The sequence below is a fragment of the Tursiops truncatus genome, chromosome 10 (genome assembly GCF_011762595.2).
Source record: "Tursiops truncatus isolate mTurTru1 chromosome 10, mTurTru1.mat.Y, whole genome shotgun sequence".
NCBI classification, from domain to species: Eukaryota; Metazoa; Chordata; class Mammalia; order Artiodactyla; family Delphinidae; genus Tursiops; species Tursiops truncatus.
The window spans coordinates 53,962,721-54,106,899 of record NC_047043.1 but is presented as its reverse complement, the minus strand read 5'-3'; the positions used below and the strand labels follow the sequence as shown (position 1 = coordinate 54,106,899).

The 144,179-nt window shown below is 42.7% G+C and overlaps 1 protein-coding gene across 3 annotated transcripts; it reads right to left on the bottom strand.

Moving 5' to 3' along the window:
* Positions 1-37,817: 37,817 nt before the first annotated feature.
* Positions 37,818-139,532, bottom strand: STAC (SH3 and cysteine rich domain). 3 transcript variants are annotated; one of them, XM_033864546.2, is made up of 11 exons: positions 139,189-139,530; positions 103,082-103,325; positions 78,445-78,545; positions 76,848-76,929; positions 75,657-75,772; positions 72,421-72,499; positions 64,587-64,651; positions 63,164-63,252; positions 47,309-47,360; positions 47,077-47,214; positions 37,818-39,204 (listed from the first exon to the last, which is right to left on the bottom strand). In XM_033864546.2, the coding sequence occupies exons 1-11, from the start codon at positions 139,297-139,299 to the stop codon at positions 39,106-39,108; spliced, it is 1,176 nt and encodes a 391-aa protein (XP_033720437.1). In that variant the 5' UTR covers positions 139,300-139,530; the 3' UTR covers positions 37,818-39,105. The 3 variants fall into 3 exon arrangements, with proteins under 3 accessions (XP_033720437.1, XP_004322659.1, XP_033720438.1); XM_004322611.4 differs by having other exon boundaries at positions 103,082-103,358; positions 139,189-139,525; XM_033864547.2 differs by lacking the exon at positions 47,077-47,214 and having other exon boundaries at positions 103,082-103,358; positions 139,189-139,532.
* Between the last annotated feature and the right edge of the window lie 4,647 nt (positions 139,533-144,179).

Below are 144,179 nucleotides of genomic sequence, written 5' to 3'. Positions count from 1 at the left end.
TCATCTCAGCTTTTCAAACCGATGGGTGATCCTTATTTTTTTTTTGGCTGCGTTGGGTCTTCGTTGCTGCGCACAGGCTTGCTCTAGTTACGGCGAGTGGGGGGCTACTCTTCGTTGTCGTGCGCGGGCTTCTTACTGTGGTGGCTTCTCCTGTTGCGGAGCATGGGCTCTAGGCACACGGGCTTCAGTAGTTGTGGCATGCGGGCTCAGCAGTTGTGGCACATGGGCTTATTTGCTCCACGGCATGTGGGATCTTCCCGAACCAGGGCTCGAACCCATGTCCCCTGCATTGGCAGGTGGATTTTTAACCACTGCGCCAGCAGGGAAGTCCAATGGGTAATGTATTTTTTAATTATGTTGCAAATGAATGAAGTGAAAACAGAAAACTTGTCCGAAGTCACCCAGGTAGGTACTGGCAGAGTTGGAGCTGGAATTCAGGCTTGTTCACTGGATGGGGTTGACATGGGGTCTTGCTCAGATACTCTCGTTCACTGCTGAAAGCATCAAGTCACGGAAAATCATTTAACAGTCACCAGGCAAGTCAGATAGGAGCAGGACACACTAACAGAAGCCAGTGTGTCTTATTTACTGGTGTTTAGACCTAATCTGGAAATAGCAAGAAAGCAATAGAAGCCCTTATCTCTGATAGAGGCAGGGCAGGGCAGGCCAACAAATTATGATGAAGATAGAAACAGCAAGGGGGCACTGGCCTCGTCTGGTTCTCTTCTTATTTATTCTTGACAAATGTGATTTATGAATCCCAGTTCTTTTGTCCCATTAGAGAATGGAGCTATCAGCTTCCGGCCCTGACGCCATAATTTTGTTCTAAGCCGTTCTGTCTATTCTTCTGCATTCCCTGGCCACACTTGTGCACCTGCTTGTCAGTTCCATAAATCATTATAGGTAAGCAAATCCTTCTCTTAATCTTTTGGAAAGATAATATGACCAATATTTTCTGAACATATTCTTGCCAGGCTTGCTCTGGGGAGATAAATGGGGCCCGTCTTGATGGTGCATCACTAAACAATAGCGTGATTTATGAGAGACGTGGGGTTTGCTCATTGTGGCTCTCCCAAAGACTTTTCAAATGTCTTGGAAGAATCACGGTAAGTTGAAAGAAGACATAGTAAAGATTTTTGACAAAGGCTTTATATGTAGGATTTCTGCAGCTGTTTCTATACACCAAGATGAAGTAGAATGTAGAAGTTTTTTTTTCCCTTTTTTTTTTTTTTTGCAGTAGGCGGGCCTCTCACTGTTGTGGCCTCTCCCATTGCGGAGCACAGGCTCCGGACGCGCAGGCTCAGCGGCCATGGCTCACGGGCCCAGCCGCTCTGCCGCATGTGGGATCTTCTCGGACCGGGGCACGAACCCGTGTCCCCTGCATCGGCAGGTGGACTCTCAACCACTGTGCCACCAGGGAAGCCCAGAATGTAAAAGTTTTAACACAGTCCCTTAAATTATCTAGATTTTTTTTTGAGAGATGAGTCTTAGTTGTATTTTTTTCTGTCGTTTTACACAGACTCCACCAAAAATGTCTCAACCAGAAAGGCACCTTCTAGCTCCCAAAGACACATATTATGCAGTCTGCTTCTAGAATGAAGGGAATTTAACTAAGATACAGGAATGTATTCAGCCTGTGAGAAAGCCCTTTACTATAGCATAACCATGGTCTCGCACAACTAAAGCAAGGAAATATCAACAGAACACATTCCAGCATAAACGTCAGAGATAGAAAGTGTGTCGTGGTTGAGATATGGCTGTGGACTTAAACACGGGTGGGTTTCAATCCCTCTTGTCCACGGAGTGAACTTGACCTCTACTGGGTGCCTGGCTTAAGATTACCTGTCTTGCTCCCTTGTAAAATAAGGATAATGTGTGTGTATCTCAGAGTGTCGTAAGGATGACAAGAGATGTTATCCTGGCTTTCCATGAAGCATTTTTTTCTCCTCGGTATAGAGACTTGGACGGAACAAACCTACTCCTCAGTTTATAGCACGTGATTATCTTGATTCCCTGCACAGTCTCTCTTTTATTAATTCATTTATTGTCTCTTTCATCTCTCATTTCCTATCCTGTGTCCTGCTCCCAAGAGACACCCACTCCAGGGGAAAATTGGAGGGATCACATCATGGTGTTTAAATCATCTGACCCACTGCCTTTTGCTCATCAGAGTAAAGACAGCTGAGTTTCAGTTCCCAGGGCTGTCTTTTTAATTTAGTTCCATCCACAGAATCTTAAGAATACCAAGATGATAAGCTTCAGTGTTGGCAGAATGAGTCTGGGACCTAATTTTTTTCAGGATAAATAAACACACACAGAGACACATGCTTTTCTTTCTTTTTCCTTTTCAGGAGACATCATGGGATTTTGTTTTTGTTTTTGGTAAGCATTCACTTATGCCATTTTTTAAAAACTGCCCCTTTTCTTTTTGCTGTTGGAATAAGGGGGGGGGTGTCTCTGATTTGGTCTTTACCACTAGTCAGGGGTGGGACTTGATGCCCTGGGTCCTGCTCTAAATCCATGCAGTTTCTGCCTGAATTCCCTTTGGAGGTGGAGGTGAATAATTCCTAGCCCAGTTCATTCTGGGTCTCTTGGCAGGGGAAATGGAATTTTTTTTTTTTTTTTAATATCCACTGTCTTTTTTTTTTTTTTTTTTTTTTTGGCCACACAGCGTGGCTTGTGGGATCTTAGTTCCCCAACCAGGGACTGAACCCATGGTTTTGGCAGTGAAAGTGCAGAGTCCTAACCACTGGACCACCACGGAATTCCCTCCACTGTCTTTTTCTTTCTTAAATAAATGGAGTTCGTGACAATCTCTAGTGCCCATTATCTACTGCTGTTAGAGCATGCAGGGATTTCCTTTTTGGGGACTAACAGATTATTGGTGCCCCTCTATTCTTCCAGGATTGTTTTCTTGGGGTTGCAGGATGCAATCAGATGACAAAGAAAGATCCCGAGGAAGGTGAGAGTTATGTGGGTGGCTGGTACAGCACCCCGATTGCCATGCCACCAGAATGGCGGCATGGCAATTTACAAAACAAAACAAGTTTTTATTTTGTAAATCTTGAGGCTATTAACAAATGTTTCGCAATTTAAAAAAATTTCATTACAGACTGTACCCTACAAAAGGAGTCTTTTCATGCCTTTAATTCTGTTTAATTTGATATTTATATTACTGCCATGGTTTTTTTTTCTTTATTAAATTTTTTTTTCTGGCCCATAGTTTCACTTTTAAAATCTCTGTACCATTTTAAGTTAGGAGTCTGTCTATGCAGGATGCAGCTGGGTTTACATTTTGACCAAATCTGAGAATTCTCCCCTTTTGATAGGGGAATTTACCTCAGGTCATTTGTTTTCTAATAGAAATATTTAGCATTTGACAACTTACTTTTCTGCTTGCTTGTCTACCTATTTCCTTTTTATTTTCTTAGTCACTTGCTAAGTGTATGTCAAGCTTTGTTTTGCTCTTATTGTTCAACTTTTCTGAAACATTAATCTCTTTCTCCAATTTTTAAATTCAATGACTCAAGGTCCTTATGTCATTCTTGGGATTAAGATTTGATTATATTTCCCCCCTCGCCATACCATTTCCTGATCTTTGATACTCTAATTTGGGATTATAAATCTGGACTATTATTACTGTTGAATACTTTTCCTTATGTTACATATCTGTAGCTTTGATTCTGGGTTTTTTTTTTTATGAGCATCAAAACAGAATTCAATTCTGATTCCTGTGTTTTTAATTCCTTGCCATGATTTCTCAATGACTTCTTCATTTTTTCCAGTGAGTTGTTATCCTGAGTCCACACTTTAGCCTGTTGCTTTTCTCGTTTACTGTACATTTAAAAAATAGAGTTGATACGTTCTTGTACTTTAGTGAGATCATAAATTAGATTCGTTATAAAAATTTCTTTTGTATCTTATAGCAGTTTCTTTCAATGTTTGCTGAATCATGTACGAAGTAGCGGGCAGGGGAGGTGAATAAAAGGTGGGTCCCAGGTGTTTGGTGTGAGCAACCAGGCAGAAGACATGCCATTTGGATATTCCATTTTGGACAGGTGAAGTCTGAGATATCTCCTAGATCATCCTCTGGTGGTATATTAGGTTTAAAACTCAGTGGAGGTAAAGGTAGTTGTCACCTATGTAAGGGTCTTATTTAAAACTATAGGACTCTCGAGTTTATCAAATGAGGATAAAAGGAGAGAAGAAAAGACCCAGTCCTGAGGAATGCCAACATTTAGATTTTGGATAGAGGAGGAAGAGTCATAAAGAAGCAAAGAAGGAACCGATTATGTAGGAGGAAAACTAAGACATGATATGTTACAGAATCCAAGAAAGGAAAGTGCTTAAGGCCACTTGTTGGTTTTGGTGTAGCATGAAATTAGCCACTTAGACAATCTAGACTTGCCAGTCAAAATAAACTTCGGCCAGCCAAATATAAAGTTGAACACGAAGTGGATGGAATAAAGTGAATAACCATCTAGTTAACATTTGGAATATCAGAAAAAAATAACCTGCCTACTCTCTAGCATCCTTCATTCCTCCTGTGAGGATGGGTAGCATAATGGTTTTAGAGACTTAAAGTGTGTCTGAATGTCTGGTTCTGGAACCATGCATTGCTCACCCATTCTAGCTAGCTTAAATAGAAAAAGAAGTTATTGAATACTCACGGAATCAGGCGTGGAGGCTCTGAAGTCAGGAAGAAAACCAAACTTATATTCTCTAGGACTCCTCACATGTACAGTCCCATGATGACTGGACACCCACCCCACACTTCTCATCAAGGACAGTGACCTGCCTGTTGGTGGGAATGTAAATTAGGGCAGCCACTATGGAAAATAGTATGGAGGTTCCTTAAAAAACTGAAAATAGAGTTGCCATATGATCCAGCAATCCCACTCCTGGGCATATACCCATACAAAACTATAATTCGAAAAGATACATGCACCCCTATGTTCACAGCAGAACTATTCACAATAGCCAAGACATGGAAGCAACCTAAATGTCCATCAACAGATGAATGGATGAAGAAGATGTGGTGCATATATACAATGGAATACTACTCAGCCATAAAAAGGAACAAAATAATGCCATTTGCAGCAACATGGATGCAACTAGAGATTATCATACTAAGTGAAGTAAGTCAGAAAGAGAAAGACAACTACCATATCACCTATATGTGAAATCTAAAATATGATGCAAATGAACATCTCTATGAAACAGAAAGTGACTCAAAGACAAAGAGAACGCACTTGTGGTTGCCAAGGGTGATGAGGGTGAGGAAGACTCCCTAAGAATTGGGAGTTTGGGATTAGCAGATGCAAACTACTATATATAGGATAAACAAGAAGGTCCTATGGCATAGCACAGGGAACTATATTCAATATCCTGTGATAAACCAGAATGGAAAAGAATGTATATATGTATAACTGAGTCACTTTGCTGTACAGCAGAAATTAACCCAACATTGTAAATCAACTATACTTCAATAAAATTAAAAAATAATAATAATTGAAATTAGCCTTAAAAAAAAAAAAAGGACAGTGACCTGAGACACTGCTGTGAAATCCTCTGATGTTACAGTTTCTATAAGATTGATATTTCTCTCCCAAGCTCCCTCTCCCTTTCCAATAAAATGGACTCTGTGCTGCATCCTTCCATGTCTTGTTTTCCTCATGGAAATCTGCAGGGCTGTCTGTTTTACTTCCTGTGTCCTAACTGCAAGGAAGGCCAGGAAAGCAAGTTCCCTGGTTTCCATCTTGCATTGGTGGGTCTCACAATGTGGAAAATCAACAAAGTATAGGAAGGGTGTTCAAAAGATGCTGGAAAGCTACAAATAAGATAAATACAGGAAATACAATGAATCCCAGTAAGATCACCTAAAGCCTCGGTTATGGGAAAACTGAGAAAATAGTCCTGATCTATTTTTGTAATCAGTCTATGTTGTTTATTCTCATAGCATTTTAAAAGTTAGTTATCTCGCTAAAAATTTTGACTTTTAAAGCACATGAAAATAATAAATGAGCATGATTCTTATTTTTTCTAACTTGCCTATACCTATCTTTTCTTCTTTTTATTTAATCCTTTCAAATGTCATTGTCTGAAACAGACTCTGAAGTGGTGATTTCAATGTAGGAGGTTTTCTGGGGGATTTTCTTGGGTACAACACCTGTAAAGATGGGAGAGTATTAGCACTGGGCAGAGGGAGAAATAATAGCACCACCTCCAAGATGTGAGAGCATTTCTTTTTTTTTTAAATTAATTTTTATTGGAGTATAGTTGCTTTACAATGTTGTGTTAGTTTCTGCTGTGCAGCAAAGTGAATCAGCTATACGTATACATATATCCCCTCTTTTTTGGATTTCCTGAACCAAAAATAAGAATCACGTGTAAAAGAGCTCTGTGATGAAGTAAGACTGGAAAATGCTGGGTTACACGAAGTAAAATAGGTTTTCCTTTCTTTCTTTTCTTTGTTAACAGAATTTATGCATTGTGAATCTTTGAGAGAAGTAGACAGAGTTTTCTAATTCATTTTACCATGAGGCTCCTTTCTTTTTTTTAAGCAACACACTTTTGGGAAATGCTGGATTACACTAATTCCACTAGCGCCAGGGGATTTGCAGTCGATGTACATGGAATTAGCTGTCCTCCACAGACCTGACCTTGATGTTCAGACAATCCTCCATTCTTCTTTACTATTTAAAAAATTAATATAACTCTTCTCTTATGAAAAAAGCAATGTATTGTTATTAGAAGATTTACATAAATGAAGGAGTGACCAAAAGCACCCACAACCTTACAATCTGCAGATCACTGATAAGACCTGGATGCATATTCTTTCAAAACTTAAAAAAATGCATATATATTTATAGTTACTAAATATGGGATTGTGCCTTAATTTATTTTGTGCCCTGATTTTTCAATGAACAATACACAATAAACAGATTTTCATTTCCAAACCATACACTTAGAGATCATTTTTAATGTAGTATAGGTATATTGTAATTTATTTAATCCATTCCTTATTTATTTATTTAGCTAGCTCGGTGGCTGCACCGAGTCTTAGTTGCGGCACATGGGATCTTCACTGCCACGTGTGAGATCTTCATTACGGCATGCAGGCTCTTTTTAGTTACAGCATGTGGGTTCTTAGTTGCGGCATGCGGGATCTAGTTTTCTGACCAGGGATCGAACCCGGGCCCCCTGCACTGGGAGCGTGCAGTCTCAACCACTGGATAACCAGGGAAGTCCCAATCCATTCCTTAATGATCGACATTTAAATCTGCCTACAGTGTTACTATGCAAACATTTCCCTTATTAAAAATAGTGCTGTAAGAACATTCCTGTGTCTAAATCTTTACATACTCCCTTAACAAGTCTCCCTTAATTTAAATCTCCCTTAACAAATCTCCCTTAATCTTAGAGAAGTTAATTTAACTGCCTCATGCTTCAGTTTTCTCATCTGTAAAATGGGACTTTTAATAACATCTATCTCTTGGGGATGTTATGAGGATAAAATATAGTGTCCTTTTTTATCTTTCTTTATAGCCATTGTTTTAAAGTCTATTTTGTCTGAGTATTGCAACCCCTGCTTTCTTTTCATTTCCGTTTCATGAAATCTTTTTCCATCCCCTCACTTTCAGTCTATGTGTGTCCTTTGCCCTAAAGCGGGTCTCTTGTAGGCAACATATTGTAGGCTCTTGTTTTTTTTTAATCCAATCTGCCACTCTATGTCTTTTGACTGGAGCATTTAGTCCATTGATTTTTAAGGTAATTACTGATTATATGTATTTACTGCCATTTAAAACCTTGTTTTCCCATTGATTTTGTATTTCTTCTGTCCCTTTTTTTTCTTTTTGTTTTTCCTTTTGTGGTTTGATGATTTTCTTTTGTATTATTTATGTCCTCTTCTTTTTGTTTTTTGTGAATCTATTGTATGTTTTTGATTTGTGCTTACCCTGTTTTTCAAGTATATTAACCCCTTTCTACATTTACTTCTCTTAGACTGGTAGTCATATAGGCTCTAGGGGAAAAAAATCTACATCTTCTTATCCTCCTCCCCCACATTTTATGATTCTGATGCCCTCTTTTACATCATGTTTCGTGTTCATCCTTTTCCTGTCATTGTGATTATCGTTCTTTCACAGAAATTTTTTTATTTTATTTTTTAAAATCTGTACTGGCTTATTTAAATGATTTACTTTCCAATTGTGATTTTCTCTTTCCTACGGATTCTTACTTTTCTATTTAGAGAAGACCTTTCAATATTTCTTTTAGGATAGGTTTAGCATTTCTGTATTCTTTTAGTTTTTGCTTGTCTGAGAAATTCTTTATCTCTCCTCCTATTCTAAATGATAATCTTGCTGGGTAGAGTATCCTAGGTTGCAGATTTTTCCCTTTCAGGACTTTAAAAATATCTTGCCACTCCCTTCTGGCCTGCAACATTTTTGTAGAGAAATCAGCTAATAGCATTATGGGGGTTCCCTTGTAATTAACTCTTTGTTTTTCTCTTGCTGCCTATATAATTCTCTCTTTAACTTTTCCATTTTTATTATAATATATCTTGGTGTAGGTCTGTTTGGGTTTATCTTGTTTGGGACCCTCTGTGCTTCCTGTATCTGGATATCTGTTTCCTTCTTTAGGTTTGGGAAATTTTCAGCCATAATTTCTTCAAATAGATTTTCAATCCCCTTTTCTCTTTCTTCCCCTTCTGGAATCCCTATTATGTGTAGGTTGGCATGCTCTATATTATCGCATAGGTCTCTTATGTTGCTTTCATTTTTTTTTTTTTTCATTTGGCTTTCTGTCTGCTGTTCTGATTGGGTAATTTCCATTATTCTATCTTCCAGTTCACTTATTTGTTCTTCTGCATTATTTACTCTGCTATTCATTGCTTTTAGCTCAGCTCTTGTCTCTGCAAATGAACTTCCTAATTTTTCTTGGTTCCTTTTTATAGTTTCTAGTTCCTTTTCATAGTAATCTGCATTTCTAACAATAGTCCTTAATTTCTTCAGTGTTCTCATTATCTCCTTTTTGAACTTGGAGTCAATTAGACTGAAGAGGTCTGTTTCATTGCTTGTTCTTTCAGGGGAATTCTCTTGATCTTTTAATTGGAAGTGGTTCCTCTGCTTCTTCATTTTTACTTATATTTCTTTTGCTCTATGAGTTGAGGAGAAACAATTATCTACTGTGGTCTTGGAGGAATATTTATATGTGGGAGTGTTCCTGCATAGCCTGCATGGGTTTCAGATTTTTGGTGTGAGGCCCGTTTTTACTATGGATGCCTGCCGCCTCTTTCCTCAGTGTGTGCTGGCCGTTATCCGCTTGCTAGGTGGTGTGACTGGTGTTGTGGTGACCAAAGCCTGCCCTGGATGTTGAGCGGGGCCTCCTCCTTGCTCTGTGGTTGTCACAGCCCTGTCAGGGGCTGGGTCTGCTCCCTAGTTGTTGGAGTGGAAGCCCCCAGATCCATTTCTGAGCTGTGGCGTGAGCTAGGTAGGATTGGCGTGCTCCCACTGGGAGAGGAGCCACTGAGTATTCCTCTGCTAGAGCTGTTCACTGGTGAGTGTGCTCTGTGGTGTCACCTGTCACCCGTTGTGTGGGCTCACAAAGTACACTGTCGTTGGCACTGCCCTCAGCCCTGCCTCAACCGTGGGGAGGCCGGAAATCGGCCCTGGTGTCCCTGAGGCATTGTTTTCACAAGGCCACCAGCACAGATCCACTAAAGTCAGGTCCCAGGACCGTGGTCCTCCTGCCCCTGGACCCACTGTGGGGGCTATGGAATCAGCTCAGACCCTGGCCCGGCCCGGTCCCCATGTGCACGTGCTCACAAAACCCCACAGCTGCTAAGGCCAGACCCGTCCCAGCTGTGGGAGCACTCGTTGTCCCTTTGGAAAGCCAAAGGCAGCAGAGGTATAAGTCTGCAGCTTGCGCAGCTGCGGGGAGAGATTTCGGCCCTGCTTCCTAAGTCGCGAGGCCCCAGGCTCAGCTGTGTTTTCAGCCCTACCTCTGCACGTGGGCAACCCACTGGCATCTGCTCCCAGGGCCTCCAAGGCACCAGCACCCAGGCGCCCGCCCCCACCAGTGGATGGGCGTCTCAGGCTAGGGCACACAGGGTGGTGGCATGGCTGTCTGTGCAGGTCTCTCTCTGCATGCCACAGACCAGTTGTTTTACTCTCCTCTGAAGCTCCCTTTCTGTCCTGGCTTATCTCCCTGCCAGTGAGGGGGCCTCCCAGGGTGCAGGGACGTTTCCTCTTTTTCAGCTCCCTCCCAGGGGTGCAGGTCCCATCCTGCTTCTTTTTTTTTTTTTTTCTTTCATCCTACTGGGTTACATTGGAGATCTTGATTGTCCTTTCAGATGCCTGAGGTCTTTTGCTGGTGTTCAGTAGGTGTTTTGTGAAAATTGTTTCACTTGTAGATTTTTTTTTTTTTTGGTTTCACCACGTCCTTGCAGGATCTTAGTCCCCGACCAGAAACTGAACCTGGGCCCTGGCAGTGAAAACGCTGAGTCCTAACCACTGGACTGCCAGGGAATTCCCTGTAGATGTATTTTTGATGTATTTGTGGGAGGAGTTGAGTTCCATGTCCTACTCCTCTGCCATCCTGATTCTCCAGGAGGATAAAATAAATCTTCTGTGTGCATGTTCAGATCACTGCCTAGCACTTAGCACCCAAGCGGTGTTGGCTATTATTATTTTATTGCCATACTTTATAATTTGTAACCTAACCAGCTGTACTCACCGTTGCCTTTATTCGCTGGCTCCTCAGATGCTGGTCAGGGTTCCCCACCCTCCCACCAGGTCATCCCTACATGACAAACATAGCCTGCCCTGTGCAAGTCCCAGTAAGCCCAGGTCTCTAGGAGCCTAAGGAGGTGATCTGGGGGTTGTAACCATCATGAGTGCCCCACAGCCTCATATAAGTCTGCAGGGACCGAGCCAACAAGAGAACACCCCAGTCCTCAACCCCCAAACCCCACAGGTTTCTGGATGTGATATACTGGGAAGGGTATGCATTGGTGGGTACTCTGCTGGCTTTAACCTCTCTCTCTTTGTAAAAGGAGAAAGATGGTGTGTTTGTGGAGACCTTTTCTTCATTGGTGCAGACTGATCTTTCTTGCCACAATTAAAACACAGTTGGGGGACTTCCCTGGTGGCGCAGTGGTTAAGAATCCACCTGCCAATGCAGGGGATACGGGTTCAAGCCCTGGTCTGGGAAGATCCCACATGCCATGGAGCAACTAAGCCTGTGCGCCACAACTAGTGAAGCCCGTGTGCCTAGAGCCCACGCTCTGCAACAAGAGAAGCCACCGCGATAAGAAGCCCACACACCACAACGAAGAGTAGCCCCTGCTCGCTGCAACTAGAGGAAGCCCGTGCACAGCAACAAGACCCAACACAGCCAAAAAATAAATAAATTTAAAAAAAAGAAAAAAAATTTTAAATGCTTAAAACAAAAACAAACAAAAAACCAAAACAATAATACACAGTTGGGGTGTGGGGTGAAGGGCTGTTTTACCCTTAAAGCCCAGAACACTCCTGTTTGTTGTGGAATCTCTTCCTGTGAGCTCCCAGAGTGGCGTCTGGGAGGTCACAGCACATCCGATTGTGATTAGACTTGCTATGCTGGAAAAAAATTGAAGGCTGAGCCACAGGCTGGCTCTAAGAAGCTGCCGTTGGGGGTGGAAAAGTCTCTTATTCACACTCTTGGGATGACTTGTCAGAAACCTGGTGTTCTGATCTCCCCTCCAAAGTCCCAGGTCTGCCTGACCACTGTCCCCCCATGCTGATCCTCCTCCCCATCTGCTTTACTCAGGCCCTTGAAATCTTCCTTTAGATTTAGCTTCATCGTACGAAGGAATCTGGATGGCCCCTCAAGTTTTTGATCAATACCATGTCTGAATGGAAAGTCTTGTCTCGAAACCACTTCAACACTAACCTGTTCTGTCTGACTCTTGAGCCTGCTGTACACCTGCCTCCACAAGGCTCATGGTAAATCCCTCTTGTCTGAACAGAGGACCTTTCCAGCTTCCTGTCCGTGTGTGTAGTCCTCTTGGCCTCACCCCTTTAAGCCAGGAAGTCTTTCCTGGATGTGGACATTTAGCCATAGAAACAACAACTTTAACCGTTGGCTCAAGTCCCCTTGGAGGTTCCCTCTCATTCTGCTTCTGTGTGTATGGTCGTTTCATGCTTTTCTCTCACTGCAGACTGGATCAGGTACCCACCTAGGAGACAATAACTGGTGGCCAGGGGAGCCAGCAGTTACAAACATGACAAACCCAGGAGGCTCATGTATACAGAGTGGTGGGTGGAGGAAGTGGGGGAGTTTGATGAAGAAGGGGCAGATTATCCCTTACTGATCATTATAGTAGGGATGCTTAGGCCGGCAGGAGAGCAGATACTAGGCATTCATCAGCTTTTGCTGTAGTAACAAAGAACCCAGGTCTCAACAGAATAGAACGTTTATTGCCTTCTGAAATGAAATGAAGCCTGCGAATTGGCTGCGATTCTGGAGGGCTTTCCTGGGCTCAAGGCATCTTCTCATTCTAGGACTCAGGCTAAAGCAGTAGCCTTTCTTTTCCATGCTGTTCTCATGGAAGAAGAATGCAAGAGGCCAAAGTAAAGGAAGCGAGCACATTCAAAATTTCTGCTCATAAGTGGCAAATATCATGTTTGTCCACATTCTAGTGATCCACTCCAGTCCTGTGTCTAGCATGTCAGTGGGGGAGCCTGGGAAACACTCCAAGTCAGGTGTCAAGGGCTGTTGATGAATGATCTTCATCACTTATTGTGTGGGAGGGAGCAGGTGGAGAGCGTGAATGGGACTTAGGGCAGGACCACACGTGCAGACTCCTCTTTCAAGGAACTGGACATTTAAAGAAGTGGAGATGGTGGGACTTCCCCAGGAGTCCAGTGGTTAAGACTTCGCCTTCCAATGCAGTGGGGTGCGGGTTCAATCCCTGGCTGGGGAGATAAGATCCCATGTGCCTCGCGGCCAAACAAATCAAAACATAAAACAGAAGCAATATTGTAACACATTCAATAAAGACTTTAAAAATGGTCCACATCAAATAAATAAAGAAAGAAATAAAGAAGTGGAGATGTGGTCAGTTGTGAGGGTGAATCGTAGATCAAGTTTTAAGATTTTTAATGGAGAAGACTTTTCTGCATAGAAGTTGGAGAAGATAGATGGCGGAAGAGTAAGACTCGGAGATCACCTTCCTCCCCACAGATACACCAGAAATACATCTACACGTGGAACAACTCCTACGGAGCACCTACTGAACGCTGGCAGAAGACCTCAGACCTCCCAAAAGGCAAGGAACCCCCCACGTACCTGGTTAGGGCAAAAAAAAAAAATAAACAGAGACAAAAGGATAGGGACGGGTCCTGCACCAGCGGGAGGGAGCTGTGAAGGAGGAAAAGTGTCCACACACTAGGAAGCCCCTTCGCGGGCGGAGACTGTGGGTGGCGGAGTGGGGGAGCTTCGGAGCAGCGGAGGAGAGCACAGCAACAGGGGTGCGGAGGGCAAAGCGGAGAGATTCCAGCGCAGAGGATCGGGGCCGACCGGCACTCACCAGCCGAGAGGCTTGTCTGCTCGCCTGACGGGGCGGGCGGGGCTGGGAGCTGAGGCTCCGGCTTTTGTCGGAGCGCCGGGAGAGGACTGAGGTTGGCAGCGTGAACACAGCCTGCAGGGCGTTAGTGCACCGCGGCTAGCCAGGAGGGAGTCCGGGGAAAAGTCTGGACCTGCCGAAGAGGCAAGAGACTTTTTCTTCCCTCTTTGTTTCCTGGTGCACGAGGAGAGGGGACTGAGAACGCTGCTTAAAGGAGCTCCAGAGACGGGTGCGAGCCGCGGCTAAAAGTGCGGAGCCCAGAGACAGACATGAGACACTAAGGCCGCTGCTGCCGCCACCAAGAAGCCTGTGTGCGAACACAGGTCACTATCCACACGCCCTTCCGGGGAGCCTGTGCAGCCCGCCACTGCGGGGGTCCCGGGATCCAGGGACAACTCCCCCGGGAGAACACGGCGTGCCTCTGCCGCCGCAGGCCCGCCCCGCACTCCGTGACCCTCCCTACTCCCGGCCTGAGTGAGCCAGAGCCTCCGAATCAGCGGCTCCTTTAACCCCTGTCCTGTCTGGGCAAAGAACAGACGCCCTCCAGCAACCTACACGCACAGGCGGGGCCAAATCCAAAGCTGAGCCCCTGGGAGCTGTGAGAACAAAGAAGAGAAAGGGAAATCTCTCCCAGCAGCCTCAGAAGCAGCGGATTAAAGCTCCACAATCAACTTGATATACCCTGCATCTGTGGAATACATGAATAGACAACGAATCATCCCAAATTAAGGAGCGGTGTGGATGAAAGGCTCTTGGTGCTGCAGCCAGGACTCAGTGCTGTGCCTCTGAGGTGGCAGAGCCAACTTCAGGACACTGGTCCACAAGAGGCCTCCCAGCTGCACATAATATCAAACGGCAAAAATCTCCCAGAGATCTCCATCTCAACGCCAGCACCCAGCTTCACTCAACAACCAGCAAGCTACAGTGCTGGACATCCTATGCCAAACAACTAGCAAGACAGGAACACAACACCACCCATTAGCAGAGAGGCTGCCCAAAATCATAATAAGTCTACAGACACCCCAAAACACACCACCAGACGTGGATCTGCCCACCAGAAAGACAAGATCCAGCCTCATCCACCAGAACACAGGCACTAGTACCCTCCACCAGGAAGCCTACACAACCCACTGAACCAACCTTAGCCACTGGGGACAGACACAAAAAACAACCGGAACTACGAACCTTTAGCCTGCAAAAAGGAGACCCCAAACACAGTAAGATAAGCAAAATGAAAAGACAGAAAAACACACAGCAGATGAAGGAGCAAGATAAAAACCCACCAGACCTAACAAATGAACAGGAAATAGGCAGTCTACCTGAGAAAGAATTCAGAATAATGATAGTAAAGATGATCCAAAATCTTGGAAATAGAATAGACAAATGCAAGAATCAGTTAACAAGGACCTAGAAGAACTAAAGATGAAACAAACAATGATGAACAACACAATAAATGAAATGAAAAATACTCTAGATGGGATCAATAGCAGAATAATTGAGGCAGAAGAATGGATAAGTGACCTGGAAGATAAAATAGTGGAAATAACTACTGCAGAGCAGAATAAAAAAAAAGAATGAAGAGAACTGAGGACAGTCTCAGACACCTCTGGGACAACATTAAACGCACCAACATTCGAATTATAGGGGTTCCAGAAGAAGAAGAGAAAAAGAAAGGGACTGAGAAAATATTTGAAGAGATTATAGTTGAAAACTTCCCTAATATGGGAAAGGAAATAGTTAATCAAGTCCAGGAAGCACAGAGAGTCCCATACAGGATAAATCCAAGGAGAAATACGCCAAGACACATATTAATCAAACGGTCAAAAATTAAATACAAAGAAAACATATTAAAAGCAGCAAGGGAAAAACAACAAATAACACACAAGGGAATCCCCATAAGGGTAACAGCTGATCTTTCACCAGAAACTCTGCAAGCCAGAAGGGAGTGGCGGGACATATTGAAAGTGTTGAAGGAGAAAAACCTACAACCAAGATTACTCTACCCAGCAAGGATCTCATTCAGATTTGATGGAGAAATTAAAACATTTACAGACAAGCAAAAGCTGAGAGAGTTCAGCACCACCAAACCAGCTCTACAACAACTGCTAAAGGAACTTCTCTAGGCAAGAAACACAAAAGAAGGAAAAGACCTACAATAACAAACCCAAAACAATTAAGAAAATGGGAATGGGAACACACATATCGATAATTACCTTAAATGTAAATGGACTAAATGCTCCCACCAAAAGACACAGATTGGCTGAATGGATGCAAAAACAAGACGCATATATTTGCCGTCTACAAGAGACCCACTTCAGACCTAGAGACACATACAGACTGAAAGTAAGGGGATGGAAAAAGGTATTTCATGCAAATGGAAACCAAAAGAAAGCTGGAGTAGCAATTCTCATATCAGACAAAATAGACTTTAAAACAAAGACTATTAGAAGAGACAAAGAAGGACACTACATAATGATCAAGGGATCGATCCAAGAAGAAGATATAACAATTGTAAATATTTATGCACCCAACATAGGAGCACCTCAATACATAAGGCAAATACTGACAGCCATAAAAGGGGAAATCGACAGTAACACATTCATAGTAGGGGACTTTAACATCCCACTTTCACCAATGGACAGATCATCCAAAATGAAAATAAATAAGGAAACACAAGCTTTAAATGATACATTAAACGAGATGGACTTAATTGATATTTATAGGACATTCCATCCAAAAACAACAGAATACACATTTTTCTCAAGTGCTCATGGAACATTCTCCAGGATAGATCATATCTTGGGTCACAAATCAAGCCTTGGTAAATTTAAGAAAATTGAAATTGTATCAAGTATCTTTTCCGACCACAATGCTATGAGACTAGACATCAATTACAGGAAAAGATCTGTAAAAAATACAAACACATGGAGGCTAAACAATACACTACTTAATAACGAAGTGATCACTGAAGAAATCAAAGAGGAAATCAAAAAATACCTAGAAACAAATGACAATGGAGACACGACGACTCAAAATCTATGGGATGCAGCAAAAGCAGTTCTAAGAGGGAATTTTATAGCAATACAATCCTACCTTAAGAAACAGGAAACATCTCGAATAAACAACCTAACCTTGCACCTAAAGCAATTAGAGAAAGAAGAACAAAAAAACCCCAAAGTTAGCAGAAGGAAAGAAATCATAAAAATCAGATCAGAAATAAATGAAAAAGAAATGAAGGAAACGATAGCAAAGAGCAATAAAACTAAAAGCTGGTTCTTTGAAAGGATAAACAAAATTGATAAACCATTAGCCAGACTCATCAAGAAAAAATGGGAGAAGACTCAAATCAATAGAATTAGAAATGAAAAAGGAGAAGTAACAACTGACGCTGCAGAAATACAAAAGATCATGAGAAATTACTACAAGCAACTCTATGCCAATAAAATGGACAACCTGGAAGAAATGGACAAATTCTTAGAAAGGCAAAACCTGCCAAGACTGAATCAGGAAGAAATAGAAAATATGAACAGACCAGTCACAATCACTGAAATTGAAACTGTGAATAAAAATCTTCCAACAAGCAAAAGCCCAGGACCAGATGGCTTCACAGGCGAATTCTAACAAACATTTAGAGAAGAGCTATCACCTATCCTTCTCAAACTCTTCCAAAATATAGCAGAGGGAGGAACACTCCCCAACTCATTCTACGAGGCCACCATCACCCTGATACCAAAACCAGACAAGGATGTCACAAAGAAAGAAAGCTACAGGCCAATATCACTGATGAACATAGATGCAAAAATCCTCAACAAACAGAATCCAACAGCACATTAAACGGATCATACACCATGATCAAGTGGGGTTTATTCCAGGAATGCAAGGATTCTTCAATATACGCAAATCAATCAACGTGATACACCACATTAACAAACTGAAGGAGAAAAACCATATGATCATCTCAATAGATGCAGAGAAAGCTTTTGACAAAATTCAACACCCATTTATGATAAAAACCCTGCAGAAAGTAGGCATAGAGGGAACTTTCCTCAACATAATAAAGGCCATATATGACAAACCCACAGCCAACATCGTCCTCAATGGTGAAAAACTGAAAGCATTTCCACTAAGATCAGGAACAAGACAAGGTTGCCCACTCTCACCACTCTTATTCAACATAGTTTTGGAAGTTTTAGCCACAGCAATCAGAGAAGAAAAGGAAATAAAAGGAATCCAAATCGGAAAAGAAGAAGTAAAGCTGTCACCTTTGCAGATGACATGATACTATACATAGAGAATCCTAAAGATGTTACCAGAAAACTACTAGAGCTAATCAATGAATTTGGTAAAGTAGCAGGATACAAAATTAATGCACAGAAATCTCTGGCATTCCTATACACTAAGGATGAAAAATCTGAAAGTGAAATCAAGAAAACACTCCCATTTCCCATTGCAACAAAAAGAATAAAATATCTAGGAATAAACCTACCTAAGGAGACAAAAGACCTGTATGCAGAAAATTATAAGACACTGATGAAAGAAATTAAAGATGATACAAATAGATGGAGAGATATACCATGTTCTTGGATTGGAAGAATCAACATTGTGAAAATGACTCTACTACCCAAAGGAATCTACAGATTCAATGCAATCCCTATCAAACTACCACTGGCATTTTCACAGAACTAGAACAAAAAATTTCACAATTTGTATGGAAACACAAAAGACCCCGAATAGCCAAAGCAATCTTGAGAACGAAAAACGGAGCTGGAGGAATCAGGCTTCCTGACTTCAGACTATACTACAAAGCTACAGTAATCAAGATAGTATGGTACTGGCACAAAAACAGAAAGATAGATCAATGGAACAGGATAGAAAGCCCAGAGATAAACCCACGCACATAAGGTCACCTTATCTTTGACAAAGGAGGCAGGACTGTACAGTGGAGAAAGGACAGCCTCTTCAATAAGTGGTGCTGGGAAAACTGGACAGCTACATGTAAAAGTATGAGATTAGATCACTTCCTAACACCATACACAAAAATAAGCTCAAAATGGATTAAAGACCTAAATGTAAGGCCAGAAAGTATCAAACTCTTAGAGGAAAACATAGGCAGGACACTCTATGACATAAATCACAGCAAGGTCCTTTTTGACCCACCTCCTAGAGAAATGGAAATAAAAACAAAAGTAAACAAATGGGACCTAATGAAACTTAAAAGCTTTTGCGCAGCAAAGGAAACCATAAAGAAGACCAAAAGACAACCCTCAGAATGGGAGAAAATATTTGCAAATGAAGCAACTGACAAAGGATTAATCTCCAAAATTTATATGCAGCTCATGCAGCTTAATAACAAAAAAACAAACAACCCAATCCAAAAATGGGCAGAAGACCTAAATAGACATTTCTCCAAAGAAGATATACAGAGTGCCAACAAACACATGAAAGAATGCTCAACATCACTAATCATTAGAGAAATGCAAATCAAAACTAAAATGAGATATCATCTCACACTGGTCAGAATGGCCATCATCAAAAAATCTAGAAACAATAAATGCTGGAGAGGGTGTGGAGAAAAGGGAACCCTCTTACACTGTTGGTGGGAATGTAAATTGATACAGCCACTGTGGAGAACAGTGTGGAGGTTCCTTAAAAAACTACAAATAGAACTACCATATGACCCAGCAATCCCACTACTGGGCATATACCCTGAGAAAACCATAATTCAAAAAGAGTCATGTACCAAAATGTTCATTGCAGCTCTATGGAAACAACCTAAGTGTCCATCATCGGATGAATGGATAAAGAAGATGTGGCACATATATACAATGGAATATTACTCAGCCATAAAAAGAAACGAAATTGAGCTATTTGTAATGAGACCTAGAGTCTGTCACACAGAGTGAAGTAAGTCAGAAAGAGAGAGACAAATACCGTATGCTAACACATATATATGGAATTTAAGGGAAAAAAATGTCATGAAAAACCTAGGGGTGAAACAGGAATAAAGACACAGACTTACTAGAAAAAAAAAAAAAAGAAGTTGGAGAAGACACAGAGAGAATATGATGAAATAATTTAATTCTTTTAGCCTACATTCTTTGAGAAGTTACTTGGTGTGGCCATTTTACATCTGTCATCTTATCAGTCTTCAACAGCTTCACGAGGCAGGTACTATTATTATTTTTGTTTTACCAACAAGGAGAGTGAGGCCGATATTATATAACTTGCTTAGTCACACAGTAAGTGGAGTTGTACTTCACCCTAGTAGATGGACTGTAGTCTTTATTTATTACTTATTTTCTATATAAGGATGGCAGAAACATGTTCTTCTCCGCCCCTTCTCCCGCCGCATCCAAGAAATCCAATACGCATGTAGGTGTACTTTGCATGTCCTGGGGTAGATGGCAAATGTCTGAGATCATTGAAAGGCACGAGGTGAGCTCATCCTGCTCACATGGACATCCTGCCTTCCTATCTGACCCCAGGTGTGCTAAAAGTGTTGGGAAGCTTCACAAAGAATGCACTGGGCTTTTGGTAAGGCTTTCTGTATCTCTGGTAGATGTGGCCAAAGCGGCCGGAACTCTTGGTGATTGCATCCAGATGTTGCCTTTAGCTGGAAAACAAACTCTACCTCAGCCTCCTTCTGGATCCAACAGAAGTTTTGGGTTTAGTGTACTTCTTGGTGGATTTGCTGACACATTTCTTTTTATTTAGGGCCAAATGTTCTGAAAGCAGAGCCTGCATTGTATTTGCCAAACACGCATAAGAGCACAAACAAAACTCATGTTTGCAAGCCCCAAATAAGTGCTTCTTATGCCTTAAGTGTTTCTGGAAACCATCCAGCACCACAGTGTGTAAGCTCTCTGAACAATTCTTCATAATTGTGTATGCAAAGGATGTATATTCACAATGGCGTGAATGTCTCTAATTGCCTTTGATTACATGGCACGCTCTGTCCTACCCTCCTGAAATGAGGGTTCTTTAAAAACCAATGGCTTCCTAAATTTGATATAGGTTCCTGTGGAGTGGAATTTTGTACAATGGAATTTTCTAATTGGAGCTGGGATGAAAAGAGAGGGAGGAGAAATGGAAGGGACACCAAATTCTAAACAAATAAAAGAAAAATCCAAATGTAAATTATTACATCCACTGCTTTTCTCCCAAACAACTCTGGAGGCAGAATAGAATTGGCTCCTTGGCCAAGTTCCTGCTGGGTGGTGGACTTGTGCAGCCTTAAACAGCCATCTGATGCTTCTTAGAGTCTTGTTGGATAAATGTAAAATTCAAAAGGGCCAACAATAGGCAAGACAGAAGATGTGGGAGAAGTGTGTTTCATATTTTCTATTCATGCCTTCATAGTCTCCAGTAGCCATCCCTCCCTGTCCATGCTGGGGATGGGGTTGAACAAGACTCATGAGGGACCCTACTCATCAGATGGTGGTTGCCCGTGTGGACTGTCTGGATGGGGGATGGAGAGATTCTCCAGGATTACTTCACACTAGATGACAAGGAGTAAATGGGTTGGCCGCTGGCAGTTGGTGATCCTTATCAGAAGACAATGGAAAGGACAACAACTTAGCACCAACTTGGTTTACTCAAAACTCTTCAGTACTCATGCTACAAAGCTGAGCTGATTCCTGCCTGCTCTGGGTCCATTCATGTCCCTCGGGGCTAGGCCTACTTTTTGTTTATATATTTGCTTAGTCATTCACACTGGGGGAAAACTAATCAGACATAACAAATAAGTGCAGAGGTATGCTGACAGGGAAATAGTTTATAGGCTACACATTTTATCAATTATACCCAGTTGTCACACAAACATTGTACATGTGCTTCAAGCAGAAAACTTAAAGCCAGCAGTGATACACATCATAACCAGTTTTCTCTGGAGTCTGAAGAATACTGTTGACCACACAATGTTAAAAAAAAAAAAAAACCTTCTTAGCCATAGCTTCATAGCCAAAATTTTTCTTAATGAATTGAACCTGAATTTACCATTTTACAAAAGGCAACAAGAATACCAATCACACAAATGGACTACATACTCACACACGAGAAGACAGAACTGTCACAAATGCAATGAGAGGAGGACGGTTATGGAGTCCGAAACAAACACTTCCCAACACAAATGCTCCTCAACATCAGACACACGTCAGAACCAACGGGCAAAATGCCCAGATAGCACCTCATGCTCAAAAGAAAAGTTTGCCATGTGCGCACCGGTGGACTTACTCGGTCTTGGAGCTCGTCAGCTCGTCCTGAGGCATCTTTCCGTGGCACCAAGGAAAAGCGTTTGTTGGCAGCCAGTGCCGAACAGGGGAGAAACAGGGAGGGTTCCCAAAACGAATGGTTTGGGCAGCTGCTAGGAATGTCCCCCCAAATCCCCTCCCGGGACCAGTGACGCAGGAGTAGCGAGCTCCTCGCAACCACACTGGCGCGGCGTCATGGCGGTGGCTCTGCTGGTGGGGAAGGAACCGCCCCCAACCCACTGTGAGCCAGATATCGCGAGAGCGCAGTCTCGTGCTGGGAGCCAAAAAGCTGTTAGCGAAAGTGGGTCCAGTTGCTTACTGCTCAAAAGCCAATAAAGAGGGCTTCCCTGGTGGCGCAGTGGTTGAGAGTCCCCCTGCTGATGCAGGGGACACGGGTTTGTGCCCCGGTCTGGGAAGATCCCACATGCCGTGGAGCGGCTGGGCCCGTGAGCCACGGCTGCTGAGCCTGCGCGTCTGGAGCCTGTGCTCCGCAACGGGAGAGGCCACAACAGTGAGAGGCCCGCATACCACAAAAAAAAAAAAAAAAAAAGCCAATAAAGAGGCAAGGTGGGCGGAAAGGGAAGTTTGCTTTATGTTAGAGGCTAGCAACCCAGCAGTGGAGAGGCATAGGGCAAGGACTTTTTTATAGGTGAAGGGAGAGGGCTACATGCAGAAACAGCAGAGTCAGCTCCTACAGTCATCTTGAAATTGATCATGCGGTGGTCTGATCAGCATCATCTTGATTGTTTTAACTACAGTTAGTTTTCAGTTCGAGGCTTAGTTTGTTCCCATTTATTTGAGGCCAGTTCTCAGAACTGTGGCAGCTTAAGTCATGGCTACAGTCTGGTCATCATCATGTATTGAATAGTTAACTTCTTCCACCTGGTGAGGGTTTCAGTATCTACAAAACAGCTCAAAGGATATGGGTTGTCTTCCTGCCCCTTCCCCCAGTGCTTGGTGTCTTGTAATGTTTCAGACAGAGAAAATTGCTCAATAAAAATGCAACTCTACTTTTCTTAGCTGTGCTCTAGACCATGGCTTTTTTGGTTAGTATTTGAGTTGTTTGTTTGTTTTTGGCCACGCCACAAGGCTTGTGGGATCTTAGTTCCCCCACCAGGGATCGAACCCAGGCCCCTGACAGTGAAAGCACTGAGTCCTAACCACTGGACCACCAGGGAATTCCCTGTTTGTGGTTTTTGTTTGGGTTCTGCAGGGGATAAATCCAATCCATCTGTTTGGAATTGGGGAATGAAGAAGTTCAGTGAGTAAGAGTGGGGAGCATAGATATATGTCTTTGCAATAAAATACCATTTATTGATCTATATGCACAATGAGCACTGCATTAGGGGCCTTTTGAAACATTTTCCCCTCCAACAGATATGCAAGGCACATATTATTATTGCATTTTAACCAATGGGGAGACTGTCAGTCAGAGAGCATCAGACACTCTCCAGGCTTTGGAATATAACTGGATATGTCTGAATCCAGAAGACGTGATTTTTCTGATAATAGTCAGACTCATTTTGGAATTGCCAGGGTCTGTCCTCCAGTCCCTTTTTCCCTTGGATTCCCTTTTCCTAATCCCCAGTGCTCAGTGACAAGTCCTAGTGTGATCCTCTAGTACACTGAAGATTGATCTGATAGCAATAATTTATACTACTGCATTACTGATGTTCTATTTTGGAATGCATTTCAGAAATGGAGTTTTGGAGACTAGTTTCATGAAGAAGAGCTTTTCCCAAAGGGCCTTACAGAAGTCTGAAGATGCTGGAATAAGGTTTGCTAGCATTGCTGCTTACAGAGTTTTGGTGGACAGAAATGAGGCCAAACAAGATAGTACCCTGCAAAGGGACCATGGTGCCCCTCCTAGATCCCCTATATTGAGCTGGTGTACCAGCTTCCCAGCTTCCCTGAATGTTGGCTGCTAATGTTTCACAGCTGGAAAATTGTCCTGGGCTGAGGGAAGATACCTGGCCTGAAGAGCTACAGAAGTGACTAACATGACAAAGTGAGAGAGTGGCATGGACATATATACACTACCAAACGTAAAATAGATAGCTAGTGGGAAGCAGCCGCATAGCACAGGGAGATCAGCTCGGTGGTTTGTGACCATCTAGCGGGGTGGGATAGGGAGGGTGGGAGGGAGGCAGACGCAAGAGGGAAGAGATATGGGCACATGTGTATATGTATAACTGATTCACTTTGTCATAAAGCAGAAACTAACACACCATTGTAAAGCAATTATACTCCAATAAAGATGTTGAAAAGAAAAACACACACAAAAAAACAAGTAGCCCCTCTGTAGATCAGGATAAGGCCAGACTAACTACACCTGAGCCTCTTCCTGTTCTCTTTGTTTCTCAAGTTCTTCACCTGTGAAATAGGAATAATAATAGTGCCTATCTCCTAGGATTTTAGTGAGGATTAAATGTGACAATACATGTGTATCACTCAGAGTTCGATCAGAGAAGCAGAACTGCTGTAAGTTACATAGAAAACAAAATTATTATAAGGATTGGACTTTGCAATTGTAGAAACTGGTGGAGGAATCTATGCCAGGCTGTTGTCTCTTCATCTAATGTTAAGCTTTAAGTAGCTTTATTTTTTTCCCCAAGTTTTATTGAGATTCAATTGACATGTAACGTTGTATTCATTTATAAAGTAGCTTTAGGTTAAGCAGGTCAGCAGTAAGCTAGGAAAAGTGGGTGTGATTGAGAACAAAGACAAACTGGAGCCCATGAGAGTGAACTGGGACCCATGTCTGTCTCTCCCCACCTGCAAAACTCAGTGCCATGGCTGACATGCAGGAGAAGCTGGTGCCCTTCACCAAGACATCATGGATGCCTGTGGAGAAGCTGCAGGAGGAAACAGAGCAAGAGTTGGAGGAATTGACCATGACCACACGAGCCAGCTGCCATAGTGCCTGGTGCCTCATCCTGACCTTTGAAGCGTAAAAAATATGGTGGCTGCTTCACTTCCACATTTCAAGTCTCACGCAGAGTTTCTCTTGTGACTACACTGACCTGGAACCACTCAGAGAAGGGCATTCTGGGAGATGTAGCTCTGGCTCAGCTATGTGGTCACAGTGCAAAGCCTACAAAGCCCGCACAGCGCGTTAAAGACTGGGCATGTAGTATGATGATAAATGTTAACTATCGGTGTGGCTGAATTATGAGGAGAAACAGGCAGAGGGTTTCTGGTCTGAGAAAACCAGGAAGAAGGGTGTTGGTCCCCAAGGATCCACTGGAGGTGCACGTTTGAGGTGGAGGGTGTTACTCTGCGAGGTGGAAATCTTTCTGCTTCTTGATGTCATAGTTGCCGACACTGTCCCCAGCTGGCAAGTTGGACCTCCATCATCTTGCGGCATATCAGAGCACTCTCCCCCTCCTGATGCACAAAGGCCTTCCTTCTTAGCCCTTCTTGAGCACCTTTTCTTCTGAGAAGAGGCTGACTGTAGCCAGAGGAACTCAGCTCGAAGGGGGAACTCTGTGTTTTGCACGACTGGTGCCTCAGCCTCTGGAGTTTTGGCTTACTTGCTTGTGTGACGTCAGTAACTCAGACTGTTTACCCAATCAGAGCACCCTCTGCCTCAATAACACCCACCCCTCCCCATGCTGTCCCATAAGACTCCTAACAATGTTAGGAGAATGGTGGGCTTTCTCCAAGAGACCCCAACCATGCTCTCTGTGGAGCCCTGTTGACACTCCGAGCGCTCCCATGAAGCACTGACTGGTCTTCACGTATGAACTGAAAGTAAACAAGAGTGAAGAATCTGTAAAAAGCCCTCTGATGTATCCCCTCCATGCCTCAGTTTATTTGTATGGAAGATAAGGTTGTCAACCACCTTCCTCAAAAGGATATTCTGAGGTTTCACACTGGAGACTTGACATTTATTAACCAGGGTCATATGAAAGCCCTGATTTAATCTCCAGAAAAATGCTTTGTGTTTCAGTCATAGGGACCATATAAGCATAAAGAATTTTGCCCATAGCTCTTGAAGAAGGCTGCAGTCAGTCAACAGGGGCGTGGGCCAATCCTTGGCATGTTCTGTTTATAGCTGTGTCCAGACAAGTGGAGAATCAGAGAAGATCGGTGTATACTAGGCCGTTTTATTAACTATTAACTGTTCACATACGGAACAAAGATAGTCCGAAAATATTTACCGTAGAATAGAATCCTTTGAGTCAACAGGTTACAACTGGGCAACAGCCTCTTAATAGGATAATACCACTCTTGGGGGACAACAGTAAATATTGTTGAGCCTTCTGTGTGCCGGCCACTACACTATACACTCATATAAATATCTTCTTTAATTCTCTCAATAATTCTTCCAGGTGGGTATTATTATCTTTGAGGCTCAGAAAGGTCTAGTAATTTGTCCAAGGCCACAAGCTAGGAAGGAACTAAATCAGGGTTCTAACCGAAGTTGTATTAAAAAAATCCATGCTCTTCTCATTGTATTATCAAACACCAATAGTTGCCTTCTGGGTCAACAGCTATATTATTAAGCACTCGCTATTTATGCTCTTTTTGTGATGAAATGGTAATATAGGTAAAGTAAAGATAAAACAATCTTTTAAGGACTATAGCTATCATATTTTAGAGTGCACAATTATTATGAGTTCTTATTGGCATAATATATTAATTAACCATATTAGTATAATATAATTAAATTAGTATACCTAGACTTATAAAAAAGCAAATAATGTCACTATCCTTGTGCGTTTGTGAAACAGATTATACTCCTTGAAAGAAAGATTGTGTGGGGATTCCCTGGCAGTCCAGTGGTTAGGACTCCGTGCTTTCACCGCCGAGGGTGAGGGTTCAATCCCGGGTTAGGGAACTAAGATCCTGTAAGCCTCGCAGCGCAGCCAAAAAGAAAAAAAAAAAAAAAAGATTGTTTAAGTGGAAAACTAGTAACAGCTGAATCCTTGTGAAGGGGAGGCCAAATACATCCAGTTCTGGGAAGGAAGCTCCAAGGAACTGAAGAATACAAATGTTAAAGAGAAACCAGAAGCATGATTTTAAAAAGCTTACTTGTGCGGTAAAATCATGGTACTTCAGGTCATTCCATTTCTGCTGTTTGGTCAGGAGTGTAATGTCTATTTCTCCAAGAGTAAATCATCACCAAGAATCCCTCATTGCTTCTTGTCTGCGGTATGTTGGAAAGGTGACTTTGCAAAAGTAGTCTATTTGCTGTAATTATCCAAATTTCAAATTAGAAACACAATAAAAATCCTTTTGTGTTCAGCATGGAAAGAAGACATTGGTAAGCAAATGAGCATGCATTTCACTCACATCAACAGTCAGCTGAGCTTACTCAATACATTTTACTTTTAACATCACTCATAACTTGAGATTTAAAAATAATAAAATGCAAACAATTCCCAGTCTTTTTCCCCATTCCCCCACCCAACCTGAGGTGTGTCTAAAAGCAATACAGATGGAAAGGGGTAGGTGCACAAAGGGCCTTGTGGAGCCATGTCAGCAAGTGCTTTGTAAGTTGTTTTTCTGGAGGTGGTGATGAATCTGCCTCACTTTGTGACAGGGACTGGAACTGCATTCCCTGCCAAGGACAGAACAAAATCCAGTCTCTAGTCCAGGTCCTGAATTTGATCTCTAACCTGGTGGGCTTTGCTGACTGATTTAACATTGCTACCATCAGACGTAATGGTCGTCTATTGCCATGACACGGATGTGCTAATAGATGGTGTGCTGGTCATGACAGATCGGGCTGGGGATTTTCCTGATGATGTCAATACTCACGGTACTCCGAACTTATCACAAAGATAGTGATTTCCTTCTCCGAGGCAATCCAGCCTGGCATTCTACCCTCAAGGAGTTTAGGGTATATTCACTGAAATAAATGTAAAAAAATTACCACCAGTCAAGCAAGAAGTGACAGATGCCAGCTAAGTGGTTCTGGTCAGGGTTATGCCGCTTCAGAGGTGCTGAGCTTGGTCTGGGGCCACTGGACTTGCTGGGCTTGCTTCTGTAGAGCCTGGGAAGCCACTAGAGGGTTTTGAGCATGGAGGCAACAGGATCAAAACAATGCTGTAGGAAGATGATTCTGGCTTTGGGGCTGACTCTGAAAAAAACCCACTAGTCTGGTAGGTGGCACAAACTGGAGCTGTGATGTGATTCTCATCCAACAGTGATTGCTGTAATTTTTCTTTCTTTTAAAACTCCCTGAACCAATATTGAAAATTTCCAAGAATATTTTTAGAATCTCTTCTCTTAAAACTGGTTCCTTGGGACTTCCCTGGTGGTCCAGTGGTAAAGAATCCACCTTCCAATGCAGGGGATGCGGGTTCCATCCCTGGTTGGGGAACTAAGATCCTACATGCTGCGGGGCAACTAAGCCCACGTGCCACAACTACTGAGCTCGCGTGCCTCAACGAGAGAGCCTGTGTGCGGCGAACTACAGAGCCCACACGCCTTGGAGCCCACATGCCACAACTAGAGAGAAGCCTGTGTGCCCCGGCTAAGACCAGACGCAGCCAAAAAAATAAAGAAACAAACAAACAAACAAACAAACAAACAAAAAACTAGCTTCTTTACAGTTTTCTCCAGGGAGCTAAAGAGAACATTTACTTAGGAAATGACTTTGGTGATTCATCCTAAATGTAGAGGGGGAAGCTGTGGTGGAGAGCCCTGGTTGGCATTTCCTTCCTCCAAGGGTCGGCACTAAAGAAGTGATTGGAGGTCCTTGCAAAGTGTCTCTCATTTCAGTCCCACGGCTGCTTGCTCTTGACTTCCTTGTCTTTGAGAAAGCACATTAACAAAAATAAATGAGAACATAGATGACCTGAATGCTTTAAGCATTTATTTAGTAGACACATATTGAGATTTACAGACTGCAGACATAGCTTTTCATTTTTGCCAGCATCCATTGAACATTAGTAAGATTATTCACATATTAGAACACCAAAAAAATCCAATTAATTCCTCAAAGCAGGAACCAGATGGACCATATTTTCTGAAAATGGTTTTAATCACATACACATACATACACACACACACACACACACACACACACACTAAAAAATTTGAGAGAAAAATCAAAACTGTAATTACAGAGCATTTTAAAATGAATGAAAATATGGTCAAAGCTGAACTCAGGAAAAGTTGTTGCCCTGGATTAGTTTTTACCTTAATAAAGAATGAAAATAAATGAACTAATAAGCACATTTTCAAAGAGCTGGTTTAAAAGGAGTAGTAGGGCTTCCCTGGTGGCACAGTGGTTGAGAGTCCGCCTGCCGATGCAGGGGAGATGGGTTCGTGCCCTGGTGCGGGAAGATCCCACATGCCGTAGAGCGGCTGGGCCCGTGAGCCATGGCCGCTGAGCCTGCGCGTCCCGAGCCTGTGCTCCGCAACAGGAGAGGCCACAACAGTGAGGGGCCCGTGTACCGCAAAAAAAAAAAAAAAGGAGTAGTAGACAAACAAAAATACTGCCATGCATAGAAAACATGGGGTCAGGTGAGTAACCTGAGAACCTGAGTAAATGAGGCCAGTGTAGGAAATCTAAAGATGACCGATCATTTTTCTTGGACATAGGTATTTTCCTTTTCCAGGGTGTATGTTCAGTACTTCAGTATATCCTGACTTCCATGAAGACATGGAAGATGTTTAATAGCTGTTTAATCTTGATGATGAGATGATAAAAAAAGATCTGTCACTTTCTCATTTTTAAAAAGGAACTATAAAATAAATTGCTATTAACTTGTTAAAATTTCAAGGTACCACTAACAGTTTCTATTACCCACAGGAAGACTGAGGACTATTTAAAACTCCTTATTGGAAGCTAAGGAAAAAATATATTCCAAGGGTCAAAAACACCAGGTGTTATACGAAGCACACAACAGAATGGCAACTGAGAAAAATCTGAGAGATCGTTACAGGATGTCATCAAACTGTCGTTACAGGATGTAATTTTTTGTCCGAGTTGTTTGTAAGGGTTTTTGTTCTGTGATAAATCTGTGGAATGCAACTGCTCATTCAGTTTCCTGGGGATGCTATTTTGGGTGATGCTGAACTTTCTTTTATTCTCAGATTTATACCACCAGCCTACGCCCTGCTGGTCAGTATTTGCTAAAGTTATCGGAACATGAAAAAGCCACTCTTCCTTGTGAGTTTTTCATCCCTTGGGGACACAGATCCCACTTTCTTCTACTCCCTGCTGACTTAGATTCCAGAGTAGACTATCTTTCAGCCTTCATTTTTTACTATGATTGCCCACTTTTGTCCTTTGCAATACCTCATAGGTATCTTAGTGATATTGTAGGAAGAAAGGGGCTATTAGGTGGACCCGATATTATACAAGAATTCTCTACTGAAGAACTTTCCAAACTATATTCCTTGGAATGTTCTACTTGATGCTAATAGGTATTCCATAGTTCTAGATCACTTTATTTAAACCTAAGTTCTATTTGAGCACACAACACTTTTTCATAGCTACCTGGGTCTGTCTGTAGGCTGGGGCTGACAGGTTTCCTTCCTGGCTCTTTTGTCCTTGGAGCAGCCAGTGATCTGGACCAGCTTTTGGACTTCCATGGTGCTTCTTTTCTTTTTTTGCCTTTAAGCAATACTCGGCAGCAGGCTATTTACATGTGTTGTGATCTTCCCATTGATTTTATTTTTCTTTCTTTAATAGCAAAGAGGACAAACTCTAATAAGTTTCTACCATCTCACTAGTTGCTTTCAATATGTAATACAGATGCTGGGCTCTTCATCCTGATGGGAGTGTGTGTGTCTGTGTGTGTGTGTGTGTGTGTGTGTGTGTGTGTGTGTGTGTGTGTGTGTTATAGAGCTGTGGGGGGGTGCAGTCTGTGAAATCAATCCTGCTGGTAGCCAGCTGGACATCTACATATGGGCTTTCTTTGCAGCCCCACTGCCCACGTTAGAGGTGCCTCAGATGTCTGCTAGTGATGGGAGGGTGAAAGAAGTTCTATTCTTCACCCCCTGGAGCCCTGAGGAAGGTTCAATCAGTTCTTCATTTCAAATTCACCACGATGGAATCCAATCCTACAGCACTGGTGGTGAAGTGCTGGGCACAGTGCCTGTGGTTTAGCTAGATGTGTGCCATCCCTTAGCTGGAGGCAGGGGGAGGTAAGGGGATGCAAGGCTTTTCCCTCACACTGTGAATATCTCCAGGCCCCCTTTTTCTTCTTCATATTAGCACTTTCCCCTCCTTTCCTGTCCCCTCACCTGGGTCTGTCTCCTGAGGTCTTCATCTCATCCCTATTCCAAAACTGTGGTCATTCTTCCAGCCATTTCTTGAGTTGTGGAAACCTTCAAGACTTTGGTAGGTTGAGATTGGTTCAGGATGGTGGAGTAGAAGGACATGTGCTTACTCCCTCTTGTGACAGCACCAGAATCACAACTAGCTGCTGAACAATCATTGACAGGAAGACACTGGAACTCACCAAAAAAGATACCCCACATCCAAAGACAAAGGAGAAGCTGCAATCAGATGGTAGGAAGGGCACAATCACAATAAAATCAAATCCCATAACCACTGGATGGGTGACTCACAGACTGGAGAACACTTATACCACAGAAGTCCACCCACTGGAGTGAAGGTTCTGAGCCCCACATCAGGCTTCCCAACCTGGGGGTCTGGCAACAGAAGGAGGAATTCTCAGAGAATCAGACTTTGAAGGCTAGCAGGATTTGACTGCAGGACTTTGACAGGACTGGGGGAAACAGAGACCCCATTCTTAGAGGGCACACACAAAGTAGTGTGCGCATCAGGACCCAGAGGAAGGAGCAGTGACCCCCATAGAAGACTGAACCAGACCTACCTGCTAGTGTTGGAGGGTCTCCTGCAGAGGTAGAGGGCGGCTGTGGCTCACCATAGGGACAAGGACACTGGCAGCAGATGTTCTGGGAAGTACTCCTTGGTGTGATCCCTCCTAGAGTCTGCCATTAGCCCCACCGAAGAGCATGTAGGTTCCAGTGCTGGGTTGCCTCAGGCCAAACAACCAACAGGGAGGGAACTCAGCCCCAACCATCAGCAGACAAGCAGATTAAAGCTTTACTGAGCTCTGTCCACCAGAGCACACCCAGCTCTATCCATCACCAGTCCCTTCCCATTAGGAAGCTTGCACAAGCCTCTTAGATACCCTCACCCAACAGAAGGCAGACAGCAGACGCAAGAAGAACTACAATCCTGCAGCCTGGGAACAAAAACCACATTCACAAGAAGACAGACAAAATGAAAAGGCAGAGGACTCTGTACCAGATGAAGGAACAAGACAAAACCCCAGAAAATCAACTAAATGAAGTGGCAACCTTCCAGAAAAAGAATTCAGAATAATGATAGTGAACATGATCCAGGACCTTGGAAAAGGAATGGAGGCAAAGATCGAGAAGATGGAAGAAATGTTTAACAAAGACCTAGAAGAATTAAAGAACAAACAAACAGAGATGAACAATACAATAACTGAAATGAAAACTACACTAGAAGGAATCAATAGCAGAATAACTGAGGCAGAAGAACAGATAAGTGACCTGGAAGACAGAATGGTGGAATTCACTGCTGCGAGACACAATAAAGAAAAAAGAATGAAAAGAAATGAAGACAGCCTAAGACACCTCTGGGACGACACTAAATGCAACAACATTCGCATTATAGGGGTCCCAGAAGGAGAAGAGAGAGAGAAAGGACCCGAGAAAATATTTGAAGAGATTATAGTCGAAAACTTCCCTAACATGGGAGAGGAAATAGCCACCCAAGTCCAGGAAGTGCAGAGAGTCCCAGGCAGGATGAACCCTAGGAGAAACACCCCAAGACACATAGTAATCAAACTGACAAAAATTAAAGACAAAGAAAAATTATTAAAACAAGGGAAAAATGACAAATAACATAAAAGGGAACTCCCATAAGGTTAAGAGCTGATTTCTCAGCAGAAACTCTACAAGCCAGAAGGGAGAGGCACAATATATTTAAAGTGATGAAAGGAAAGAAACTACGTCCAAGATTACTGTACCCGGTAAGGATCTCATTCAGATTCAACAGAGAAATCAAAAGCCTTACAGACAAGCAAAAGCTAAGAGAATTCAGCACCACCAAACCAGCTCTACAACAAATGCTAAAGGAACTTCTTTAAGTAGGAAACACAAGAGAAGAAAAGGACCTACAGAAACAAACCCAAAACAATTAAGAAAATGGTCATAGGAACATACATATTGATAACAACCTTAAATGTGAATGGATTAAATGCTCCAACCGAAAGACACAGGCTTGCTGAATGGATACAAAAACAAGACCCGTATATATGCTGTCTACAAGAAACCCACTTCAGACCTAGGGACACATACAGACTGAAAGTGAGGGGAGGGAAAAAGATATTCCATGCAAATGGAAATCAAAAGAAAGCTGGAGTAGCAATTCTCATATCAGATAAAATGAACTTTAAAATAAAGAATTTTACAAGAGACAAGGCAGGACACTACATAATGATCAAGGGATCAATCCAAGAAGAAGATATAACGATTATACAACATATATGCACCCAACATAGGAGCACCTCAATACATAAGGCAAATGCTAACAGCTATAAAAAAGGAAATCGACAGTAACACAATAATAGTGGGGGACTTTAACACCTCACTTACACCAATGGACAGATCATCCAAACAGAAAATAAATAAGGAAACACAAGCTTTAAATGACACAATAGACCAGATAGAGATTTAATTGGTATTTATAGGACATTCCTTCTGAAAACTGCAGATTACACTTTCTTCTCAAGTGCACACGGAACATTCTCCAGGATAGATCACATCTTGGGGCACAAATCAAGCCCCAGTAAATCAAAGAAAACTGAAATCACATCAATCATCTTTTCTGACCACAACACTATGAGATTAGAAATAAATTACAGGGAAAAAACCATAAAACCCACAAACACATGGAGGCTAAACAATACATTACTAAATAACCAAGAGATCACTGAAGAAATCAAAGAGGAGATAAAAAAAATACCTAGAGACAAATGATAGCGAAAATACGATGACCCAAAACCTATGGGATTCAGCAAAAGCAATTCTAAGAAGGAAGTTTATAGCAATACAATCCTACCTCAAGAAACAAGAACAATCTAAGCTTGCACCTAAAGGAACTAGAGAAAGAAGAACAAACAAAACCTAAAGTTAGCAGAAGGAAAGAAATCATAAAGATCAGAGCAGAAATAAATGAAATAGAAACAAAGAAAACAAGAGCAAAGCAATAAAACTAAAAGCTGGTTCTTTGAGAAGATAAACAAAATTGATAAACCATTAGCTAGACTCATCAAGAAAAAAACTGAAAGCATTTCCTCTAAGATCAGGAACAAGACAAAGATGTCCACTCTTGCCACTATTATTCAACATAGCTTTGGAATTCCTAGCCATGGCAATCAGAGAAGAAAAAGAAATAAAAGGAATACAAATTGGAAAAAGAAGTAAAACTGTCACTGTTTGCAAATGACATGATACTATACATAGAGAGTCCTAAAGATGCCACCAGAAAACTACTAGAGCTAATCAATGAATGTGGTAAAGTAGCAGGATACAAAATTAATGCACAGAAATTTCTTGCTTTCCTATACACTAACAATGAAAGACCAGAAAGAGAAATTAATGAAACAATCCCATTCACCACTGCAACAAAGAGAACCTAGGAATAAACCTACCTAAGGAGGTAAAAGACCTGTATGCAGAAAACTATAAGACACTGATGAAAGAAATTGAAGACGGCACAAACAGATGGAGAGATATACCGTGTTCTTACATTGGAAGAATCAATGTTGTGAAAATGACTATACTACCCAAAGCAATCTACAGGTTCAATGCAATCCCTATCAAATTACCAATGGCATTTTTTACAGAACTAGAACAAAGAAATCTTAAAATTTGTATGGAGACAGAAAAGACCCTGAATAGCCAAAGCAATCTTGAGGGAAACAGGGCTGGAGGAATCAGACTCCCTGACCTCAGACTACACTACAAAGCTATAGTAATCAAGACAATATGGTACTGGCACAAAAACAGAAATGTAGATCAATGGAACAGGATAGAAAGCCCAGAGATAAACCCACACACCTATGGTAAACTAATCTATGACAAAGGAGGCAAGGATATACAATGGAGAAAAGACAGTTTCTTCAATAAGTGGTGCTGGGAAAAATGGACAGCTACATGTATAAGAATGAAATTAGAACACTCCCTAACATCATACACAAAAATAAACTCAAAATGGATTAAAGATCTAAATGTAAGACTGGACACTACCAAACTTTTAGAGGAAAACATAGGAAGAACACTCTTTGATATAAATCACAGCAAGATCATTTTTTGACCCACCTCCTAGAGTAATCGAAATAAAAACAAAAATAAACAATTGAGACTAATGAAACTTAAAAGCTTTTGCACAGCAAAGGAAACTATAAATAAGATGAAAAGACAACACTTGGAATGGGAGAAAACATTTGCAAATGAATCAATGGACAAAGAATTAACCTCCAAAATATATAAATAGCTCATGCAGCTCAATGTTAAAAAAACAAACCCAATCAAAATATGGGCAGAAGACCTAAATAGACATTTCTCCAAAGAAGATATACAGATGGCCAAGAGGCAAATGAAAAGCTGCTCAACATCACTAATTATTAGAGAAATGCAAATCAAAACTACAGTGAGGTATCACCTCACACCAGTTAGAATGGGCATCATCAGAAAATCTACAAACAACAAATGCTGGAGAGGGTGTGGAGAAAAGGGAACCCTCTTGCACTGTTAGTGGGAATGTAAATTGACACAGCAACTATGGAGAACAGTATGGAGGTTCCTTAAAAAACTAAAAATAGAATTCCTATATGATCCAGCAATCCCATTACTGGGCATATACCCAGAGAAAAACATAATTCAAAAAGATACATGCTCCCCAGTGTTCACTGCAGCACTATTTACAATAGCCAGGTCATGGAAGCAAGCTAAATTCCTGTCAACAGGCGAATGGATAAAGATGTGGTACATATACACAATGGAATATTACTCAGCCATGAAAAGGAACAAAATTGGGTTATTTGTAGAGACGTGGATGGACCTAGAGACCGTCATACAGAGTGAAGTAAGTTAGAAAGAGAAAAACAAATATCGTATGTTAATGCACATACGTGGAATCTAGAAAAATGGTACAGAAGGAACTGGTTTGCAAGGCAGAAATAGAGACACAGATGTAGAGAACAAACATATGGACACCAACGGGGGAAAGTTGGGGGGAGTGGGATGAACTGGGAGATTGGGATTGACATAGATAGACTAATATGTATAAAACAGATAACTAATAAGAAACTGCTGTATAAAGATTAAAAAAAAAAAAAGACTCTGGTAGGTCATAGCAATCTTTGTCCTTGCCGTTTCCGCAGACAGGCAGGAGGAGAAACAGAGTGATGGCTCCTAAAATCTGTGTGTGTACGTGTGTTTGCGTGTGTGTGTGTGTGTGTGTGTGTGTGTGTGTGTGTGTATAAAAGCATCCATGGCAATCTGTGTTGTAAGGAACATCTTGTTTTTTCTCTGATTATCTGCATGACTCCAGATCTTTAAGGAGCACTAGGCATCTTGCATTTGGAGGGTTCACCTCCTGCCAATACTTGATGTTTGCAAAAACTTATGGGCCACATTGTGCAGAAAAGTTTTTTTTCTCCTTTCTAATGCTGGCTCAAATTACAAAGTCCCTGTTCCAGTTATCTATTTTTGTGTAACAAATTACTCCCAAACTTAGTGACTTAAAAAACATATTTATCTTGCTCATAAATCTTACACTTGGGCATGGCTCAGCCAGATGATTGCTGCTCTGTGATGTCTGGGTTGTTCTCAGCTGCAGAAATGTGTGGTCTCACACTGGTCTCTCTCCAGCATTGTGGCCTCAGCGTAGATAAACTTACATGGCGGCTCAGGGTTCCAAGGGGGGAGTGTTCCAAGAGATCAAGGCAGAAGCTTCAGGGAGTTTTTTTCACCTAGCCACGGATATCATGGAGAATCACTTCTGCTGCAGTCTACTGGCAACATAAGACCAGCACAGATTCAATGTGGGAGGGGCCTAAACAAAGTCAAGAATGTCAGGAAGCAGGGATCATTGAAGGGATCACCTTGGAGCCTGGCTACCGTAGCCTCTTTCTGTTCAACTTTGAAAGGAAAACTGATTTTTTAAAAAAAATTAATTTATTGATTTTTGCTGTGTTGGGTCTTCGTTTATTGTGCGAGGGCTTTCTCTAGTTGTGGCAAGCGGGGGCCACTCTTCATCGTGGTGCACGTGCCTCTCACTATCGCGGCCTCTCTTGTTGCGGAGCACAGGCTCCAGACGCGCAGGCTCAGTAGTTGTGGCTCACGGGCCTAGTTGTTCCGCAGCATATGGGATCCTCCCAGACCAGGGCTTGAACCCGTGTCCCCTGCATTAGCAGGCAGATTCTCAACCACTGCACCACCAGGGAAGCCCAAAACTGAGTTTCTAAAATGCAGATTAAATTTGCATAGGATGTAACAAAACTGTACCCAAAAGCTTCAGTGGATATTCCAACAGAAAGAAGAGATCAGGACACATGTTTTCTATGCTCTTTCCAGCCATTGTGTTGTCTTTATTAAATGGAATATTGAATTAGAGGCAAAGAGTGTTTGTATTCTGGTGTTCCATTTTATGGAATGGCAGTCATGTTATCCACCCTGGCTCTCGAAGAATCCATCTTGATTCTGTACACTCAGTTTTGCGTGTTGTATCAGAGAGGGAGGAAATTCTGGATGCTGGCTTTAAAATGAGAGTAAGGCATCCACACTACTGTGAAACCAGCAGCCATCCCGTCTCAGCTCCCAACTTCACACTGAGCAGTAACAAAAGAAATAAACGGAGACTAATGATGCTTTGGTTTGGGAAATAATGCTTACATGCACAGGATGCATCCACTTAAGTCTTTTAAAAACCAATTGTTCTAATGATTTTATTGCTCCGTAACAAAATAAACCAAACCGACATTAATTCGAAGGTCATTGTGAATTGAAGTTTAACTGCATTAATGACTGATAAGATGCAAGTTTGAATGCTAAGAGGAGGCTTGAGGAGGAAGGCATCACAGTATATTGCATTCTTGTAAACATTAGTACAAATACAGAGTAATAGAGATTCCTCTAGTTGATGCTAAACAGGCCCCAAGTTCCTCTGTTTTCAAAGGGATGAAGCATTAAGGATTATTTTCCACTTTATATCTGCTGGGGCATAATATTCTGCCCTAAAGAAGAATGGATTCCTATTTGGCTACTTTTCTCCTAAGATGCTGTTTTTGGTTCTCCTCCATGTTTCTGGTTCCCTGCAAGGTGGGCTCAAACTCCCTTCAAAAGGGAGTCCTACAGGATGGCAGGAGGGGAAACCGTCCCCAGACAGAGGATGTCAAATGAAGATGAAGCACTCATGGAGACTTTTTTCCACACTCACTTCCCCAGCTCCATCTCCTTGGGGAAAGGACTTCATAACTGAAAGGGCTGTATAATCGTAAATAACTAAGAGCTCTTTGCCCCACCTTACCCCACTGGGCCCACTGTTTCCTTCCATGTCTCGTATCCTGCCTCCGTCACCTTTGTCAGTAACTAGAATAGCCGGAGGGACTGCCTGACAGCAAGTTTGGGGCAGATCAGGTCTTTGCAGTTGGTGCCACATCAACTTATCCCTCACATCTAACGCAGGCCACCAGGACTTATTCGGAGGCCAGAGAGACAGCTCGATCACAGTGAGGGGCTTGTGGGGAGTACTGGGGGCTAGGAAGTAGGGCTTCCTGATGCTCTGCAGAGAGACTGCTGGGGGCTTAGATGTGATGATGCTGATTGGTCGGTACTGAGGACAAAGGTCTGGAACCAGAATCACACTTGGCTACGTGGATCTGAGCCTCAACTGGGGCCACTCCACAGACTGGAGCATCCTCCAGCGGGTCAACTGACACCACATGGACAGGGAGGGAGTTGAGTCCTGGGGGATGGCGGTGGTTACTCGGCTCTGCTGGCCGACTCTCTCAGCCTCACCCCCATCTTTGGGCAGCCTGGATGTGCTGTGGGATGCGCCTCCTGCCTTGTGGCTGTTCCCCCACAGTCTCAGATTCTTGAGTCTTGTCTCACTGTTTCCTGGGTGGCGGGTCAGCGCGGCAGCCCCTCTGGGTTAACACAGTGTGAGGTGAGGCATCACCGCAGTTTGCCGACTGCAAAAGGAGGAGGGGCCAGCAATCAGATGTCTTCTAGAACGTCGAAGGGGACCAGACCTCTCTTCTTTCCACTGAGGACTCTGATAAAGCCGTCTTGTTCTTCTTCAGAAGTCACACAGATCTGGAAAAAAGGAAGAAAAAAAGAAACGTGTCAATGGGAAAGAAGCTAGAACCCGCAGCTTGAATCACCGCTGGTTGAAGTCAGTGGAACACCAAATTGGAAAAGGGAGACTGGTTTAGGGAAACCGTGGCTCGGTGAGAAAAATATTTGATAAGAAATTAAGCAGCACCCTGGGTTTGGAACTAGGTCCAGGCGTTGAATGTTTTCTGAGATTCAGCTTTACGAATGAGGATCAGTAAAGCAGGATTGATGATTCTGTGTCCCCCTGAAGAGTCCCTATGAGGACAGAATGAGATAATGCTTATCACAGAGCCTAGCATGCGGCACGCAATGAGTCCTCAATATATTATTTTAAAATCCAAAATAATGGCTACCATTTAGCAGGCTCCTGTCATATGCCTGGAAGTTTATACATATAATGTCAGGAAGTCACAGGAAGCTATTTCATTCCTGGTCACAAGAAAATAGACGCTATCATCTTGCATATTCCAGAGTAAGACCACCTATGCTGGACTTAAAAAAGGAGGTGGTTAAAATCCATTTGGGTTTTGTCATTCACCACTAACAGGCTATTGAAGGGCGTGTAAGGGTGGCTGTGGCCTGCTGTAAATGAGAAGCGGTTCTGAAGGGCTGTCAGCGTGCTGTGAGTTTCTCCTGCTGAACCTGCTTCCAAGGGTGGTGAGTTTTGTCTTTGGTTGGACTGCCTAGAAACAGAGCCTGAGACAGGAATCCCTGTGCAAGTGACTTGCTGTGGGAGTGCTCTCGGGAGGTGGGACATGAGGGAAGCAGGATGGGGCAGGAGAAGGAGCTGGCAAGGGTGTGGTCTCAGCTGGAGGTGAACCTCAGCCTGATCCCACAGCGGGCGCCGTAGCGTTAACTGTGTCATAGGATTGACCCACTTTCAAGCAAGGGGTCTGGCATTTTGGACCCCACATTAGTCCTTGGTCACTGGCTGCTGACCTGCGGAGTGAGAGCGTAACTCTGGTGAGGCAGCTTTTGTTCCACCAAGGGGTATTCGCTGGAAAAGGGGCAGCTACGAGTTGTTAGTCGCTGACATAGCAACTGGAAGATGGGTGCACATGCCTAGTGAAGGGGATGTAGGCAGGGCACCAACAGAAACCAATAGAGCGGGTTCTTCTTTTACACAGAATAAGGAGCTTTATGATTAAGTATTAGGATACTTAAAGAGCTTGATTTGTGACTCCTGAGGCTTGGGGCACACAATGGACTGGTATCTGATTCATGTTTCAGAAATCTACCACCTGCCGGTTAAGTGCCCCTCTTGGCTCAGTTCCATTTTAGTCCTATCTGGCTAAAGTCCTTCAGTCTAACCCACTTCCGGGAGCGCATATGCTAATTATGTCTAAGGTTTCCCCCTGCATTGCCTCCAAGCTCGTTAACATTTAAATATGCTGCCACTTACAGCAGAAGAACAGTCATTTTATTTAAAAAGATTTCTTGCCTAGCATTCTTAGACTCAGTTTTCCCCTCAAAATACCTGTGAAAAGATAGGGAGTTGGAGGTGGGGAAGAAATGTCAAAATACTGAACGCCCAGACTGACAGCCATTCCAGAAGCTGAAATTTCCATAAGACCTTTGGAGCTGAGCTCAACTGATGACAGAAGCAAGTTGTGCTGCTGGACCAAGGATAAATCTACCAGCCTAAAAGATGACGCAGACCTTGTTGGTTGATATCAACAGTCATTACTGCCCCCTTCCCATGCAGCAGAGTCCGGACTTTTGTTCTGTTGTCCATCCTTAACCCTGCAGGACTCAGGTAAATCCTAATTGGTCCAAGTCTGTTTCTACCCTCCTTGCTAATGAGTCTTAGTGGTTCCCACTATGACTCAGTTCCAGCCAATGAAACAGGATGGAATATCTGCTCGGAAACTTCTGGGAAGAGTTGCTTTCCTCTTAAAAGAGATGCACTAGGAAGAAAATCTCTTTCTTTTTCTGGCAAGGATTCCTGGAGTGGCTGCAGCCATCTGTGACCACTAGGGGAGGTGGCTAACATTTCAAGCATAGCAGAACAGAGGGGTGGAGGAATCTAGATCCCTCTCCGATCATGGGATCAAGCTGCGGAATTACGAATACAAGAACTGCCCTGTATCCAGACATCTTATTATATGAGTAAAATATACCTTTTGCAGTTGACTCAATTGGAGTTTTGTGACTTGAGATATGTATTAGTTCACTTCTGCTGTCATAAATTACCAGAAATTAGTGGCTTTCAACAACACAGTCTATTATATCACAGTTCTCTAAATCCTATGGCTGGTGGGCTTGGCCAGTTTTCTCTGCTCTGGGTTTCACAAGGCCAATACCAGGGAGTCAGTAGGGTCCTATTCCTTCCTTTCTCTTCTATTTCTCTAGGAGAGAATCCAATTCCAGGCTCATTTAGGTTGTTGCCGAATTCAGTTACTTGTACTTGTAGGACTGAGGTCCCTGTTTCCTTGCTGGCTGTCAGCCAAGGGTCCTTCTCAGCTTCTAGAAGCCACCTGAATTCCCTGACTTGTGGCCCCCTCCTACAGCTTCAAATCCAACAAGCGTGGGTTGAGTCCTTCTCACACTTAATCTCTTTCTGACCTGCCCTTCTGCCTCATCTCTCTTTTGCCCTCTTTTGCTGCATCTCTCTTTCTCCAGCCAGCTACATTTCACTGCTTTTAAGGGCACAAATGATTAGATTTGGCCAATGTAGACAATCCAGGCTCTCTCCCTGTCACGTGGTCCATAACCTGCAATATAATCACATCTGCAAATTGGCTTTTACATAGGAAACAAATCCAAACAAATCTGAATTTGTTTCCTATGGTGGCTATAACAAATTACCATAAATTTTGTAGATTTAAACAACACAAATTTATTATCTTGCAGTCTTGGAGATCAGAGTCCCCAAATCAGGGTGTCATTAGGTCTGTGTTCCTTCCAGAGGATCTAAGAGAGAATCTGTTTCCTTACCTTCAGCTTCTAGAGGCCACCTGCATTCCTTGGCTCATGGTCCCTTCCTGCATCTTCAAAGCCAGCAGCACAGCATCTTCAAATCCCTCTCTTTCTTCCTCTCTACTTCTACTGTCACATCTCCTCTGACTAGGACCCTCCTGTCTGCCTCTTATAAGGACCCCTGTGATTACATTAGGTTTACGTGGGAACCTACTTAACTTAAAGAAAACCTGCTGTAGAGGAAAGCGGGCTGATTGAGAAGAAAATACTACAAGGAAATAAACACTAAATTAAGATCAATGTTAGAAGTGATGAAAGCCTGAATCAAACTTCAGAAAATTAAAGTGAAGTGCGGGACTATCTTGAAACATTCTCCTAGGAAGAAGTGAAGTGATAAAGTGGGAAGCAATAAAGAGATTAAAACCATAAGGGAAATATGATAAAACAGAGATGATTCAACTGAAGCATTATTAAGTTCCTGAAGGAAGAAGCATTAAGATCAAAAGGCAAAGGACCAACTGGGGGAAACGTTGGCCACACATGATAGATCAGGTGCAAATATTTTTAAAGGATAGAAAACTTTTTCAGTAGTGTAAGAAAACAAGAAAGTACACAGATTATTCATAAAAGAAATACAAATGTGTTAAAATTTCAACCTCTCTAAGCATCCAGGAAATGAGGATTAACATGAAATATTATTCACTTATCAAAACAACAGATATCATTTTGTATGATATACAAATATGTAAAAAATAGTAATGTTCAGTTCTGGCGAGGATGTGGTAACCTGAATATCTTCATAAACAGCTGATGTGGGTGTAAACTGGCACAAATGTTTGGGAGGCAATTTGGCAGTATGTATCAAGAACTGTAAAAACTGTTTATCTGTTTTCCTGTAAATTCTAAAGCATATCCTAAAGAAGTAATCAGAGTTATAAAAAACAATCTAGGTTTAGAGGTGTTCATTGCAGTTATCCATAATAATTTTTTAAAAGCTCTGAATATCCGATCATAGAGGAAAACGTAATACATTCTTGTACACCTACACTAGGGGTTGGAAAAATTTTTCTGTAAAGGACTAAATAGGAAACATTTGCAGGCCACGTGGTCTCCACTGCAATGACTCAACCCAGCTGTTGCGGTGTGAAAGCAGCCGCAGGCAATGCAGGCAATACATAGATGAATGAGTGCAGCAGTGTTCTAATAAACTTTACTTTAAAAACAGGGCCAGACTGATCCATTGGTTATAGTTTCCCAACCTCAGATCTACATGATGATATGTTATACAACTGCTAAACCATGTGTGTTTTTTTTGTTTTTTTTGTTTTTTTTGCAGTACGCGGGCCTCTCACCGCTGTGGCCTCTCCCGCTGTGGAGCACGGAAGCACAGGCTCAGAGGCCATGGCTCACGGGCCCAGCCGCTCCACGGCATGTGGGATCTTCCCGGACCGGGGCACGAACCTGTGTCCCCTGCATCGGCAGGCGGACTCTCAACCACTGCGCCACCAGGGAAGCCCAAACCATGTGTTTTGATAAACATTTAGTAACTAAGTTTAAAAAACAGTTGGGAAACTAAATATAATATGATATCAAAATAAGAATTAGAAGAAAAGTCTGGTGGGAAATAACATAAAAGTAATTATGTCGATTGATGGCTGAATTACCTGTGATCTTTATTTTCTTCTTTGTAATTTTTGAGGATATTTTCCAAATTTTCTCCACAATAAAAGCATTTTAGTTTTATTAATCTAAAAATGATTTATCCATTTTTCTTTAAAGCTTTTATAGAACACAAGAATCAATTAAAATAGTTCTCTAGGGATGACAGAACTATGGATGAATTAAAACATAGTTTTATGGTGTTTAAGTTGATTTAATAAGGATAGTTTTTAAATTTCAAAAATGAAGAAAACATACTCGTGTCCATGCAAACTCTAGGTGTGTTCACAACAAAAAGATAACTTAATTCTATCTGCAGCAAAAGTTCTGTGAAAAAATAATGTAATAATTGTGAGACAAATTAACCCCAGAGGCAGAAATTTCATCAAAGAGATGCATTACATTTGTTTTCAGGATTTAATTTCTTCTACTTCCCTGCTAATGACCATTTGTCTCTTTATATTTTTAGAGTTTAAATATCATGCTATTTTCTGATGTTTACTAGGTAATTTTAGGTGGCACTGGCCACTGTAGATGGATTTCCCGGTTAGGTTTTTCTCTGAATGATGACGGCAGCAAGGGTAATGACCCCGTTCAGCACCCACGGTGGTCAGGCACTGTGCTGACGCTTTACACAGGTGATTCACCTCCATGTCAAGAGATCGATGCTACTATGCCAATTTTACAGATGAGAACATTGACCTTCAGAGATGACTTTGTCAAAATCACACAGGATATAGATCCATTTCTGTAAGATACTGGAATCTGTGTTTTGCTAATACATTAGACTCCCCTCAATCAACAAGCATGTTTTGAATTTTTACACGTAAAATAATTTAAGACACTAAAGTGGAGACAAATTTAAAATTTCTTCTCAATAATAGATTTTTAAAATGGAATTTTCTTTCAGGGGGCTGATATTTTCCAAGAATTGGTACACACATTGATGACAAAGATCGAAAATAGAGATTTGTATAGGAGTAAAGAGATCTCAGTGCCTTTTGTTGACCCATATGTAATTGGAAATAAAAATGCCTTTAGGGTTTCCCTGGTGGCGCAGTGGTTGAGAGTCCGCCTGCTGATGCAGGGGACACGGGTTTGTGCCCTGGTCCGGGAAACTCCCACATGCCGCGGAGCGGCTGAGCCCGTGAGCCATGTCCGCTGAGCCTGCGCGTCTGGAGCCTGTGCTTCGCAACGGGAGAGGCCACAACAGTGAGAGGCCCGAGTACCACAAAAAAATTAAAAAAATAATGCCTTCAGTTGCCAAAGAACTACTATAGAGCTTAAAAGTGAAAAATGGAAATGAAGGTCATTCTCAAATCTTAGCTTTGATCGGAGCACCTGGGACGTCTTTAAAAAAAAGGCTGATTCCCTGCCTTTGCCCTGAAAGTTTCTGCTTCAGCAGGTGTGGGATGGAGTTAGAAATCTGCATTTTCAGGGACTTCCCTGGTGGCACAGTGGTTAAGAATCCGCCTGCCAATGCAGGGGACACGGGTTCCAGCCCTGAACTGGGAGGGTCCCACATGCCGTGGAGCAACTAAGCCCGTGCACCACTACTTCTGAGCCTGCGCTTTAGGGCCTGTGAGTCACAACTACTGAGCCCGCGGGCTGCAACTACTGAAGCCCGTGAGCCTAGAGCCTGTGCTCCACAACAAGAGAAGCCACTGCAATGAGAAGTCCGCACACCGCAACGAAGTGTAGCCCCTGCTCGCCGCAACTAGAGAAAGCCTGCGCGCAGCAACGAAGACCCAACACAGCGAAAAATAAAATGAATTAAAAAAAAATCTGCATTTTCAGCAAGCTCCCAGGTGATTCTGATTCACATGATGCAAAGACCACACCTTAGAAATACCAGGCTAGACAAATATCAGGGTTATAGCCCTTTCCTAAACAATTATGGGTAGATTCATGCAGTTCCAGGTTCAGGCCAAAATGCTGTGTTGTGTCTCGAGCGTGTCTAATTAAAGATGGTGGGTTGTTTGTCTCACCCCCACCCCGGCAGGTTGTCAGTTCAACCATGAGAGTGGAGAATGTGAGCTCATTCCCAGAAAAATTTTTTTTCGGGGGGAATACGGCCAAGGGATTGGTAGAAGTCTTTGAGCAGCTGTTCTGCTTCTGGAAATTGACCAACTGAAGCAAATTTTAACTTGCCTTCTGTTTTCACTGATTTGTATTTTAATAACGTAAAACAATGTTTAATCTCAAATGGGGAAGCAAAAGATTATTCTGAGAAAAAAATCAAACAAGCTAGCAAAATTATGTAATAATGCTTTGCCAATAAAGATGAACATCCTTCCCGAATGTATTTCATTCAAAAGACTTTCCAGATTTTGTAACAGGAAGGATACAGTGGGTAATCCTGGAGAAGTTTGAAACACTGGTATGGAATCCAGCTGGGAAATGTCCCGTTTGCTTTGTGGGATGTTTATGGCATTAGAGATGGGGTCTCAGTCTGATAAGGGTGATTCCATTGCCTGGAATCAAGAATGATTCAGTAGGGCTTCTGTATGAGGAAGAATTTATTTCCAAGGGCCCTTCTGGTCCTAGGACACTTGCCCTGAGGACACTTGCTTCCCGGGGAACCAAACTATGCAAAAGGCACTTTACATTCTGTTTGTTCCACATTGTCCAGGGCACATGGCTCAGTGGAAGGCAATGACTTGAAGCTTGCAGACCTATCTTTAAGTTCCAGCCTGGCCACTTACCAAGCTTTTGCCCCTTGAGCAAGGTACCTGACCTCTATGAACCTTTGTTTCCTCATTTATAGGGCATGTATAGAACTTCAAAACACTGTAGGTATATAAGCTCTATAAATAATATATAATCTATATGTTTGGTTCCCAGGGAAGGCAAGTGAGCTTCCTAACACTTCGGTTTTGCATGTTTAGATCCTCCTACACTAATATCATTGGACTAAGAATATCTTTTCTCAAAGTGAATACTTCGCTTGTGACTCCACTCATTCAGACTCACATGTACTGCTATTTGTCAAAATGAGTTACTCTGGGGCTTCCCTGGTGGCGCAGTGGTTGAGAGTCCGCCTGCCGATGCAGGGGACGCGGGTTCGTGCCCCGGTCCGGGAAGATCCCATGTGCCGCGGAGCGGCTGGGCCCGTGAGCCGTGGCCGCTGAGCCTGCGCGTCCGGAGCCTGTGCTCCGCAACGGGAGAGGCCACAACGGTGAGAGGCCCGCGTGCCGCAAAAAAAAAAAAAAAAAAAAAAATGAGTTACTCCGTTTTGGTCATACTTGGTATGTGTTTGTGTGCTTTACTCACCTGATTCTCTTTCAGTGTTATCTGCCCCTGTTCCTTACACCCAATGAAGGTTCTAACACATTTAAAAATCTTCTCATTTTGTTGTACTCTCTGAACAAAGTTGGCTGGAAAGAAGCCAATCCTGTCTTGAATTTTCCCCTGAAAGGAAAAAGGAGGCATGCATCCACAATTGTAGCATTCATTGTGATTATATTTACCAAATGACTTTTCTTCAAGAAAAAGCAATACTTACTTTCCACCAGTCTTCATTGGAGTCCTCTAGGAGAGTAATCATGTCTCCTGGCCTAAAATGAAGAATGAATGAGTTGGGTGGGGAAGTAGAGGGGGTGAAAGAGAAAAAGATGGTCCTTTAAAGTCAGAAGTGGTAGCTTTTCACTTACACAAATAATCCTAAAATAAATAGGACTAAAATAAACATGACTTTTACCTGTTCTTCCCACCCATGAAAGTAGCTTTGTTAGATACTGAAAGCAAGTGTAATTTTTTGTGCTGTATTTTAAAAATAATCTTAAGCTTTATTTTTATATTATACATAGATGATCATCTTTGCATTGAAAAAAATTCTAAAATTTGGAAGTCTAAAATATGAAAACTGGAGTTTTTTCATATTCTGCCCCATAATTCTCCTCCCATTGCCCAGAGGTGACCACTGTGAGTGGTTTCCTGTGCCTCCTTCTGGACCCTTTTTCATGCACTGACATTTATATAGAGATATAGATGTATTTGGCTGTTTCTTTTGTTTACTAATGACATCTGGAATGAGACATTATTATCAGCTATGTCTTCTCAGTACCTTCTTGAAACCATTTTTACTTAGTTCCACTTCCCTTGTCTGCCACCTTTTATGTAGGTATAATCTGGAATTTTGTTTTAGACTTGTGTGTGTGTCTGTTATATCCTTCATCAAGAATTACTTGGTTTAACTGAAGAATTACATAATGTTTTTGCTCTTGGTATTGTTGTAGATATGGTCATTATTTGCCACTTCTTATTGGACTTTCACATCCACGTGTATGTGTGTGTGTGTATGTGTCTTTTCATTCCTTCTTCTCTGCACGTAATGACACTTTTACAATCTGAAGATTGTACTTTTTTTCAACTTGGGAAAATCTTGTCTATTTTTTTCACTGTTTTCTCCCATTCATTTTTCTCTCTTCTTTCTTCCTGGAATTTCTATGCAACACATGTTGGACCTGCTGGATCAATCATCTATACCTTTTGTCTCTCTTACACATTTTCTGTCTTAAAAAAAGACTCTGTTTGGGACTTCCCTGGTGGTCCAGTGGTAAAGAATCTGCCACAACTAGAGAGAAGCCCGCACGCCGCAATGAAGAGCTCGTGCACTGCAAGGAAAGATACCGGATGCCGCAACTAAGACCCGATGCAGCCAAAAAACACAACAATAACAACTCCTACCCGCCCCAAAAGAACAACTCTGTTCTAAAATTCTTCTCAATTTAATCTTCCTAATTGCTTAATGGGCTTGTCTCTTCTAATATTTAGTATAATACTGAGAATTTTAAAAAAATTGAATTTTCAAGCATTCTGTATTATTTTCTGAAAGTGTCCTTTTAACATTTGTCACTTTATGTTATGGATGGAATAGTATGATGGATCTTTCTGAGGATATTATATATTTAGAACAATATTTCTCCCCTTTATTGAATGATTTGTTTCCACTAGGATTAGTTAGCCTGTTCTTTATCATATTACTTTACTTCTCCTTCCTATCAAGGTATTTTCTCCAACACCTGTTTCTCGGCTGTCTCTTTATATTCATGACTGAAATCAGAGGGTGTGAATCGCTGGGCAAGTTTCTCTGCTTTCACATACATCTGTATCTGCAATGTATGAGGGTCAATTTCAGGCTCTGCTTAAGAGAGCAGGGTGTGTCAGTCGACGCATCTCATCTTTGGATACTTGAGAGTATAGCAGACAAGCAGTCTGGAGCCTCCTACCACCACCCCAATGGCTAAAACAAGGGCAGCTTTCTTAACCCCAGGGAGGGAGAAGGTTAGATTATTTTCCTCCAAGTAGAGCTATCTTTTCCTTCCCTCCTGCTCTCTAGAAGCTCTGGAGGTCCAGAATTATCTCAACACAATTCTTTTTCTTTCTCAGTCTTTCATGCCCAAACAGGAGCTCTCCTTGGGCAGGGGTTCCCTTTCTTTAGAGTACAGGTAATGGTTTAATTCTAGAGTCAAACACCATTGCTGCCTATTTCTCATTCTAAGTAGTAACACGGTGTTATGAACACTGTTGGGACTCTGTATCAGTTATATATTGCTATGGTAATGCTGTGTAACAAACAGCCCTCAAACCTCAAAGACTCACTCACATTCTTGAGTGTTGGCTGCTGGCTGGGATGACTAGGGTGATTTTGCCTTATTCCATGTTTCTCATACCCCAGAAGGTCAGTTGGGATTTTCATGGCATTGCCAGGGCAGCAAATGGAAAAGTGAAAAACACATAAGACCTCTATGGCCTAGGCTCAGAACTGACACATTTTCATTTCTGCCTCATTTTATTGGGCAAAGCAACTCTGCAGTGAGAGGAACTGTAAAGTCTCATGGCAAAGAGTATGGATACAGGGTTGGTGAAGAATTGGGGCCATTAATACAATTCAGTCACCAAGACACCATCATGCTCTTTAATGAACCTGTTGTGAATTCAGTGTCTCTTTTGTGCTCTTACATTTAAACTTGTTTTTTATCTTGAGCATCCTTTGGTCTCTGGTCATCTGCCTTGTTCTCTATTTGCTGTAGTCTCCCAGGAAACTCCTAAGATTTTTGGTCTCTGATAGTGTTATTTCTTATTTTCTAGTACTATGATGGATGTATTCTTTAAAAAATATATTTTCTGACATTTTAAGGGATTGGAGCAAGAAGGGAAGTAGATTTGTGTGCTCCTTTTGCTATTCTGGTTCAATCTCCTCTGCTGTCATTTTCAATTTTCAGTTAATATCTATCTTCTTAGGGGATTCCAAATATAACAGTCTTGTTGCACCTGAAGCATTAAACACAACGGGCATTTTGGTATTTCAACAGTCACAGTATCATGCTGATGCCACAGAAAGTGAGAAGGCTGAAAATCACTCATTTCTCAGGTGAGGGATTTAATTAAACAGCAAGGATAAAAGTCAATGTAGAAAAGTCCTTCTAGCTCCAGCAGATTTTATTTAGCCTAGTAACCTAAGAAACCATGTGTTAAACTACATTGACTTTGCTGATGGTTCGGTAGAAATTGTAAGTAGGGAATCAAGGTTGGAAGACTTTTCCTAAGGGTGTAAAACAGTGCTGCCTGAATCCAGCTTCTATTTTTATGGTCTAGAGAGTCAGTCTTCACCGTGCCCAGATGTGGCCAGTCCCTGAGCCCATGACCTATGTTAACTAAACCACACATTAGGATACGGCACTCATTGGAATACAAGCTATAATTTTATGAGAAAGACTAGACATCCTGACATCCTGACAGTGTGATGGAGTTTCTGTCTTTTCCTATAAAAGAGCACTGCCAGCATCTAAAATTCCTTGGTAAGTGAGGAGAATTACATTCATCCCTTTATCCTTTGTTGTTTTGTTTACCCACTCATTCAACAGATATTACAGAACACTGACTCTGAAACAGTGATTTTACTAGGCACTGGGTATACTTTGGTTAGTAAAGTCCTCACTGGAGCTAATATTCTAGTGAGAATGATAGATAACAAGCAAATGCATAATTAAACTTTTAATAAAGATAGAATGTGTATATATAACTAATAAATATATATGAAGGAAATAAACAGGATGCAGTCATAAAGAATAAGAGTGGACCCCTAATGATATTATTTAAATACTCTAGTCATCAGGCAGAGACAGCTAATGTCTCTTTTTCAGTTTGGGGAGGATCTTGCTCTAGGGCGGCACTTGAATCCAAGACAACAACTCTCTAACATCTGGGCAAGCACACATGTGGCTTGTGGGATTTCTACTGCCCTCTTGCCTCTGCCTGGCATTTTTCTCTTCTCTTCCCAGCATTCTTCCCCACTGAGGCTGCTTTAGATCCTTTCCCGCACTGAGCTCCAGGCAGTTGATCTGAGTAGGCATGCAAGGTAAAATCACTCTGTGTAATATAAGGTTTTTAATTAATTTTTAAAAATATGACTTGACCAGTTTTGAAACTCTGGCAAGAGATTGGTCAGTTCCTCCTTAAACATCTGATTAAATCAACACCCACACCACTTCCCTCATGAGGCTGGGATGCTCCGGGGCACTATGTACCAGCCCCATCCCTAAATGCCCTGGGGCCAGGTACCAGACAGCTAGGGACAGCCTCTGCACCCTGGAGCCTATGAAATTATTCAAATTAGCTAACCCACAGGAAGCCTGGGAAACCTCACTAATCCCAGCTGCTGACCATACATAAGCTGCCCCTACAGCTCCAGCTGCTGTTACCCTGACTCCCTGGTCGGCCAGTGTGGCCCTGTGTGGCAGCCCTTTACTCTCAACTGTGAGTTCTCTTCTAACCTGTTCTAACTTAGTTCTCTTCTCCTACCTGTGGTGTCAGAGTGCCATGTCCTGCCATCAAAGAACTAAGTCAACACTCTGCCTACCTGCTGTACATAGGAAGAGCCTTGCCATCGATCCTGGAGGAATGGAGGCCTAATGCTTAAAATTCTCCTTCCCTTGGTTGGTCCTAGGATGGACACTGCCAGCGCATGACTCTCTGCCTCTAGCAGTTTCATGCCTCTGTGGCTGACCAGGCCCCTTTCCATGAAACAGTTCTTTCTTATTTCACATTATCACACTCCAGGCATGTTAGAAGAAAGGCCTGCTCTGGTCTAACAGCTATTTTCTTTCTTCCAGGTGACTTTATGTTCCTGATCCATTATATATCGATTTTATAATTTAACTCTATATTTCCAAATCTTGGAGATGAACTCATCAGGCTCCCCAATACTGAAAAAAGCGTACTTTTGCTTAATTCAACCAATCAGAGCATCCTAAGTTCAGGTAAAAATTCTGCTGTATTGTAACCCAGAATTTTATACATTGATAAAAAGTACAATGCTCTTCAGACACAACACAAGCATGAGCCTCCTACTTGCAGCAGATAGATCAGAACACCGCAGCTGGCCTTTTCTTTTTGTTTGTTCAGTAAAATTGGTCTTAAACCCAGAGGAAAAATTTCAGGTTGGTTATGTCATGATTCATGGAACATCTTGAAATGAAGAGGGAACTGTGGACTATCAGTAGGAGTAGGAATAAAATAACAAAGCTAACTACAGAATCATGGCTTCGTGGTGAGGAAGACAGAGTTGTGTGTGTGTGTGTGTGTGTGTGTGTGTTTATGTGCATGTGCATGTGAGCCTGATGGTTGCTATCTGGGGTCACTTCCAGAAGTCCTCTGCCTCCCTCATTTCTCGATTTTCCACTTGGACACAGAACCCATCTCGCCCTCAATCAAGTAAACTGGTTTCAGGGACTCAGAGGGCACAGTGTACATGGAGCGTATGAATGATGCAAGCGAGCCTGGCCATCTACAGGGAACTCTTCTGCAAGGTGTTATGAAGATGGTTGAGTCTTTCATGGGTGGGAGCTCCTGGAGGGTGGATTGTGAGCTGTCCTGAGGCCCCCCATCCAGCCTTTCTCCAGTCCCCACATAGAGCACAGATTCCTAGGGGTGGAGATAACTGACACCCTTCCGATGGTCACTGCTTCCGAGAAATACCTTCTCCACCGTCTGAGACAACCTGAGACCTCAGCTTGGCCCTCCTATGGGAAGCCCATGGACAAGGCAGGATGCTCTGGGCCTTCTTTGCTTTCATAATGTTTTGGATATACTGAATATTTGGGACAACAAAGGAAATTTGTCTTTCTTTATCCCTCCATCTTTGTCTATTGAGCTGAAGGAAATTACATGGCATTCAAGTATTTTTTGAATGCTTATGACACGTTAGGTCTTGGGTGTGCACTCAGGGTACCAAGATGAAAGGATTAGTCTATGCATCAGTTTTCTTATCTGTCAGGTGAAGATAATAATTGTACCCACCTCAATTTTTTTGAGGATTAAATGAGTTAATACTTGTGAAGCACGTTTAGATAAGCCCACAAGAGATGGTGGCTATTATGGTTGCTAAGACATAGTTATTGCCATCAAGATGTTGGTGATCTCAAAGGGGAAAGACATGTAAACTGGTAGCTTATAGTGCCATTGCTAACTGAGAAGAAGTATGCTCGAGGGGCACAAACATGTGTGGAACTGACCTCAAACAAAAATTGCAAACATACATGCCTCTTTGAGACTCAGCTACCTCAGTTATATTTACATAATTACAAACTATGCATTATATCTATATCTCTATATCCATCTCTATACAGTGAACTATATTTACTTGGCAAACTTGCTATGTGAATTAAATGAGAATGCATATGCGGAAGTCTTCAGCACTGTGGCTGATATACAATAAAGGCTTAAAAATTCTAATTTCCTCCTAAAAATGCAATTTTTCACTGGGAAATGGGATTTAGTAATCAGTACTTTTAAATGAGTGTCCCCTTAGGTTCTGGCAGGGACAGTTCCTTAATGTGATAGCCTTTGACCTCTTAAGTGGCTTCCGACACTGAAGTTTGATGTGATTCGGAGTTTTGGGAAAGTGTTTCCCTCTCTTTATGCCCCCACCCCTCATCTCTTTTGCCCCTTGACTCCAGGTAGTGACCACAAAGGTGTGGCAGGGCCCGGGGTGGAGTGAGGATTCTACCATGCAGGTGGCTGATTGCAGGGGAGATGATGGAATGGTTGAGGGGCTCCCACACAGCCTGGAGGGGACGGCAATGTTCACTGAATGAAGTGCGCATCACCAGTAGCATTTTCACACAAGTAAGAAGGTCAAGAGAGACTTTACCACTTATAGGCAGGTTTGATTCCACCACTAACTCCACTAGATCCGGCTGATTCTTGTACCACCCAAACTTTGTGAAAACTCCTTGGAATTGCCCATTTTACTCTGCAACTATTTGGGGATTTTTTTTTTTATTTCTTAACACTTTCCCATTCATTAGGCAAAAAGGACCCCCAAATCAAGCTTACAATCAACCATGGTCACTGGGCCCAAACAGATCTCCTGGAGAAACCAAGACAAGGGGAATAAAAAAGGGGCCAGCCAAACTGCCCCATTAATTTTAGATGTACTGCTTAATTTTTCACTAGACCCATTTCTCAATCTCTATAATCCTGGTCCGGAGCCTTTTATAGTCTCAGCACATGGATCGGTATAACAAGGAACTCCTGAACTCTGTAGTTTGATTTTGTCTTAAGCCTGGCATCCATAAGACTGCCTGCACCTTCTCAAGTCCAGAGACCAGCTCAGAGAAAAAGCATGCAGCTAAAGGGCTATTTGGATGGGATTTGGTAAATGTTCCTGAACTGTCATGGATCACGCTCTCCAGAACCTAATTGAAAAAGGCATTTGAGTGAGAGGGAGGCTCCTAAACACATTAGTGACATTCAGGAAGATCTGGGTTTCTTGACATAGTGCAGCATCAGAGCATAATATGCACCAGAGACTTTCCTCAAATAGCCTTAATTGCATTTTGATGTCCTGGCGACTGTGAAGATGATTTTTAAATCAAATTGGTACATAAGAATTACGTTTAGTTTTAATTAAGTTGATGCATTTGCCAAGCAGTAATGTACTTAGAGAATGGAAACGAGACATCAAGAGTCTTATTTTGTCTTACCCTGTCTCAAGGGCTCTCCTTTTCTTATCTTATGGAGGGTTTATAAAAACCTTACAGAGTGAAGCATATTACCAAATAAAAAGTCCCAATGCAGACCAGTGTACTGAGCATTGGCTGAGGGTCAGGAAACCTGCATTTTGGGTTGGCCACGGGCACACTACGCATCTTTGGAGAAGTCTGATAGGTCACAGTTGCTCTCAAATATAGCAGGTAATCAGAATCCAGAGAAACACTTAACCATACAGATTTCCAAGTGGATCTCACTCTCTAGACCTGGGTGCAGCCCAGGAGTCTCTATTTTAATAACGTTCTCCAGGAGATTCTTAAGGATTGGAACACGTGGTTTAACCATCCTAACCATAATTTTCTCTGTAAGATACTACTTGCTTGAATAACCCCACAGATTTGTTAAAAGAATGCAAGGGGCTGTCAGGGACAATTTGGAAGACTTTGAAATGGGCAAAACCGATGACTGATCTGGTGTCCTGTGTGGTATGCCCTTCTGGGTCACCTCCCCCTTTCAATGTCTTTGAGCTATTGCACATCTCTGCAATAATGCAAATGATCCTTATCTATAGAAATGCAAGTGAATTGTGTCTGGCAGAATGTAGTCAATTACTACTGTGAATATCGACCAGTTTTGCATCTATTTGGAAATTCACATCAGCACTCCTAATTGCCTATATATGGGTGCTGTGTGAATTCTCCTTTGTACTGGTTCTCTCATTCATTAATGATTCAAATTAAACTTCTGACATGTGCTCATTTTATAATTGTATAACAGCTGTGATTTTATCTTAATTTTTAAAAATTATCCTTGACCGGGAGTGACTTTTCATGAACCCACTCTATAGATCACAAGCTTCCTGTTCTTTCGAACCAGGCTTAATAATCCAAATAGATTTATAAGGAGTGATGTGAGTGGCCAAAATGGGAGAAATTAATGCATTATCTGAATCTGTTGATTAATATAAATTGTCAACCTTATCAGAGAGGAAACCTACCACAGTCAATGTAGGGTGGAAAGTTTCAGGTGGGAGAAAGGCAAGTGGACTGAGAATCAGCCTCCCTGTGTAACTGCTCCGAGCCTCCACTTTCTACTTGTGAGTTCTTGGACTTGGTTCTCCCTCCCTCCCCTCAAAAGGGTAAAGGACCATAAACTGTCTCATTGGAATATGAACTAAACAGCTAGGTGTCCATTTGCTATGCTTGGACACCTAGTCCATTCGCTAGACTGGGAGGAAGGTAAGAATCTAAATATGTTTCTGCGATGAATTTCCACTTCTTTTGTAATGGGGTTTGCAATTGGCTCGCATTTGGCACCTCTTAAAATAATTCTCTTGTTCTATAGTTTAACTTATTCTTCCGTTATCCTTTCCTCCCTGGAAAGAGAGAATAGAATGACTGCTCACTATCTAAGCCGCACAGGCACCCATGTCCCCTCTATCTGGAAGCCTTGGCTAGGCTGTGATGCCACCTCCTTGAAAAGCCTTCCCTGGCTTCCCAAGGCTGCTTCAATGCCTTCTTTTTTTTTTTTTTTTTAAGATTAAATGAAATGATGTATTGTAAAGAACTTGATACATAGTAGATGCTCCCTAAATATTAGTTTTCTTTCTCTCTTCCTTTTAAGTTTTGGGTCACAATCCTATTCTGCAGTGGGATGATGTGGTTAGAAGCACTGATTCTTCCTAGGTGATGCTTCAATGCCTTCTTGAGGTGCAGTAGCAGCATCCTGGACTACATCCCCGCCCACAAGACCTCACATTGGAGGTACTTTCTTGTCTAGGGCTCTCAGCCTTATGGCCACTGGAACTCTTTGAGAACAGGGCCTGTGAACTGTTCACCCTGCAGAGAGTACATGCTCATTCACCACGTGATGAGTGGTGGGTAGATGAAACAAATCCTGGAAACAGCCATACAAGGGTTAAAATCCCTTTTAACCTGATTTTAAGTGGTGCTTGCAATAAATCAGGAAGAGGTGAATTCAGGCCATCCCATCTCCAGAGGTTCTTGTGAATATTAGCTAATGAGACAACCGGTTGCTTGGCTTTGTTCAGACTTACCCATGGAAAAATCCAGGACTCACTGCTTCCAAGAAAGAATCTGGCAACTCAAGACTCTAAATCAGGAATCTAACTTGGAGTTACAAAAGAAGATATGTTTTTCTTTTAAGGCCCCCAAATTTAGGTGTTCTGACACACACACATGGAGTGGCAATGAATTTGTACCTCCCTTAATATTTAATAATATTCGAACAGCAGTTTCCCCAGTCCCCCTCTTGGCCCATAAGAATTATTTTCCTCTCTTTTTTTCCCCCTTATGAAACACAGCCATTATCATATAAATCTGTCTGGGGACAAATAATAAAAATGAAAATGATTTAGATGTGGAAAACCAAAAGGGATTCTTTGGAATAGGTATGGTCACTAAAATATGTATTTGAACCTTAGAGTCTTTTATTTATTCTAGATCTTTTATTTCAGAGTCGCTACCGTGTTTTAGGGGTTTGTGCTTACTCAAAGTTTTTTACATCTGCTGATTATTTAAATGGTATGTCGACTTGGCAAAGCCACTAAAGTTATTCTTATTGATTTTAAAAAGATGCATTGGTGTGAATAATAACTGATATCTCCATGAATGTTTTGCAGACTTCTGAACCCAGAAGCAGTGAGGGTAATGAGGCTGGTTACAGTGTAAATGTGGAGGGCAGGATTTACCTTCATCAAAAGGCTAAGCATGGGTTATCAAGCTTTTGCTAATATGTGTGTGTAAAAGTGTAAAAATGCAGGTGTATCTGAGTGTGCGCATGTATGTGTGTGAGTGTGTGACTGTGTGTGTTTGTGTGTATCTGACTGTGAGTGTGTGGGAGTGTATGTACATATGTGATGTGTCACACACATACACACTTGGCCAGAATGATTGACACATGACCTTTGTGAATTCACAAGGCAGTGTAGCATGATAATGAAGTCAGTCCTGATTATAATGGGGTTCTCCAGTTTGTATTTCAACTAGCATTTTAAAAAGCTTTGCTCATGAATTAAGCTGGCATTCCATAAAGTGTAATTTTCAGGACTCCTCAAAAACCTGAGAGTAAGGGTTTTTGGAGGAAATTGTCTAAGACCCTTAATGACAGAAAGTTATCTACTATACACGCTCATTACACTTAGACAGAGGAACCCGGGTGCCTCTTTAACGTTATGAGACCTCAAATCATCAGCAACGGTCTGGAGAGCCCTGCATGATGGCATCACAACTTGTGTATCAGTGGTGAAATTCCATACCTAGAGCATGTCATGTCAGCAACCACAAAACCTACTCAGAAGATGAGGGACAGGGTGTCACAGCATCCTTATCACCAGACCAATTAGATAAAGTCTCCTTGGATGTGCTCAAAGGCGAGACAGAAACTTAAACTGTGTTTTTTCTACTATATATCTTTAGGGTAATTGATCAGAAGACCAGGAAATAAAACATATTGTGAAATGATGCAAATTATGAAGAGAAGGTATCTAAAATATATTGTGTGGGCTTCCCTGGTGATGCAGTGGTTAAGAAGCTGCCCGCCAGTGCAGGGGACACAGGTTCGAGTCCTGGTCCAGGAGGATCCCCCATGCCACAGAGCAACTAAGCCCGTGCACCCCAACTACTGAGCCTGTGCTCTAAAGCCTGTGAGCCACAACTACTGAAGCCTGCGTGCCTAGAGCCCGTGCTCTGCAACAAGAGAAGCCACCGCAAGGTAAAGCCCGTGCACCGCAATGAAGAGTAGCCCCCGCTCGCTGCAACTAGAGAAAGCCCGTGCGCAGCAAGGAAGACCCAACGCAGCCAGAAAAAAAATATATATATTGTGCACCTCACTCTGTCCTGGGCATGAAATCTCACTGTTTTTTTTTTTACATTATCTCGTTAAATACTCTGTCTCCCTAGGAAGGAGAAAACGGAGGCTGCAAGAGATTAAACAGTTTGCTCAAACTGATGTAGCAAGCATGTGTCAGAGGTGGAAGGCAGTCCCAGGTAGGACTCTTAGACCCTGCTCCTTTCTGCCCTATGCCCTTGTTCTCTCCCGCTTTCTGCCCATGACGGTGGGAAGATTATCACGATCTGAAAGCTCCAGAGATTTGGGGAGGTAATAGCAGATGAATTTATGAAGGAAGTTTGCCCTGAAACTGTAGCGAAGCTGACTGTGTGAAGCCTCTGCCTTTAGACAGTGTTTGGAGACCAGTGATGGGACCACAGAAATTCTAAGAGGAGTACCTCTGCCCTAAGAATAAGGAGGTAGCACTCTGGGTTCCTCCTCTCTAAGGCTCACTCCTCCATGCCCAAACTGCGTTTGGCTTAGCAGGGCTTCTGCCAAATTGTCTTAAACTCCTGTTCTTTGTGAATACGCCTATGGGCTACTTTTGGTCTCTTTTTCTACAGTTTCTTCTGGACAAATCATATTCATCCTGGGCTCAAAGCCCATCTCCTCCAGGAAACAGGTCCTGGTTAAACCCTCTGAGCTGGGTTTGCTTCCTCTTTTATAGTTTCCATTATGTTATCATGGACTTTCTTTGCCCACTAATTGTATATGCCAGGCACGACATCGGTTCATTCATTTAATCTCCACAATACTCATTCATTCATTCATGAAATATTTATTAAGCATCTGCTATATCTCAAGAACTGTACTACACTCCAGGGACAGAACGGTTCGCAGATACAGACTCATTCTCATGGGCTTTACAAGGGAGATAGAAGTTAACCAAGTAACTCAAGAAATAATAGATACAAGATGAGATAAGTACTTTGATGAAAAGAAATATGGTGTCACGAAAGTATGTAACAGAGGATCTCATCACCCAGGTTGTGCTTATCAAGAAAGACTGCACCAAGGAAGAGAAATCAGAGCTGAGATCTAGCGGGTGCATAACAGTCAACTGGAAGCAGGTGTGTGTGTGTGTGTGTGTGTGTGTGTGTGTGAGAGATGGTGGTGGTGGTGGTGCGTGGCTAGGAGGCTGAGGCGAGAGGAGGAGTAGACTGCAGGAAGAAAAAGTCCTTGGCAGGTGAGAGTGTGGTCCTTTTGGGGAACAGAAGATGGAGCAGAGAGGTGAGGGGAACAATGGTGCAAGACAAAGCAGAGAAGTCATCAGGGATGAGACTGTATGGGTCCCAGAGGTCCCTGTAAGTATGCTGGTCTTGACCCAAGGAAGTGGGAGGACATTAGAGAGTTTTAAACAAAGATTTGAGTGTCATGAGCAGATCTAAGGCAGGCACAATGATTATCTCCTTTCCCAAGTGTAGAAGCAGAGGCTCAGAAGGCTTGTGGAACTTTCTCAGGCTTCATGGGGGTCACACAGCTAAGTGAGTGGCTTGGCTAGGGCTTAAATCCAGGTCAAGTGATGCCCACACTCTTTATTCCTTAACATTCGGTGAATCCATGTCATATGTCCTTCTTTCTCTCTCACTTCTTAAGTCTGAAAAGGAAGCATCCACCTCTGGAGTATGAACAGAACTGACTGGAACCAATATTATTAAGCTCCTACCATGTTATCTTATTTGATCACAGCCATCCTATGAGGGCAGGGCTTATTATTACTATTCTCAAGATGAGAAAACAGAGGTTCAGAAAGTTAGGTAAGATGCCCTATTGTCAGAAAATAGAGATGAGAATGGTATTTTGTTAAAAGGATTTTTTCTACCGCATGGTTTAAGGAGAAAAAGATAATTCACAAAGCACCAGTTCATTCAAGGAATGATACTAAATCCCCGAAGCATTGCCTTACATGTTCTAAATCAAGAGCTTGGCTTTTAAAATGGGAACCTACAATCTCTTTACAAAAAAAATGAGTATGATTTATCACTCCAATCTTGCAGTCTATGTAACGCAGACATTTCACTTCTGGGAGTGAACAGTCCTGGTTTGCCTCGAAGCAGACTGTAAACGTTTGATTCGTGACCAGACAACTTGACTTTTAAAGGCCTGTAACCGACTAACCAAAGCACAAAAACTTACGACCACCGCCAGGCAGCTAGACTTTACTCCTCAGTACCCCAGTAATAGTCTAGATTTCTCTGGAGTTATTTTTTCCATCTGACGACTTCAGAACAATCTTCTAATACAAAACTGTGGGAGCTGCATAAAGGGGAGTTGTTAAATTTTAAATTCTAGACACCCAAATGATAATCTCAAGAAGGACCCAGTATACTATTTATTGCAAGTAAATATAAGTCACCCTTGTCTTCATCAGCAGGTAGTTAATGTGGACTGTCAGTTGAGGGCAAGGCACCATCTCAGCGATGAATTCTAGGCAGGCTCTGCCTAGCAGAGTTTGCTGTATCTTTGATGGAATAGGGCTTCACCTGACAAATGCCATCTCATCCTGCTGCACCTAAGCCAGGCTGTTTAGGTAATGTTCACAACTCCAGCCAGTGAGTCCAGCATGGTGGTTCTTCCTCAAGGATGGAGAACATTCAGATGTACAATAACCTAACTGTCTGAAGGAATCTAAGGAGCTAGGAACCAGGCCTGAACTCTGCCCTGGAAAGGTCCAAGAATCAACTGGAAGCAGACCACAGACGCATAATGAAAACTGACCTTGGGTGTGAGCGGGGGCGTTCCCAGACTCCTGCGGGACACCCACATCTGCTACGGAGTCCCATTGGGTGTTGCACCAGGAGGGGCAGCTGAGCTGCCAGCGTTGACCCCGGTGGCATATGGGCCCCAGGAAACAGGGTCTAAATGGAGGTTTTTGGTAGCTCTCTCCTTTTAAGGGGTTTTGGGGAAAGTGGAAGAGAAGGCTGATTTCACTGAGGAGGAACTATATTCAGGCAAAAGCCAGAGGGACCACGCCGGGGAAATGGCACAGATCTGAGATGCGGAAACGTTCAAAGAGCTCCAGGGTGGAGACAAGGCGTTCATCTTCAGGGATGATCGGTGACTGATAACTTGACCTACACGGCATTCGGACAAGTGGAGTCCGCCGTAAAAATGGAGGCTATTTCCCTAATACTCTGACATTTAAGTGGTCTTCTGTGCTGATTTCTCTCTCCATGCTCTTCAGAAGAGGAAAGAACCCATCTCTAAGGGCCCATTTGGCTACAAAAGCAGCCCCTTGTATCCTGCTCTAGGACTGGAAAACACCAAAGCCTTCTCCTGAGATTACTTGTGTTTTGGGTCATAAATGGAGGGAAGGAGTGAATTCTTTTCTTTGAGATAAGCCAGTGAACGCGACATTGCAAACACCTCACTGACTACCAGTTCCTGAGTGTTTACCATGATGGTGCTGTATGTTTTAGGAACCTTATTCATTTCACCCTCACAAGTGCCTTAAGGGGAAAAGGTCATTATTATTTGTTTATAAGTAAGGAAACCAGAGTAATGAGATGTTCAGACACTGCTTAAGGTCACACAGCAAGTAGGGTGTGAACACAGGACTGACTGCAGTCACATTACTCCTGAAACGCGAAGAGACTGTGGTCCAGAGAAGGACCTCACGAGGGCCCCAAGGCTCACCTGTCCTCCCGTTTCAGTTACCATGAAGTGCGATGGTTCCTGAAACAGAAGTAGCTCCGGGTAGGAGCCAGGAGGAGCTGCCAGTCTCCAGCAGGGTGAACAAAGAGTTTTAATTTGATTGGTCAATCAGTGTTAATTTGGGCAGTAAGTACATTTTTGGTTCCCTGTTGGACCCCACAGGATGCCAAGTGCATCTGTTGCTCAACCTTCATGAAAACTCCCAGCAGCAGCTCTGGTGACGATGTGCTAACTGCTTTTTAAATTAATTAATTAATTTTATTTATTTATTTATTTTTGGCTGCGTTGGGTCTTTGTTGCTGCGCGCGGGCTTTCTCTAGTTGCAGCAAGCGGGGTCTACTCTCTGTTGTAGTGCACGGGCTTCTCATTGCAGTGGCTTCTCTTGCTGCGGAGCACGGCTATAGGCACAGGGGCTTCAGTAGCTGTGGCTCGTGGGCTCTAGAGCGCAGGCTCGGGAGTTGTGGCGCACGGGCTTAGTTGCTCCGCGGCATGTGGGATCTTCCTGGACCAGGGCTCGAACCCGTGTCCCCTGCATTGGCAGGCGGATTCTTAACCACTGCACAACCAGGGAAGCCCTAACCGCACTTCTTAAAGTGTGGTCCCTGGACCAGCAGCATTAGCACCACCTGCAGACCAGCTAGAAATACAGATTCTCAAGCCCCACCCCAGACGTGCTGAGTCACAAACTCCCAGGATAAGGTCCAGCGATCTGTGTTAACCAGCCCTGCACACTAACATTTGACAATCATTGCTCTAAGACACTTGGAGGGAGCGCAGATTGAATTATATTTTTTCACATGGAATGATACTGAATTAAAATTTTTCTTTCATTCTTTTTTTCCTTTTAAAATATTTTTACCTCATTTCCAGATCTTCATTCTCTTGTGGTATAAATTTGTACAAGGCAACATAGGTGTTCATCTGTAATTGGTCTTTGGAAAGAGGTCCCTGAAAGAGAAAATAAAAGAGAAGTGAGAGAAGGAAGGAGGAAGAAATAGAGAGAAGAAAGAAAATAGGAAATGGAGAAGTTAAATGTAATTCCAGTGTATGGATCTTAAGTGTTAAAATACCTAAATGTTATTAAATACTTTGTTCCAAACATAGATTTATTTTTAATTTCCTGGCTGAGTTGATTTCACCACAAACTATTTGAAAACATTTATATAGAACTCTTTGTCAGAAATACTGCAATTTTCTTCAAATCAATTTTTTTCTTTGATATAGTTGTTCATGAAAGGTGGGCCCAGGCAAGAGAATATTCTCTCTATAGACAGGAGACATGTGAATAGTAGTAAACAACTTCCCTTTCCTAAAATGGACTTTTTTTCAGTTAGCCTACAGTTCTGTATCTAGCATATCAAAGGGATCTGGGTATATTCATCCAGAAATTCGTTCATTCATGTTGTGGAAAAATTACAGGTTTGGGCATTAGACTGATTTAATTTATGTTATGGTATCACCATCTACTGGCTATGAAACTTTGCAGTAATGATGATAAAAGCTACCATTTTTGATGGCTTACTGTGTGCCAGGTATTATGGTACACGGATTAGCATACTCAAACCTCACAACAGCCCTGTGAGGTCGATTCCATTGTGTCCCTGATTTGTACACTATACAAGAGTCTTACAGGTATTGTGTAAACATTAGCTATTAACTACATAAATGTTAATCCTATATAAATGTTTATGCTTTATAACATACATAATTTAAAATTATATAATATGTAACAGATATTGTATGTTGTATATGTATACACTATATATGTAATACATAATTGTATAATATATTTAAATGCATAATATAATAAATATATGCCATATATATAGAAAACATAAACACAAGTTGTACACAACTACATTCTTTTTGTTTGTGATTCACTCTGCTATCCAAAGCTCAAGTACTTTATGAAATATTATTCTGTTCTAACTGCATATGTAAATTACCATAAAATATAATAAATATATACTTATGTACTTTAAAATAGTCATAATATATTACATAATTATATAATTAACACACTGTAGAGCATATATCAACTTGTATGTGACATACATAACAGAAACAAAAGCATACAGTATAATGCTTATCCTTTGTACCCTGGATGCACTGTAGTATTTGTTTTGCTCAATACTGTCTACGCTATTTACCTTATGCTACATTATTCTCTAAAAATGCTCGTCTGGGCCCCCCTAAATCCATTTCATGACCCACTTGGGTGGTGACCTACAGAATGATCTAAGGACCCTGTCTGGTCTGTTTTCCAAGACATCCATGAATACCTGGTGGTTTATGTTCTTTGCTTGGTCTCTGAAATCGTCAGTGCCATTTTCTGGATACGTGAACACTGAAGGAGACAAGAAAAAGCAAGAGCTTTATTAATCCAGTCACCATGTTTTGGAAACATGCTTGAAAGATGTAGCTTTATTTATTTATTCCCAGCACCATCCCTTCGACTTGACCTCTCCCCACCTTTTCCTCATCCTCAGTGACCCAGCTCTCGTGTCATCTTCCACGTGATGCTCCCCCTGTCTCCCTTGAGCATCCTGCACCACCCTCTCTGCACGCCCACACCTTCATACAGGCCTCCAGGCCAGCACGCATCCTCCTGCATTGCTTGGTCTCATTTGGCAGAGCTCTTCTCAGGAGCAGAAACCATGTTATTAATCTTTGTTAAATGTATCAAATCATTTGTTAAGGGGATGGTAGGTGAGGTATGGCCCAAATTAATTGCATTTGAATTCACTTTTTCAAATATCAGATTCTTTGATCTCTATTCAATATCTTGACTCTAGTTTCTTAATGATTTCTACATTCTATTTGCAGAGTAAAGCTTTAGTTTTAAACTTCAAAATACTTTCTCAATCTCTTATTGTCAATGCATTGGGGCTGCTGTTGAGAAAGAAAATTGAATAGTGGTTTCTCATTTAGTTTGTTCTTAGAATACATAATTCTCTGCCTTTTGCATATAAGCAGCCACTCTGTGGCCTTCGCTGAAGAAAAAGGCTTCTTACAACGGGCAGGAGTTTTCACTGTCCACACACACAGCTGTGGGAGGTCCCTGATGGGTATGGGGGGCTCTGTCTTAGCTAGTTCAATCAGTCACAATTATCTTAGAGACCAACATCATGTATCTTCCTTAAACAAAAATAAAAGGTAGCAAGTGTTTCCAAATCTATACAATAGGGTTGTAGTGTTGAAATTAATCTACCTTTTAGATGACTTGACATTCAAAAATAACACATTAGGGCTTCCCTGGTGGCACAGTGGTTGAGAGTCCGCCTGCCGATGCAGGGGACATGGGTTCGTGCCCCGGTCCGGGAAGATCCCACATGCTGCGAAGCAGCTGGGCCAGTGAGCCATGGCCGCTGAGCCTGCGCGTCCAGAGCCTGTGCCCCGCAACGGGAGAGGCCACAACAATGAGAGGCCCGTGTACCGCAAAAAAAACCCCAAAAAACAACAAAAAAGCACATTAGTCTTCCCTTTGGTCCTCCTTCAGAGGATCAAGGATACCAGCAGAGGAAGAGAAACACACCACGGAAAGCTCTGTATCCTCTTTCATTTAGTGCATCGACAATCTCCACTGTCCTTAAAATGGACTCGATAACTGTGATGTAGAAAACACACTTCAGAACAAGAGCCCCTGTAAATGTACTGATGCTTAGCAAACATCTGTTGCCCATGGTTTATAGTTCCAGAGCCTGTGGGTGCAATTCCATTATCCCTAGGAAGCCAATATGCAGTCACTGGAGGAGCTCGGCTTTGTAGAAAAATGGAAAATGAAGGGCCTTGTCTGCCTCAATATTTGGCTACGCAACTTCTCGGTTTCAAGAGTAGAGACGAGCAACACTCTTCTCTGGTTTTAAGTGATTACCTGAAATCTTGGCATAATTTGATTCCATAAGTATAAAACTGGATACATTTAAAGAATACTGAATATTTGAATGGAAACATGGGAAGAGCATCTTAGAAAATTCTTGATTGATCTAAAAGGGGGACGACATAAGGTACATATGCAATATTTAGTTTGACTGATTTTATAATTTTGTAATTTCACATTATTTTAGCTTTTCATTGACTATCCATTAGCCATCACAAAAATGTGTATCATTTTGTGAACTATGCTGAAAATTATTTGAAGTGACTCCCAATGTGTTTTCAGCTATATGGTTGCAAACAGAACTGGAACACTGCCAAAAAAGAATGATTTTTTTTTTTTTTTTAAAAAGCCCATTCCTTCTGGCTATTTCTAAGACTTTGATTTGAGGGGAAAGGCATAAAGAAAGGTAACTATTTTACAAAAAAAATGTATCAGACACCTTTTATGTTTGGTACTTTTAATTCATTTCATTAAAAATAATTTGGCCGTTGATTTCACCCATGGACACACTCAAAATCTGTGTCCATTACACAGGCATATTTTCTAATGTTACAGATGCAAAATGAATCTTTAGTTTTTGCTAGTCCCCAAAGAGCTTTCCTCTTTTCCTTTTCTATATTCTGTCTTTATTTTTTACTTTGCAGTCCTGGGAGGCCCATGTCTGCCTCAAGATGATGATTTGGTTTTTCTTCTTTAACCTGGTCATGTACAAGTTACATTATCAGCTTATTTGACATTGACTCACATTTGCATCCCCAGAGTAAGTTCAACTTGGTAATTATGCACTGCTTTTCTAAAAGGCATTATTGGATTCAGTGCACTAAGATGATTTTATTTCAGATTTCTGCATCCATATTCACGAGGGGGACTAGCCAGCGATTTTGTCTCATGCTGTCTTCCTTTGATTTTGAGGTCAGTATTATACCAGTCCCATAAATTAAGTTAGAGAATGCTGCTGCCCATCCTCTTGTGCACCTCCTGTTGTCCTGAAAGAGCTTATGTAATCTGAAAATTTTACCTTCCTCAAATGTTTTTTTTTAAAATAAATTTATTTATTTATTTGTTTATTTTTGGCTGCATTGGGTCTTCATTGCTGCGTGTGGGCTTTCTCTAGTTGCGGCGAGTGGGGGCTACTCTTCGTCACCGTGTGCGGGCTTCTCATTGCGGTGGCTTCTCTTTGTTGCCGAGCACCGGCTCTAGGTGCGCGGTCTTCAGTAGTTGTGGCTCGCTAAGCCCGTGCACCACAACTACTGAGCCTGCGCTCTAGAGCCAGTGAGCCACAAGTACTGAGCCCACGTGCCACAACTACTAACGTTCGTGTGCCTAGAGCCTGTGCTCTGCAACAAGAGAAGCCACCACAATGAGAAGCCTGTGCAACGCAACGAAGAGTAGCCCCAGCTCACCGCAACTAGAGAAAGACTGCGCGCAGCAACGAAGACCCAGAGCAGCCAAATATAAATAAATAAATAAATTTATTAAAAAAAATGTTTGGTAGAGTTTATTTATAAAGTTGTCCGGGCCTGGTATTTTTGTTGTGCAAAATCTTAAAATATTGAGTGTTTCCACCATAACTGGAAGCAAAGTCAAGTTCTCTACGTATTTCTGTTTCCTCTTGAGTCAGACTTCGGTCATTGACAAGTTTCTTGGCATCTGTCCATTTAAAAAATTTTAAATGTATTGGTATGAAGTTGGTCATAAGATTCTTTCTTGTCAACCTCTGTTATATTCCTCCTTTTTAATTACTTTTTGTTTCATCTCTCTCTCTCTCTTATTCTTAAAAAATTATTAGTGATTGTAAATTTTATTTTTTTTAAAGAACTGTTCTTAGAATGTATTGACCTACCTGTGTCATTTAATAATTTCTTCTCTTGTCTTTATTAATGCCTGCCTTCTGTATACTTTGGGTTTGTTCTATTTCTTTTTCTGACTTCTTGAATATGATGCTTAGATTATTACTTTTCAGCTTTTATTTTTTAGTGGAATAATTTTAGCACTAAATACTCTAGGCACGATTTCTGCTGCATCCCACAAGTAGTGATAGGTAGTGTTTTCATTATTATTCAGTTTTAAATATATTTCAATTTTCATTATGACTTCTTTTTTGACATATGAGCTTTCTAAAAATATGTTTTGAATTTCCTAAAGTATGGGTTTTCCTAGTTATATTTTGAATATTGATTTCTATCTTGTTTGCATTGTAGTCAGAAAGATGTGTTCTGTATCATATTAATTCTGTGAAATGTGTGAAACTTGCAGTATGGTCCAGTAGGTGAACAATTTTTATTTATTTTTTTGTTGCATTGTGTGGCATACAGGATCTTAGTTCCCTGACCAGGGATTGAACCCATGCCCCCTGCAGTGGAAGTGCGGAGTCTTAACCACTGGACTGTCAGGGAAGTGTCAGCAATTTTTATAATAGTTCCATACATTCTTAAGAAGAATGTGAATTTCCCATTTGTTAGATGGAGTGTCCTTTTAATTTCATATTATCTTATTTTTTAATTGAAGTATAGTTGGTTTACAATATTGTGTTAGTTTCAGGTGTACAGCCAAGTGATTCAGTTATATATTCTTTTGGAGCATTCTTTTAAAGTCAGTTAGATTTGGATTGTCAAGTGCGTCCTCAGATCCTCCATGTCTGTACTGAATCTTTTTGTTTATCTGATTTGCCAGTGACTGAGAGGAGTGTTAAAAACTCTCATCATGAAACGCGATGCCAATTTCCTAATAGTTCTGTCAATTTCTCCTTGAGTTTTTGTCATTTTGAGGCTATGTATTAGATAGATGATTCTCTCTCTGCTCATGACCTTGCTTCCAGTGGAGTTTCTGGCAGTTAAGCCAAAGGTGAAGACCAACAAATTTGCCCATGTATATTTCTGATGCACCCAGGAACAGTGTTGAAAACCACCACCAGAAACACTCAGACCTGCCCAAGAGCTTTTATAACATAAGAGAGAAAGCAGAGACTGCACTCTTAGCACTAAAGACATGAGTATGAATTGTACCTTCTTCTGAGGTGGCCTTGGTAATATTTCTCAAGGACTTTGACATAACATCTGGCTGGAGGAAATAATACCCGTGTGCCCTATGTACATTTTAGAACATACATGAAACAGGTAAAGCAGAACCGGAGGCTCTCCTTGCCAAGAATGTGAGACGACGAGTGGGAACTTGGACTATATATAAGCAGGTGTTTTCTCTATGTTGTTTCTCAAACTACATGGACAGAGCATTAAATCCACATCAAAGGAACATGTTTTGAAGCAAACTGATGCATAATTAATCCCTCTTGCTTCTAAGAGTGCACATGAAGAAAGCTACTGCTGATCAAAGGAATAGTTAATAGATCTCCAAAGCTTTTTAGAGGTTTATCACTTACTAAGTTCTTTCAACAGATTGCTTTGAATAAGACTGTGAAAATGCCCCTTAACATGATAGAGACAGCAAATCATCAACTTTGTGTCCTTGAGTGTATTACTCCACGTCTCAATTTCCTTATCTATCCAGTATTTGTTGCGTGTATATGTCTGTGTGTCCCTGTTTGTGTGTGTATATTGGAGGAGAGGGGTTAGACTAAATGGCCTCTAATCCGGCTTCTCAAACGTTAACAAGAATATGAATCACAGGTCCATATGGAAATTCTGATTTTTCAGGTCTGGGGCAGCCTGAGATTCTGCATTTCTAACGGGCTCTCAAGTTCTGCCCAGACCGCTGGTCCACGGGCCACATGTGGATTAGTGAGGCTCTAGGCTGCACCTCTGACACTTTGTGACCTGACGATGACTTCATTAATAGCAATGGTGCTTCATATTGATGATCCCTAAACACAGCTGTTCACATAATAAAACCCTAAGAAGACCTTTTTTTTTTTTTTTTTTTTACGGTACGCGGGCCTCTCACTGCTGCTGTGGCCCCTCCCGTTGCAGAGCACAGGTTCCGGACGCGCAGGCTCAGCGGCCATGGCTCACGGGCCCAGCTGCTCCACGGCATGTGGGATCTTCCCGGACCGGGGCACGAACCCGTGTCCCCTGCATCGGCAGGTGGACTCTCAACCACTGTGCCACCAGGGAAGCCCAGAAGACCATTTTTGAGTGAAGAAATCCCCAGGGCAAAAAGAGACCTCAGCTACTGAGGAATGGGCGACAACATCCGTAAATCTGGACCAGGGTGGTGGAGGCAGAGAGGGAAGATGTGGGCCCATGCTGGGTGTGATTTTGAAGAGCAGCAGATAAGAGCTGCGAACAGATTGGATAAGAGGTGTGAGAAGAAGGGCGTCAAGGCTGATGCCAAAAGCCTTGGCCTGATCATCGAGTAAAATGGCGTTCCTACAACAGAGCAGGAGCAACTGAGGAAGAGCTGGTTTCGGTAGGCGGGGGTGTGGGGTGAGTGAGGGAATCAAGAGTCCATTTGGGTGTGTTAACTTGAAGATGCCTGTTCTCCATTCAGATGGCCGTTTCCAGTAGGCTACAGGCATCCAGAGGCAGCAAAGAGGCCTAATGCTAGGAAGGAAGTTTTAGAGTCATCAGTGTACAGATAGTATTTACCTTTGTTATCTCATTTAAAGATCACAACACCCTATGGATTTGTGTTATTAGTATCCTCATTTTAGAGGTGAGGTGACTGAAGCTGAGAGAGACTAGGTCTCTTGAAGACCACAAGATCACTAAGTGAAGTCCAGCATCTACCTCCACAGTAAGGAGGGGCCAAGGACCAAATACGTCCAGTGCGATTAATGATGAGGATGCCCCCTGCAATTTGGTGAGAAGCGTCAGGGGAAGAAGGCAGGCAGAACTCAGACTCAGGGGACAGAACAGCTGACAGACTTGCAGCACTGAAATGCAGCTCTGGCTTACATTCCAGCCTCTGGTGAGTTTGGTCCTAAGATACTGACAAACTCCAGGGCTGCTCACCAAATTCAGTTGCTGGATCTGCAATGCTGGACAGAAGTGGGCTGGGAGGTCCTGCAGGGTTACTGCTCTGCCACGAGGTCCTCTGGCAGCTGGCACTCTCTGATTTGTCTTTCTAATGGCACTGCTAAGTGCCTGACGGACGTCTGCACTGATCTGAAAGTAGTGTTTTCCCCATTTGATGCCAAAGACTTCTTACCCTAGCAGTGTGCTTTAGCAGCTGTGGGTGGGCTTGGCAAAGGGGGTCCTAATGGACGCTGATGCTTATTTAGAAAGGAGGGTCATGGGGCGCTGCCTGAGGGAATCGCAGAGGCCCCATAATAACTAGAGAAGAGAATGAATGGATTCCTAGAGCTAAGGAAGTGAAGTGATACCTTGTAAGACAGCAGCTGACAAAGCAGCTACGGGGTATTTGATGTAGAAGTCCTGCTTCCAGCCTGGAAATGGCAGGGACATTTAGTCAAGTGGAAAATCTGTCCAAGGTGGTGCTTCACCTGCGGGTATTAGAGCTTCAAGGGATAACTTCTGCCAGGAGAATGCATTCAGCCCAAGGTGACAACGCAGGTCAGGACCTGCAACCGTGCTGGGTTATGAGTGACCCGAGGACAGCTTTGTGACCTATGCAGTTTTGCTGCTGGTAGTAAATACTTCATAAATCGTTTTTGGATAAATGAGTGGAAATTAAGTAGCTGTTGACATCAAGAGGCTCATTGAGATTCAGGCATAAGGTGCTGGTTATGTTTCTTTAAGTTCTGGTTTGAGAGGAGGTTCTTTCTCAATGTTAGCAAGCAATAGCATGTAGTTAGCATCTAATAAGTATTCTAGAAATTATTATAAGAAGGGCTTATGCTATTAGCAAACTAAACGATATTAATAAAGAATGTCTGGCTAGACTGTGCAGATCAGTCTTTGAGTCTTAGTTATCTCTGCTGGGAAGGAGCCCAGGTGAGGCCCACACTCCCCGGCACCACCCCTCACCTGGAGTACTTCCGGTGTAGCATGGAGTGGTTCTCTCTGGGATGCTTTGTTATCCAGTGTAGATCAGTGGGGGAAGTGACGTGTTAACAGAAAGGCCTGGAAGGACCTCTATGTCCTTACAGCATGAGAACTCAGAAGACAGAACTTAGGGAATGTTATAGTCAAATCACTGAAATCCACCAGTGATTATGCCCGGTTTCCCTCCAGAATATCAAACACTTGCCCGGACTGAATTCCAGAGCTGGCAGAGAGAGGGGCCTGGAAGTCAGGTGTGCCTGCCTGCTGACCTGGATGACGGATGTGATTCCCGTTTGTGCTGGGCGGTGCTAGATCCCCACACCCCCCACTTACCGCTGTTGCTACGTTTCCGTAGGCCATACACGCCTGCTGGCCCGTCAGCCTCTTCAGGAACCTCGACAAGATCTGAAATCTTGAAAAGAGGGAACAGAGTGGAATGAGCAATGTCATTTCAGGGGCCGACTGAGCAGAGATTGTGATACCAGTAGAAGAGCGAAGGTGGAATTTCGCTCTTAACTGTCTTAAGAATCGCATCATTACTCTTCTGTCTGTTTGGTTAACTTCAGAGAGGCTGTGTGCTCTCTTATGGGCACTGTCGCTCCCTCCCAGTGTCCAGAGCAGGCTCTGGGGTTGGCACATGACAGGTGAATGAGTGCCTATATGCACAGGCCACAGTTAGGCTACTTCCCAGGAAGAGACAGGGAGAAATCAGAATTCCTGCTTACATCCTGTCCCTTAAAATGGTCAGTAGAACTACAGCTCTTTCTAGGTGAGTGTTAAATATTAATTATAGAGAACAAGATGCACTACTGAGGGATGCATGACTTAGGTGTGAGTTCAATGCTATTTCCATTGCTGCGAAAAGTAATTGCTCTTGCAATAACAAATTTTGCCCTTTCTTGTGTATAAGAGAAGTCATAGTTAGACTTTAGGTTACAGAAATAACAACAATAATAAAGCAGCACTCTAAATAGCTAATTGTTACCAATCATCTAGCACGTGCTGTTTTTACATACTTTATATGAATCATCTCATTTATGCTTCACAATAATCCTCTGATAGGCCTATTTTTCAGATAGGAATCTGAAGCCCAGAGACAATCAAGAACTCAACTTGAGGTCTCAGAGCTCGTAAGTGGTGGAGCTGGGGTTTGAACCCCTGGTGTTGTCTCCAGAGCCCATGCTCTTTTTTTTTTTTTTTAAAGTATAGTTGATTTACAATATTATGTTAGTTTCAGGTGTACAGCATAATAATTCAGTACTTTGCAGATTATACTCCATTAAACTTATTTCAAGATAATAATTCTCTGTGCTATACAGTAAATCCTTACAGCTTATCTATTTTATCTATAGTAGTTTGTATCTGTTGATCCCATATGCCTAATTTGTCCCTCTCCCCTTCCCTTTCCCCTTTTGGAACCATAAATTTGTTTTCTATATCTGTGAGTCTGTTTCTGTTTTGCATATCCGTCATTTGTACTATATTTTAGATTCCACATATAAGTGATATCAGACAGTACGTGTCTTTCTCTGTCTGACTTATTTCACTGAGCATAACATTCTCTAGGTTCGTCTCTTAAGCACTGTGCTTCACCCAGCAGTATAGCTGGACTAGCTCACATGCGCTGGTGAGAGCCTTTAGGGTCATCACACTGGTAGCTTGAAATTGGCCACAGTGGGAGTATTTACACCATGGAAATTGGCAAATGCTACAAATCAGGGTCCAGCCCTCGTTGGTCATTAAACATTTACACCACAGATGGCCTCTTTCAAAGGGTCAGATGCTCTACTTCTATCTGTGCATCTCTCGCCTCTTTAAAAGAGGAATTTAGGGGGCCTCAGAGGAGAGTCATATTTGTAAAACAATTTATTTATTATCTTACTAGAGAGGAACAAGTTTGCCTTCCTAACTCTCCTCATCAGCTCTAGAGTACTTTAGTACCACCTTCCTGAGACTGATTTCTTCTTACAATTTAACTTTAAGATTTATTTCAGCCATTCTTCCTTTCATGACACATCAGAAAGAAGAAAAAAAAAATGTCACAGGGCCTCTAAGTCACTTGTACCCTGTTCCTCTGAAGCTCACTATTTCTGAATAGAAGTTGCTATTATTATGTTAATTTAATCTTACAAAACTGAAGATCATTCCTGAACTAGCTAACCAACTACTAGAAAGTTTTCGAATTTGGTTTCTGCTGTCTTCCCAAAGCCATCAAGCCTTCTGTATTCTAGAACATTTGAAAGCACATGAGAGGAAACCTAACGATTTAGAAACAGCCAGGCAGCAACCTCCCAACAATGTAAAGCAAATGTCTCTACAGCCCTGGAAGAAAATAAACCTTTGCTATGTGGGAATATGTTCGCTTTAGGATATAACAATACTGCCAGGATGGCAAGAGGCTGAAGTTCATTACTACCGACCCTGCAGGAAGGAAGCAGAGTCATGTTAAAGTAGCAATCAATTGTTTCTGTTTGCTTCCACTGAGGCAATTTGGACTCTGGGGAAAGACTGAAGTGACAGATATTTAAGTACAATTTCATTTGTCTTTGTCTCCCTGCAGCTCTCAGAACAAAGCCTTCACAGAGCAAAATTTCAAGAAATATTTACTGATGGAACCAGCGCCAGGAAGTATAAGCGGGCTATGATGAATGAACACGTTATTGACATTGAACAAACTATGCTTTTTGCCCCTAAAACCAGTCTGTAGGGTCGAGATATTGCCAGAAATAAAGCTGTTTTAGACACGAAAGCAGACTGGACATCCGTCAATTATGCCTGTGATGGTCTTTCTGCTCATAGCATCAGTCACAAACGTGGAGGCGAAAACGTTCACTGTCTCCCGCGGAGTGTTTCTCAGGATGTCTCCTTGCTGTGATGAGCAAGAGCTCAGAACCACAGCAGCAGACATTGCTGCTCATGCGGGCAGGTCAGGCCCATCTCTGGGGAGCCTTCTCTGCTACAGAGTTGTGTGGCATCTTGGGGCATTCATAGAAACTTCGGTTGGGACAGTCAGAGAGAGGATGACGACACCAGGTCACAGAGATGCACACAACACGCATTTTAGATCATGTAAAACATAGGAGAGAGGTGCTTGGGAGGGTGTGTGTCCCATGGAGGGAAGCGCCCCGCCTCCATGCCACACCCCTCTTCCAGGGAGGGCAGTGTTTGTGTGAAAGAAATCAAAGGGTGCATCTTGCCTTAGAAAGAGAGGACTGAGAAAATGTGAGAAATGGCTGTATTCTTGAACTGGGATGTAGCTGGAAGGAGAACTGGACACAGCTGGGACTTCTCTGCTTCTGCCCCTTGTTTGGGTCGAACCTTTCTATGTGTCAGCAGGTAAGCTACTAGTGGTGGGAGGGGGAGGGAGAGAGAGTCAATGAGCCTGAGGCCAGGAGCGTGGTCTTTAGGAGGAAAGTAAAAGGATCTCTGAGGGTTGGCCCCAGAAGGTTAACCTTTAGTGGCCCAAAGGCACTTGGAGCTCCCTTTAAAAGCTGCCTGACCCCCAAGAGACTCCCCCGGCCTGTGGGACCCGCACTCCACGGTGCCCGAGGGAGGAAGAGGACCATTACCGAAGTTCCGGGAGGTGAATTGGAGCCGCTGCCAGAGCTGCCCTTCTTTGTTCTCTGGGCCAGAGAGGTGCCGAAGCGGAGGGTCTCATAGACAGGGTCCACCTTATTGCCGCAGGCTGCAGCAGAAGAGAAAGCTCACCTGAGAGAAGGGTTTCCTCATATCACAGTCGGGACAGACAACCACCTATCATACCTCCTGGGTTAATGGCATCGAAAAGTAGGTCCTGCACAACAGACCCTCTTACCCCTGGGGAAATGGAGCTTTTGTGGTCAACTTTCCTCGCATGCTCCCCCCACGACCTGTGCCCATTTCCCAGGTCCCTCCACTGCACTCAGCCCACTCTGCTCCCAAACCTTTGCTGATTGACTGGTTTTCCTCTTTGTTATCCACCCGCAGGACTCCAGTGCCAAGGTTCTTCCCAGCTTTATTTCCTCTAGTGAAAGGCCCTGCTCACCAAGGTACGAAGTCTCGTGACACAAAGTTTGCAGTAGGAGGCAACCTTTTTGAAAGACTTGGACATTACCAGGCTTCCTGGGATTTCTAATTAAAAACTTTCCAGTTTGTAAATTTCTAGTTTAAAAGTTGCTCCCCCTGCCACCACCAAAGGGCAAACATAAATGTAGAGATTTTCAGAAAGGGAGAAGAAATGGAACTGAAGGATATTGTTGAGGAATATATTCAAGCCAGAAATACCTAAAAATATAAGACATTTTTTCCTCATTAAAGAATAAACAATATTCAGTAAGCTCCTTCCAAGCATTGGTCTATAATGTATATCTATTTCCTACAAAAAATTATGAAAAGCAGCCATTGCTGTTTTCATTGTATAGGGTCCAGCAGGTTGAGCAGCTTGTTTAGACACAAGTTGGTCAATGGAGGAGCTGGGCTGTGACCCAGGTCTATGGGATGCCAGGCTCCATGCTCCTTCCACTCTGCCATGCTGCTGATGGCCTTTGGACCTGGGTTCTTTGAAGCTTCATCAGGGAGAGGACAAAAATTTCTAGAGAATTTGGTTCACCTTAAGTTTCCCCTCCAGCAAAACAAACAACCATAACCCAATTAGCCACCAAACGAATGCCACCCCCCCGGTCCCCCACTGGTACGGCAGCACCGGGACCTGGGAGAAGAGCAGCCATCAGCTCTGACGTCGCTGCTCCAAACCCAGCTCAGTCCACCGGGTCCCAACTCACCAATGGGCATAACTTCTTTAATGCATCCAAACTGTTCATGAATGAGCAAGGGGGAGCTGTAGTAACGCCGAAACCCCTTTGGCTGGAGACAGAATGAGAAAGAGAAGGGCTCAATGTTATTGATGAGATGGAGAAAACCTCACGAGAACTCTAAAAATGAAACCAGTTGGTTCCTCTAGGAGTGCCTCCCTGTCTCCCTTTAAGATGCTGACATGTTCTGTAATTTATCCCTGGGGTCGGGTTGGGAGGTAGAGGTGTCAATAAGCAAGCTCCACTCCCTGCAGAAAGCAAGCCCCCAGACCTGCCCTCCCCGTCCCACTTCTCCTCTGCAGGTGCACATTGCAGCCTCCTTTATGTTGGGCTCCTCATTACTTCCCAGGATACAAATGGACCATTGTGTGTTATCTCACCACGTGATTTATTAACATCATTAAAAGGCCTGGGCATGGGCAAGCAGACCTCACAGGTAGACCTGAAGTCCCTTGTATGTCTGATGAGCTCTACGCAGAGCTTTGTGTTCTAGATTCCGTTCTGGTTTTCTGACCTCTCATCCATGGTTTCTGCCTTGGCTTGTGGGAATCACCATGGGAGGAGAAGAGGGGAGCACGTGAGGCAGGGGTTTTGGAGAAGAGGACACTGCCAATCAGAGTACGGAGATGAACTGTCTAAGAATCCTGTACCCCAGTGTTAGAAGGGAACTGAAGGGTCCCACCCCTACTAGAATTCCAGAATCCCTTCCAATGTTCCTAGCAAGTGGTATCCTCCTGTGAACACTGCTGGGGATGTGGATAGCAGGAACTCTCACTAATCCTGGAGGCAGGTCTTTGGTGACATCATCTCTGATGGTTAAGACCTGGAACCTACTGATCCTAGGCCTTTTCCCTGAAGCCACAGAGGACGACAGAATTCTGTGTGACAGATGTTAAATTCTTCTGAAGACAGCTGTCATGCCCCAAGTATGTCTAGGGTAGATATTCTTGGTCCCTTCTATAATTCTTTGGCCATCTTAGTTTCAACTATTCTCAAAGGTGTTCTGGGTGGCTTTTTTATCATTGTGTGGCACCAGTACTGAAGTCCACCCCTGAGATGCGACCATCAGCCCAGAATGGGCCAGGCTGAGCCCCCAGCCCTTGGTTTGGCCACCATGATCTGTTACAGTGGTACAGATGTTTACTACTCTCTCCACTTCTGTGGGGTGCTTCATCTCTATCCCATTCTTGATACGCACTGAGCTGTCAGACAATTAAGCTGGGGCCGAGGGGGTTCCTGGGATGCCTGCTTTCTACTTGCAAAACTTGGACAGTCCCAATGCTAAAACCGGGAAAGTGCCGGCCCAGGACAAGTTGTCCGCTCTATGAAGGACACTGAGCCCCTTCCACACTTGCAACATGCATCTCCTAAGTTGACAAAGCTCCTTCTTCCTCAATCATTATGCCAACTAGGAAGCCAAGTTGTCCAGCCAGAGACGTGGGGGGTACCTTCCCAGTGTCCAGTTCTCAGGGTGCTGCTGTGAAATATTTTGAATGGAGTGACCTCATCGGGCAGGCAGGTGCCCTGAGCAGCGGTTCCGGGGCACACTCCGGGCACAAGCCCTTACCAGCTTGCCCATGCACCGCTGGGGTGCCAGGCCATCCATGCACTTGTGGTGGACACTCATCTTACAGGCCTTGCAGCGCAGTCCATGCTTAGCATTTGTTCCTGTCAGATATATGGTGAGCTTTGGTTAGGATACAACCTACTGTTCCCTGGCGACTTGTATGAAATCACTGAAAAAGTGGTCTTTCCCATAACCCAGCTAATTCGTCTTTCCTGTGATGTTTATATGAAGATTTAAAAATGGACAAAATATTATGGTAGATTTTTTTACCTTCGTCCATGTTTTCTACCCAAAGTATCAGCTCTGGTTTCCGTCCACCCCTTTCCTGTTTATTCCTCCAGACAATCTCAACCTCCTCTGCCTCCGTTGCTCACTCAATTCAAGCTTGCAAATCCCACTTTCTTGGCTCTTCATATGGATCACATCGCTGCTCTTCTGTGTATCTTGCTGAGTAGTCCAAGTCTTGAAATTCTACCCATTTTTACCTGAATTCCCATCACACAGTCTGAACTATTGGGCAAACTCTCTGGAAAAGGACCAATAAAGGGGGAACAGCGTGGTCTGTGTGAAAGTGGGGCTGATGATGGTCTAAAGTGGGGGATAGAGGGCTCGATCAGACACCAGCTCCTGCCTGGGGGCAAAGGAAGAGGAGGTGGGGGGCAGTGAAACTACCCCTGCAGTGAGTCGCTTAGTGTCCTGGGACACAGTGCCATAACAGGTGAGAAGAAAGAAAGCAGAGGAGGGAGGAGAGGCAGAGAGTCACCCTGGCCACCGTGTCCAAAATCTTGGCCTGCACCAAGGTCCAAGGCAGCAGCACTGGAGAAGCATCGGGAGGACAGACCAGAGGGCGGGATGCGGGAGCTTCAGGAAGACAGGAGTGGTGCTGGGCACCTCATTTGTTGTTTTACAAAGTGGCTGGATGGAGGCGAAGAGAGGATGCTAAAATGAGATGTCTTCTGTCTCCACTGAGTCCAGGACAGAGGATACAGGACAAGAGGTACCATCTTCTCTGACTTATGAAAAGGAGGCGGCAGGCTTCCAAGCAGGTCTTAAAAATGAGGCGCCAAAATGGATTTCACAGCCCTTAGGTGACCAAGCAAATCAAGCCTATTGGAAAAGTGGAAGGGAGGTGGGAGGCTGGAGGGAGCATTTCTTTGTAGAGTTGTTGAGACACTATTAGTTTTATCCCTAAAACTATGCTTCTCTACATAACGAGAAGAAGGAGGTGCTTTCTTCTCTTCTCAGTCTCCTCCTACTGAGAGGGATTTTGAGGAGATTTGGACACATGGCTGTGGCCACACCCATGGGAGCATGTAGGTGAGGGATACGGGTGACCAGTGGTCCTGCCAGCCTACCAAGGAGAAACAGCCATGTAGGCAAGGCCCACACCTTAAAAGCTTGTCAGCAAAAGGATGTGTGAATACTTTCCATGGATCACGTGGAATGCTGCCCAAGAAGGCCAGCTGGAAAGGCAACGAGCTTCCCTCAGTAGGAATTAATATGTCCATATGCTGTGACACATGAGGTCACAGGTCTCCCCCTTATATCATAGCTGACCACAGACACAAAGCGAGGACAGCCCAACACACATAAAATCCACCCTCTTCTCCACCACTGCCTCCTCCAAACCATCACCACGCCTTGTCCGGACCAATTCCTGACTGAATAGCCTTATCCATTTTTGCCTTCCTCCACTGTGTGTAGAACCTCCTACTTAATGGTCTCTCAGTAGGTTTCCCTGCCTTTCTGATGTTATACAAAATGCTCACCATGGTGGCGAGACTTTGCATGATTTGGTGGGAGCCCATTTCTAACTTTGTCTCAGGCCGACCCCTCTTGTTCACCAGGGTCTAGCCACATGACCTTCTTCAAGTTCCTTAAATGCACAAGCTCTTGAATCCCTCAGGGTCTTTACACATGCTGCCCTGTGTGCCTGCAATGCTTGTCTGTAGCTCCTCACTTGTTTCACTGTCCTCATCCTTAGGGCTGCTTGTCATTTCTTCAATGAGGCCTTCTGGGGAACATTCCCCCTCCCCCCTCCAAATTATCTTTTTTTCCTGTTAGTCTTTTCACAGCGCTCTGTTGTTATCTTTCACAGCATTTATCACAGTTGTTATTTATTTGAGAGTTCGTTTTTGTCTTTTCCTCTGGACTATGAACTCAATGAGGCTAAGGACTGAGTCTGTCCATTTGCCACTGTATACCCAGCTCTGGGTATGATGCCCAATAAATACGTATTAAAGAAATTAATGAACGAATTCTTTTGTAGTCAGTCACACACATACTGAAATCAGTGGTGACTGATTTAGATAATTAATTGAAGTTGATTTCATCGATGGTGTAGGAATGGCATTCAAGAGCTGAAAGAGGACTTGGAGATCATCTATGTGTATGATTTTATTTTATATTATTTTTTTAACATCTTTATTGGAGTATAATTGCTTTACAATGGTGTATGTGTATGATTTTTATTTCACAGATGGAAGCCTGAGGGTCCAAGCAGTAGAATGACTTATCTCAGGTCAGAGGAGGTCCTGCTTAGTTTCACTCTTTCCCTGCTTGACCCAAACATTTCCTCCTTTTATTTGGCTTGTTTAACCTACATGGGGATGCAGTTGAGGATAATGAGATGATAAAATAGGGTCTATGAGAACCTGACAGTCAGCTGAGAAAAGCAACAGGAAAACTCTTGACTGGACAAAGCCCTAGAAACCCTTCAGGAGGTATTACCTGAAAACTCCCTTCACGAAGGCATCATTTAACACAAAGTGTGTCTGCTGTTATAAATACAGAAAGTCAAAGTGACATATAAACACACCATAAATTCCTGGGTATGTGTGCTTGTTCATAAATACTAGTTGGAAAATCTCTTTTTCATTTTGAGAATAACCACTTAGCTGAAAAATTGCAATGTCTTCAAAAGACTGGACTTTGAAGGCAGTAACTTAATTTTTGTTTTCAAATAGAGAATGCTATTTGTGCCTTATGTGAGAATGTAAGTAAAAGCTTCCAAGAGGAAAGTTATTTCATTGTGTGCTGGACTCTGAAATAGAGCCATTATATATTAAGGTATATTTTCCTTCAGACCTGAACACCATAATTTCAGTTTTCCTTGCTTGTTCTAAAACACTCCACTGTATGAGTCAGACCACCTGCAATTATTTGGTTTCAGGTGTTCCAATTTCTACCATGGAATAACAAAAGTGATTGAAGAGGAAAGCTTGTATTCTGTGGCTCAGAGACTAGTTCAAAGGAATAATTTACATCCCAGCAGTGGCATTAGTTTACTGTAGCAAGATATGGAGAAGCTATAATCTAACTTGTTTTATCACCACTGATCTCCATCACAAAGGCATCACTGAATGTGACCGTTATGCCTCAGTAGGGTGGGAAAAACATGATTTTAAATTTGAATCTGTCTCATGTGGGCTCTTTAAACTTAAGAAAACTACTAAAATTCTTGGAGCTTCAGCTGTCTCATCATCAAATGGGAATAGTACTAACTACTCTCAGGGTTGCTAATAGTAATAGCATCATAATATATGCAAAGGGGATGGCATGGGTTTACACACTTGGAAAAATAAAGATATCACTGGATTTTGAGTAAATATGGTGGACTGGCAACATGAGTTTCCCACTTATTCATACCAAAACCCCACTAAAATTAGCAAGAATGAAAAAATGGTATAAACGCCCAAATAACAGAGTTACTGGGAGGAGTGGCAAGAGTAGAAGAAAGTTCAACATACATACATTTGGAAGATAGCAACTGAAGGTGTGGTAAGCAATTTAGCAGAAGAGAGGAAGATTGGATTTCCCAATAGCAACTTGGAAACTAGAAGGTCATGGAGCTTCAAAAACCGTGGAATTTCAAAATTCTGCAAGAAGAAAATTTCCAACCTAGAATTTTATACCCAGCCAAATTACCAACAAGTATGAAGGCAGAATAAACACATATTCAGATCATCAGGAATTAAAAATATTTAACTTTCTACACACGCTTTCTTAGAAAACTACTGAAGAATGTGCCTTAGAAAGATGAAGAAATAAATCAAGGAAGAAAAAAATATCAGACTCAGTGTGCAACACAAGAACAACATAGAGGAGAGGTAAGTGATATGCCCATATGACAACACAGTAATAGCCCTAGACAGGAGCCACAGATGAAGTGAGGCAGTAGACTTGGGAAAAAATGGAACTTAAACATTTACAGAGCTTTTTTAGATTTGGATATCATAATAGATATGGCATTAGACAGATATATGAGAGTATATAAAAAAAACAATTATAGGTGCATGAAAAGTCAAGGAAATGAAAAAGGCAATTTCCAGTATGAAGCAACATAAAACCTGTGTAAGGAAAGAAATGTAATCATGGTACAATACTAGAATCAGAAGTGAGCAATGGTCATAAGAGTGTATAAAGTGACTAGTTAACACAAAATTGTGATAAAGCTACTTGGGAAGACGACAGAGCAAGGGAGCAGCAGACTGTGATGTGACTCTTGTGGGAAAAGTGAGAGTGAGGAAGAAGTGAACAAGCAGGGGTTGCTGGAGGGGTTAGAGCTGAATCCTCATCCTCTATAGCAGGAAGCCAAGACATGTTTGATTCATCAATAAATAGTAGTAGAAGCACAGGATTTAGAAATATTGACATGAATGCTAGAAGCAACGATTAAAAAAGATGAAAGTGGTTGACTTTCAGAAGCGAGTCTGGGTTATAGGATGAGACAGTTTCCACTGTAGTATTTTCAGTACCATCAGTACCACCTTTAAACTAGTCTCATGTACTACTGTGACAAAAAGCAAAGTTGTACTTGCAGGAAACCAGGTCAAGTCAGTCCCTTGGAATGATGTGGTCCTTGGAATATGGAGATATAGGGAAGACATGGGGCCAGATCTTCACAGAAACCATCAGTTCTTCCCTGGGATATGAACTTCTAGGATAAATCTAAGATATTTCTATAAGTTACAGTTGAAAATTGTTAAGAATGTGAGTTATGATATTGAGATGGATTTTGGAATGGATCAGTGAAAACCAATACAACACTGATTAACTGTTGGGCACTGAGCCATTTTATGAGCCTGGTATCATTTACCACTAAGGATAAGTGAGCTGTCCATAGAAAACCAAGTGTTGAAGCTCCAGTGAATGAAGAAGTTTATATATAGATGTTAGGAGAAAATATTGAAGGGGTTTGCTCAATGCAAATGGCTGAATCAACTACACTGGATGACAGGCTTTTTAAAAGAAATGATATCGATTACAGGTATCTATAAAACAATTGGCCAGACTAATTTTGATAAGATTTTGCCATGGAGGCATTGCTTACCCTTTGGCTGAATTTCATATAGTATCAGAGTTAAAGATAAAACAATTGTTGCCCTTGAGATCACTTACCTAGAGGAACAATATGGAGAATGGGTAAAAATAAGAAAAAGAAGTGTGTAAGAAAAGAAGTGTAATCATAGTACGGTACTTAATCAGCGGTGAACAATAGTTAACATTGTTACTGATAATTAATTTGCTTCCAGATTGTACAACCATGGTATCAACTCCTACAATTTATTTGATAAAATTAATGTAAATTGGACAAGAAAGATACCTTACTATGATTTGGGAAAAAAAACTTTTAAAAATCTAGAAATAAATAATATATATGTTATATATATATGAATATCTAGAAATAGTTTCATAAATATTTCTTGGATTACATAAAAAATATATAAATGATTCAAAGGTAAATACAGATGAGATAGTTCAAAGATGTTCCAGGCCCCTGTTCTTACCGGTTTAGCTACTGGACTCCCCTCAGCCTCCGGCAGTACAGGCCGTGGCTGGGAGAGGAGACTGCAAGGGATCACGAGATCGCTTGCATCAAGAGTCTGCAAAGCCTCGGAGGGCCAGAAGCCAGGCTCACAGAAGGGCCTCAGAGCCACGGATGAGAGCAAAAGTGGAGGGTGTATTTTCAGTGCCTGGGCAGACCAGAGGCATTTAAGGGCTAGGGACTATGAAAACAGTAGTAAAGATGGTAGAGTTAGTATTTTTAAACTAAAGGCCATAACAAAACCTCCGATGGGTGATAAAAACCGGCATTATAATGCAGCTAGCATTATTCATGGACCATTTGCCTTTCAATGAACACTAACACAAGGAATGAAACAATTCCTTAGCATTCCCTCCCTGATGGGACCTCTGCTGACTCTCCTTGCTTCATTTTCAATATGCTCCACCTTGAGCTACTCCTTGGTTCTACCAGATCATTTGTGGCTCCTGGCAAGGGCGGCCGGCTCCTGCCACTTGAGCGCTGCTCACATTGCCTCCTCTGCCTTTCTTGCTCAGGTGCTAAACAGCTTCCCATTTTCTTGAAGCCCTTTTAAGGATTTTCCAAAGCCTCCTGCACACACACTCTCCCTGCTTCCACCACCTCAGGACCCACACTCTCCTCTGTTCCCTTACTGTTCCCAGGTACCTTTCACAAAAGGCCCTTGACTTGGAGTGATGGCTTATTCACCTCTAGAACCCCTGTAGCCAGGAAAGGGCTTGGCACAAAGAACATTACTGTCCGTGAGGAATGATCAGCCTACTCAGACCTGGGCCAGAGAAGTGCCCAGGCTGAGAGAATGCTGGGGTTCTGCCCCACTCATGTTGTGGAAGGAGTGAGGTTCCTTCTTGTGGCCCCTGGCTCCCGGAGGCATGTGTGACTACCGGGTTCTAGTCACCTGCAGATCTTTACTCCCTGGGCTCCCAGCTGGTCAGTCTTGCTTTTCATGCCAATGTTCCAATGTGACTGCATCCTGGTTTGTTGGGACCCAGAACTCTCCAAGCTCCCGGTTGACCCTACCATCCAGGCCAGAATACTGTTCCATCTGATGACTGCCTGACCTAGGAAGGGGCTGAAAGCCGATTCTGGGAATCACTCCTTCCACCTCTGCTACTGATTCCTCAAACCCTCCTCAAAGCAGATGCTGATAACTGTCTGGACCTGTCCTCATACTGTGGTGTACTAGAAAGAATTTGAGCTTCAGAATTCAAGCAATACAGCTTAAACTGGCCCCAAACTTCGGAAATCACTCAATAGTTAGAAAGTTTTCTGATAAAGGGGAAAAAAATGGGAACATTTTTCCCATCAGGGTTGAACTCTACTCATGAGAACTTGATTAAAAATAACCCATGCTATCTGTAGTTCAATTGAACAAGATGGTTTGAAGACCCCTGGGCCATCTTTCCCTGACTATATTCCCCACTCCCTGCCACATTACATCTTTTCCAACTCCTTCCTAGCTTAAAAAAATTAATGGCATTCATTGTTTATAAATGCTTCTGTTGATCTTTCCTATTTCGGTTTCTGACTCCTAGTGGAAAAACTCTCCCTACTTCTCCCGCCCCTCACCCACACGGAGCTTCAAAAATAGCAACAGGAGTTGGGTTGGCTCAGGGCTTTGTGTTTGGAGTCCATAGCCTTTGCCCTCTGGGTCATTTCACGTCCTAACACCATGGCCAGCAAGCTTTCCTTTTGTTACATGTGTGTGGCTTGAAGTTTTGAGACATGTCTTCCTGAATGATCACTTTCTCATGACCATCTGGAATACCCCTGACCTCAGTAATAATCTCTGCTGCTCTCTGTCTTCTCCTCTTTTTTGAGGTCTGCAGTTTTCACAGTCTCATTTGCTTTCTTCAGAATTGTTCTTCTAGCTTAGGGCTCAAGAACTTGTACTTATCCTCAGCTCTCCTAAGAATGGATTGGCCAATCTATGCTATACCCCGTCTCTCCATCTCCAAAGTGCTTCCTGAGGAATTTGGCATGCTATTAATCTCAACCTTTCATACATACAGATAGCTTTAATCGTACTGAACAATTTTTGAGTTTTTTAATACACAAAGAACATTCACTTGTATCAATGTATTTAATTATCAGTAAATTCCATGAAGTAGGTATTGTTATTTTCAATCTCATTTGAAAGACACTGGGATTAAAAGATGCTCAACATCGCTAATTATTAGAGAAATGCAAATCAAAACTACAATGAGGTATCACCTCACACTGATCAGAATGGCTATCATGAAAAACTCTACAAATAATAAATGCTGGAGAGGATGTGGAGAAAAAATAATCTTCCCACACTGTTGGTGGGAATGTAAATTGGTAACAGCTGCTATGGAGAACAGTATGAAGGTTCCTTAAAAAACTAAAAATTGAGCTACCATATGATCCTGCAATCCCATTCCTGGGCACATATACAGAGAAAAACATAATTGGAAAAGACACATGTACCCCTATGTTCATAGCAGCACTATTTACAATAGTCAAGACATGGAAGTAAAACCAAAGTGTCCATCGACAGATGAATGGATAAAGAAGATGTGGTGTGTATATATATATATATATATATATATATATATATATACACACACACACACACAGACACACACACAAAAACATATACAATGGAATATTACTCAGCCATAAAAAAGAATGAAATAATGCCACTTGCAGTAACATGGATGGACTTAGAGATGATCAGACTCAGTGAAGGAAGCCAGACAAAGACAAATATCATATGATTATCACATATATGTGGAATCTAAAAAAAATGATACAAATGAACTTATTTACAAAACAGAAATAGACTCACAGACATAGAAAGCAAATTTGTGGTTACCAAAGGGGAGCCAGTGGAGGAATAAATTCGGAATTTGGGATTAAAATATATACATCACTATATATAAACTAGACAACCAACAAGGACCTACTGTATAGAACAGAGAACTATACTCAATAACTTGTAATAACCTATAATGGAAAAGAATGGAAAAAAGAATATATATTTATATATATGTATAACTGAATCACTTTGCTATATACCTGAAACTAACACAACACTGTAAACAAACTGTATTTTAATAAAAATTAAAACAAAAGAAATTGGGATTGAGAGAAGGTAAATCAATTGTCCAAGGTCACTCCATCTACTAAGTGCAGAGCCAGAATGCAAACACCCACCCCAACCTCTCTGCCCCATTCTGCCTCTCTCCTGGCTCTCTCTTGCAGTTCTGTATTTTGAATTTGTTTGCAATGATCCACTTGTAGATGCTCACTAGTGCCACTTATGATGACTGTCAGGGCAGTGAACGAAGTTCCACTTCTACAAATCTGATGGGACAAAGCCCTTACTTCTTTGCCTTTGTCAGCTACTGGAGATTTTAGAATAAGCATCAAGCTAGGGAGCTTGAGTATAATTCTTTGGGCAATCAGGTTGAGGAAGCATTCCTGAGAAAAGCAGTAATTCGATGTCAGTTTGCTTTCAGAAGAGGGTTGGCAGCAGTGTCAAGGGGATGAGGCGGTAGAGATCGATAAAAGAACATAGTTTAGGAAGTTCTTGAAACAGTTCACATGAGATGTGCTGAAGCCTGGCCTGAGGCAGGAACAGTGGGAACACGGGAGGGAGTTGGCCATGGAGAAGTCACAGAAGTAGAACTGACAGAGTGTGCTGCTCATGGGTGGGGTTTCTAGAGAGAGGGGCTGGGAGAAGTCAAAGATAGCCTTGAGGTTCTGGCCAGGTAGATGGGAGCACGCAGGTGCCATGTGCTCCAGTAGGAGAAGCCAGCAGTAAAGCGGCAGGTTTTATGGGGGAAGGAGATGATTTGCTTCACTGTGGGAAGATGTAGGCATTTCAGCATCCACAAGGCATCTGAGCAGCAGAGTTCCGGTAGCTAAAGTGAGAGACCAGAGCTTGGGAAAGATGCCGGCCAGCACCAGTACATGCCCCCTGGGACAGCAGGACAGGAAGACAGGGACAAGCAAAGAGCCCTGAACCTTACTGCTAAGTGGGCACCACTGCTTTTGGGCACTGTCTCATTGAATCTTTATGCCACATCTATCAGAGAGATATTTTTATTTCTATTTTTAAAACGAGAAAATCGATGCTCAGAAAATGTTCCTGGAAATCTCCTTCTCAAAGAGGGCTATCAGGCTGATCTCACGTGAAGTGATACAGTCCTTCTGGGTCAGAGTCAAGCTGGTTCACTGTCCCACCTCGGTTATAGTAAATCATTCTTGTGACTTCTCTTTATGGCATTACAGTGCTTGGATCTTAGACTGTAAGGGATCAGAATGAAGCAGATGTAAACTCTTGAAGCCATGTTCTTGCCGTGTCAATGGAAACACACATTTCCCTGATTGGAGGTATAAAGTGTGTGTGTGGTGAGCACACGTGCTGGCAGGTATCTACGTGTGCACTCCTGTGCTTGCTTGTTGCTCATGTTGTTGGGACGAGGAGTGTGGGGTAGCTAAAGGCTTATGGATCTTTCCAGATAAGCTTAGCATGTGATAGAATAGTCTATGCTGTGTTTTTCTGGTTCAGCAACCAGACAATGTTCGATCAACTACAAAGAAAATGCATTAGTATTTCTCTTCCCCTCATCTTCTGTCCTTAATAGCTGGGTCACAGTATATAGGTGTCTCCCTTACACACACACACACACACACACACACACACACACACACCTGCCAGATGCTTTGAGCCCCAGACACACACAAAGGGCTGTCCTATTTTTTTTTTTTTTTTTACTACTGGCCCAGTTCTGTCATTTATGTGATATCCCTGGGGCTGCACAAGCAAAGGGACCTTTCTAAAGTAGGTCAGTGGAGTGTTCTCTGCCCTGGCAGCTGAATGCAGGCACAAGATACGCATCTTCCAACAGGTCTCTGCCTCCCCTGTTTTTAACAGGAGATGGCCTATTCCAGGAGATCCCTAGCTTCCAAACATGGAATTAATCATGGGTCCTTTCTACATTTGTCTGCCATGGCTTGGTCTTAACCTCAAGCAGGAAGGCATAAATCAGCAACATCACAGTCAGGAAAATGTTTTGCAGCCACAAGTTTAGAAAACGCTTAAAGTGTATCCAGAATTCACTGCCTACTTTCTGTCCACCCAATTCCACCTTGATAGATTTCTCCTCCTTTCCTTCTGTCCTAGGTGGCTTTTTAATTTCTTGGTAGGTGGGACAAGGAGGAAATATATGAAGCACAGAGGGTCTCAGAAGAACATGGAAATATATATATTCAGACTCTATTGGCTATGATATTACTAAATAGCATCTAGTTGGTGACCTAGACCTTCGGAGAATGACTAAAAATGTAACAAAAGACTGCCTTGAATTATCATTCTCCCCTGTCTGGCCAGTTATTTATGCAGTGGAAATACTCTCCTGTATTGACATTTCTTTCCACTAAGGTATGATTTTAAAAGCCTCCTGAAATACAGTTCTCTTCTTTGGGGCACGAATAACATCATTTCTCTGGAAATCATGTCTATGCTGTGATTCAAGAAATCACCCAAACATCTGCAAACATCATGATGGAAAATAATTTAAGAGGGACAGTCTCTTCCCTTTGGCTACCTTTTTTTTTCACAATTTTCCCCTCAAATTTGGCCATTTAAGACTTTGGTCAGTTACTAGTAAAATAAACAGTTCATAGGAATGAAGTCCCTCATTTTCTTTCGTACACTGATAGGATAGCAGCAGTGTTTGACAAGCTGAGAAATTTTTATTTTATTTTATTTATTTATTTTATTATTTTTTTTGCGGTACGCGGGCCTCTCACTGCTGTGGCCTCTCCCGCTGTGGAGCACAGGCGCCGGATGCGCAGGCCCAGCGGCCACGGCTCACGGGCCCAGCCGCCCCGCGGCACGTGGGATCCTCCCGGACCGGGGCAAGAACCCGCGTCCCCTGCATCGGCAGGCGGACTCTCAACCACTGCGCCACCAGGGAAGCCCTTTATTTTATTTTTTATGCATATAAAGATTCTCTCGTCACCACCTGGTCCCCTTCTTATTCTCAGTAATCGTGACATGCTTAAGGACAGGGTGGGAGGCAGTGCCCATGTCTTCCTAATGTCAGCAGATGTGTACCTTAAGAAAAACAACTTTAGGAACAGATGTGGAAGTATGGCTATCACTGAGATGAACCAGCCTCTAACAGTTCCTTTGGTTGCCTGACTTCCCTAACTAGTCCCCCAAACAGGACTCAGATATTCTCCCATCAGTGATGTGGCTTTGGAACATCCCAGTCTGATGCTCTGGACGGGGGTGTGGGATGGGATGGCCTTGGAAGGCCAGTGAGAGCATCACGAGGCCTGTTAAACCCACCCTCCCCAGTGGACACCACAGCATCTGCATGGAAGGAGGCCCAGCAGGTCTTCATTTGCAAGAGTCAGGGGCTCCTCCTCACTTCTTCCAGTTTCTAGATAATTCTGGTCTCTTCTCCTTTGGTACCTCTCAGTCTCCTCACTTGAATTTATGAAGGTATTAGACATCAGCACCGGGCCGGTACACAGTTGGTGTTCAATGTTTGATGGATCCATGGCTGTTGAGATTACCTGCAGTTCTACTTCTTTTTTTTTTTTTTTTTTTTTTTTTGCGGTACACGGGCCTCTCACTGTTGTGGCCTCTCCCGTTGTGGAGCACAGGCTCCGGACGCTCAGGCTCAGCGGCCATGGCTCACGGGCCCAGCCGCTCCACGGCATGTGGGATCTTCCCGGACCAGGGCACGAACCCGTGTCCCCTGCATTGGCAGGCGGACTCTCAACCACTGCGCCACCAGGGAAGCCCCAGTTCTACCTTCTTAATTGTGAATATTTTTCTGTGTATAATAAAAATAATCATAACCATAATTCTCATAATAGTTATCAATGGCTGAGCAATCATTTATCTATTTATTCATTCAACAGATTCATACTGAACACCTGTTACAGGATGGGTGCCAGACTTAGTGCTGAGGATGCTACAGCGAACACAACACACCACAGCCACTGCCCTCAGGAGTTTACACCATCAGATTTGCCATTCACCTCGTCTGCGTGACTGCATTAATCACCTGTCTCCTTTGCTCCTTTCACAGTGTTGTAAGGGAACATGCATTTTAAAGAATTATATTATACTAAACAGAAGACAATTATAGACAGCATCTGCTTTTGGTTGACAATAAAATACAAGAGAATCAGATACTACAATAAAGGAGTCAAAATAAGGAATAGGGACTTCCCTGGTGGTCCAGTGGTTAACATGCCACACTTCCATTGAAGGGGGTGAGGGTTTGATCCCTGGTTGGGGAACTAAGATCCCACATGCCGAGTGGTTCAGGGGGCCAAAAAAAAAAAAGAAGGAATAAAAAACCTAGAAGAATGCATGGGGAATACAGGACAGCAAAAAAATAAAATGTCACAATCAAAATCCTTATTAGAAGAAGTGAAGGTCAGAACTGATAGTACAGATGATTTAATTACTATCATAAAGCAGCAGTTCTCAGATCTTTTGATTTCATGGACTAAAGTAAAAGGCGAGAGTGTGCAACTGGCTTCAGTGAGAGCAGAGTGGACAGGGGACGAAGCCGCAGAACACACTGAGGGACATTAAGTGGAAACCGCAGGAATTCCCAGATTGGACTCTGCTCACCATTCTGCCCCAATCTGCAAGAGATGCATTAGCCAAGCAAGGGGGCCCATGGCAATGTCCTTCCTTATGCCTTTGGTACCATATCCTCTTGAAAAATATTACTGGAAATATACTGGACAACTGAGAAACAAAAATAAGAGCTGAAGAATGGAGATGTTACGTAAGAATAGAGCTGGTGGTAAATACTAAAATCAGTTACAATTGGAAATGTCTAAATCAATGTATAAATCTTGTTATAAAAGGTATGTATACCTTAAGATTTATTCTCAAATGTCTGAATTGCAAAACATTGGAAGAGCAATAAAAATATGGATTGACAAGAGTGCCGTACTTAATTCGCAAAAACAAGAAGTGGAAATACTATTGCTGGCACGATGGGAGTTGGGATTAAAAGTTGGATAAGCTTATCTGCAATAATAGAGGAATAAAACTACCATATTTATTATACTTTTTAATAACTTGAAAAATGTGGAATAACGAGTGCTTTTTGAAAACCTCAGAGGTAATTGTTAGGAGAAGAATATATTACATATCTTTCAAACTGTGGAGGTTATAAAAGGAAAGAACATGTACATAACACGTCACACACACGTGCGCGCGCGCGCACACACACACACACACACACATACACGAACTGGAAGGAAACAGGAAACACAGAATAGAAATCATATAGTACCAGACAAAAGGAAGCCAAATATTTCACTCATAACAATGAATACTAATGCATAAACGTCTTCCATTTAAGAAGAAAAATTTAGGTTGGAAAAAAAAGAAATCTAAAATCCAATTATGCTTATTTTCAAAAGAAGCACTTAGATGACATGACAAAAAAGGTTTAAAGTTACAGGTAGATAAAGGCATATCAGGCAAGTATTAAAAAACTTACTTGGAAGCATTATTATAACAATGGGATTCATGACAGAAGTATTATTATAATACTTCTGTCAAGCATTATTATAACAATGGGATTCATGACAGAAGTATTAAACAGGATAGGTAGCTGTTTTATTTGGCTATGGATATAATTCACAATGAAGGAATCCATGTAATGTCCCTTTGCGCGCTGAGTAGCTTTACATGAAAATGTGCAACACAAAGGAGAAATACAGAGAAAGATGACAGATGAGAAAATTGACCTTCTGTGTCAAGCTTCCTTCTGGGCAGGCTGGAGACTTGACACACCACGGGAATGGCTTGCAAAGGGATTAGGGAGTTTTCCATGTTCTTCTATTTCTGTTGGTTGGTATTTAAGGCAGGCGATTTTTCTCCCACTCACTCACTGCTCTTTTTAAAATACCCACTACATGTCGGTGGGTGCTGTGCTGGCTGCTGTGGGAATAGGCACCTGCATCACACCAGATCATTCCTTCAAGGGGTAGGCTGTTTGAGAAATGACATGAAAGTTCAGAGAAAGTGGTCACCACAGGAACTGGAGAAAGTCTTTTAATTGATTTGGTGCTGGCATGGATAGAGAAATGGGGCAGGAAGGAAGGGTGTCCCAGATCTTCCAGAGAAGAGCAAAAACGCTGGGGCACTGACAATGGGCTCAAAACACATTAGGACCATTGCAGGGTAGCGTGGTGAGCAATCTGGTAACATGGGCAGTCCTCTCCAACTTCTATGTTCCTGTCTTCTGTTTTGGCAGCAGGTCAAGTGATACCATGCAGTCCCATGTGAGGTCCCGGAACACAACACTAGGCCCTGACAGAAGCTGCTTCCACCCCTGTGTGAGGCTCTAACATACCTCCTTCCTTGGAGCCTACCAACATCCATTTCTGCTCCATCTTTGCTGGAAGGAATGTGGTTTACTTTTTCATTTAAGCCATTTTAAATGAGACAGAATGTATTTCTTAAAATACATGGCAGGGCTTCCCTGGTGGCGCAGTGGTTGACAGTCTGCCTGCCAATGCAGGGGACACGGGTTCGTGCCCCGGTCCGGGAAGATCCCACATGCCGCGGAGCGGCTGGGCCCGTGAGCCATGGCCGCTGGGCCTGCGCGTCCGGAGCCTGTGCTCCGCAACGGGAGAGGCCACAGCAGTGAGAGACCCACTTACCGAAAAAACAACAACAACAACAACAAAAAAAACATGGCAGCAGGCATAAAATTTCAGGAAACTAATGGAAGATGCTAGCTGAAAAGTATTTTGTGCCCCTTTAGTTAAAAGGTGCTGAGTACAATGTTCTCTGAGAACATGGGATCTGAACTGAAGTCTTAATAACTCTTTAATGAACTTGCTTTTGCAGGCACTGTAAAGGCTTTCCAAATTGTGTCCATTAAAGAGAGACATGCCAAATAGTGTTCAATGACAGCCGAGTGGAATTAGGGAAAAGAAAATCTTCAGGAGGGAGAACCCCGTTATCACCCATTTGCTCCACTGCCTCTGTTCTCCACTGATAACACCTGGTTGTCTTCAGGATAGCAGGACTTCAAAATGCTAACATGTGCTGTGATTATACAAAGGGAGTGTAGTGTACAGCATTTTCCAAACATATTTTACTATAGAAAATCCTCCCTCCCCAAATCTACGAAGCCTACTTCTGGGAATACTTTTAGAAGCTCTTCCTTTTAGCATCTTGAACTCTGCCTCACTGTATCATCTATCATTGTGCACCTGGGACCCTGAGCAAGTTTAAACCCTCTTCCAGATGAGATCACTTCAGCTATTTGAAGACAATGACTGTGTTCCCCAAAGTCTTCTCCCAGCCAAGCATTGCCACCTCCTGTAAACATTCCTCAGCCGGCAGGGTCACTATCTCCCTACCCTGGGTGTGCTCCAGTTTTATTTACTTTCACTTAAAACTCTGTCCCCAGAAGCAACACAATTCTCTCAAGGGGGCCAGATAAGCAAAGAATACAAAGAAATTACTTCTGTTGGTCCAGGCATTACGTTACCTTTTTGTCCCCTAGTAGAAAAGTAGCAGTTTACTGCTACTTGTAAGCAATTAAGACTCCAGAGATTAACAATCCCATAGGGCAAACCACTGAGGTCTAGGTACCACATTTTATGATGGACACATACCACAGCCCAAAGGAAAATATACATCTGAAATTTAAGAAAAAGGTTCTAGAGAGCATTTGTATTTTCTTATTTATAAGCTGCACAGCTCCTAAAACAACTGTCCACCTAAATGACTGATGGCATTTCAAGAGTTTTAATTCCATCCTGAGAATACATAGATTTTACATTTGCTTTTTTTAATATTCCCCTTGATTTCTGTTTGGCATTTTCCACCAAGAAACAACTTCAACGGTGAGTGAATATTTCCATTCAAGGTGTGGTTAATGTTTCAATGTTTATGGCTTTTTCAAGCAATCAGATGAGGTCCGAATAGGTCAGGAAACAACTAAATTAATGGTCAAACAAAAGCATAGCAGAAAGTTCCGTGACTCAGTGTAATGTAATATTTCCTGTCCTTATATTATCCATTATAATGATAACACAGTGTTATAGCTACAACAATGCCACGGTCCATCTGCATTTCAAATTCATTCCTAGTGGAGGATGTTTTTATATTGCGTCTTGTAGCATTAAAGTGTGTTTACAGAGATACTGATGCTGTTAGTGCCTCGCCTAGATTTTACTTATCGTACTGACACTGTGAGTATTGGCTCCAAATGGCTCACAGGTGCCCTTTTCCAGAGAATTGTTCTCAGCCAAATGGGATCCTCTTTGTCTGGGATGTCACACTCCCACCGCCCCCTGGGGGGCAGCCATGGCCAATGACTGAGCGACAGGAGTATACAAAGGTCAACACCCTGGTCTCAAGGTGGGGCTACTTGGCGATATGATAAAATCTGTGTTCCAGAACTCCCCCTGGGTGGGATCATGTGACGTCAACTCCAGCTGAGACCACATCCTTGCTTGACTCCTCCCCCTGCCTGGTCCTGTTTCTCTGATTCCCCTTCTCCTGAGGGCTCTCCCCATAATAAACCACTTTCACTAGGATCTCTAACTCTGTCCTGTTTTAGGGATTATTACCCAGGACAAAGCTATTATTTTTTTTATTTTTAAATTTTTTTTGCGGTACGCGGGCCTCTCACTGTTGTGGCCTCTCCCGTTGCGGAGCACAGGCTCCGGACGTGCAGGCTCAGCGGCCATGGCTCACGGGCCCAGCCGCTCTGAGGTATGTGGGATCTTCCCGGACTGGGGCACGAACCTGTGTCCCCTGAATCGGCAGGTGGACTCTCAACCACTGCGTCACCAGGGAAGCCCACAAAGGCATTATTGTTTTCCCCAGTGGTTGCTACTCGGACAGTTAGAAAGTAAATGATCCTTTGACTGCAGTGACTGTATGAGGAAACTTGACATTTTAGGCAACGAAATCCAGCCTTTTTGCAAAATATTTGTTTAGAAAATATGTGCCCATTTAATATGCTGTGTCTTCTAAGTGGCTGCCAACTAAAAACATTTAGCTAATTTAAAAATAGTTTTGGGGGCTTCCCTGGTGGCACAGTGGTTGAGACTCTGTCTGCTAATGCAGGGGACACGGGTTCAAGCCCTGGTCTGGGAGGATGCCACATGCCGCGGAGCAACTAGGCCCGTGCGCCACAACTACTGAGCCTGCGCATCTGGAGCCTGTGCTCTGCAACAAGAGAGGCCGCGATAGTGAGAGGCCCGCGCACCATGATGAAGAGTGGCCCCCGCTTGCCACAACTAGAGAAAGCCCTCGCACAGAAATGAAGACGCAACACAGCAAAAAATAAATTTAAAAAAAACAAACAAGTTTTGGAAACAAGGGGTCAGAATGGAGTCCCTTAGAAAAACCTCCTTAATTGACGGAGTGGACTCATGCACTGAGTTCATTATGCTAATAGCACATATTGACTTGTTCGAGTCTTTGCAATTCCAATGAGATGCAGATCACCGCAAGGAAATTCAATGCTCTCCTGAAACGAGTCACTGTAGAGAGTTCATTGTAAAGACAGAGTGCCCTAGATGGAATACACGGGTGCCCAGTGAAGACGTGTCCCCCACCCTAACTGGGTGCCCAGTGAAGACGTGTCCCCCACCCTAACTCCCACTGCCAAGGCCTAAAGATGGCAAGAGTGGATTGTTTTGGTGGAGGAAGTATTTTTCTTCTAAGCAAGTACAAGAGGATTCTCCTAGTCTGACTGGCTCTTGAATCCTGTTGACCCAAAGGCTTGGGCATCCAGCACTGGGGCTGGTGAACACACCTAACTGCCTACTTCTCTCATGTCTCCGTGAAAGACTGGCTTGATCATCTTTGGCTTGCACAGGTGACCACATTTCTGGAAAGGAGGTGATCATAAAGGGTAGCCATGTCCTGGAGGCGGGGGGCATGCCATAGTGCCTGCTTAACCCAAGGGGCCTAAGGGCAGGGTCAGCAGGGGAGGAGCAATCTCAGGTCTAAGGTCAAGGGCAATGCTGGCACTAGGGAATGAGGGAATGAGTGAAGGAGCCAAAGAAATTAGAAAGAGATGGGCAGGGAATGAGGCTGGGGTCCTGGTCTACTTTTACTGCCACTTTCCGGTGGCAAATGTTTACGCTTGCCAGCTTTAAGGCCTAGGCAGCTAGGCGAGGCACACATGTGAGACCCTGTAAACCCAACTCTGAGTGTCCGTTCCGACTTAGAAATCCTAGACAGCGAGGATGCCAGATTCCGTTTATTTTTATACAAATATCCATCAGCTAGAAAGTGCACAAATGAGATTTGATTTTTCTTGGCCATCATTACATAACCTTTGGTTCTCAGTTGAGAGGAAAAAACCTGCTTTAATATGTTCTCTGGAATGTCATTCTAAGGGGATAGTAGCAGGGGGTCTTTCCCCGGAATTTAGAAAATGAAGATGAGCTGAGGCTTAAAGAATACAAATCTTGGGTTTCCCTGGTGGCGCAGTGGTTGAGAGTCCGCCTGCCGATGCAGGGGACACGGGTTCGTGCCCCGGTCCGGGAAGATCCCACATGCCGCGGAGCAGCTGGGCCCGTGAGCCATGGCCACTGAGCCTGCCTATCCGGAGCCTGTGTTCCGCAACGGGAGAGGCCACAACAGTGAGAGGCCCGCGTACCGCAAAAAAAAAAAAAAAAAAAAAAAAAGAATACAAATCTTCAGGTGATTATGTAGAGACAGGAGGTTAGGTTTGCGGAGTAAAGAAAAAGGGCAGATCAGCTGTGCTCTATCACAGATGACAAGCCCTGGGCAGTGTTTCGGGAAGGATAACGTCCATCGGCCTCTGCTTTACCTCACTCCTCTTCCTCTCCTCGCCTCCTTCCTCTGCCCTTTCCCTCTCCTCGTTCACTCTGGTCTCACATCACCTCTCTAATACCCTTTCTCCTTTCCCTGAAGGAGCCTACTATTTGGTTTACTTGGTTTTCATCTTTGAAAAGAGCAGTGTGCCTTGTTGACTGTTTTTTCTCTTTCTTCTCTCTCTTTTTATGTTAAAAAGGCAGTTACACTATACATTTAATTCTGAGAAGAGAAAAGTATAGTGAAATTCTCTTTAACACAAAGCATTTTTTTGGTGTGATTTTCAAAACAGAATCTTTCAAAATTGTCACTGTACTTGAGGTATACCTGGAATCCTCTTTAGGGTAATGACTGTGACATTCCTCGGAGGTGAACTCACTTCCATTAGTTGTTTTAAAAAGACACAGGCTGTCGGTCTTTTCACACTCGTCATGAGACTGAAAATAGAGACTCATCATCACCTATTTAAGGGTTATGAATAGCACTGCCTTGAAAAGGACAGTGGAAATCTGTGTGGAAATTGAAAATGATGCGTCAAATTCTGAAGCTAGGTAGGTAGACACAAAACTGAAGTTGGAGGCCAAACTGCCTCAGAGTTCTGAGCACAAGACATGATGAGACCCCCTCCCTGCCATGGTAATGGTCAGATGCCAGGCATCACTTCCAGATGCAGAAGGGACGTGGAAGGTAGTTTAGCTCTAAGACTTAGTAGTGTCTCCCAGACAAAAAAGGCTCCGTAGTGCAGAGGCCATCCTAAGCCCAGTGGTAGGCTGGATTATTAGCATTCTTCACTCTGTCCTTTGCAGGTGGCTTTGCTATCCCTGCTACTGGGGGCAGAGTGCACTTCTCCATCCCTGGACATGGGTTTGACCCACATCCTGGTGGAGTATCCACAGAAGTGACAGTTGGGTTCCTCCAACCCAAGGCCCTCTGGAAGCTCTGTATGCTTCCACTTGTCCTAGCCATTAGAAGGACATGGCATGCGCAGCCCATGGGTCCAACGAAAGGGTAAGAGATAAGGAAGAGAGAGAGGACACAGTAATTGAGCTGAGTTTGGATCAGCCAAGCCCCAGGTGATCTGAAGATGCTGAGTAAGAGTAAAAGAAAGCTGTTTTGAGCACACTGGCGTTTTAGAGTAGTTGTGATACGGCGATTTTTCAGAAATCCTTGACTGACACAAAGCACTCTTCCTAAATGTGGCCTGTTAGAAGGAAGAACATGAATAATAATAGTGACTAGAAAATGACAGTGTGAATAGAGAATGGTTTTCTGAGGATGAGGACAGGCCTGCGTGTATGGTTGCAAAAGTGGCTGATGCCGCTCCCCATTTCGAATAAACACCCCCACACACACACCCTTCCCCCGCCAACTGGTTCTTGGCCAAGGGTGAAGGACACTGCAGAACCCTGCCTTCCTGGCTACACTGGAAACCACTGATATTTCCACGTTCAATGATGACAGACACTGGTCTCTTTGGGAAGCAGCAGAGGCTCATTTCAAAGAATATCAGATAATTAAGTAGGGGAAGATCTTCAAGACGACCTATGCCTGGCAGAAGTTAAACTACTCACTACTCATAAGGCAGGCCCTTCAATTACTGGTCAAATGCCTCAGTTAAATGGTTATATTCTCCCTGAAATTTGTCTTTTAACTTTAACCCTTGCTCCCAACCCTTCCCTCTAAAGGCACAGAGAGTAAGTCTCTTGACTTTTCCAATATGGTATTTTAAAACACAGTTGCACATCCAAAGTCTTTTCCACACCAAACTCCCACGGTTTCCTCACAATCTTATTTCGGCACACCACTCACCATTCTGATCACTCTCTTCTAGACACCTGCTTGCTTGTTCAAATCCCTCACGGAATGGGAAATGCAGAACCAGAGGCAATCTTTAAGGTGTATGTAAAACACTGCTGTGTAGATGAGGGACTAATTATTTTGTTACCATGACATTATTTTTAAAATTATTTATGGCTATAAAGTGTCAAAAATTTTTTTTGTTACTCTAATTTGGTTTACCCTCTAAATAGCTTTCTCTTCCTTAGGAAAATGACTATTTTCTTGTTTAACAATAATGATAATGATATCAATTCCAATACCCTTCCTCTACTGAGGTCTATTAGATGCCTGGTACTTCCCTTCTACCAGTTCATTAGTCCACACAAAACCCTGAGGGTGGTATTATCATCTCCGCATAAAATGAGGACACAGGTTCAAAGAAGGCAAGTCACTGGCACGAGGTCACACAGCTGCACGGGGCTCTAATCCAGGCTGTCTGGTTCTACATGCATGGTCTTTCTACCGTCCTCACTCCCTCATCTCATTTCATCTGGGAAGGGAAGGAGCTAATTGTTTCATGGGAATAGCCAGGAGCAAAACATGGGTCCGCGCTCTCCCCATTCTGTGTACCATATGGAAAGGTACCTCTCTGCCCACTTCAAAGTAAGATGGCCTCTCACCCTGTGACATCACAAAGCCTTTGGCTGGAATATAACTATCACATGACTGGCATCAGAGACAGCATGGAAAGGAATCCACGGAGGCCAGTCTTGTGATCTTCAACTAAGGTTTTCTTCTATTGCCATGGTGGATACTGCTGATGCCCTACCCAGATACCCCGTACTGGGTAGGTATAGGCAGAACAATGGCCTCCCAGAGATGTCCATGTCCTAAGCCCCAGAACTGGTGAGTAGTTATGTTACATGGCAAGGGGAACTCAAGGGTGCAGATGGAAGTAAGGCTGCTAATCAGGTGACCTTGAGATGGGAAGGTGATCCTAGTTTACCCAGGTAGGTCCAGTGTAATCACGAGAATCTTTAGGAAAGGGGGAGAGTCAGGACCAAAGGGATAGTGGTGTGAAAAAGACGTGACCTGCCACTGCCACGCTTCATTGCACTGAAGATAAAAAGGGGTCACAAGCCAAGGTGTGGGCAGCCTCTAGAAGGTGGAAAAGACAAGAACATGGATTCCCCCCTAGAGCCTCCAGAAAGGAATGCAGTTCTGTGGACACCTTGATTTTAGCCCAGTGAGACTCACTGTGGACTTCTGATCTCCAGAACTATAAGATAATACATCTGTGTGGTTTAAAGCTACCAAGTTTGTGGCAATTCGTTATAGCAGCGAAACCTCACTAATAACACTGGTGGTATGTGTGCTGGCTGCTCGTGGCTCACAGCTGCCCCTTTCTTCCGAAAATTGCCATCGGCAGAACATGAGCCACTTTGCTCAGGGGTTTGAAATGACCTCCATCATGGGAGGAGGAGGGAAGCCCACTGATACCAAAGGCTGGCCTCAAGGAAGGACCAGCTGGTGAAATTCATGCTCCAGACTCCCGCAAGATCCACCTAACACCACTTCCTAGTTGAGTTCCTCCCCTTCTCCATCCGCTTCCCTCTCTCCCTCTTGTCCTGAGAGCACCCTCTCAATAAATTACGTGCACTTGAGTCCCCATGTCAGGCTCTGCTTCTAGGGAATCCGACCTGAGACAACTGTCATACTCAGAAGAGGTGCTGGGCCACGGGAAATGGGTACTGAAGGGGAAACAGGGGGCTGGGAAGGGTGGGTTTCAGGGTTGAGGAGCTGGAAGGTGTGATGAACGACATATCAGGGCCACACTGGGCCCTGGCTCCCAGCTTGGGAAACAGGCTCTTGATCTTAAAGTGTTCTTCCCTGAAGCCTTCACGGCCAAGCTCAGCGCTGCAGCACCCAGGCCGTAAGTGAGCAGGAGGTATGGCGTGGGCCTGGCATTGGGACCCCACGTGGGGAAGGCCTGTCTCTCACACCTGTTACCCTCTCAGTGGCTGTCCAGGCACTCTAGGCTTTGCCTGGCTTCATATCTGCAGGATCAGCACCGTCTCAGGACAGTCCCCATCTCAGTCAGCCTTGCATCGTCTGATTCCCAGCCTCATTTCCTCTCTTAATGCCAGCCTTCTGCCCTTCAACTTCTCCTAGGGTGGGTACATCCTAACTGCCCCCTGAGAGCACACATGGGCATCTCCTTCCCCCTCCTCTCTTGTTCTGCAGTGACCCGTCCATCACCAGGACACGCTGCTGTTCTTGAAACAACGGGTTTCAACTCACTCTGAGTTCCAAAGTACTTTTATGGTTTCCTCCATCTGTTTGGTCACTGGGTTTCTACCGTGGGACAGGCAGAAGAGTGTTAACTGCAGAATTTCTGTGCGCCTGGCTCTCAATGGCTCAGGTCTTCCTTCTAGCTGGGACATTTTATAGGTCATTCTCTTCGTCTGGGCACAACCCCCAAGATGCTCAGGCTATCACCATTTCTCTGAGGTACCAGGAGTGAGTCCTTTCCGGGTCCAGAGTTGTAATCACCATTCCAACCAAATCCCCTGTCCTGCCTGGGTCAGTGCCTCCCTGAGGTCTCCTGCCTTCCACAGCTGCCTGTCTCTGTCACTCACCTGGAGCTCACCAAGCCACAGACCCCATGCCCAGGCGACCCCAGATAGACACAGCCACGCATACTGGAGAGGACCCTGCAACGCGTCACTCAGATCTCCCTGCAGAACAGAGGCGTTCGAACCCCAACTGCCCAGCGCCTTGATTGCCTCCCACGGATTCCCTCTCCCTTAACTGCCCTTAGCTAAAAAGAACTGCTCTGTTCAAGATTTTGCCCCCTCCCCAGGGGCTGCCCGTACCCGGTGAGAGGTGATGCAGGGGTACAAAGTCCCAGACCTCTGGCCTCAACGCGAGATGACTGTACGGGGCTTGAGAGCTCCCTGGGGATCGGCTGGAAGCTTTCTTCCATCTGTACCACAACCCAGCGTCTCCCTCCACCCAGCCCTGCTTCCCTTACCTGTTGACACACACTGTCACCCCAAATGCTCCCAAACAACCCTCTTGCATATCAGACAGACTCAGAGTCTGTCCACGGGGACCTGGACTCAGGTACACCCCTCTCACCTGGCTTTGCAGGGATGCAGGGACCTGGAGGAGGAGGCAGAGGGACGGCTTACCCACGATCATGTGGTTGCAGACATCACAGAAAGTGGGCTTCTTGAAGATGTGCTCCTGAAAGGCGTGGGCCTTGCCGCCGCCTGGGTACAGGCCGGCCCTGGTGACTGTGGACGTCAGGCATCCGGGGGCAGGGAGCAGGCTGGAGCTGGGGCTGACCTCCGAAAGCATGTCGGCCTGCAGTTTCGCATCACTGTTGGTTCGCTGGAAGAAGTTGTCAGCACTTTTGCTCCGTAAACTCTTGGTCTTGAAAGAAAGTGATCGTTTTAGTTTCTGGAGCTGCAATGCAATGACAGAACAGACTTATGATCAATCGTGCAGACTCCTGCTGTGGGGCTGAGGCCTGCTCCATGGACTGCTCTGTTCCTACGGACCTCCTCAGCCCCTGGGGAGGCTCACAGATGTCCCTGAGGGGGCGGGTGATGTCAGCAGCCCCTATTCCACCGCCTGCCCCTCCTCTCTGCCTCCCTGCCCTCCCACCCACGTGTTGTCAAAATATCCCACTGCTTTGGACACCATTTGCCTTTTGAATTGGAATCACTGGAAATATTAATTGTATGAACTCCTGGGCTCAAAGGCTGGGTCCCTCATGCTGGGGTCTCTGCTGGTCTTTCTCTGCTATGGTCCCTTGGCAGCCATCTGTCTGTTCACATAGCAAAGCAGAGGAGGTCACTGTCTGACTCGGAATTAATCTGGCTAAAGTATCACAGAACACAAGCTGGAACTTCTCAAGCCTGCTTGGGTCCGAAGCAGTGCATGTGCGTGTGCGTGTGTTTGAGGAGGGCACGGTGTGAAATTATCCATTTGACTTTCTCTGCTCCTCCCTGTGCCCTGCCTCTCGGTTTTGCTCATGGCAAACTAGACCATTTCTCCTTTGCCTTTGGGACCCATGGAGTGGCACCACACGGGGCTGGAGGAATCCTAACTCGGTTTGGTCCAGTCTGCACCTCCAATCTAGTTTTCACATGGCAGCCGGAAGGGTCTTTTGGAAACAAGATGTGAGCCTGTTGTTTAAAATCCTTCACAGAGCTTCCTTTGTTCTTTATAAATTTAAAGAAAAGCTCCTTGCCATGGGCTCCAGGGACTGGTAGATTCTGGATCCCAGCGACAGCTCACACACCATCCACCTTGCTCTGCCCATCCCAGCCGCAGCGGCCTTTTAAGTCTCTGGCATTTATTATGCTTTTTAATCAGCAGCCCTTAGTGCATAGTCTCCCCTCTCCCCAGATAAAAGAAATGAACCACTTAGCAGCTGCATGACCTGTAGTAGGTCACTTCACCTTTAAGGCAGTTTTCCTTTTGTGATTGAATATCCATGCCTGTTGCCTGGAATTAATGTCTAAGCCCCAAAGCTGCAGACAAAACAAGTGCTCATCACACTATTCTAATAAAGACCTCCATCAAGTGTGGTCAGACACCCCTACTGGACACACAAGATGTCTTGATCTGGCCTTGCCGAGTCTAGCCACCTAATCTAGCCATCAGCCCCCCCCCTACTTCTCCCACAGAAGATCAGGAAGATGTGGTGGTCTTAGTGCTTGGGGTGGATGCCACAGTTCTCTACCTTCCCCTTCCCATGCCCCTTTGCAAGGTGACCTCGCAGCTCCTCCCATCAAAGCTGGAGTTCCTCAAATCTTGTTGGTTTGGGGAATTTGACCAACAGCAGGCGGCAGATCAACTTTAAGCCACTTCCAAGCCCAAATCTCAAGATGCCCTGTATGCTTCTGTCTGCCCTCTTGGAAACCTGCCAAACTGCCATATGCACAAACCTGATATAGCCTGAAGGATGATGAGAGACACACAGTCCAGAAGCCCCCATCACTCGAGTGACAGCCCTGAAGCAGAGCCACCTTGCTCCCTGCAGGGAATCAAGGAGCGTAGATGAGACCAGTAGAACTGCCCAGCTGAGTCCCGCTCAAACTGTCAACCCATAGGATCATCAACTAAAGAGATGGCTGGTGTTTTGAACCATTGAGTATCTATCGTGTGTACACAGCAATACAGTGCTGTTCTCCCCACCTTCCAAACATGTAGTGGGATTGTGCCTTGTTGCCCATTTGAAGTTGGCCGGGACCATGTGAAGTCAGTGTTCTACTTCAGGGAACTGTATGGCATCGGGGGTGGGGAACACCCTGCAGGGGGCCTTCTAGAGAAGCCCCACTAAGACCAGCAATGGAGCATCATCAGCCGAAAGGGCTAGCCTGAGAAGCAGCAGTAACCTACATAAACAGGTGAGAAACTGTGGGCCGCCAAGATTCTTGTCCCTTTCCCTCCATCCTACAGCCCAGACCCAGCAGAGGGGCTGGAACTGCCAAAGGAGCAGGAAGGAAGAGTTCCTGGATCATCTTGGAGTGTTTGTTACCGAACCGTAACCTAGCACATCCTCACTGATACAGGGGAAGGGAGTCACGAGCCCTTGGGAGCACAGCACTTATTTTGAAGAGGACCCTCCATCTCCAGCAAAGCTAACTGCGAGGGGGCTATGAAGCAATTGCTCTGTGAGACTGAGCCCCACAGAGGTGAGGGCCTGGAACCAGCAAAGGAGCAGAACACACCTTCTGCACATCAAGTCCTTCTGGCTATAAATTGGACTGACGCTGGAGGAAGGTAGACTTAGACAGGAGGCGAGTGATTCAGATACACACACACACACACATACATACATATACATATATAGTAGATAGTAAGAGGTTCAAACTACTAGGTATAAAATAAATAAGTTGCATAGATGTAACGTACAGCACAGGGATAAGCCAATATTTTATAACTTTATATGGAATATAATCTATAAAAACATTGAACCACTATGTTGTACACCTGAAACTAATATAATATTGTAAGTCAACTCTACTTCAATTAAAGAAAAAAGAATTTGAACATAAGTATCTGAGTCTACATCTGGGGACTTTTCCATACCCTGGTTCTGCTATTTCGTATTCTGTTAACTCAAGAAAAACTTACTTAGGTGTTGAATAAAGTGGCTAATGGATTGTCAAGTTACAGGCTGAATCCTCTGTGTATTTCATACACTGTTTCTGATCCTTGATTTTTCATTTTGAAAGCACTGCAGAACCCCTCTAAAGCTGCACGTTAGATTTATAGAAACCTAGTAAACGGTTTTTGCTTTAATAGCAGCTTGGAGAATCAGAGCAGCAAACAGAATCCCAATTCTGTTTAAAGCCCCATCTGATGCTTTGTCTGGTTTTAACAATCTATTTAGCTAAAGATAAGGGCTAAGGGCGGTTTCTTTTGTCAAATGAACAACAGATCTGCTTCTTTCAGATAATTAAGAAAAATCCCCAGAGTTAGATTACACCAAATGAGGAAAAAAAAACTACTGATTTTAAACATTAGCTATTAGGTGTTAGAAAATTATTCTGAATTCTTCAATTCAGCAGGGCTCTGGATTGCTCACCTATGAAAGAGCAACACAGTGAAAACTGCATGACCTATTTTTTTTTGAACTTGTTATTTAAAGATAATTTTAGTAATACAAAGATTGCAAAATAGTAGAATCCCCGTGTAACTTTCACTCACTTTCCCCTAATGTTAACGTCTTACATAGTACAATATAGTAAATTGATTGTAACCAGGAAACTGACACTGATATAAAACTGTTAACTAATCTACGGATCTTATTAGATTTTTCCAGTTGTCCCATAATGCCGTTTTTTCTGGTCCAGGATCCAATCCAGGATTCCATATTGCATTTAGTTTCATTTCCTTAGTCTCTTCGATCTATGTTAGGTCCTCAGTCTTTTTTTGTCTTTCATAACCTCTACCTTTTTGAGGTTTACAAAACAGTATTTTGTAGAATGTCCTTCAATTTGGGTTTGTGTGATGTTTTCTCATTATTAGATTGAGGTTATATATTTTCAGTAAGAACAGGACAAAAGTGATGTGTTCTTCTCAATGCAGCATATTAGGAGGTACCTGACATCAGTATGTCCTATTACTGGTGATACTAACTTTGGTCAGTGGGCTGAGGTGATATTAGCCAGGCTGCTCCACTGTCAAGTTACTATTTTTCTCTTTGTAATGAATGAGTTTCATGTAGGGGAACTACTCTGAGATGATGTAGATATCCTGTTTCTCATCATGCATTTGTCCTCTAATTTCAACATCCATCAATGATTCTTGCCTGCAAAACTTATTACCTGGTGTTTGCCTAATGGTGATAGTCTATTTCCATTATCCTTCTATATTAATTAATTAGTATTCTCCTCCTCTTCACCTATTTATTAATTATTTGTTTCTATTAGTATGGACTGATGGATCTTTGCTTTATTCTGAGTTACAATTTCCTACTACCATCATTTTGTTACTCTAATTGTCCCAGGTTTGGTCACTGGAAGCTCCTTTTGGTTTGAATCTGTGTCCTTTTCTACATGCCCTGAATATTTCTGAAGACTTCCTTACTTGCTAACACTACAGGGTTCTCCAGGCTTATCTTATATTTTCCCTGTTCCAGTCTTGCAGCCAGCATTTCTCCAAGGAGCCCTGGTTAGTTTTATTAGGGAATGGTACCTATGAACTGCTATCTGGGCAGAAAATAACTGCTCAAAATTTAATCATTATCTAGTAGTTTATAGATCTTTTTATTGTTATGAACATAGTTTATAGATTTATAAAAACTTCATCTGCCATTTGTACAGCCAGGAAGAAATGAAAATGGATTTTGGTGAAAAAATGCAGGTCTCTGCCTCAAGAAAATACTAGAAGCAATCAAACGTTCATCCACAGAGAAACAGTTAATTAATCCAGTACCCCATTCGATGGAATATTAGACCACAATTAAAGAGTGAGTTACATCTCCCATGCTTTCTTTTTTCACTCACAAGACTGAGTTTAGTGCTGTAAAATGAATATCTGCCCATGTATCTCCCCAAGTGAGATGAAAACTTTCCTCTCCTTTTCCCCTCAGTTTGTCATTCATCTTTGACTTTATTTACTCAACGCGTTTGCGGAGGATGAATTTAAAATTCTATGGAGTCAAAATTGATCAATGCTGCTGCTGCTCTTAACGGCCGACATTTACTGAAGATGTACCATTTGCTTATTCTATGTGATTCCTGAGGCTGCTGTCTCAGTCAACTAATGATATGTACTTAACATTGACCTCCCTTCTAGCTCAAGACATAATACAAGGACCCTAACAACATCTACCTGACTCCTAAAGTGATCAAAGGTGACTTTTCTCACTATATTTAGGCAGAAATTCCAGATCTTGAAAAACTCGTTTCATTTAGAAATGAAAGAACATAAAACATAAACCAATAATATGGTGTGTGTGAAAACCTCTAAAAAATAAGTAAATATTATACCACTCAGGTGGTAAAGGAAGAACATAGTTGTGAAAACACTTACTATTGGAATAAAAAGTAAACTTTATATACACTCTGTGCTTTCAATACATTTGGAAACATATAGTCTCTGAAAAATAAGACACGAAAGCTGAGATGATCAAACTCAGTTAGAAAGGAAGGGATTCGCTAGAGTTAAGAAAAGAATTTGTAGCAAGCAGTAAATACCACAGTAAAATTTAAAACAGGAAAGGTAAAAGCAACAAGGACTCACTCTGCAGAAACGTGATCCTACGATGTGGGGTTATGTTTGAGAAGCTCACATAAAACACAGGACTTATTACAAAGATACAAGAAGATGAAAATCATTAGAGAAGACATAAAGAAACAACTGGATCCTGAAGAAGACTTCAGAATGACTGGAACGGCAGCATTATTCAAAGATAAAAGAGAATTCCTGGGCTAAATGAGGGAAGAAGACAAACCCAACAATGAGGGAACCACCATGTGTCCGGTCAGCCTGGTGAAAAGAGTTATCTCTTTTCCTGCCAGCAAGTTCAAGTGTCCTGTCAGAACGTCAAGGTGTCAAAAGAAAAGGAGGACATCCAAACACACAGGCAGGAAAGTGGGTCACCCATGAAGAAAGAAACCTTAGACTCACTTCAAGTTTCTCTTCTCCAATGTGAAACAATGTAAGACAAAGTTATGACCCAAGTATTCTCAACCCAGACAAATGACCACTCAGGAGCAGAGAAAACAAAAGCACTGGAAAATATGGAAAACTCGAGGCATAAAAGAACTTGCGCTTGAAATAATTTCAACATGGTTAAGTTAAAATGACTGGTATACACAGTTCACAAAGACAATTCACCTGTTATAAATACTTAATGAAACGGATGACACGTAATTCAGAACAGATGACACGTAATTTAGTTTTAACAGTAATAAAAATACCACGAGTTGTAGTAACAAAACACAAGTAGTGAGGGGGTGGAGGATGGAGGAGGAAGCCAGCTTGTGTTAACTTCCTCATTTCTGTGGAGGAGAAGTAACAAGGACAACAAGCATGGTATTAGTTACAGCTGACATTTGAGTCCTTCGGATGTGTCACATACTATTCCTAAAACTTCACGTGTATCATCTCCTTTAATCCTCCAATCCACCTCATCAGGCAGTTACTGTGTGGCACCGTGCCATTAAACCCCCCCTACAGCTCTATGAGGGACTATTATTCCAATTTGTAGATGATGTCCTGGGAGTCAGAGTGGTAAAGGACATACTTTAAGTGATAAAGCCAAGAATCAGTCCTGCTTACTCTGACCAAGCCAGGCATTTGCAGCCAACCCAAGCTGACCATGTTCCTCCATCCTCACTCGGAATTTCAGCCATAAGTGACCAAGGAGGATATACTTTCCTGCCTCTGAGCCTCTATTCATGCTGTTTCTCTGTCTGGGAACACCCTCTCACCCTTGGAGAAAGCCACCTGCTATGTCAGGATTGTCACAATTGGAGTTCATTTTATTTGTTTAATTGTTTCTTGTCTGTGTCCTTAAGATGTGAACTCCATGAAGCCAGGCAGGTTTTCTGTCTTGTTCTCTGGGGAGACCTTTGCAATTAGTGTTGAAATGCCTGGTACGTAGGAAGTGCTCAAATAGATCCATGAAGACGTCTCCATCATTCCAATCAGAAGTAATTGCTCCTTGAGTGTACCATAACATAATGCTTGCATCACAGGTCCAGTTCTGATTTCAATTTGTATCGTATTCACTCTCTTTTTATGTGTCTCCCACTCTAGATTTGTGAATTCCTTGTAGATTGGATTAGGTCTCAATCAACTTTATATCACTCCCAAAGCAGTTCTCAACCTTTTTTATTTTTGTAGGACTCTGCTTTTTTTTGTGTTTGCCCCCCCCCCCCCAAGGCAGACTCTGTTAGCTGTGTACCCAACTTCCGGTCCCTACTTCTCTTTTCCTTACAAAACCTCCATTTTTTCTTTGAACAGCAGTGTGTCCAGCTTTCCTGACGGCTGGAAATGGCTTATGACACAGTTCTGGCCAAGGCAATGTACATCCAATGTAGATTTCTCCAGAGTTTTGCTTTCCTGATAAAAGAGGGAAGACTTGGTTGCTCCTACCTTTCTCTCTTTCCTTCTTGTCTTGAACACAGACATGACGTCTAGAGCTACAGCAGCCCTCTTGCTATCCCACGACAATGGGGACATAAGCCAACAGGCCAAGGTGGCAGAGAAAAGGAAGATCATGATGGCTTTGCTGAGTAGCTAAGCCAAGGCCAGCAACTTCTTATCTCTAGGCTTCTTACTATGTGAGAAAAACCAACCCATACTTGTTTAAATTACTGTAAGTTGGATTTTTTGGTCCCTTTAACCAATATTTTCTATACCTTGTCCAGCTGATATTCTTTTTTTTTTTTTTTTTTTGCGGTACGTGGGCCTCTCACTGCTGTGGCCTCTCCCGTTGCGGAGCACAGGCTCCGGACGCGCAGGCTCAGCGGCCATGGCTCACGGGCCCAGCCGCTCCGCGGCATGTGGGATCTTCCCAGACTGGGGCACGAACCCGTGTCCCCTTCATCGGCAGGCGGACTCTCAACCACTGCGCCACCAGGGAAGCCCTGTCCAGCTGATATTCTTAACTGGTACAGCACTTACATGCTACCCTCCCACGGGTATATGTAGATTTTTGACAAACCCAAACTATTATTGCAGGAGAGTAAATCACTGCAAAATTCTGAACTAAGAGGAGAACGAGACTCCGAAAGGGTAAGTGTCTGCCCACAGTTATGCTGACAGTAAGCAGCGGAGTCGGAATCAAATTCAGGTTTCTCAAGACTGCCAAATCCATGCTTGTGCCCTGCGCTTGTCGCCTCATCACAAGGTACACGTGTGCCACCTGCAAAGCCGCATCCCTTGGCTTAATGGAGATATGGGGCCTCTGATCACTGCCTTTCAAAGACCTCACCCTGGAGGAACACTCTCCTGGGCGTAGCTGCCATGGTTTCAATTCCTATGATGAGGGTGCAACTTTGTTGGCCAAATACTGCCTGGCTGTCCTGGATACTTCTTTTTTTTTTTTTTTTGCGGTACGCAGGTCTCTCACTGTTGTGGCCTCTCCCGTTGTGGAGCACAGGCTCCGGACGCACAGGCTCAGCGGCCACGGCTCACGGGCCCAGCCGCTCCGCGGCATGTGGGATCTTTCCAGACCGGGGCATGAACCCGTGTCCCCTGCATCGGCAGGCGGACTCTCAACCACTGCGCCACCAGGGAAGCCCCCTGGATACTTCTTTTAAGGGCCACTTTAGAACATCCCCACCAGCACATTTTCATCCTGGTCATCCTCCCAGCCTGAGCTGGAAATACGTTCTGTGTGTTTGAGGAATGCCAAGGAGCTTGAGCACCGGTGACTAGGACAGACCGAGAGGGAGCTGAGGAGGCAGAGGACAAAGATAAGGTTACACACGCAGAGGCTGGTCCTGCAGGACCTCAGAGGCCTTGGGGTAGGACTTTGCATTTATTCCCAGTGTGATGGAAAGACACTGCCTGACTGAGTGATCTGTATCTGTAAAGGACTGCACTGGTTTATGCATGGAGAAAGGACTAACATTTTCATAGACAGATGATGGCTTAAGCGAGGGCCATGGCAGTGGAAATAGTAAGAAATGGTGTGTTCTGGGCATATTCTGAAGTAGGGTTTCTTAGTGAGTTGGATGTGGTGTGTGAGGAAAAGAGAGAAGCCGAAGATGAATCCAAGGATTTTTGTCCTGAGCAGTTGCCACTGGAGAAATGGCCATTTACTGGGATGATGGACAGTGGGAAGAAGCATGTCTGATGGGGAGAGGAGATGAATACTGGGCATTTGTTTTTGATGGGCTAATTTTGAGATGACTACTAGAGATCCATGTAAAGATGTGGTTAAAGAGAGTTCAAATCCCCTAAATTTCCAGTCCCAAACATCACACCGATTTTTACCAGCCAGAGGCCAGATGCAAGGCACCAGAATGAACTGTGTGGGCTCTGTCTGAAGATGAAGACAAACGACAACCAGGGATCCAAACAAACACTCTGAGATTTTAGCTTTTCAAACTCATTTTGCTGCTGAACCCATTAATATGTTACCAAGAAGATGGGTGTGTTTGTGAGAAATATACCTACCGATACTATTTTAATGCAGATAATAGAGAGAACTGCTCCCCTTTAAGACTGTCTCCAAAACAAACAAAAAATACACAAAGACACATATAAACATGGTTGTTCTGCAGCATGGTAATGTAATCAGTGGCAGAGGGCTCTGGGGAGCTGACTGCCTGAAATGGTCAAGCTGTCTGGGTCTGAGGCCTGGTTTTGATTTCTAATAGCTCTATTAACCTCTTCATGAATGGAAAACATGGCTGTAGAGATAATGCAAAGAGATAATCTCCATAAAGCTTTTAGCACAGAGTCTGAGACATAGAATAAACCCAATTAATATTAGCTATTATCACTTACATGCACAGAAACATGTAATACAGACACACGTAACCCACTGAACACACACTTTCACACCTGTGCACTGAGAAACACACACTAGAAAATCTACATTTACGGTACATACATGCATATATACAGAAAATGCCTTAAATTTTCTCATTCCCTTGCTGCCTGTCTTGCTTGCGTTTGACTTGATAACATTCCTTTTTAATGATTTTCAAGAATGGAAGGATTATTTTCTTTTCCTTGCAAGAGCTGGCTATTACTACTGATGCCTGCCATGGCTCAGGGCTGGCTGTTCTCCTGAATGAATGACAAATACCCTCAGCAAATCACTTTCTCTAAAAATAGACCACCCCAGATGATGTTTGGCTTCCATTCTCATTTTCATATACTTTGAAAAGAAAAAATTACATTCTTGTTAGAGACTAACTGCTAATCTATCCCGAGCAATGTGACTCGATAAAAATGAACGAATCTCTCAAGTTTTGCAAAATGCCCTAGTTTTGCCTCATCTGTTTATTGGATTTATGTAAAATATAAATGGAAGGCTGACAGATTTCTCCATATTCTGCCCGTTGAATGTTCATTCTGTTTGGCTTTATGGAGCCATTTACCTATTTTACCTTGACAACTTAATGCGTGACTTGCCTTCTCTATTTCTTCCTCCAGATGTGTGTGAATGGATTGAGTGGCTACAAGATACCTTTCAAATTATAGTCACTGTGTAGAAGCAGATGAATTGCTTTCGGCATTATTAGCCAACTAAGCTTCTGATGGACACAATTCCCCCAAGAGTTCACTTGGTTTTCTGGGCCAAGGACCACACGGTTTATATCATCCATACTGTTGGGATGCATGTTTACGGCAAAACAAACAAACAAACAAAATTAAAAAGAACATTTAGAGTGAATTTTATATTGGGAAAATCAATACTGTTGGCCCAATATGCATAAACCAGCTAAATTCTGATTTGGACCACCCTGCTTCCTTGATTTGAATTGGAGAGAGGCACTCACTCAAGATCTTAACGCCAAAATCATTAACATCTCCTCTGAAGTCTGTCTTGGCACATTTACTCTGGATTTTCAAACCGGGGAGCACTGAATCTGGAAGACTATAGGGAACATGTCAAATCTATACTTATATCCTTCTAGATGCCATTCAGTAAAATCAGGGGCAATGGATTTTGCAGATTTCATGCTGGTAACTTTGACATCATTCCCTGGACAGAGCTAACTCCTCTCTGTGTAACTGCTGTTATCATTATCTTCATCAACATCATTAATATTTCCAACTACAGTATGTAAAGCAAGGGAACCACAATATTTCACACTGATTCACTCTGCTCTGGGGTGGGTGCCACAATTTAAGATTGATATCCCCCCAGCCACATACAATCATTTAGGTACCTACGACTGCAAGTGCTAGGAAACCTAGATTCAAACTGGCTTAAGCATAATGATACTGCTTCACATAACACGAGGTCGTAATGCAGGAGTCACTAGGGATGGCTAATTCAGCAGCAGAATGACATCACAGAGGATTCAGGTTCTAACAGATTACTCTGCCTTTTTCATCCCAGCCTTAAAGCTGGTTTCCCTCATGGTCAAAAAAATGGCTGCCAGTTTGCAAATATTCAGTAGCAGGAGGGTGACGGCATCTCCCCTTATGTCTGTTCTTACCAGCCTGCCTGGAAAACCTTTCCCTCAAGCTCACCATCAGATTTCCCTTCTTATTGGCCAGAACTGTAACCACATGTCCTTCCTACACCAATCACTGGCAAGGAGAATGATCCACTTAGACCAGTCAGGATTTACCTTCTTGGTGCACGGGCTGAGAACACTGTTTCCCGAAGAACAGGGCGATAAAGAGAAGGGTGGGCACCAGAGCAGTATTAGCATTTTATAAGGAAGGAGAAAGGAGTAAATGGCTCTGGGGTAGGCAACTAACAGAGTTTTGGAAACGTATGGCGCTCCCTGGTGGAGACCGACTGAACTAGCGGTAGGTGAAGGAGGAGGAAATGAAGGAGGAAGGAGGGGGCAGGAGAAGAAGATAAGGCCACAGGGGAGCAAGAGCACATTATGCCCTCCCCTACAGTATGGGAAGGATCTATGAATATGACGGGATAGTCACTTCCTTGGTTAGATTACATTGTATGAGAAGAGTGATGGGATCATCACTCCAGGGTTATTACTGTGCCGTGTTGTATAAAACGCCATCCTAGCAGGCTGGAGTGAGACCGTCCTGTTGAAGTAAGCTTGAAGAAGAAGCAAGCTTCCAGTTGGGACCAAGGTGGCTTCTAGTTACTGACAGCATCCCTGGCCTGCAGCTGGCAAGGAAATGGGGACCTCAGTCGTGCAGCTGCAAGGAACTGAATGCTTCTCACAACCAGTGAGCTTGGAAGAGGACCCCGAGCCTCAGATGAGATGGTAGAGCAGGCTGACACCTTAATTTCGTCCTCGGAAGATGCTAAGCAAAGGAGCCGACTAACCTGTACCTAGATTCCTGACCCACAGAAACTATGAGGTTAAATAGATGTGTTAGGGTGCTAAATTTGTGGTATTTTATTATGCAGCAACAGAAAGTCATACACCCACTTTGGACTGTCAGATGAGAGAAATAAACGTATTTTTTGTGTTAAGCCATTGAACTTTGGTGGTTCATAGCGGTGTGTTACCTTAACTAAATAAATACAATGGCATTAACAAGGCTGCTCATATAAAGGCAGTAAAAGCCCCAGGAAATGCGCAGGGACTCTCTCCTCTGGAAATCTGGTCATGGAGGCGGTCTCCTGGGGCTGTACCCGCTCTTGAAATGGAATTCTGAACAGCTATGAGTTATCAGTTGTCACCCCCAGGTTACAGCACTTTTCGTTTATGGGATCTGGCTTGTTCCAATTAATTAGAATCTGTGCCAGAAATTAAAGCACGATACCTTTGAGAACCACTGGGACTGTCTGTCACGTTTATGCAGCAGGAAAGGCCTTTTGCATTTCTGGCAGGTACTAAGGTGTTGCTGTTTTTTTTAATAAAATAAGCAATAGTCTACCCAAATAGGGAAATAGGATTCCAGCCTTTTTTAGCTGTAAAATGTCATACGACTTTTTGAATAGACCTAATGGCTCTCATTTAAGTGAACATATAGTATATACCAGGTACTGTGATAGAAATCTATACGTGCTTCCTCATGTAATGTTTGTCTCAACCCTGAAAAAGAAGTAATATAAATCCCATTGTATTGATGAGGAACTTGAGGCTTAGAGAGGTTAAACGATGTACCTAAGATCACAGCTTTTGAATGGCAGAGCCAAGAATCAAACCCAAGTCCGTGTGATTCATTCATCTACATATGAATTCATTTGTCATTCATCCAAAATTCCATTTCCAGGCACCAGTGAATTTCTATGAATTTACTCACATATAGTTTTACTTAAAAATTTCCATCAAATCAGTATATGACAAATATATGATATTGCTTACATGTGGAATCTAAAAAGAAGGGTACAAATGAACTTAGTTACAAAACAGAAGTAGAGTCACAGATGTAGAAAACAAACTTATGGTTACCATGGGATGAGGAGGGGAGGGATAAACTGGGAGACTGGGATTGACATATACACACTACTATATATAAAACAGATAACTAATAAGGACCTGCTGTATACCACAGGGAACTCTACTCAGTACTCTGTAATGGCCTATATGGGAAAAGAATCTAAAAAGAAAAAGAGTGGATAAATGTATATGTAGAACTGATTCACTTTGCTGTACACCTGAAACTAACACAACATTGTAAATCAACTATACTCCAATAAAAATTTTAAAAAAATGATTACAAGTAGGGACTTCCCTGGTGGCGCAGTGGTTAAGAATCTGCCTGCCAATGCAGGGGACACAGGTTCGATCCCTGGTCCGGGAAGATCCCACATGCCATGGACCAACTAAGCCCGTGCGCCACAACTACTGGGCCTGTGCTCTAGAGCCTGTGAGCCACAACTACTAAGCCTGTGAGCCTAGAGCCTGTGCTCCACAACAAGAGAAGCCACCGCAATGAGAAGCCCATGCACCGCAACAAAGAGTAGCCCCCGCTTGCTGCAACTAGAGAAAGCCTGCACATGGCAACAAAGACCCAACACAGCCAAAAATAAATAAATAGATAAATAAATAAATAAATTTATTTTAAAAAATGAGTACAAGTAACACTTGGGGAATCTGAATAAAATAGGTGGATTTTATTAATGTCAATATCTTGCTTATGATATTATGCTATAATTTAGCAAAATGTTATCACTGGAGTAAACTGGGTGTAATGTACAAGGGATCTCTCTATTATTTCTTATAATTGCATATGAATCTATAATTATTTCAATAAACACTTCAATTAAAAGAAGTAAAAAATTTCCATCATCTATTTATTTTGATACTTTTTACATACATAAATTACCCTGCACATTTTGTCCTGTGATTTGCTTTTGCCATGTCAGATTATAGACAGAAATAACTAATTTTATTAATATTTCTCCATGCTATGGATATAATGCATTGTACTTAATCATTATAATAGTGATGGAAACTTGAGGCTGCCCTAATTTTAGCTATTGCAAGCACTGCTCGAATAAACATTATATGTATATCTGCATGCACAGGTACATTTAATAAGAATAATATAATAAAAACTAATATTGGTGGGTGCAACTTATGGGCTGGGTATCGTGGTAAGTGCTTTGCATGTGTTACGCATTTAATTGTCACAATTACCCTTTGAAGTAGGTTTCATTATGATCCCAATACTACAAATGAAGAGGCTGTGGCTTAGAGAACTGCCACTAATTCCCCAAGAAGGATGGTGGAATGCACTTGCTGGTTTTCATTTTTAAAAAACATGCTGTTGTTATATGATTGGAACTCACTTGAGTTTATGTATTTATTTAGAGTGGATTGACATCTTTACAGTATTAGTTCTTCTCATCTAAAAAATGTCATGCCTTTACACTAATTTAGGTCTCCTTATTTGCTTTCCATAATGTTGGCATGTTTCTTCACATTGCACATACATACTTCTTGTGAAAGATATTCTTCAGTATGTCATAGTTTTTGCTGGTGTAAAGCAAATTAATGGATTTTGTATTTTGAGCTTGTCACATACAGAATTGTCTTATATTAGTCATGAGAGTTTCACTTGATTATTTTAAACAGACTTTCATATAAACTGCTTGTCATGGCAATTGTGTCTCTTCATTTTACTATTTACTCTTGCTTATTTTCCCATCCTGGCATTTCTGGAGCATTGTTGAATGACACAGGCAAGAGTGAGCTTGTCTTGTTCCTCACTTTAAGGGGACTCATGATTCACTGCTACATTGGGGTGTTTGCTTCAGTTTTCTGGTGGATAGTCTTTAGCAAGTAAACACATCCTAGTGTACCAGGAATCTTTTTGATAATCAGGAATTCCAATTGATTCTGCAACAGTGGAGTCAAAGCAATTTTCTCCTTTTTTTTTTTTAAAATCAAAGTAGGGAATTACATACATTTTAAAAGTTTTGCTGCCCGTGATTTTTGGGGGTCCATTCTCCTTGGTTATGAGAAATTCATTATTTAATATACTGATGGCTTTGTGAATACTTTATGCAGTATTTAATTTGTATCTATGCTCTTTCGAGAGAGATGATGACTTTCTTTTCCAGAGTCATCCCAATGTCGTGATTTTGGATTCCAAGTTGAATGTACTCTTTCTTCCCTTAGAATCTGAAACCATGGTGCCTTTGACTTTACACTCACTCAGCCTGATGTGACTCATTTTCATTATGAGAAGGTCACCTGTTTTTTAATTTCCGGAGACATTTAGGGATTTTTCTCTATTCCTGAAGTTTAGAAAGGTCATTATGACTCTGCTAATTGTGTATGTATAGTTCTTTCAATTTTACTTTTCATATCATTCTTATATTTTCGCTTTTAGTGCTTGACACTTACATTTGACTTTTATTGCTCACAAATTGCTTTCATTTTGAACATTTCTGAATCCAATATTTTTCTACTTAACTTTTTATTAATTTTATTTATTTTTCATATTTAAAAAATCCTTAATTTTTTTCTACTTGTTTCTTTAATTATCTTCTGACCTCCATTTCAGCTGTTCTGTCCTAGTGGAGATGACCTGTTGGCTTCCTGTTTCCACTTTCAGTATCTCCAGACCTTCATCTTATAAATTATCTTTCCTTTTCTATCTCTTTTGGGAAATTACCCTACTTTACCTTCCATTTTACTGATGCAGTCTTCATATTTGTTCGTTGTATTTTTCAGGCCTTGCATTAATTTTTTTTAGATTTTGGAAATCTTATTTTTTCCAAAAATTCATTCCTAGCATTGGTTGTCCCTTTTTTTAAAAAAATAGAAACGAATTCTTTTGATACTGTCACAATACTTCTTGAATCTCTCTGAAGATACCAATTAGAAAGTAATTTTATAGAGTTGCCGTATGATCCAGCAATCCCATTCCTGGGCATATATCCGGACAAAATTCTAATTCCAAAAGATACATGCACCCCTATGGTCATAGCAGCACTATTCACAAGAGCCAAGACATGGAAACAACCTAAATGTCCATCGACAGATGAATGGATAAAGAAGATACAGTACAGATATACAATGGAATATTGCTCAGCTGTAATAATGCCATTTGCAGCAACATGGATGGACCTAGAGATGATCGTACTAAGTGAAGTAAGTCAGAAAGAGAAAGATAAATACCATATGATATCACTTATATGTGGCATCTAAAATACGACACAAACCTATTTACAAAACAGAAACAGACTCACAGACATAGAGAACAGACTTGTGGTTGCCAAGGGGGAGGAGGGGTGGGGGAGGGATGGGTTGGGAGTTTGGGGTTAGCAGATGCAAACTATTATATAGAGAGTGGATAAACAACAAGGTCCCATTGTATAGCACAGGGAACTATATTCAATATCCTGTGACAAATCATAATGGAAAAGAATATATAAAAAAAGAATGTATATATATGTATAACTGAATCACCTTGCTATGCAGAAGAAATTAAAACATTATAAATCAACTATACTTCAATAAAAAAAGTTATTTTAGTCATAGTCCTTGTGTTCTCTCTCATTTCCCTCGGTTAGTTTATTTAGTTGTGCTTACTTGTCCTTCTTACCTATGCTTTTGTTGTCTGTCCTTATTTATGGGTGAAAAATTAACTTGATCACACAGGTAGCTGGGATGAGCTTCCTCTGCAGGTAAGGCTCTGAGGACATCACTCCCTGGATCCATCTGAGTTGGGAAGGCTGACAGGCAGCCTCTGCTTTAGGATATCTGGGTGGGGATCGAAAAGGCAGGATGGAGGCTCCCACAAATCCCAACATATGGAGGGTTTTACTTTGAGAGTTGAATGCTTTCATATATTTTATTCCTGGGTAGAGCTGCCTTCTGTCTATTATTTTCTTGGAGTTACAGTTTTTGAAGTCAGGAGTTATCTTGGGCTCTTCTCCTCTGTCTGGCCCCTGAATCCATTCTGGGTGACTTCCTAGGCTAATGCTTTAGGTTGTTTAGACATAAGTCCAGAGGTGTTAGCCTCCAGCAGGAGCGTATACTTCTAGCTCTTGGCATCCTTGGGGAATGAGGAAGAATGACAGAGCCTCTGGGTGGGTAACTGCCAAGACCACCCTTGCTCTTTGCATCTGCTAAGTCTCAGCTTGGTGGGGGGATCTCCTGAGCTCTGCTGGGAACATCTGCTCTCATGGCTGTAACTATTAACTCCAGAATCTGCTTTGGACAAGTTTTCTCTCATCTGCTTTCTCCATTACTTCAATGCTCTCTGCTTCATATCTTCCACAATTTCCTCACAAATTCTGGCCTGCTGATGGTATCATTTCTTGTTTTACTACCGTCATTGACATAAGCTTTTAACCTATGTTATCTGTTATATCAATGGGATTTTGCGAGGAAAGGCAATTAAATACCTACCCCTGCTCTAGATTTGAATGACGAGTCTTCAACGATCTTTAAAATAAGGCTGACCATTCACCTGGACGAGTTACCACCGCCTCAGCCTCAGTTTGCTCACCTGTTGTTTGGAACAAATATTAACCTACCACAAGAGGGACTGTTGTAAGGATCAGAAACTGGATTCAAAGTACCTGGGTGACAGGGACTCAGTACATGGCACCTGCTCTTACTATCTGCACTACAGTGATTTCGCTGTGCCTCACTGGAGGGGAACACTATACCTACCACTGGACGGGCGGTGCGACTCAGCCCGACACGGGACACAACCTGCATGGCTTTCCTTACAGAAGAGCGAGAGCGAGCAGCCTTCAGCACCCAGCCTCAGCTACGCACAGAGTGGGGAGGCTCAGGAGAGTTAACCAATGGCTGTAAGCTTCTGGCTTCTCATCTCTAAGGTGGGCACAAAAACAAGAGCTGTTTGGGAAGGCTCTGTGCAGGTTAAATAAAATAAGGCCTGGAGAGTGGTATGTAGTGACCAGTCCTTCCTCTGTCCTCTTTCTCCTCTTTTCGTACTCATTCTTCCCCTCCCTCCCTCCTCCTCCTTTCCTTCATCCTCTCTTCCTGTGTTTCCCCTATTATTGTTGTTGTTGTTGCTACTGAACCAGGACCCGGAGAATGTATTAATCCTTTTATTCACTAAAAATAGTTTTTGAATATTTACCCTTTCTTTAGGCTCATAAGGGAATAAAATTTGAAAACAGATATAGTGCTTTCCCTACAAGCCGTTACTGCTTTTGGAATGTAGATGTGGAAAAGGTAAATCAAAGAAGCAGCAAACCAACCAGCAAACAACCAACGGGAACTTAGAGCCAGAACTGGGTACAAATTTCAGTGTAGACTCGTATCAGTCACATGCCCCAGGGGAAGTCACTTTGCTTTCCTTAGCCTTGACCTTTGTGGTTTCCTCATCAGTAAAATGAGGAAGAAATGGAATGATGTACACGGATCACCTTGCACAGCAAGGCCTAGGGAAATGTCCATCCCCTCTCCCTTCCCCTTCCCTGGTTCTGCCAAACCCTGTAGTGGGGATTGCACTGCAGGGCCAGCTTCATGGGGTCACCACCTGTGTGTGGTCACTCAAAGCCCTGCACTGAGAAGAGCTCTGGGTTTGGTTTAATCCTCTGCTGTTGCTGTCGAAATTCTTAATATGTTTGAACAAGGAGCTCTTACTGTCATTTTGCACTAGATCTGTAAATTATGCAGCTGGCTTTGCTTGCTGACACAATACATGAAAGAATCTGTACTTGTCTTCCCAGTAGACAGGGACGAAGCAGATTCCCAGATGCGTGAAGGCAGCAGCTACGGAATCTTACGGCCGGCTGTCTGTGGCTTCAGCTCTCCCAGTGCCATTTCTATGCAAGTTCCCAAAGCAGCTGGCACAGGGCTCCTTGGGTTTCCTGCAGCACTTGTAACTATAGCTCTGATTTGACACACTTACTATTTTCTATCCAGGTCTTTAAGGTAGTTCTCTGCAAGGTTCTGGAAGTGAAGCAACTTCCTGCCTTTCTGTTAATGACTTTTAAAGGAATGAGCATGTTTGGAGGATAACAAAACTTCTAGGAATAGGCCGGAAAAGGCAGGCTCATGCTGTGCATGTACTAGAGTATGTCCTCGAACGTGAAACCCCTGCCAAGGAGATGTACAGCTGGGAGGTGTCCCTGCCTCCTTCCTGAACCTTCGGTTGGCCATCTGTTCCTTTATTTCCAGAGGGGATAGAGACTGCTTTTCACAAGCCAATATGACTTCCAAATGGAGGGACAGCAACCTTTTTAGAGGTCTGATTTCCCAGTTGTTTCAAAATGAACCCCAAAAGTTGTTTGTTTGAGCAAAGTTAGTCTCAACCATATGAAGACCTCCTTTGCCTTCTTTATCCAAGTCCACAGCTGGGGAAGGAGGCAGGGGCTATGGGAGGGGGAGAGAGGCTGGGCCAACCCAGTGTGGTCCTGGTGCTTCCCTCCTCGCCAGCTGAGTTCACTCTGGCCATTTGTGGGGTGACAGAGGCTATGGCCTGAGCCCTTACATGCACGCAGACCGTCTTGAGTCAAGAGAACATCTGTATGTAATTACAGCCACAGCAGTAAATTAAGAGGATGGGTTCCACAAGGATGAAGGTACCTCAGTGGCAGTACTCAAAGTGTGGTCTCTGTACCAAGCGTCAACATTACCTGAATCTTCCAGCACCAAAAGTCTGCAACGACCAAGCACACACGCCTTGTCTCTCGATTTACTGGCCCGTCGTGGGGTAAGCAGTAGAAGCTTAGACTGGGTAACAGCCGTGGCCACCACCTCTCCCCCCAGACCCCCCGTTCACCCTCCTTCTGCCGTATGGTGCCGTGGTGCATTAGGGGGTAAGCAGCCAGTTCCCATGGCCTACAGCTCTTAACATGCTTTCATACGGTGGCTGCCTATCAAACTTTTTTCAAATGTAGCGCTCTTTTTCTGACTAAAAAATTAGCAAAATTCCTAGCTGTAAAGCATGGAAAAGGGGAATGACTGCTCTAGCTGAAGCAGCGCAGGTAGAACCCCGAGGTAGTGGGTGTTGTTGGTGTCCTGCCCAGATCCTCTCTACTGGGGCCCTTGCACCCACCTCCCAGATGCCTAGGTTTGCAGATCATTCTTTGTTCCCAGAATTGCCCTCAGCTAATGGAAACTGTCTCCCCTGGGAGACTGTGCAATGTCTCCCTTCCCCTCCGCCGACCCCTGGGGTCAAAGACTGATTGATACAGAGTAAAGCAGTCCTGCCCTATTGCTTTAAGGCCGAAACAACCCTGTGGGGCTGTCTGTGCCCCAGAGCCCCGCTGTGGATCGGGCCAAGACCACCTGAGACTACATTCTTGATCAGCCCCATCTCCTGTCCTCTCCTGCTTTCCTTCCTCCTTGTAGGTTTCTCCTGAGAGTACACGCTCCACAAATTACATGCTTCTGAAACCTCATGCTTTTCTTTTAGAGATATCAACTTAAGGTGAAGGAGAAGGGGGGAAAAAAACCCTCAGTACCTTCTGCAGCTACAGCAACTTTACATGCTGGAAATAGGCTTCCTCAAAGTTGGACCTATATGATTTGATGATTCTGACCACTGAGGATGAGGTCAAAGCTGTTGCTCTCCCCATGGGCCTCTGTCTACCCCACAGCTGCTGTCCAGAGCCTGGGAACCAAGGGCATGGGCTCTAAGAATGAGATTCAGGCTCTCTGTGCAGCTGTCCAACCAGGTTGTGGACAAACTTACAAGGGAAAGTCTAATTAAGAACCAGAAAGTGTCCTGCCATGAAGCTAGATGGCCTGGCATATTGCTCTTGGCTCCTGATATACAAGCTTAAAATATCTCCCATCTTCAACCCCATGATTTATTACAAATTAGAGTATCAGGTTTTTTACTTCCTGTTGTCTGCCAAAGTCACCCTATAGGCAGTCTATAAATGGAACTTTGCCAAAATAATTCTAACCACAAGGACTAATAAACAAATCACCTATAAAACCACTGCTTTCTCAGATAAGTTCATAAAATTCATGAAATTCTAGAGCCCTTGGGTTATCAGAACCAGATTGAAGTTACTCCTTCTGGAAAAGAGACCATTCAGTGATTAAGAATCTGCACATTTGAGGCGCTTCAGTGGGCTAAGTTGTGGTCTGACATGAAGCCTCCTGATTGTACATCATGTTCTCTCTTTCATTCATCTGAAGAACCGTAAACCACATGCTTTAATTTTGTAAGTTGTATTTTTTTCCTTTTGCTCTTTTTTTTCTCTCACACACATATTCATGGAACATTTATTTTGATAATGTTACTGTACTTCCAGGCTATATACCTGAGGAGAACAGATAGAGTCCGGTATAGCAATTAGAAAAAAATCACTCCATAGAAATTGACAATAATGAAACCTATTTTGGAATTTATCTTTTCAAATGTTAACTGGAAGGTCAGATCCATTGGGGATGAACACCAGCAAGCTGATCAACACACGAAGGATCCAGTACAAATGGATTAATGAAAAAAATGGATACCAGAAACTTGAGCTTAATCAATTTGTCCTTTAAACAAGAATTAAGAACTATCAAACCTATCAGGAACTCAGCAACTGATTATGGAAAATGCAGCTAAGAATCAGAAAATGTAAGCAAAAAGTTCTGATGAACCAATCACTAGGTAAAGTCACTAAGTAAAATCAAACCACTGAAACCCCAAAATCCTCTATTTACTTCCCTGATAGTCCATTGAGTTCAGTTTCTGTTTCCTCTTAAGGAACATGAAATTCCAACTAGTGTGATGATTTATTTTCCAATACAAAAGCAAACAAAAAGAAGCATGCTAGAAGACTCAAAGTAGCCTGCAGAGAGAGGATGGTCTTTGTGTAGGAAGAGTATGAAAAATGTTAGAGTCAGACACAAGAAGCAGGACGGCACAGCAGTATGGAGTCATTAGCGCAAGAGGAAAACTCTCCTGCACGCGAAAAGTTCACTAACTAGTGTTTAAAATGGTGATCCTGAATAATTAGGAAAAGGAAATTACAAAAGCAATATAATTGCTTTGAAATTTACAAAGCATTTGCAGCTCTATTATACGTGAATGAAATTTCATGTGGCATATTCTGCTTTTGAAAGTATGGAGATGTGAACCTTGCAAGCAAAATTCTCAATAGGGAAATGCCTGGAACATAAAAGGACATGTTCTCTTTTATCTGGAAGGGTTGACCCTCCAGAATGACTCCTTTCCTGAGCATCCTTGCCTGAAAAGTTTTCTCTGTACTTTTTTACACTTGGAAAGATGGTGCAATCACTGTGCAAAGTCTTGGGAATGGTCACAGAAGTGGGTGGCAATGTGGGAGAGAGTGGAGACAAGAACTTAGGAGGAGAAAAGTTTAAGGACTTATGAAGTCAGGATATTTGGAAGAGTCATCTGCAGTATATGAAAATCACCGATGTTTATGACAGGGGTAGGGTTGGAATGAGTGAGAGTGAGCCTGGAGAATGGAGAGACCTACTCGGGTTGGTAGATGACTGCTGATTTTAGCAGTGGGTAGAAGAGACTGAGTGTGTGGATTTTAAAGCTATACATTTTAGAGGAGGAGAGATCAAAGTCTGGAAGCAGTAGTGAGGCAGCCTCCTCAACTACCAAGCCTGATGAGGGAGAAAAGAGCCACCATTTGAGAGGCTGCAGGGGAATGGCTGGGCATCAGAGTCAGAAGCGAAGGACACATCAGAGACGTTGAGGAGAGAGAGGACTTACTGAAGAGTAAATTCCAGAGGGTAGAGTAGAGAGTACCGACCGCTGGGGAGGGTGGCAGACAGAGCTGACGATAGATATGCAGACCTGTATGGAGATTAAACTGTGAGAAAGGAAGGGAGCTCTGCAGCCTTGTGCTCTTCTGGTGATTGACATGCCAGGGAAAGGGGTATCATGGGAATCTTTTCCAAGGTTTCCAAGTTACCTTGTTCTGATAAAACTGAGAGTGCTGGAGATGAAGAGAGGAAATGTGGGGGTCTTACCGGGGCACAGAGCACTCTAGGACCTCTTTTCACTGCTCTCTCTCTCATGTCAGTTTGGAGGGCAAGGTAGCAGTGGCATTCCTGGGAGCTCTGGATCCCTCCTCTTTATTCTTTCTCTTGTGGCTGACCTCAGTCCTTCATGCTGTGGTCACACCTGCTCCCAGACCTGAGGAAAACATGCTGACCGACACTTCAGCTACGGGGGCCATTAGGAACAGACAACAGGTCCAAGTTTCATTTTCAGATAAATGAAGCACCCTCTGAGGGCTGACAGACATCTTGTCTCCTGTCCACCTGCTTCCAAAAACCTCTCTATTCAGGCCCCCTGGGGGTCACTGAGGATGAGTTCTGGTTTTCTGGCTTGGCTTACTCCATGCATGATGCTCATCTCTGGATGAGAACACAAGAAGAAGAACACACAAGAACTGAGCTGGCATCTGAGTTGAGAACGATGAGTTTAGTTGAGGGTAGGTTGAATTTAAAATATATGGAGGGCATCAAGACAGGTTGCCCAAAAGGCAGTGGGATATATTGGTCTGGAGCTCAGAAGAGCGATATCTGTGTTGGCTTCAGATTTGGGTGCTATCAGCTGGTGGATGAAATAAAAAGAATAGGTAAGATGTCCCAGAAAGACCCAGAGAGATTATGAAGAGTGAGAAGGGCTGAGGGCTGAGAATAGAATGCTGGGGAAGACGAACACTTGAATGATGGTTGGAGGAGAATGTGATGGCCAACAGGACTAGTGAGGAACTGTTACAGCAGTAGAAAGGGAATCAAAGGAAAAAATGAGATTTAAGGAGGGAGCAAAGAGGGAGCACCTCTCTAGATAAAGGTGGAAACGTGAGCACTGGTATTTAACTTTCCTGATTCCAAATCTAGATCTAAGGGACCACTGGTATATAAACACAGAGAACTACAAAAAAAAGGGATTTCATAAGATAAGAACACATAGGAAACCTGCTAGAAAGAGTGAGGATGAGATAAGATTGAAGGAAGGTCCCAGGGCTGTCCTATAATAACTCATCAGAGATATTATGAAGATTTAAAGGAAAGGAATAATTTTCAGGCAAAATACAAGTTAACAAACCTGATTCATGTCAGTTTAGGAAAAGAGAATAGAATAAAAAATACAAAAATGTTTTCAAATTTTATTTTAAAATAGGTGCCAGTTTTAGATATTGTCCCATTTTTTTCAAACATTCAAAGTGGAGATCTGGGTTCTACAAACTATTCACAGAAAAAAACCAAAAAGAAACAAACAAAAACATCCATGTATATCTTCCCAAATAATTTCTTTAAACTTGGCATATCCTTAAAAATAATATCTGACCAAGGACACAAAATGACAGAGAACAATCTTTCTTATGTATATAGATGTAAAAATAATAAAGTACTGGCAATGAAAACCTAGTAGTTTATTAAAAGAAAATCCCCATGGTCAAGTGGGACCTTTTCCAGGAATGTAAGAAGAGTTTAATTTAGGCTATCTATTAATATAATCCATCATATAAAGAGGCCAAAGGACAAAAAAAAAATCACATGATTACTTTGATACTTGCCAAAAAGTCATTTGAAACAATTCCACATCCATTCCTGGTGGAAATTCTTAGTAAGCTAAGAACACTACCCAAATTTACATAAGAAACACTGTCTCAGTTTAATTGCAAACAGAGTGGGAAGTCTGGAATTTGTGTAGAAGGAGGACTTAAGAAATGATTTAGTTGGAAATGGATTTGTCTTAAAGTTAAATTTGCAAAATACCACCTGATGTTTCTCAGGCTGAATGTGTAAATTTTAAGTGGCTTGCAGAGTAACTTGAGATACAAGAGATCTAAGAGTACCCCTTAGTACCGACACTGTACAATATACACCTATACTCAATGTACACTTACAGCAAAACTTAGGTAGCACTTAAAGTTAGGTACTAGCCCAATACCTCCACTGATACTTATTGTATTTTGGGATATCTACTGCAATAATATTCTGTCCCTACCTACCCCACTCCTCTAACCCCCAAAAGAGATAATTATAGTTAGAGAGGCAAAATTATTTTTGTAGATACTATGATAATCTAATAATAATAGCTAACATTGACTCACTATGTGCCATGCACTGTGTTAGGCACTTAGGATACACTCATTAACCTAACCCTAATGACAGTGCTGCAAAAGACCATTAGTATGCTCATTTTACAGAAAGAACAGTAAGGCTCAGGAAAGTGAAGGACAGGGAAGCTCATTAAGTGGCATCCCAAAGCCATACATTGGGATTTGAACACAGCTGCTTCTGACTCCAGAGCCCACAATGAATCAGTAAGCAACACTGTACTTCTTTATTAATGAATAAGAAATGGAATCTAAAAGACCTTAGATTACAAAATTAATATAAAACTAGTATAAAATATCCAGGAAATAGCTAACAGAGGATTGGGCAAAAAGTATTTGAAGAAAATTACTAAGCATTTATGAGTGGCATAAAAGACGTTTCAATAACTAAAGATATATACTATGTTCCTGGATGAGAAATCCCACTATATGTAAAGATTTTGCTGAAATAATCTTAAAAGTTTCATGCAATTCTTCTCAAAATACTATATTTATAACTTGATGGAAAATCAAAACAGTGAGTGCAGTTAAATAAATAAATTCCCAGGAAGGTACCTGTATTATCAGTTATCAGTCTATTATAAAGCTACAGTAATTAAAACATTATAATTGTAATGTCAAAGTAGTGTGTAGTAATAAATGCAAAATCATTAGAATATAACAGATGACTGTAAAAGACAACCTAGTACATATTACCATTTATTACATAATAGATCCAACATTTCAAATCAGAGTAAAAATGAATTGTTCAACAAGTGGTTTTTTTCATTCCGAAAAAATTAAAGTTCTTCCTTACCACATAACAACATAAATTCCGGATGGATTAAAGTGATAAAAGTAAAAAGTATATAATAAGGAGCTAGAGAAACACACAGATTAATATTTATTTGCTCCCAGGGTGGGGAAGACCTTTCTAAATATAAATGGGAAAAAGAAGCCATAGCTAAATAAATTTGAGACATTTAACAACATAAAAAAATAATCTTCCATGTTGAAAATGTAATAAAATTGAAAAACAAATTTGAATCTGGGAAAACGTTAGCAACATATATGAAAGATTGTGGTTTTAATATTTATAAAGAATTTTTAAAAAATCAATAGGAAATAAATGCTCTATTAAAATAGATGAATGTATAATTCACAAAAGAAAAAATATTTTAATATAAAAATAATACTTTCTTGTGAATAAATGTAATAAAACAATAAAAAATTTCAATATATCTTTGCCCTTCAAATTTGCTGATAAAAGGCTATACATCTAAAAATAACAAAAATAACTAACAAGAAAGAAAACAACTCAAAAACCAGGCAAAGGCCTTGAATGGACATTTCTCCAAAGAAGATATACAAATGACCAATAAGCACATGAAATGATGCTCAACAACACTAATCAGTAGAGAAATGCAAGCAAAAGCCACAATGAGATAGTATCTCACTCCCATTAGGATAAAAAAAACCCCAGAAAATAACTAGTGTTGGTGAGGATGTAGAGAAATTGGAATCCTGTTCATTCCTGGTGGGAATCTAAAATGGTACAGCCATTGTGAAAAACAGTATGGTGAATCCTCAAAAGATTAAAGATAGAATTACCATATAATCCAGCAACCTCACTTTTGGCTATATACCTAAAGGAAATGAAAGCAGGGACTTGAACAGATACTTGTACACCCGAGTTCATAGCAGCATTATTCACAATAGTCCACTGATGGATGAATCGATAAAGAAATGTGGTATATACATACAATGGAATATTGTTCAGCCTTAAAAAAAGAAGGAAATTCTGACTTATACCACAACATGGATGGACCTGGAAGATTTATGTTAAGTTATGTTAAGATAAGCCACTTACAAAGGGACAAACATTAAATGATTCATCATGTATGAGGTACCTAGAGTTGGTCAAATTCATAGAATCAGAAAGTAGAATAGTAGTGGTTGCCAGGAGCTGGAAAAAGTAGGAGATGGGGAATAACTTTAATGGGTACAGAACTTCAGTTTGGGAAGATGAAAAAGTTCTAAACATGCAGACGGTTATACAACAATATGCATATATTTAATGCCAGAGAAAACTACACTTAAAATGTAACCATTTAAAAATTAGTAAGAAGGTAAATTTTATGTTATGTGTATTTTAACTCAAAAAAAATCCTAGGGAGATTGAATTTTACTGCCTACATATAGTGGAGATCTGAAAAGAAAGAATGAACAAGAAACAACTTTCTCACCAATTCAGGTTGATGAGAAAGAAAATCTTAGTATAGGCATAAGGTGGACAATAAACAAACAAATATCTCCTTGGGAATTCATAATCACAGATCTGCCTTCACATAGATTTGGGGCTTAAATTTATACAACACAACTTGGTCTGAGAATCCCCAAACTGAAAAAAAGTAACAAAGATTTAGGTTCTCAGGTAACGATGCCTTGGGGCACTTGGTGGAAGCAATCTCTGTACAGTGGACTCTATTACTGGAAGAACTAATAGTACGAGGATGTCCATTCTCTCCAAATGGATTTGTAGATTTAACGCAACCCCAGTCAAAATCCTAGCAGGTGTTTCTGTGGAAACTGATTAGCTGATTCTAAAATGCATAATGGAAATGTCAAGGGCCCAAAATAACCAAAGCAGTTTTGAAAAAGCAAGGCAAAGCCAGAAGTCTTACTCTGCCAGATATCAGAACTTTTTAATAAAGCCATTATATTTAAGACAGTGCTGTGCTAGTACGAGGACAGACAAATAGACCAATGGGGCAGAGCATCAACCTCCACATAAATCAAAAATATAGCCATCCAATTTATGGCAAAGGTGGCAGTGCAGTGCCGTAATGAATCTTGACCCCTACCTCACACCCACAGCAATTTCAAATGGATTATAGACTTATGTGTGAAAGACTAAGCAAAAACATTTCTAAGAAATACTAGGAGAATACTTTCATGCCTTTGGGGTAGGCAAAGATTTCATAAGGAGAACACAAAAAGCACTAACAACCATAAGTGAGAAAATTAATAATTTGACTACACTCAATAAGAATTTCTGTTAAGAAAAGAAAAGCCACAGGATAGAAGAAGATATCTGCAACACATTTACCTTTAAAAGTACTTGGATCTAGAATACGTAAAGAATTCATATAAATTTTTAAAAATGACATATAAACTAATAAGAAAATAGACAAAAGATTTGAATAACTACTTCACAAGAAGACATTCAAATGCCCCAAAGCATAAAAACTGCTTAATTCGGGACTTTCCTGGCAGTCCCGTGGTTAAGACTCTGCCCTCCCAATGCAGGGGAGAAGGGTTTGATCCCTGGTCAGGGAACTAAGATCCCGCATGAGGCATGGCCAAAACAAAACAAAACAAAACAAAAAAAACTGCTTAATTCATTAGTCATTGGGGACATACAAGTTAAAACCACGGCACAATACCACTGATCACCTATGAGAATGGCTGAACTGAGAAATATAGACAATACCAAATGTTGGTGGGATGAGGATCAGATGGAACTCTTATACATTGTTGGTGGGATTACGAATTGGTACAGATGCTTTGGAAAGTTGACAATATCTACTAACACTGAACTTATGTATACCCTACAGCCCAGCAATGTTGCTCCTAGGTATACACCCAACAGAGGTGCCACAAGGAATATGTATAAGGATGGTCAAAGGGGTATAACTTCTAGCAGCCAAAACCAAGAAACAATCCAAATGTCCACCATCAATAGAATGGTTAAATAGTGGTCTATTCACACAGTGGAATTCTATATAGCAATGAAAATGAAAACTATTGCTACATGCAATGGTATAAATGAATCTCACAACATAATGCTAAGTGAAAGAAGCCAAGCATAAAAGAGTACACACTGTATGATTCTATTTATATAAAGGGGGGTTAATTTATGTTGTTAGAAGTCAAAATATTATTTATCTTTGGGAAGGCAGTGACAGAAAAGGGTATGAGGGAGATTCTGGGGTGCTGATAACATTCTATTTCTTGATTTTTGTTTTGGTTACATACTGATCAATAATTTATTTTTTGAAAATTCATTGATCTGTAATCTTGTGTGCACTTTTTGGTATGATGTTATACTTCAAAGTTTACAAGAAAAAAACCTATGATAGGGCTTCCCTGGTGGCACAGTGATTAAGAATCTGCCTGCCAATGCAGGGGACATGGGTTCGAGCCCTGGTCTGGGAAGATCCCACATGCCGTGGAGCAACTAAGCCCATGCGCCACAACCACTGAGCCTGCGCCCTAGAGACCGTGAGCCACAACTACTGAAGCCCGCGTGCCTAGAGCCCATGCTCCGCAACAAGAGAAGCCACCACAATGAGAAGCCCGCGCACTGCAATGAAGAGTAGCCCCCCACTTGCCGCAACTAGAGAAAGCCCATGTGCAGCAACGAAGACCCAACACAGCCAATAAATAAAAATAAAATAAATAATAAAAATAAAAATTCTAAAAAAAAAGCTATGATAGATCTTTCTAGAGAGCACTGTGTCAGTGAGAATAAAAGACCTTCGAAGTGTTTATATCCAGACCTAGCAATTTTGCTTCCCATGAAATGAATCAGAAAAATATTCAAATGTTGATGTATCAGGAAGCCCGTTTAAATATTGATATTTTTTTAAAGCTTGAAAGCTGAGAAAGAATCTAAATGTACCATCAGAAGAGACTGACGAAATAGATATGGTACAACAATGACATATACCATCTTTATATAATACTTATCTAAGAATACAAGAAAACTGTTTATGTACATTAGGTAGAAGAAAAAACACAATGTGCATTTATGTATACACTATTTCAATTCTGTTTCAAGCGTGTGTGTGTGTGTGTGTGTGTGTGTGTGTGTTAAAGGAAACCTGAAATACAGCAAAAAAACCTAACAATCCTTATGTCTAGGTCATTGTGTGATAAATGAATTTTTATATATTCTGTGCTTTCCAGTTTTCTACATTTAGTGCTTATTACTTTTATAATCATGAAAACAACTTAATAAGGACATAGTCAACCTTATAAATCCAGCTGTATCTGAGCAACGCTTAGATTCTTTGGCAATGTGGAGGAAACAGCAGGTTACTTTTGCCAGAACCATTTCTTTGGATTGAAGTATAAATGGGAAGTGAAGAAGAGAAAGTAAATACAAATGATTCCAAGTATCTTGGCTGGAACGGAAAATATCTTGCTTTCTTTGACATTCTGTAATTCTTTTAGTCTAGACCAGTGTTTCTCAAACTTGGCTGTACAATGAAATCACTAAGGAAGCTTTATAAAAATGCTGATTGCTGGGACTTTGACTCACAGATTTCAATTTAATAGGTCTAGCCTATGGTCTGGATTCTCCAGGGGATTTGAATGCAAGGCCAAGGTTCCATTTTCTTTCTTCTCCCCTGAGTAGAAGTTAAATTCCTTATCAATAATAGCTTCATATATATGTAATGGGTGAGCTGGCCACAAGGTAGGCAGTCAATAAATAGTTGCTGATTGATGGACACAGAAACCTTTCCGGGAGATGCAGGGCACATCTTCATGGTTAGGAATTGCTTCTCGATAGCTTAGAAGGTGGTCCAGATTCAGAGAGAAGCATCCACGAATGAGGGGACACCTTGGTCCATGGCTCCAGTGGTGCCCTAGGTGGCTTATATCAACCTTTCAAAATCAAAGTCACATGCTGGTGAGTCTATGGCTAATCTTCTTGGGGATGCAACATAGCTAAGACGAAATCTCACTGCAGTCAACAGTATAACTGAAAGTGCAAAGGGAGGAAAACTCAGTTATACTACGGGAACGTCATTTTTGATTATTGAAATTCTTCCAATGATGACATTTGTGATTGGTCAGTGACAGAATCATCTAATTTGAAGCAGGAAGAGAAAGTAAATAACGCTTTATGCTTACAAATGCTTTCAACATATTGGGTGTTTTACCTATTCTCAGGCTTTACAAAAAGCCATACCAACTGGGGATTAGCATCCCCATTCTAGATTTTAGGAAGCTGAGGCTCAGGGAGGTTAGGCAGCTTGCTCATAGACACAAAGATGGCAACTGATAAGAAGAGATTTGACCTCTTGTTTATTTGACCTCAAAACCTACAATCCCTTCATATCATCAAAATGTGACTTTGTGTCATATAAGCGATGGCAAAGGGCATCCATACAAAACTTCATGTGACACCTTAGTAAGATTTCTATGTTGTCAATAAGTTAGTAGGAGAAAAGACATTCATTGCAATAAGGGTTGCTGAAACATGAAATTTTTCTTAGTATTCAATGGTCTCTGTCAAGCACTTAGAAAAAAAATTAGATTGTGGTCTTTCTGGGATAGTTAGTGGAAAGATACAGGGGTGAGGTTCATTAGTGGCTTTCAAACTCTTTCAACTAGACTAATTTTATGAAAAACAAAACCACATAAACTAGATTATGACTTGTGCTTACTGGAATTTACTCTGAGGAAATTGTGCTGGGGTATCCAAGGTCCAAGACGGGGACCTTCCTTAGACTATTGGCAGTAACTACCTGTGTGATCTTAGGCAAGTCACTACCTCTCTCTGGGCCTCGATTTACTCAACAGAGGAAAAAAAAAGGGAGGGGACATTTAAATAAACTTTGAAGGCTACAAACACTTTATTGAGCTGGTATAAACTATGGATCCTTTCCCCAGACAATGCACATATACATGTACACAAGCAATTTTGAAAGTTCTGGTTGTTCACAGATATTCCAAAGACAACTTGTGGACCTCCAAAGAATATACTGACGCTTGATTTAAAACACCTGGAGTATGTGATAATGGGATTGTAGTCATGTTTACAAAAAGAGCCCTTATTCTTTAGAGATGCATCTGGAAATATTTACGAATGAAATGCTTTGATGCCTGGAACTTGCTTTAAAATGATCCAGTGTGCATGGGGAGGGGTGGGGGTAGTGCTGGGGGTAACAGATGAAGCAAGATTGTCCATGAACTGATAATTGGTGAAGCCAGGTGATTAGGTACATGATGGTTCTTTATAGTATTTTCTCTGTGTTGAAATTTTCCATAATAAAATAAATTTACACAATAAAAATTAACCATAATTTTACAAATACCCAGAACAGATCATCTCCAGTGTTTCCAATTCTAATATTCTATGATTTAGCATTCCAAAGAATCTGCAGAAATGGACTTCCGGAAACATTTTACGTGCTCAGGGCATTGAATCATTATCATTCTTCTCTAATGGACCCTCTAGACCAAAGGGTTTGCTGTGGCCCGGTTTTCCAGATGGTTCTGTGATATTCCATTTAATCACTTCTGTAAATATACTTTTAGGGAAAGAGTAGTAAAATCAAATGCAAAGAAGCTGTATAAGAACTGGGCTTTAATCGTTTCACATGATAATGTAGCTCAATTTATTTTCAAAGATTTCTTAAGATGAGAAGACCAAAATATGGTTGCAAATGGCTTTTAGTAGCATATAAAATTGGTTAGGATGTTAGGATGTTAGGTGAAACAGTACAGGATGTAAAACAGTACACAGGCATGAGAGACGGCTGCAGGTGGTTGACAACTTGTCCTCCAGAGCCATGCTGCCTGGGTCCCTGTCCATGCTGTGTCACTCAACTAACTATACAATTGTGGAGGAGTCACCTAACCTTTCTGAGTTTCCGCTTCCCTATCCATAAAACAGAAATAATAGCAGAATCTCCCTCACAGGGTTATTATGAAGGGTCAAGTTGTGCCTGACAGACCAAACACTCAGTAGATGCTCACCATTTTTCTCTCAACTGTGTAAATATAAAAATTAATGAACGGCTTCCCTGGTGGCGCAGTGGTTGAGGGTCCGCCTGCCGATGCAGGGGACACAGATTCGTGCCCCGGTCCGGGAAGATCCCACATGCCGCGGAGCGGCTGGGCCCGTGAGCCATGGCCGCTGAGCCTGCACGTCCGGAGCCTGTGCTCCGCAACGGGAGAGGCCACAACGGTGAGAGGCCCGCGTACCGGGAAAAAAAAAAAAAATCAATGAAAAGAGGCAAATATACAATCAAGATATCAGTAGGTGTCTCTGGACTGGACCAGTGGGGAATTTTTAAAACTTTTTTTCAGGACTTTTCAAATTTCCACAGAGTATTTGTTACTCTTATCATGAGAGAAAAAAGTTATTTTAAAAATGTGTAGTGAAACCTAACAATCAAAACAAATCAACATATATAACCAAACAGAAACAGACTCACAGATACAGAGAATAAACTAGTGATTGCCAGAGCGGAGGGAGGTGGGGGGAATGAGTGAATGAGGTGAAGGGGATTAAGAGGTACAAACTACTAGCTATAAAATAAGTAAGTCACAGGGATGCAATGTACAGCACAGGGAATGTAGTTAATAATATTATAATAACTTTGCGTGATGACTAATCTATAAAGACATTGAATCACTACGTTGTACACCTGAAACAAATACAGTACTGTAAGTCAACTAGGCTTTAATAAAATAAAAGAAAAAACTAATTTTAAAAGTCTTTCTTGAGAAAGTTTACTGTCCAGAGGGGCTGAACCATGCTGTCCCACACGGTATTTTGACAAACAAACCACTTCAGAGGAGAGTAAGATGGGATGACTACATGTCCACATTCTCCTACCAGACGCTCATCCTCAAGGTGGAGAATCCTTCTTAACGTCAATAAGCTTTAAAATGTGGCACTGCTGGTGCAGAATAAATAGAGCCTGCCTCTACTACCCCTGTTTCATGCCATCCTAATGTTCCCTTACCATAACCCCTCCACATCAGCAGTTTAGCCTTTTTAGAAGCATGGGCCCCTTGGAGAGTATCAAAAACACTATGCCCCCCCTCAAATTTCACCTTCAGGCACAACATTTTGCATTCAATTTCTTGGGGTTCACGGGCCCCCCACAGTCCATCTCCACTGATTAAGAACACCTAAGCCATGACAGCAAATTTAGGAATGTACAAATACACTTTGAGAAAAACTGACGTGTGCAGATCCAAAACCATAAACCAGATAAGTTGGTGGATAATGACGGGTATTACATACGTAGGTTTTGCTTTGCCAAAGAATTTACATTAGGATATCTATAAATAGCAAGCCCATACAGTGTGTTTGAACTGTGCTTCTGTATAAGCAAATCCTAAGCGCTTTCCAGAACGTACATACTGCAGAGCAACAGGCCCAATTCAAAAAGTTGAATACTAGTTTCTCTCTTGAGTTTAGCTGCATTCATTTACAGTATTCTAGATCACCTTTGAAGTGGCCACTACCCCATATTACTTAGGTGAATGAAGGTCAATGATGGACAATGATGAGAGAGCCAGAAACTTCCGGTCGGAGGGGTAACGGTCCATGCGTAGGGGTTGTGAGATGGATTTGGAGTGAATCATCTATGGTGAGATGGATCCCATCTCCTTATCTCAGGAAGGAAAAGGGTAAACATGGATCGAGTCCTTACACTGTACTGGGATGTACAGTCCTTACACTGTACTTACTATGCCTCACAATGATTCTGGAAGGTGGGGTTTTGCCCCCATTTCCAACTGTGTTTTAGAAAAGTTAACACATATTTCAGGTCAGATATTTATCCAAAAAATAAAATAAAGATAATGCAAAGCTCTTTGTCTTGGATTAGCATCTCTGATGGCTAACTTTTGAAGGCTGGGGTACACACAGTGGGCAGCATCACTTAAACTGAGAGCCCCTTAGCTGTGCTTTTGATCCTGCTGATTTGTCAATGGCTTCCAGGGATGTGTGTGAAGGGAGATAAGGATGGGACTCTTCTTTGCCCCATCTGACCTGCCCTCCAGACTGGCATCCTCCTTTCCTTCATTCCTACACAGGAACTGCCCCACATTCCAAAGACATCCAGGGAACACAAAGGAGATCTGGATAAAGAGCCAGGAGTCCTGCCCTTAAAAAATCCATATAACTACAAACTCCATCTTATGGTTTTCACTCCCGGCTGAGATGCCATTTGGCATCGCACAGCTAGCAGCCGCATTTTACTTTATCCTCTTCCAAGATTTCCAAACATGTGCCTTGGCACCCACGAGAGTTTCAGAGGAAGTGTACCAGCGACAGAAGTGCTGCGGGGTTAGTTTTGTGTATGTCAGTGTAACTCTCATGAAAGCAAGTGTAAGTCCGAGGATTAACTTCCACAAGAGGAACATCAACTTTCCCGAGAACGCGTCATTTCCCTAGTTTTTCTGAAATGAACTGTATCTGAGGTTAGTGATGAGCCCTGTTAAGCAAAGGGTCTCAGACCTTTGGGATACAGGCAAACCTCTGCTGGTCCGCAAGTGCCCCAGCTTTTCTGGAGGAGTATCCCTCGGCTGTTTGTCCCTCAGCCTTCAGAAGCCACCTAATACTTGCACGCACTTTGGGTACATGCAGGTTCAAAGCACAGAACAACCCCGCCACCACCACCCAAGAAAGCTATATGAACCAGGAGTCTACTGAATCGCGGGTGCTCGCAGGGTGGAAGCCCTGCGCAAAGCCCCCGGGCTGTGTGGGCAAGAAAGCTGGGTCTCCAGGGATGTGGTCCAGCATCGCTATCAGAGAGTCCTGCCGTACATTCAAGTCTCAAGGGAGGTACAGTCCTTGAGAGGAACTGGGGACGCGTCTCAGACTCTGGCGCCAGCGCCAGTAGGGAGGAAACAAAGGTGGACAGAGGAGAGAAGGAGAGTGAGTTTGTATCCTCTCGGGGCAAGCGTGCGCGGTACCTTGGATTCCTGGCTGCCGGTGGATGCAGGAGAGGGCGGTTGTTCGGCGTTCGTCGTCTCCTTGGGCAGCCCGTCCACGCCGTCCTCTCGGGCGCCGCTCGGGGGGATCATTTTGGCGGCGCGGGAAAGGTGTTGGGCTCCCGGAGGAAGAGCGAGGCTAGCCTCCCTGCGGCGCGCCCTCCCCGCCGCGGGCCGGCTTGCTCAGCTCCGGAGGCCAGGGACTCCCATCCTAGCCGAGGCGCCGACGCGCCCTCCTTCGGCCTCGCCCCCGCCCCGGCCCTGCCCACCTCCCCGGCACCCCCGCGGGCAGGGGGGAAGCGCGCCGCCCCACTGCGCCCGCGGCCACCTCGCGGGGGACCGCACAGTCGTGACTGGGCTCGGGCTGGCCCGCCCCCCGGAGAAGAGGGGCGGGAGGTGGCTCCGGGGCGGGGCTGCGCGGGGCCCCGCGGGGAGCAGCGGGGCAGAAGTGGGCAGCGCCTTCGGGAGGCCCTCCGGGGAGGCTGGGCGCGCGCAGCACGGTCGGGGAGATGCTTTAGGAAGTAGACGGAAAATTCAGACCAAACGCCCGAATGAATGATCCAGCTGGAGAGACCACCTGCAGTAACTCCCTCCTGTACCCTGAGAAATATCGACTCTCAGGGAGCCGGTGACTTAGCCAAGTTATTTATAGGGTTCAGTGACGGAGGAAGCAGAGCTGGAGTTCCCTGGCCTGAGGGCGCTCCTCTTTCCTCGGTTCAGTTTTGGACTAAACCAGGGGGATACTGCAAAATGTGGATGTGTCCTAGTTTTGTTGTGCATTTATGTGCTAAGCCGTCACACTTTTAACCGTATTTAATCCTCAGAGCCACCTTATTAGGCTAGGTATTATCAGTCGCATTTATAGATGAGAAAACTGGGAGGCTCAGTAATTTGCTCCAAGTCGCTAAACTGTAAATGGTGGAGCTGGGATCTGAACCCATTTTGGCGTCAAAATCCATGCTTTTTGGACTGTGGAGCCTTAAATCTAGGCCAAATCTTCATAGCTGAGGAGCAAATGGGTGTTGCAGTACAGCAAGGATGTCAGGGCTGTTTACAGAGGGGCAAACCAGTACCTACACCTTAGTAGGACTTTCGGAAACAGAGAGATGGCCCCATGGGATAAAGGGGCAGAAGAATCCAGTATCTTTTGAAGAAAAACTTCAGTGTGCAGGGAAAGGAAATGCATCTGGATTTTTAAAAAATAAATTTATTTTATTTATTTATTTTTGGCTGCATTGGGTCTTCGTTGCTGTGCATGGGCTTTTTCTAGTTGTGGTGAGAGGAGGCTTCTCTTGCTGTGAAGCACGGGCTCTAGGCGCACGGGCTCTAGGCGCACGGGCTTCCGTAGTTGTGGCATGCGGGCTCCGCTGTTGTGGCTTGCAGGCTCTAGAGTGCAGGCTCAGTAGTTGTGGTGCACGGGCTTAGTTGCTCCGCGGCACGTGGGATCTTCCCGGACCAGGGCTCGAACCCATGTCCCCTGTATTGGCAGGCTGATTCTTAACCACCAGGCCACCAGGGAAGTCCTACATCTGGATATTTAAAAGGCTCCCCCCTCCCCAAATACAAAACTCCTTAATTTTCCAACAGGAAACTACAAACTTATGTTCAGATTTTATTTAATAGCTATAAATGTTTGCAAGGCCAGTTTCACGGTGTTAGCAAATGCAAGTTCTTGTGCCCAATGCACAGTAAAGCCAAACAAACTGAAAAATTGGAGTTTGGAGCAGAGAAAGGTTTATTGAAGGGCCATGCAAGGAAACAGGTGGTTTGTGCCCCAAACCCCCAAACTCCCAAACTCCTCCAAGGGTTTCAGCAAAGCACTTTTAAAGGCAAGATGAAGGAAGGGCGTGGTTAGTTGTTGTGAACTTCTTGGTGTAAGAATTCTTTGTTCTTCCAGCTATCCACACAGGTCAGGATGTTCCTGTAAACCTCTAACAAGGCGACTGTTATTCTCTGTTTTGCAACTTTTTATTGCTATATGGAAGGACTCTTAAAGGTCAGAGAATAGGCTATGCTGTATATTTCAGGCTATAGACAACATTCTTTTACAAAAGGTGCAGAGCCAGCATGACTAACGGAACGTTGTGCAGACAACGGAACACAAAGGTTGAAGTGAAAAGGAACAGATGTAATATGGAATCAGGTTTTCCTTCCCTATTACAATGGGTATGCAGCCTGTGCAGTCACACAGGGCCCTGCACTTGGGTTAATGCTCTTCTGTCACCATCTTGAAATTCTTGATACTTTTTGAGCAAGAGGCCCTGCATTTTCATTTTGCACTGTACCCTGTGAATTATGTATTTGGTCCTGCATGTTTGCCCTAGCTCATGTCCTTTGGAAAAAACAAACCTATTACTCTTTCCATCCTGGACATCAGTTGAAAGCTTCTGTTCTAAGTGACAGCCTCTTACTTGGCCCTTGGCTCTGAGTGCTCTAAATACCCCCGTGACCCTTAGCCTCTCATACGACCAGGCCATACTGGCTAACCTGATGACTACAGCTTCTTCCTCCTCAAAACACAATTCTTTTTGGATTGGGTTGCTTGTTTTTTTGTTATTGAGCTGCATGAGCTGCTTATAAATTTTGGAAGCAATTACACTCCAATAAAGATGTAAAAAACAAACAAAAAAACACAATTCTTGTTTGCTCAATAGAGACGAAATTGTAACAGCCAAAGTCACAACAGTAACAGCACACAATGGCAGGAGCAGCAGAATCAACACATCTTTCTTTTTTTTTTTAATACATTTCATTTTATTTATTTATTTTTATTTTTGGCTGCATTGGGTCTTTGTTGCTGCGCATGGGCTTTCTCTAGTTGCAGCGAGCGGGGGCTACTCTTCGTTGCGGTGCATGGCTTCTCACTGAGGTGGTTTCTTTTTGCTGTGCAGCACGGGTTCTAGGCGCCACAGGCTTCAGTAGTTGTGGCACGTGGGCTCCGTAGTTGTGGCTTGAGGGCTCTAGAGTGCAGGCTCAGTAGTTGTGGCACTCGGGCTTAGGTGCTCCATGGCATGTGGGATCTTCCCGGAGCAGGGCTCGAACCCGTGTCCCCTGCACTGGCAGGCAGATTCTTGACCACTGCACCACCAGGCAAGTCCCGGAATCAACACATCTTTATCAAGCATGTATTTTGTACCAGACGTTGTGCTAGAAACTAATGATACTGCAGAAAGAAAACAGATTAAGACTGTTCTCCTGGAGTTATGTGGCAGCCTGGATGGGAGGGGAGTCTGGGGAGCATGGATACATGTATATGTGCAGCTGAGGTGCTTTGCTGTGCACCTGAACCTATAACGTTGTTAATTGGCTACACTCCAATATAAAATAAAAAGTTAAAAGGAAAAGACTGTTCTCCTGGAACTTTGAAACTGGTGAAAGATACAGATTAATTAAATCACACACACACACACATTTTTCATGAACTGTGATAAGGAACAGTACAGGACTCATAATGACTGTGTACAGATGCAGGGTCTGAACTAGTGTGGGACCAGAGAGGGGTTTCCTGAGAAAGTAAAGCCCCCAGGGTCCATGGAAAATTACAGTCTTGGTGGGCAAGCACATCGTGGCTTATAACAAGACATATTTCATCTTTGGATATTTTTTTTTTTAAGAATTGAAGAGCAGCTGTAAGATGACATCTTTCATTTTAGTAAATGCTTAGCTTTGATTAACGCTAGTCATTCTCCAATAACCTAAGTTTAAACATGGTCCCCTTGAGGGAAATGTTAAAGGAGCTAGTACATCCTTCCTCCTCACTGCACCCCCATCCTAGTAACAGAAATCCTTGGTCTGATAAATAATAGCTACCTTTCCTAGGAAATTGTGGAATTACCTGTAGCTGCCAAAACTAATCAAGCCTTTCCTCGTGTGCTGCTTTCACATAAATCCCTTTCCATCTCATATTTTGTTATTTAGCTAACTTCTTTTGTTCTTCAAAACACATCTCCAAACATTTAGTACTCTTGAAGTCTCCTTTCTTGACTCCTTTGGTCTGATTTAGGTTTCCAAACCAATGCCGTGTTCTCATGCCATCCTTCCCTGAGTAATAAATGACGAAGTGGCCTGTCCTCCTATGGGCTCTGAGCTCCACTAGGGCAGGACCATGCCATGCTTATCTTGTTTCCTCTGCCTCTAACTGCTAATGAAAGGAGACTGCTTTCGTAGCCTCCGAGTTTAGACATGCCCTAGGCATTAGTTACTCCCTGTGCCCTGCACACTCTGAATGGAGAAAGACCCTGGATGCTTCTAGAAAACAGTATGATTTAAAAATCAAACAAACTCCTAGATATTGAGGATTTTGTCTTTATTGGTTTAAGAGAGGACCTTAAACTGAGAGTCACGCTGTCTGTGAACGGGGAGTTCATTGGTTTGGGGGGGTAAGGGGTCTGCACAAAAGATGTTAGGTCCACAGCTTGTCTCTGGGAATGGGAGTGCAGGTGGACAGAATACTGCTTTGTCTCAGTCTGTGGGGAGAGGGCTGTTGGCAGAAGGAGATGGCACTATATTTGTGTAGGATGCCTTGAGGCTTGGGTCACAGGCATTGCCACCTTGGGACCTAGGCGACCATGCCTGATTCCAAGTGCTGCAGTGATGAGAGTCATCCCACGTTGTCATGAAAGCCGGCCCTGACCTGGTATTAAGGGGACATTGCTATATTGGCAGTGATGCCCAGAGGACAGTGGAGAGGACTGATGGTCTCCATGTACTGGAGTTAGTGGATGGTGATTCCCGGAGGTCACCTGATAAAGCGCTGACATCCCTGAGCAGAAGTGCACTTTTTCATGGCTCTGTGTGAGATGTCCCTTTAGGACTCCCAGTGATGCTGGGGAGAGACCTCACAGAAGACTGGAGGTCCTGCATTAGAAGCTGTGGTGACATTTCAGCCATGGGTGTCAAGATGACCTCATTTCTATCGGAGGCTGGGAACTTCAAGTTGCAAATAATTATCCTAAGTCTCGGGACTGGGGCAG

Bases quoted from the DNA above. Each gene is read 5' to 3' on its own strand.
- STAC (XM_004322611.4), bottom strand. From the start codon at position 139,299: ATGATCCCCCCGAGCGGCGCCCGAGAGGACGGCGTGGACGGGCTGCCC. The intron at 103,359-139,188 runs GTACCGCGCACG...ATTGCATTGCAG, and splicing joins CCGGCAGCCAGGAATCCAAG to CTCCAGAAACTAAAACGATC. The intron at 63,253-64,586 runs GTATTCATGGAT...TTTCTCTTTCAG, and splicing joins CAAAGAACATAAACCACCAG to GGACCTCTTTCCAAAGACCA.